Source organism: Gossypium hirsutum, chromosome A11 (assembly GCF_007990345.1).
Source record: "Gossypium hirsutum isolate 1008001.06 chromosome A11, Gossypium_hirsutum_v2.1, whole genome shotgun sequence".
In the NCBI taxonomy this organism is placed as follows: Eukaryota; Viridiplantae; Streptophyta; class Magnoliopsida; order Malvales; family Malvaceae; genus Gossypium; species Gossypium hirsutum.
In genome coordinates, this window is record NC_053434.1 from 6,972,301 (window position 1) to 7,106,631 (window position 134,331).

General features: G+C 32.1%; 13 protein-coding genes and 1 long non-coding RNA gene across 25 annotated transcripts; 5 read left to right on the plus strand and 9 right to left on the minus strand.

The window, feature by feature from the left end:
• Positions 1–5,169: 5,169 nt before the first annotated feature.
• LOC107924693 (chorismate mutase 1, chloroplastic) lies at positions 5,170–9,646 on the plus strand. Of its 2 annotated transcripts, XR_005904782.1 has the most exons (7): positions 5,170–5,795; positions 6,321–6,546; positions 6,637–6,723; positions 8,289–8,432; positions 8,860–8,925; positions 9,163–9,255; positions 9,353–9,487. XR_005904782.1 is itself a non-coding variant. In XM_016855246.2 (6 exons), exons 1-6 carry the CDS (start codon positions 5,605–5,607, stop codon positions 9,365–9,367), a joined length of 756 nt encoding a protein of 251 aa, XP_016710735.1. In that variant the 5' UTR covers positions 5,170–5,604; the 3' UTR covers positions 9,368–9,646. The 2 variants fall into 2 exon arrangements, 1 of the variants encoding a protein (XP_016710735.1); XM_016855246.2 differs by lacking the exon at positions 8,860–8,925 and having other exon boundaries at positions 9,353–9,646.
• Positions 9,647–24,365: 14,719 nt separating this feature from the next.
• On the plus strand, positions 24,366–30,666 carry LOC107922708 (uncharacterized). The gene is made up of 11 exons (XM_016852842.2): positions 24,366–24,711; positions 25,876–26,038; positions 26,180–26,472; positions 27,067–27,147; positions 27,458–27,937; positions 28,043–28,178; positions 28,313–28,475; positions 28,607–28,735; positions 29,438–29,632; positions 30,107–30,229; positions 30,330–30,666. Exons 2-11 carry the CDS (start codon positions 25,884–25,886, stop codon positions 30,441–30,443), a joined length of 1,869 nt encoding a protein of 622 aa, XP_016708331.1. The 5' UTR covers positions 24,366–24,711; positions 25,876–25,883; the 3' UTR covers positions 30,444–30,666.
• A 15,008-nt stretch (positions 30,667–45,674) lies between these two features.
• LOC107924657 (lamin-like protein) lies at positions 45,675–47,500 on the minus strand. Its single transcript, XM_016855198.2, has 2 exons — positions 47,033–47,500; positions 45,675–46,310 (listed from the first exon to the last, which is right to left on the minus strand). The coding sequence occupies exons 1-2, from the start codon at positions 47,211–47,213 to the stop codon at positions 45,964–45,966; spliced, it is 528 nt and encodes a 175-aa protein (XP_016710687.1). The 5' UTR covers positions 47,214–47,500; the 3' UTR covers positions 45,675–45,963.
• Positions 47,501–63,823: 16,323 nt separating this feature from the next.
• On the minus strand, positions 63,824–67,488 carry LOC107922832 (chorismate mutase 1, chloroplastic). 2 transcript variants are annotated; one of them, XM_016853018.2, is made up of 6 exons: positions 66,941–67,488; positions 65,895–66,120; positions 65,716–65,802; positions 65,266–65,409; positions 64,370–64,462; positions 63,824–64,260 (listed from the first exon to the last, which is right to left on the minus strand). In XM_016853018.2, the coding sequence occupies exons 1-6, from the start codon at positions 67,129–67,131 to the stop codon at positions 64,159–64,161; spliced, it is 843 nt and encodes a 280-aa protein (XP_016708507.2). In that variant the 5' UTR covers positions 67,132–67,488; the 3' UTR covers positions 63,824–64,158. The 2 variants fall into 2 exon arrangements, with proteins under 2 accessions (XP_016708507.2, XP_016708506.2); XM_016853017.2 differs by having other exon boundaries at positions 63,824–64,265; positions 66,941–67,467.
• Positions 67,489–68,070: 582 nt separating this feature from the next.
• On the plus strand, positions 68,071–70,761 carry LOC107924744 (tRNA (guanosine(18)-2'-O)-methyltransferase). 2 transcript variants are annotated; one of them, XM_016855323.2, is made up of 6 exons: positions 68,071–68,317; positions 68,597–69,050; positions 69,241–69,379; positions 69,583–69,644; positions 70,043–70,181; positions 70,294–70,761. In XM_016855323.2, exons 1-6 carry the CDS (start codon positions 68,206–68,208, stop codon positions 70,432–70,434), a joined length of 1,047 nt encoding a protein of 348 aa, XP_016710812.1. In that variant the 5' UTR covers positions 68,071–68,205; the 3' UTR covers positions 70,435–70,761. The 2 variants fall into 2 exon arrangements, with proteins under 2 accessions (XP_016710812.1, XP_016710813.1); XM_016855324.2 differs by having other exon boundaries at positions 68,163–68,317; positions 68,619–69,050.
• A 1,516-nt stretch (positions 70,762–72,277) lies between these two features.
• LOC107923332 (phosphatidylinositol 3,4,5-trisphosphate 3-phosphatase and protein-tyrosine-phosphatase PTEN1) lies at positions 72,278–75,449 on the minus strand. The gene is made up of 8 exons (XM_016853537.2): positions 75,249–75,449; positions 74,693–75,014; positions 74,170–74,346; positions 73,593–73,706; positions 73,251–73,439; positions 72,915–73,151; positions 72,570–72,671; positions 72,278–72,492 (listed from the first exon to the last, which is right to left on the minus strand). The coding sequence occupies exons 1-8, from the start codon at positions 75,323–75,325 to the stop codon at positions 72,376–72,378; spliced, it is 1,335 nt and encodes a 444-aa protein (XP_016709026.2). The 5' UTR covers positions 75,326–75,449; the 3' UTR covers positions 72,278–72,375.
• A 1,246-nt stretch (positions 75,450–76,695) lies between these two features.
• On the minus strand, positions 76,696–80,010 carry LOC121209699 (uncharacterized). Of its 4 annotated transcripts, none has more exons than XR_005904785.1 (6): positions 79,445–80,010; positions 78,626–78,689; positions 78,378–78,521; positions 77,728–78,300; positions 77,316–77,607; positions 76,696–77,183 (listed from the first exon to the last, which is right to left on the minus strand). It is a non-coding gene; the product is annotated as an uncharacterized lncRNA (long non-coding RNA). The 4 variants fall into 4 exon arrangements; XR_005904783.1 differs by having other exon boundaries at positions 77,316–77,617; XR_005904786.1 differs by having other exon boundaries at positions 77,697–78,300; positions 79,445–79,976.
• A 205-nt stretch (positions 80,011–80,215) lies between these two features.
• Positions 80,216–85,332, plus strand: LOC107924117 (uncharacterized). 2 transcript variants are annotated; one of them, XM_041080851.1, is made up of 7 exons: positions 80,216–80,352; positions 82,869–83,246; positions 83,371–83,520; positions 83,624–83,882; positions 83,968–84,186; positions 84,268–84,410; positions 84,747–85,332. In XM_041080851.1, the coding sequence occupies exons 2-7, from the start codon at positions 82,950–82,952 to the stop codon at positions 85,044–85,046; spliced, it is 1,368 nt and encodes a 455-aa protein (XP_040936785.1). In that variant the 5' UTR covers positions 80,216–80,352; positions 82,869–82,949; the 3' UTR covers positions 85,047–85,332. The 2 variants fall into 2 exon arrangements, with proteins under 2 accessions (XP_040936785.1, XP_040936786.1); XM_041080852.1 differs by lacking the exon at positions 80,216–80,352 and having other exon boundaries at positions 82,736–83,246.
• LOC107924114 (uncharacterized) lies at positions 81,467–82,555 on the plus strand. The gene has a single exon (XM_041080853.1). The coding sequence runs from the start codon at positions 81,467–81,469 to the stop codon at positions 82,271–82,273; it is 807 nt and encodes a 268-aa protein (XP_040936787.1). The 3' UTR covers positions 82,274–82,555.
• Positions 85,333–85,420: 88 nt separating the features above from the next.
• LOC107924115 (membrane-anchored ubiquitin-fold protein 2) lies at positions 85,421–92,833 on the minus strand. Of its 3 annotated transcripts, none has more exons than XM_016854413.2 (5): positions 92,529–92,833; positions 91,873–92,170; positions 86,126–86,287; positions 85,837–85,927; positions 85,421–85,750 (listed from the first exon to the last, which is right to left on the minus strand). In XM_016854413.2, exons 2-4 carry the CDS (start codon positions 92,003–92,005, stop codon positions 85,872–85,874), a joined length of 351 nt encoding a protein of 116 aa, XP_016709902.1. In that variant the 5' UTR covers positions 92,006–92,170; positions 92,529–92,833; the 3' UTR covers positions 85,421–85,750; positions 85,837–85,871. The 3 variants fall into 3 exon arrangements, with proteins under 3 accessions (XP_016709902.1, XP_016709901.1, XP_016709900.1); XM_016854412.2 differs by having other exon boundaries at positions 91,873–92,173; XM_016854411.2 differs by having other exon boundaries at positions 91,873–92,098; positions 92,529–92,830.
• Positions 92,834–93,486: 653 nt separating this feature from the next.
• LOC107924750 (probable galacturonosyltransferase 13) lies at positions 93,487–98,500 on the minus strand. 3 transcript variants are annotated; one of them, XM_016855333.2, is made up of 7 exons: positions 97,558–98,311; positions 96,187–96,242; positions 95,909–96,064; positions 95,150–95,740; positions 94,750–95,052; positions 94,590–94,620; positions 93,487–94,448 (listed from the first exon to the last, which is right to left on the minus strand). In XM_016855333.2, coding segments are annotated over exons 1-7 (1,350 nt in total). In that variant the 5' UTR covers positions 97,769–98,311; the 3' UTR covers positions 93,487–94,446. The 3 variants fall into 3 exon arrangements, with proteins under 3 accessions (XP_016710822.1, XP_040936788.1, XP_016710821.1); XM_041080854.1 differs by lacking the exon at positions 94,590–94,620 and having other exon boundaries at positions 95,150–95,256; positions 95,419–95,740; positions 97,558–98,307; XM_016855332.2 differs by lacking the exon at positions 94,590–94,620 and having other exon boundaries at positions 97,558–98,500.
• Positions 98,501–98,850: 350 nt separating this feature from the next.
• On the minus strand, positions 98,851–101,838 carry LOC107923104 (pentatricopeptide repeat-containing protein At5g39350). Its single transcript, XM_016853314.2, has one exon. The coding sequence runs from the start codon at positions 101,294–101,296 to the stop codon at positions 99,299–99,301; it is 1,998 nt and encodes a 665-aa protein (XP_016708803.2). The 5' UTR covers positions 101,297–101,838; the 3' UTR covers positions 98,851–99,298.
• A 581-nt stretch (positions 101,839–102,419) lies between these two features.
• LOC107924770 (protein FAR1-RELATED SEQUENCE 5) lies at positions 102,420–103,649 on the minus strand. The gene has a single exon (XM_016855351.2). The coding sequence runs from the start codon at positions 103,647–103,649 to the stop codon at positions 102,420–102,422; it is 1,230 nt and encodes a 409-aa protein (XP_016710840.1).
• Positions 103,650–108,128: 4,479 nt separating this feature from the next.
• On the minus strand, positions 108,129–111,032 carry LOC107923962 (UDP-glucose 6-dehydrogenase 1). The gene is made up of 2 exons (XM_016854185.2): positions 110,864–111,032; positions 108,129–109,873 (listed from the first exon to the last, which is right to left on the minus strand). The coding sequence occupies exon 2, from the start codon at positions 109,850–109,852 to the stop codon at positions 108,413–108,415; it is 1,440 nt and encodes a 479-aa protein (XP_016709674.2). The 5' UTR covers positions 109,853–109,873; positions 110,864–111,032; the 3' UTR covers positions 108,129–108,412.
• Between the last annotated feature and the right edge of the window lie 23,299 nt (positions 111,033–134,331).

Below are 134,331 nucleotides of genomic sequence, written 5' to 3' on the forward strand. Positions count from 1 at the left end.
TCAGCGTACGGTTTGTTTCCGTACGCAGGCTAGGTACGAAAGTATAAGGACTCAGCATACAAGCCGATCCCCAAACTCAAATTGGTGAAGTTTCTATCTTTTTGGAAAATGGCATTGTACCTAGGATGTCTTTTGGTCATTTTGAAAGTATCTAAGTTGTTAAGTGATATTTTAGTATGTTTTGTAAATGTTATCAAAACCTTAAGTATGGTATGTTTTGATATGTTAGTGAAGAGTAATAAGAGGAAGTGTTGGTAAATATTGTAGAGAGAAGAAATGAAGATGTTATAAACTTAGTTATCAACATTTTATACTAAAACAGATTTGGACAGTAGCGGTAGTCCAACTTTGAAAATATACCAAAAATAGTAGAACGTGAATTAGATTATGAATAAAATATGTAATTGAATCTTAATGAATCTATTTTCATATGGAAGAAATAAAATAGGTAAAAGAGTTGTATTTTATGAGATATTTATGTTTTGGTGAAATAGGGTTAGAACAATTTCTGGATTCCCTATTCTGACTTTAGAAATTCACCATAAATTGTGTATTAATAATTAGGACTCAAACTTTATATGTATGGATTCTTTATTGAGTCTATTTTTAATTGAAACAAATGGCATAGTCATTGGATTTCTATACAAGAATAAATTTGATTCGTAGTGCACAAGGGTCAGAGTAGCCGAACCCTGAAACAGGGGAGAATTTTTCTAATAAACTGTACTAATTGACCTGACCAAAAATTCTAGAAAATATTTAGTAAGTAGATATATGAGTATAGTTTCAAGGAAAATTTACGGAATTAGATTTCGAGTTTTGTAACTCGAGATATGATTTTTTTAGCGACCGTGACGCAGATGGATAGTTTACTACGAAAACTGTTTAAGTGCTAAGATAAGTTTTGTAATGTCTCCTGCTCGACTCCGGCGACAGTCTCGGGTAGGGGGACGTTACAAGATATGCAACTGAATTTGTACCGACTGAAACTGACAGATGCAAACGATTTCTAAGAGGACTGCGAGATGAATTTCAACTGCAATTGATGCCTCTACGGATTATAGAGTTTGCAGATCTAATAGAAAGAACTAAAATGATTGAGCAAGTACTGGGGAAGAGTAAAAAGTATGAAACTGTTCATTCAGTGAAAAACGTCCTGGAATTGCGAGTTCAAATCAGCAATTCAAACGATCGAGGGAATCTCGCGGTGGTGGAAGATTTAGTTCAAGATCAGAAAGAGGAGACAGAAGTCGAAAGAGACAAACTACTGTATCTACTGGTAGTATCAGAAGCCCAGCTCAGAATACTGAAATTCTAGAATGTGAGTATTGTGGAAATAGACATAGATAAGAATGTAGAAGGTTAACTGGGGGTTGCTTCCGATGTAGATCCATTGATCATTTTGTTAAAGATTGCTCGAAGATTGGTAATGCAGCACCAATGGTATCACAAAGATCTGAATCTGCTTCTAGAGGTCGAGGATCTGGCCAAAGTGGTCCAGTTGCTAGATGAGGTACTAAAAGAACTAGTGAAAATGCTACCTAACAATCCGAAGTAAAAGTTCCGGCCCGAGCATATGTTGTAAGAACTCGAGATGAGGGGGATGCTCGTGATGTAGTGACAGGTATATTCTTGTTACATTTAGAACCCGTATATACTTTAATAGATCCAGGATCGTCGCATTCCTATGTTAATACAAAACTAGTTGAGATGGGAAATTTAAAATCTGAATTGTCTAGAATAACGATAGAAGTGTTTAGTCTATTGGCGAAAACTGTGTTAGTAAATCAAATATGTCGAATATGTCCGTTAATGATTCAGGATAGAATCTTTTCTGTTGATCTGCTGATTATGCCATTTGGCGATTTTGACATTATATTGGGTATTGACTGGTTGTCAGAATATGGAGTAATTTTGGACTGTTATAAAAAAAATTTACTATTCAAAATGAAGATGGAAAACGGATTGAAGTAAATGGTATAAGGACTAGTGGTTCAGCTCGAATCATTTCTGCAGTTAAAGCTAGTAAGCTTCTTTACCAAGGATGTGCTACTTTTTTAGCCTATGTTATTAACTCCGATTCAGCTAAGAGTCAGTGCAGTAAAATTCGGACTGTATGTAAATTTCCTGATGTGTTTCCTGAAGAATTACCTGGATTACCTTCTGATCGAGAAGTTGAATTTACGATTGAAGTATACTCGGGTACAGATCTAGTGCCAATACCTCCATATCGAATGTCACCTACTGAGTTGAAGGAGCTGAAGGTACAATTACAAAACTTACTGGACCGAAGGTTTATACAACCTAGTACGTCACTGTGAGGAGCTTCAGTGTTATTCATTAAAAAGAAAGATGGTTCGATGCGGTTGTGTATTGATTACCGACAGTTGAACAATGTGACTGCTAAGAATAAATACACATTACCTCGCATTGATGATTTATTTGATCAATTAAAAGGAGCTTCTGTATTTTTAAAAATTAATTTGAGATCGGGATATTACAGCTGAAGGTAAAGGATAGTGATGTACCGAAGACAACATTCCGTACACGGTATGGACATTATGAATTTTTGGTGATGCCATTTGGGTTAACAAATGCTCCGACTGCTTTTATGGATCTTATGAATCAGATTTTTCAACCGTATTTGGATCAGTTCGTAGTGGTTTTTATTGATGACATCTTGGTATACTCGAAGTCTGAATCTGAACATGAACAGCATATTCGAATTGTTTTGCAAATATTGCGAGAGAAACAATTATATGGGAAATTGAGTAAGTGTAAATTTTAGTTAACAGAGGTTGTATTCCTTGGTCATGTAGTATCAGCAGATGAGATAAGAGTAGATCTAAAGAAAATTGAAGCCATACTTCAGTGGAAAATTCCCAGAAATGTGTCAGAGGTACGTAGTTTCCTTGGTTTGGCAGGATATTATGGAAGGTTTGTGAATGGATTTTCAAAAATAGCTTTACCGATGACAAAATTACTACAAAAGAATGTTCCATTTGTTTGGAGTGAGCAGTGTCAGAAAAGTTTTGAAACGTTGAAGCAAATGTTGACAGAGGCACTAGTATTAACTTTGCCAGAGTCGGGAAAAGATTTCGTTGTGTACAATGATGCTTCTTTAAATGGTCTTGGGTGTGTACTGATGCAAAACGGAAAGGTAATTGCTTATGCTTCGCGACAATTAAAACCCCATGAACGTAATTATCCGACTCATGATCTGGAATTAGCAACGGTGATTTTTGCTCTAAAGATTTGGAGACATTATCTATATGGTGAGAAATGCTATATCTACACTGATAATAAAGTCTCAAGTATTTTCTGTCACAGAAAGAATTGAATTTGAGACAGTGTCGGTGGATAGAACTTTTAAAAGATTATAATTGTGTTATTGACTATCATCCGGGTAAAGCTAATGTGGTAGCTGATGCATTAAGTAGGAAGGCTGCAACTGAGTTGAGAGCAATGTTTGCACAGCTCAGTATTGTTGATGATGGAAGTATTTTGGCTGAATTGAGAGTAAAACCAGTAATGTTTGATCAAATCAGAACAGTACAGTTAGAAGCTGTAAAGTTAATGAAGAAGAGGGAGACGGTACAGAATGGTACAACAGAGAATTTTAGCATTGATGAGCATGATTGTATCGTGAAGAAAAGGAATATTTAGGGTTTTAGAGTTTCAAGCTTGATTGGTAAGTCAATTTGATCCCCTTTCTTATAATTTTGATGTCTATGAAATTCTAGGAAAGAATACTACTTGAGTTATATTGAAATTTAGAAAGTTATTGAATTTTTAGATGTTAATTAAGTTGAATAAATGGAAGAATTAAGTGTTAATTTGATGGAAATTCAAATTAGAAGTGGGAGAATGATTAAATTGTGAAAGAAAATATAGGTCTTGCAATAATAGGGATTGAATTGAGAAGATGTTATAATTAGTGTTTTATGTTGAAATTTAAGAGTTGGGATAGTTTAAAATGATAATTGAATGAAAATATAGGATTTATTTTGAAGAAAAAGAATGGTTATGGTGGAAGGACTAAATTGGAATTTTAGTAAAAGTTACATGGAAATTAAAGAATGTGTTGTTAAATAATATATATTGATAATTTTAAATGTTAAATTTTATGTAGCCAACGTAGCACCAGAAACATCATCAAAAAAGGAAAAGGAGAAAGTGAACGAGGATATTGAGTAAATTCGAGAAATTCGGTTTGTATTTCTATAAACTGAATTTAATAATTATTTGTTGAATTTATTATTTAATATGAATGGTAAATATTATTATTATGGTCTTGAATTGAATAAAAATTCATGAATTATTAGTGATTATTGATATTGAATTGAATATGTGAATAGTATGTGAATATTGAATGAAATTTTTAAAAAAAAAAGTATATTGTATTGAAATTGAATTGCATGTCCATTGATATGGAAAAGTGTATTGAAATGAAACTGAAAATTTGAAAGTTTTGAAATCCCTATCAACTGTATTGGGCTAGTCGAATATAGTTGGCATGCCATAGGATTGGAAGTGTTCAGGGATATTTCGACTGTGTGTCGATGAGACACTATATGTGTCGACTACTGTGACTGTTTCGGATTCGTTCCGAAGACGTACTCTGTACCTGACTGTGACTGTTACTGTTACTGTTACTGTTACCGTTACCATTACCGTTATGGTGTATTCTGGCTCCGGCCGATGAAACACTGTATGCTATCCCGGTGTGTGGGTTGGATTTGTGTATCCGTCCAAGTCTGAGTTATGTTAATAGGGGTAAATGAAAGTACTAAAGATAAAGATGACTGTAACTATTATACAAATATTGAAAGATATTGAATGATATGAAAAGTATAAAAGAATTGTTTAATAAAAAAACACTTTATTATGATAAATTGAAATAAATATTTTTAAGAAAAATATCAATCCCATAAATTTAATAAAATAAATTAGTAAATAAATAAATAACTTAGTTTCAACAAGTTTAAAGCATCTTTTGAACTCTGCAAAAGTGAGAAGCTTGGGACCATACTAATAGGGGACCATTAAGTCAAGTAATTTTAGTTTTGGACGACTCTTTGTTTTACTTTTAGGAATGAAGCAAAAATTCCTTTAATGCACATACATTCTATTATTTATATTAAAGAAGCTTTGATTTTTTAGTGGATTCTCATCCACCAATCACCAACTCCACCACCACCGCAAGGAACCCGCGAAACAGGTCCTTTTTCCTTTTTTATAATTTCTTTTTTTTACTTTTTCGTATACATATCCTTTGGATTTTTTTCAACTTTCTCAGTGATTCATTGTTTTGAAGTTTCATATTTTTTATTGGCTTCTCATACATACTCCACCAACCCCTGTTTTCTGTTTTCAGTTTCCACCACCTAACTCACCGACCACAAGGAACCCACGAACCAGTCTTTTTTACTTTTTTTTATTCACATATACGTATCCTTCCAGTCTTTTTTACTTTTTTTTATTCACATATACGTACCTTTGTCTTTTTTCAATTTTCGCAGTGATTCATTGTTTCAAAGCTTCAAACTTTGGCATTCTTTAGTGTTTCTATTTCTTTGGAAAAGGTCTTTCTGTGTAGCATCAATGGAAGCTAAGTTGTTCATAGCTTCTTCTTCTCCAGCTTCGTTTTCTGTTAACGGAACCACCGAACTTTCAAGACCCAGTTTTCCTTTAACTTCACAAACCAGGGAATTTCCCATCTTTAAGCTCCATTGCTCTGCAAGGTTGTCAAAGACAGCCATTCAATCTATTCATGCTTCCACCAAGTCTATTGGGTATAAAACTATCCTCCCTTTTGCCTCTTCTTTTGTTCAAAACTCCAATTCAGGTTTTTGATTGTTGAAAATTTATTCTTTCTTTATTTTTTCTCTGTTCTTTTGCTTTGGTTGTGCTTGACTGTGGACTTCGCTGACCTTACTTTATAATTGCGTTCGTTTCAATGCTTCAGTTGTTTATAATTCCATTGTTAGGATTCCTGGAATCTTGTAATTTAATTGTTATTCTGATGTTTGGCAAGAAAATGTTTTCCTGGCTGATTAATGTCTGAATTCCTTTTTTCTCACTGAATTTTTTAAAATTTATTTTGGAATGGATTTTATACCTTTATCATGTCACTACTGAATCAATTACTTTTCCCCCCTTCTGGAGAGCTCCAATTTGAGTGCTCTGGCCAACATTGTGGAAAACACTTTCTGAATCTTTTTTTAATCCGTTGGTGTTTCCATGGTGCAGTAGCTGATTTCTTTTTGACATTTGATAAAGGTTTTTGATAACTTAATGTTATGGTAACATCTCTTTAGATCAACAAGAATCAAGCCAAGGGTGGATAAGAGCGAGAACTTGACCCTCGAGGCAGTGAGGTACTCGTTAATTCGACAAGAGGACAGCATTATATTTAGCCTTCTAGAGAGAGCTCAATATTGTTATAATAAGGATACATATGACCCTGATGCCTTTTCAATGGATGGGTTCCATGGCTCCTTAGTTGAATATATGCTTAGAGAAAGCGAAAAGCTTCATGCCAAGGTATTTATAGTCAATAATCATAGGGAGAAAGGAGATACGTGTAGCAAAATCCACGTTGCTTTTCTCATAAACCCTTTAATTGCATGTTAGGTTGGCAGGTACAGGAGCCCGGATGAGCATCCTTTCTTCCCTGATGAATTACCTGAGCCCTTGTTGCCACCTTTGCAATATCCACAGGTAAAATAATAGGACCGGATAGTAGGCATTACTTTTTTCGCTCTTTTGCAGTGGCCTTGGACTTTTGTTCATTGCTCCATACGTCCAAATTCTCGTATTCTGTATTTTATTTGAACTTCTAAGTATTTGTTACTGCCATCACTCTAGCTGTAAAGGGATGGAATATGTTGAGGTCTGTCTTAGATTCATATTTGACAGGGTAAAATGATAATTCATGGAAAAACGTAGTTTTTCGCTAGGAAATCAGTTTTAGGTAGCCTCTTGAAAGACTAGGGAGTTCTTCTCTATAACCCTTATCATCTATGTTACTCAAACTTGGGTGACACAGTGTGTGTCTGATATGATTACATGTTCAACATTAGTATGCTTAAACTTTTTAAAAAGATTTTCCATATTTGGAGGGTCTTTGTAGATTCCTACTACCATTTTGGTGATGAATGATGCTCCTCTTGTCATCATGAGAATACAACATTTAAATTCTTATGCTGAGTAATGCTATCGTCCTATTTATTATAATGAGATAAAAGCTTGAAGAGGCGTTGTTTGACTAAAAACAATATCCGAGTTAAAGCGTTTTGGCATGACTGAAAAGTCAAAACCTATTAGCCCTCCTCTTGCTCATCATTTCAAGGTTAATGTCTCTATGTCGCTAAAGAATGATACAGAAAGAGAATATATGCATGATCCAAGAAAGGAGCATTGGGAAGCTATGAAATAGATTTTGCAATATATCCATAATACAATGGATTTTGTAATATATTATTAATCCAGATTATGCTGGTGATCTGGACAATGACGGTCAACTACTAGTTATGTGTTTACTGTTGCAAATACACTAGTTAGTTGGAATTCTACTTTATAGTCAACAGTTGCCTTATCTACGATAGAAGCGAAGTATATGGAAATCACAGAGGCCGTAAAAGAGGCAAACTGGCTTCAAGGGTTGCTTGGTGAACTGGAAATTAAATAGAAATATTTTAAAAAGTGCATTGCGATAGTCAGAGTGCTATTCAATTAACAAAAAATCAAATTTATCATGCAAAGACGAAGCACATTGATGTCTGATATTATTTTGTATGAGAGATCCAAGAAGGTGACGTAAAGATCCAGAAAATTTCAATTGAGATTCCTTCAAATATACTATGTTTGGACTTGATCAGTGTTAAATCTTGAAGTTTGAATTTTGAAGGCACTATCAAATGTTATTTTGCAAGGAGGTTGAAGATATGAAAATTTACTGGAGATAGAATCCCAAAACAATCTTTTTCTCTTTGTATTTGTAATTTTTCACTTTGTATCTTTTGCAGTGAAATATATTCAATAGTGTTTGGGCTATTAAATTACATTGAAGGGAGATTCTATCTAGGAAGTTACCATTTTCTCCAATAATTTTTTTTTTAGAAATTGAACCTAGTGTATTTTTTAGTACAATAATTTACTCTCTTTAATCTTATTCGCACAACATTATTAATATTTATACATTTTTTGACACTCAGAATTTTATGCGGCGACTGCTAAGTTTTTAACTTCTTACTGGAGCCTTTTTTTTTCTGACAATCAAACAGGTACTACATCCCGCTGCTGATTCAATAAACATAAATCCAAAAGTGTGGCAAATGTACTTCAGAAATCTTATTCCCAGATTAGTAAAGGCAGGAGATGATGGGAATTGTGGATCTACTGCCGTTTGTGACACTGTATGTTTGCAGGTAAATATTTTAAGACAAGTTTCGATTGCATTTCCATTTCAGTTTCTGCTCGCTTTTTCACATGCCCATAATATGCCACCTTACATGCCTTTGTCTAAAATGGTGACTGACTTGGCATTATGTCTATCATTCTTGCTTTTCAAAGGATGAGGTGGGACCAAGACTTTCTCTAACTGCCAATAACATATGCTCCGACTCGGGGAGTTTCGTAGCATTGCTCTTTTTTCATTGCTTGAAATTGACAGCAAATTGTATATTAATTCACCTGCAAAACTAGTCTTCTTGGTTTATATTGGGCACTAAATCATGGAGAGTTGATCTTTAGTAACTAAACAATGTATTTGTCTGACGTCGGTATGTTTAACTTGTTTCAAAGATTTCCATATATTTTGAGTCATTGGAGATCTATCCTCATATCCATGTCCAGATATGTATCAGGTTATGGACATAGATACTTCAAGAAAAATGAAGACTCGGAGCAACATAAACTCAGGTCTTACTGTAGGAGTTTACTCCATTTGTATTTCTTTAAGTGTGAACCATTGATGACTATGTTATCCAATTTTGAGGCTGATTCTCGAATGTATGTGCTTTGTTGGTCGAATAAGGTTTTCATGTCATGTGTAGATACCTGTTGTTCTGATTAGTTCTTCCATCGAACTGGTTATTGTACTCCAACAACTTGATGTTCTGGGAACCGCTGGATGCTTAACATTATGTGTGACTGCAGGCTCTTTCGAAGAGAATGCATTATGGAAAATTTGTGGCAGAATGTAAATACCAGGCATCTCCGGATGCTTATCGAGCTGCAATTAGAGAACAGGTATTATTTATCAGTTTTATTTAAAGAACAGTTCATTGAAACCTTTATTGAATTGCGTTCTCATTATTTGTTCTTAAATTTTATTTTATTTTTGCAGGAAGGGATTGGCTGATGAAGTTGCTCACATATCCGTCTGTGGAAGAAGCGATCAAGAAAAGAGTAGAAATGAAAGCCAGAACTTACGGACAAGTAGTGCCGGATAATATGAACATGAAGGATGCTGATCAGATTTTTTCTCCTCAATATTATTCTCCTATTAAATCTGAGTTGTCGAAACAAATTAACATTTACCATGTTATTATTTAGCCCTTTGATTCGGATATAATCTCCAAAACTATCAACACAAAGCTATCGAAATTCTGAAATATGCAAGAGACTTTGAGAGGGCAAATTATTATCTTAGCCTCGTGTTGAAGTTTACACGGTTTGGAGACAAGTAAAAAAGGCTAAGTTCAGCAACATGAATTCAGAAAACATTAACCGTACAAGTACAAGCTTTTACTTCAAGGGATCAATCCATTAGAAAGGTTCATATCATGAAAGTCTGATCATCATATTGTTGGACTTGGGAGATGAAGAGTTTTAAAGAATACAACTTTCAAACATTTCCATCTTTTTAATAATTTTTTGATATGCAATGAAGCGTTAACTGTAAACTGATGTAATCATTTAAATATATTTGTAATTAACGAATGTGGTGGAATAAAATTTTGGACAAAAATTTCAGAACCAAAATCCCAAACCACCATTGACAATGTGGGGAAACAATGATGTAATTTGGAGATGAACAATGCATTGGTGTCTTACCATGTTAGCCAACTGAAAATTTAAGACACTTGGAGAGCCATGTTTCAATCAAAACTACAAATGTTCGAAAGGATATGTATGACTACGAACTACACATATGATAAAAGATTTTTTTTGTGTCAATTAGTAATTTTATTTTGTTGGATATGATTCAATTATTTTGAATTTGTTATAATTATTAAGTTACGCTAAATGTAGAGCAATATAATGATAGTGGATCACATTGTAAAGGATGCATAGAGTCATTAAAGCAGAGATTATTTACATTTGAGATCATATTTTAGTACAATGTTGGTACTTCGTTTTGACTTTTTTTTTTCAATCTCTTGAAAGAGGAAGTATTTATAAATTAAAAAGAACATATAATAAGTCTTTTATCTCATAATTACCTTTTTAGTAGAGTTTATCTTAAACTAAAATTAAGGTATGGTCTGAATTGACCACCTTTAAATAATTGCAGATATATGTATCTACCCAAGCTCTTGAGCAGTGCAAGATGGCTAACCCTGCTCTCATAAAGATCTCAAAGAAGCAAAAGAAGGTTATCTTAGAAATGTTGTTTCTATTAATGGGAAGATAATTAAATATCGATATTTTAAAATATTTATAAACTTAAAAGAAATGATATTTTAAAATTTATTTTTAAAAGATAAATTATATCAATAATTACTCAATTTTTAAATCAATCATTAAACTTTTAAAAAATAATAAATCTTACGAACTTTAATTATTTTAAAAATTTTAATTATACGACCAAATACCTAAAATATCAAATATAAAGCGAGACAATTGAAGGAAGCATCAAAGTGCTTGGCCTGGCCTTGCTTTTCCTTTTTATTATTTATATATTATGAATCCAGACAGCCCCAAATCTTCACCAATTTCCAATGCTCTTCTCCTAACCAATACCTGTTTACCACATTCCCTCTTGTTTCAATGGTTTCACTTGGATTAAGTAATTTGGATGAATCAACACTCCTGATTAGAGTCACTAAAGTTTTCAAATTCTGAGCCCCATTCTTTTAAATATTATCATCCAATCTAACACAGCATATAAAAATAACTAAAAACCAAAAGGAAAATGCCAAAACCATTCACTCTTATCTCTAATCAAATGTATTAATCATTGCTATCGCAATACCTTCAAATTTTAAGCAAGTTTTAGTTCCCTTGCAGTTGGGTTAAACACCAACTCTCAATTCAAATTTTGAATATTTATTTTTGAATTTAAATTAGAATTTTTTTATATGTCTAAAAATAAAATAAGTTTATTTATTTTCATAGCTATTAAAGATGAACTGTTAAAGATACTCAAATTTAGTTTTCCCTAATTCAACTTTGGAGTCAAATTTTAATTATCTCAAATATATACATTAGTTTGTAGTTAGATGTTTTTTTTTTTAAAGAAATTACAGATCACATTCTCAAATTTTACATTATTTTAATTTCTCTTTCTTTTTCTTTTTTTTTTTATTACCAAAACCAAAAATAAATGCATTAACATTCCTTAAAGAATAAAATCATAAGTTAATAACTTTCAAGTTTTGTCCTACCTTCTTTTGCGGAATCTCAAGAAAAAAAAATAAAGATTGAAACATTGAAATTGAGGAATAAATAAAGAAAAAGCATAGTGTTGGTGGTGGAAGGTACCTAGTCAAGTTCTTTAGTATAATAGACCAAAAGCTTTATCATTTGAAGTAGCCATTTTGTATGAAAGGTATCAAAAGGTTTAACAAAGTAAGACAAAGATCGCTGGGAGAGAGAGGCGCCAAATCCAAACAATTTCCCCAGCATTCTTTCTTTCTTTTTTCAAAAAAAAAAATCCATTTTTTAGATTTATTCATTTCATATTTTATTTTTTAGATTTGCAGCTTCTTGGAAACACTATTGCAACATGACAGTTGGTTTTGGGCGGTTTTTTTGATTTTATTTATATATATAATTATAGATTTATAATTTATTTATAATATATAAAATTAAATGTTAAAATGATAATTATATGGTATCGTGCGGTGTGATAGTTGCTTAACTTATTCCTTAATCATGAGATTTAGAGTTCAATTTTCACCCATGAGAATAAAGTACATTTCATAACCGTCAGTTTACATTTTTGGATAGCACTCGTAGCGAAAGGAATGCTATCAGCAAATGAAAACCTTAATTTCAACTATAATAATATAATCAATAAATAATCTATTATACTTCATTGATGAACACATAATTAATATAATATATTTTATTGTGTTATATAAATGTATTATTTATAAAATTTTATATATGAGTTATAGAGGTATTAATTATATAAATAATTAAAAACTGATATTTAAAGTTAAATCAGTATTATATTTTTCTTTTGAAAAATAATACTTTATTTTTTATTGTTATATAAATTCATTTAGGGAAAGTCTTTTAACTTAATCAAAACTTTTAATTATATATATGATAAATCTTATAAATAGCAAAAAAGTGATAAAATTACTAATATAAAGAATTACCAAAAAAGAAGAAGAAGAAGAATAAGGTATATTGGTTTGTCTGAAAGTTTCATTAAATTTATGCTTTATATTGTATATATATTATAGATATAGATAAATATGATAACATATTATTAATATAAAATAACAATATTATTATTCTTTAATTAATAGTATTTTTATATAAAATAATTTTATTTTTAGAGTTACAACTATTATTACTTAATTAGAATATGGGCTGATATTAAAATTTTCTTATTATTTCTTAAATTGTTACAATAAGTTGAAGGAATGCAAGTCATCAGATTACCCCATCATTCATTAAAGCTTAACTAGAAAATGATCTAAATTAAACATGAAATATCATCTCTCCAATCGGTTGTCCTTAGGCTCAAATATTGTTTCATAATGAGTCGTTTATTTTAAATAGATAACTCAACTTACACATTGAATTAGAAGTATGAAGACTTTCATGTTGAAAACTATTTTAGATATATTTCTATCAAAGGAAAAATATTACTCAATATGACATAAAAATTATCTTTTTGAAAGTTCAAAATAAAATTATTATTTAATACATTTATAATATAATTTATTTATTTACATCGATTCTTTAAAGATCAAAATAATAAAAATTGAAGAGTATAAAACAATGTTATACAACTAAATTTTTTTAGAATAATTTATATATATTTATCTTTTAATAAAAGATTACTTACCTTAAATATATAAAATATATATATATGTGTGTGTGTAATGTACTTGAAAAAGTGAAGCAACAGAAAATAAAAAAAGTGGAGTTATAAAGTTGATAATAGAATGCATGAAATCATGTGATAAGGATTCTCACCAACGTGTATATATTTGCCTTTCTACAATTATTTCCAGTGCCGAAGGCCTAGCTAAGTTTTGCGCAATTATTGTTGTTCAATTATTCATATATCTATAAATATTTGTTGCATTAATCGTGGGTGCACGTGTGCCCTCTAATGTCAAAATTTTCTTCTCTCATTCTTTCTTCCACAATTAAGATTGACTACCAAATGCATGCTATTAATTTTTAATTAAAATTTTTATTTTCTTTCACTTCATGTTTTATACGTTAGTCACCTCATTTGGTCGGATTTCAACCTTCTTTTTATATTTTTAATTCAACAATTGAGTTTTTAACAAGCTATATTAATACAAATTATAACCAATTTTATTTGTAGTCTTATGTGTATTTATACTACTCCACATGAAAGAAAGAAGTTTGGTCCATTGTCTCTAAGATATTTTCGAGTTAGGGGTGTATTCGAATTAGACTTATTCATAGATAGATAATTTATCTAAATTCAAAAGTTCACCTAAAATTTAATGGAATTTAAATAAAAATATCATGTTCGAAACATAGGCTTAGACAAAAAAATTTAAGTTCATTTCAAATATGAGTCGAGCTTAAACTCAAGCATTCAAGTCTCAAGCCCAACTTGCTCAACCCATTTTCTATGTTTGCAATATATTATATTATGTAATTTAGAACACATAAAGATTAAATGTATAGTAATATATAATATTATAATGTAAACATATTTAAAAAGTCTTAAGTTGTTTATATATAATTTTAATAAATAAAAATATATTAAATTATTAAATAATAAATATTTTCAAAATATTAAAAATAATATGGGCAAATATAATTTTAAAATAAATTTGGATTAATAAATATAAAATATGTTAATATTATACTTAAATTCAACTTCATCGTTTAATTTAAATTAAATATTCCAACTCAATCAATAAAAAAAAACTTAAAACTCAAATTAAATTTAGAATTGAAGACTCAAAAAGGTGAGCTCAAGTTTATTTGACTTGCATGTTCAAAATTAGAGTTGATTTCAAGATTAAAAAAAAAGAAGAAGCTCAATTATTATGCTCATTTTATCCATTTAAACCTTGATTACTCAAGCCCCAACTTGAGTTAGAGTTGAAAATTTTCAATATTACTAATTAAACAAAATTTCTCAATTAAACTAAAAAATTAACCGAGTCGAGTATTAGAAGACTCAAGCTCCAGTTGATTTTTTGGAATATCAATGTGGTGAGAATTGATTTTGGTTGCACTGAAACACTCAACCAAACAGCTTCCCAGTGAGGTTGGTAGTCCAACTGCACCTCACTGGCTTTAAACGGTGAACCAAAGGAAGCCTCAATCTCCCCTCCCTTAATAGCATGAGATTACTTTCAAAAACAATACAGTTAAATTCAAAATTTTTAAAGTCAAATATTGTTTTATTGAACTTATATTTTATCAATTAATATTAAACAATACAATGAAGACGGCTCACACCATATGAAGTGTAGAGAGTTTGCTTGGTTTAGTAACTGGATAAGGACATGCTATAGTAGAGCTTCAATGCTTTTTGTCTTGCTTGTCCTGTTCTTCTTGGATGAGGGCTGTTTATGGTTGGAAAAGGGCCTGGAATGGACCCCTTTCTTGTCATAATCTTCTTCTTGTAGAGTTCAATCTTAAGCTCAATTTAAGGCGTGAGTCGAAAGTGATTATCTAGGGTGTTGATGAATCTAAAAAGACGAGATCATTAAATGAAATTAAACTTGATGTGATGGCTACTGTTGAAACTGTTATAGCAATGCTCTTTAAATGATGGACATGGAATCCATCTATTTTAATTTCATTTGAAAAAGTTGTAGTTAGGGAAGTATGATTGAATCTGACAGAGATTGGATTAAATGAATTAAATTTGTGGTGAAGAAGACTTAGTTGTAAGCATGAACAAGTTATTTGCGAGAAAAATAAGAAAAAAAAGTTTTAAATATTTTAAAAATCATAAATATAAATAAAAAAATAAAATGCAAAATAACAGTAATTCAAAATAATAAGAAGAACAAATTAATATGTTGAAAATTTCAACCTCAGGTGTAATGTTAGTCATGATATCGGAATTGATTGGATATTTTAGATATTTTCTTATTCAATGTTGAGTTGATTATAACCATCGAAGAATAACTTCAAACTACAAATCTTTCTCTAGGTTATAAGTTTTTTCAGAGGAACAATCCTAAGAACTACTCTTAAGATTTAATTCATCAAATGATTAATTTGTAAATTAAAAAGATTCAACTCTAATAATCAAACCGGCTTGCTTAATAAATTTAAATTAAATTACTCACTCTAACAACATAATTCAACAACTTGACACAATCAAATTATACTATCTTGTTCTAATTATAGAATAAAAAATAATCATGTAACTAATTACCCGAATTAACTATTCATTATCCTAAATTCCGAAAAATGATAAGAGTGGAGTTTCATCCTAACTTCATAGAGATAATATGATAAAATACTAAAATAAAATATAAATAAAATATTTTTTATAATAAAAAAAATTAAAATAACTATCTTTAAAAGGAAAATCATAAGTAATGATTTATCTCATATCAAGCTCCATAAATAGTAGTTGACTTAATCCAAAAGTTCTCATGTGTGGGCTATCTGTTTTAGGACACATGCTTATGGATGAATTACAGTTATAGGAAATAAACAAAATTAAGGACACAAATATATGAATTATGCCCTCACACCAAGTAGCTATAATGACGTGAATTCCATTCCCAGGGCAGAATATGTACATACGAGTATAACAATTATACACTTAAAAATGACCTCTTCTGGCTCTCATTTTAGAATTTGGATAAAGACTTTCTTTCATATATTGCTTCTTCCTTGAATTTGCATATTTTGGATGTAGTTGCTCACATGCTTTCATGTTCTCTTCTTACTTTTATGAAACATTCAATGTCTACACCTAGTCAACTGCTTTATTTCTCATTTAACATAAATATCCATTTTTTTAAATATAATTTACCACCTAAGGATTGGATCCTATACAAATATTTTTGTTAAAGTTTATCTAGTCCCTTCTATTTAACAATTATATTTTTATTCAATTTCACTCATAAAAATATATAAATATTGATATAAAATTATTTTTATTATTTAAAAAAGAAAAACACTATGGATTAAAGACAATCTCAATAAAGAGAAAAAGAGCGCGGCCCCTTTGTCTGCTGGCCCCTTCACCCCTGCCTGTAATAGTCACTATACGAGACTATGTTTGTTGTACTTTTTCCTGGGTTTATATAAAATAATTATGTTCCAAATCAATTTTTTTTGTTTATTAAACTAAGCCAGAATTAAATATAAAGTAATTAAAAGAAAAAGTGGAGTGTGTTGCACTTTAGGAAGGCCAAAAGCAAGTTTCTCCAAACTTAGTTTGGTTTTGAAATGGCTATTGGTATGAAGCTTGCTTGGAAGGATTTTTTAAATCAATATCTAAGCTTAAACTTTATTACGAGAATGGTGATAGAATCTAAAACTTAACTTTTGATGTTAGGCCTCATGTACCTAATCTAATATCATATATCCAAATGTCAAGTGTTAAATTGGCTAGATAGTTAAGCATCACAAAAAAAAAGAAAAAAAAAAGAAGACTATTTGAAGTAAAAAGATTACCCAACTAAAAAATGATTCAGTAAACACTTTAATTGAACCACCATTTAAATTCAGAGATATTTTGTATATATTATTAAAGTTCTTTTCTAAAAAAAGTTGTGTCTTAATTATTTTTTTACTATGAGTTTGCTTCAATGTTTCAAAAACTTTTTGTAGAATCAAGAGAGTTGCTTAGCAAATTAAAATTGTGGTTAAAACAGTGTTTTGGAACTGTGCCGGTAGTTTCAACCACGAAATCAAAAGTGTGATAGAGTGTTGCTTATTATTGTAGTAAAAAACTAAGTTTGAATTAAAGTAGAAGTAACCGCCTGATGTGCTCTTTCAATTATCCACATTTCAAGCCATATTTGCATCACTGTAGCCTACCAAGGACATAGCACTATCTTCAGATAATCAAATGCTATAATCTAGGGTGCCACTGACATACCTAATCACCCTCTTAACTGCTTTGACATGGGATTCCTTTGGATTGGAACCTAGCACACACATTCATAGCAAAGCTAATGTTAGACTACTTGTTGTCAAATACAATAAACTTCCAATCATGCTTTAAAAAGTGTTTGTTTTTGTGGGCATTCCTTTAGCATCCAAACTAAGTTTGACATAGGTGTCCAATAAGCCTTTGCAAAGTTTAATCCAAACCTTTTGAAAATGTTCTTGACATACTTTTCTTGAGAAAAGAACATTCCATCTTCAAGCTGTTTAATCTAAAAACCAAAGAATTATTACAATTCCCCAACAAGGCTCACCTCAAACTCATTTTACATCATTTTCACAAACACATCATTTGCTTTGACTGACGTTAATCGAAAGATTATGTCATCGACATAAATCTATGATATGTCAATGTCGCCTTGATGTTTCTTGGTGAACAAGGTTTTATCAACTGATCCTCTTTGATAACCTAGTCTTAGAAGAAACCGTGTTAACCTCTCTACCAAGCCCTAAGAGCCTGTTTTAGGCCACAAAAAGCCTTCTCCAGTCTATAGATATGGTTTGGATGTGCTAAGTCTTCAAAGCCTTTTCGTTTTGGTTGAGCCATATAGACTTCCTCTTTTTAAGTAATCATTCAAAAATGCACTCTTCATAGCCAATTGATACAATTTAATGTTCAAATGTGTGGCCATAGCTAAAAGTAACCTTATAGCCTCCAATCTAGCAATAAGAGAAAAAGTCTAATCGAAGTTTATTCCTTCAACTAAATATGTTGCATTAACCCCTAAGACGAGGCCTCTACAAGTGTCACTCTATATACACATACAAATTCTACTATGCTACACTAATCTGGTGATGGCTGACTTGGTCCCTCCACTTAATTCTCTTGTCACATTTTATCATTCATTTAAGCAATGAAATCCATAAGTTCTGATGAACTTAGTGAGAATTTGCTAAACACAATAAAATCAATTTGTAAGAAAATGTTAAATAAGTTTTGGGCATAGATTTTGACTCTTTGTCTCCTCTTGATACATCACAAATTTTATCGGAGTTGAGGTAGTCTCTCCATTTCCCTTACAACTTCTAGCTTTCTATTCATTCTCTACTATTTTTGGCGATTTGTTGTTTGCGCAGTTGCCAAATGACTTATCCCACCCCTGGTGGATCCTCACCTACGGATCTTTATGGTCCGGTTCCGCTTAGTCAGTTGATGTTACTTTAAATTATCATATTGTGTTGACAATCTATTTCGAACGACCAGCCATTTACCGCCACTTCTCCCTTCAATAGGTTAGTGGCCCATTTTATTGACCTAGGGCTCTTGACGTTAAACCAATAGGGTTTTCCACACATCACTCACACTACTCTTTCTGTCTTAGCCCATGGCGTACCTTCTATATGGTGAATTTCCCTGTTGGGGTCCCATGTCTTTCATCTTGATAAACCTTCAGCATTTACAGTCCTGATGGACTTTTCGAAATGTCATAATGTTATGCCGCCATGGTCGGGCTTAACATAATGCCTAGGTTTAAAGTCCTAGAAGACTGTACTTATATACCGATGGATTCTATTGGTTGCCTTAGTCGAGTTAAGCTCTTACACCTTTCTTGACTCTTATTCCTTTAGTCTTGACAAATTACCCCGTATTTACTATCCTGACAGTCTACCTCTATGGATGTCATAGGGCTTCTCCCCCATGGTCTTACATCGATTCGTCATTTTGGCATACTATCTTATGATGTCATAGAGCCTTTCATCCATAGTCTTTCTCACACCTGGTTGCCATAACATCTTTCATCTATGATCTTACACCTTGTACCTGGCCGCCATGGCATCTTCCATCCATGATCTTACGCCATTTACCTTTACCTTGTACCATGCTGCCATGGAATCTTTCATTCATGGTCTTACGCTATGTACCACATACCAGACTGCCATGGTCTCTTTCATCCATGGTCTTATGCTATATATCATCGTCACGATGTCACCCCGAATGACTAGTCGATATTACCGTTTCAGTAAATACCGTTCTATTATTTCATTTCCCGAATCCTCTTCCCGTTACCTCTTTAACATCACCTAACCTTAAAGCTCGAACACTATAGTGTTTCCTTCGCAAGGTTTGGACCTTCGCCCGATGCGGTAACTAATGCTTCACTTCCTATTTCCCATCCTAAGTTCATCTATCATGTAGAGGTTTTTCCAAGATCTCATGCAATATATGCATCTAACATCCTCTATCGTAAAGTAACAAAAATCAACTTGTCATGACATTACAACCCTATTCATGCACAAACTACTCATACAAGCAGTATATCATCATTCATCACCTAGTGATATGAACTCTCCTTGGGATGATTCGAGTCGTAATGTTGCCCAATCGTGAATTTGTGTAAGAGTTCAACGTTTCAAAACAAACAAGGTTTAAACAAATAAAAGGTTTGAAGAAAGAAAGAAAAAAAGTTTTAAAACAAACAACAAAGAAAGGACCTCTACCTACTATTAAGAATGATAGGAACCTTGGTATATGATAAACCTCGACCCACTATCAAGGATGATAGAAACCTCGGTATAAATGAACGTCACACTTTGAAAATGATAAGTTCAATAACAAGGAAAGGATAGACGCCACAAGCTAAGCTTGATAAGTCAAATCAATTCCGTAAGAACAAGGAGAATTAGATAACTCACAATTCAAATATTTCATATATATTCAGCAAAAGCCCCTTTATAAAGGCTGATTTCATCTATTTATAATGTAAGAATAGGCTAGCCGAATGGTCACAAACAATAAACATAATGTGCCAATTAAAAGCTGAAATTAAACTCAAGTCTTCTCACATTCTTGAGCCAAATAACTCTATCCTTGAATTCACTTCAATTCAACTGAATGAATGACTTTAATTGCTTGGAAAATGACTCTTGAGTTAGCCCTTGGTCAGCCGAATGGACACCAACTCTTAACCAGCTTCTTAATTGGTGTTTGAATGCTTGGAATGACCTTTGAAATGGCAAAAACGCCTGGTGGTGGAAAAGGTGATGATATAATGCTCCTTAAACCTCCTTTAAATGATGTATAACCCTTCTTATAATAGCCCCATTGCTTTGTAACCGAAAATGACTTGAAAAGCCACTTTATTTAATTTGTAACAGCCTTTAATTGTAACGGTTATGATTTGAAAAGACTCCTGCAATAAACACATTAAAATGAGCTTATTAAACACATGTAAACACTTATTAAACATAACACACATTAATACTTAACTTATGTAAATGAACTATGCATCAATTATTCCAGCAACTAGTTAATTAAAGAAGCATTATTAAATAAACTTAACTCATGCATCAATAAGTAATCCTAGGAACTAGATTAATTAAGAGCAACACTTATTAAATGAAGTTCAACAAAAACACTTAATTAATTAAACTAAGATGAGTTGAATAAAGTCTAGCAACTCATTTATTAAAGTAAGATGAGTTTATTAAAAATTAAGTTCAACTTGCAATAAGTTGCAAGTAATGTCAATTGGACCATCCCATGCATGAATGTTGAATTCGGCCACTTGCTCTCCCCCAAGCTCGATTCACATAGCTTGCTAATGCATCTTGAAATCTCTTAGCTCGTGATCGAGTTATAGGCCCTCGTGGCAACTCAATGGATTCGGAAGTGATCTCTCGAGCTATGGTCGCATCACCCAGGAGCAAAATGCAGAAACTCACCTTAATTTCTCATCCTTATCACCGTAGGTTGCCCGAGTGCTAGTGTATTTTTAGACCTGACATCTTAATTATTTCATTTTCAAAAGGACAAACTGTTTAAATTGTTTTGTGAGACAAAAGTAAATACATATTCAGGAGTAGGGGTGTAAATAAGACACTGATGTTCACAAGCTACTTAAAATTGACTTGAAAAAGTTCGAATATGATTCAGTAATTATCGAGTTGAGATTAAGCTATTGACCGAGTTGAATTTAAGCTTAATAATACTTGATTCGAACAGCTCGCGAGCCTTATAGAGCTTTTCATATTTTTATTTTATCAAATTATGTCATTGCCCTTAATATATATTATTAACCATAATTTTAATTATCAATGTAAGCTCAAATATAAAAATTGATAAATGAGCTTAATTGAGCTTGATCTAGAATAGCTTGATTATATCTCGAGCCGAGCTCGAGTTTAAAAATAAATATTTAACTGAACTCAAGCCGAGTATCAAACTTTAAATTTCAAGTTGAGCTCAAACTTGAAAATATTCAAACTCAACTCGATTCAAGTACAAAACTTTAGTTTATCCTCCCATAATAGTACATGTTTAATAGGTATATAATGATTTCTATTTCAAACTACTAAAATATTTATGGTTGGTCAATTCCAATTCTTATTCAAAAAAAGTGCTTAAAGAACCAATTATTTCTGGTTAACAACTTTTTAAAAGATTGATAATTGACATGATTGTACAAAGCTCTTTTATTTTTTAATAAATTATTATTATTATATTAACTTATTCAATAACAAGTTTTTTTTAATAAAAAAATCTCTCTTTTTTAACTTCAATAATAAATATCTTAACTTGGATTCATGTAAACCGTGAAAGAGATTGATACATTTTAAGTCCAAACCTATGAATAAAGTGGATTCCTTTTTCACTATGAGATTGTGACCATTCACCTTACATGAAATAGCAAGAGATAATGCACATAATAAGACTTCCATTCAAATTTGGATTTGAATTTGATGACCGGATATTTTTATTTGTTTTGAATTTAATCCTAATTCATTTTTTCTGTTAAAATATAAAAAATACAGTTAATTATTCTATCAAATGTGAATAAAATAGTTTTATTAAAATGATACGCAAAAAAGATTGTGTTACCCCCCCCCCCCAAAAAAAATATATATATTTATGGTATTTCACCGTTCTTACATTCCAGCTATCTTATTGACGTTTTTGCACCTTAAGTTTCTCTGAAATCAATTGAAAGTTGGGTGGAAAAAGGGGTCACAAAATAGTGGTTGAAGGAGGCAAGAAGAGCTGGATTTAATTATGGGATTTTAATTTTTATGTTAAATACAAATCTTGCGGATTTGTTTTGGTTTTTTCTTTCCCTTTGTGGATTAGCCACAATTTCAACACCTGGATTGTAATCAACATATTTCTTACCCTTACATTCAATTCCTTTTTTTAAATTGATGGTCTGTCGATGGAATCTATGCATCGGTTCAATTAGGTTTGATTTTCATTTAAGTCAAGTTCAAAACCAAAAGTTGCAAATATTTTATTTATAATTCTTTCATTATTTTTACTTCCACATATGGATCTAAATTTTTATATTTTTCAAAGTAAATATTTAATAATAACCTATATCACCATATTTAATTTTAAAACAATTTTTATATTTTTATGATGTTAATGTAGCATATATGTGAGTTACTACGTGATGACACGCTAATATTTATCTATTTTTTAAATAATTTTAATGATTTTTAATTTTTAAAAATAAATTTTATATTTTTTTAGTTGTAAATTTTAAAAAATTAATCAAATGCTGATGTGTAATTCATGTGTATACGTAAGCAATGTTAAAAGACGTTAATTTTCTATTCATTTTGAAGTGATTTAATAAAAATATATAAAAGTTTAAGAACTAAAAGAGATGAAAAACCAAATGAAAAGTAAAAATAAATTTTTTTATAAAGTTTGAAAGCAAAATAAGTTAGTATGTCAAATAATTTTTATATAAATAAAAATATAAAAATATTATATTAATAAGTTTAAATTTAATAAATAAATAAATTTAAAAAATCCATATTTTGAATAAATAATTTTCTCTTTGTCATATATATATATACACACGTACAGTGTATATCCATAAGTTAACTCCCACAAAAAAAAAAGTGTTGAATAGTTGTAAATAGTAGAATTTGAGTTATTAGAGAGTTTTAATGAAGTCCATAATCGGAAAAGTCTCTTGGGGTCCGACTGAACTGTCTAAAGGACTTGTACACATATACTTTGAGTAGTGGACTTCAATTAATAACTAAACCGATATTTTAAAATTATTAAATAACCAAAGTTTATTGTGGACAAATTAATCATTAATCAAACATTGCGATTACATTACAGTAAAACTTTTTAAGTGAATTATCTTTTTATATAATAATTAGATTTAGGTGTAATTATGTGTTTAGATAATATCATAATTAATAGATTTTATTAAATTAGATGTATTTGGAGCACCTAATTGCATTTTTAATTCTTAGGATAGAAGGGAAGAATAGAAATAATTATAAACAATTACCTTATAGTTTTTCAAACATGTATGTGATTCAAATTTTAAAAATATAATTATATGTCGTTTAAATAATTTGAATTTCTTTTACAGATTTTAATTAATTAATTTAAATAGTATTTGTTATAAATTATTTAAACTAAATTTAATTAAATTATATACTGTTCTTTACTAAATCAAGAATCAAACAATGGATATATGTTTAGAAAGAGAATAACACAATAAATATAAAATACTTTATTCTTATTACATTGTGAACTGCCAAATTATATGCTTTTGTTACTTATTTTGAAAAAAAAAATTAAAATTATTTAATTACAATTTACACCATTAAACACAACTTTAAAAATTACGAAATATATCCAAAAATAAAATTTTAATATATTAAACTTATTGAATAAATTGATTGTACTCAGCTTTAGCTTCTTTCTATTAAACTCTCAGTTGATTAAATGATTATTTCAGATTGAATTACACTTGTTAAACACTACTTATTAAATCATTAGCCGGAAAAATATGACGTTTATTTTAATTAGGAAATTGGCAGGAAAAAGAAAAAGTTAGAAATGGCGTTCACACACCATTATCACTATCAAAACGAGGAACAGTAAAAAAAGACGGAAGCTTTAAAACAAAAGCTAAATTCGAGGAGACAAACAACAAAACTCCAACACCATTTTTTCCCTTCATTTATTTAAACCTCTTCCTATTCGACCATCAAACTCTCTTCTCTAATTCCTTTGTTACCACTTTATATTCTTTCATCTCTTCATTCTTTTAAAATCAGTGCTTGCTGATTTTTTTTTATTGATCTTCTACCCCTTGTACCTGGATCCGACCCGACCTGGATTGTCCCTTGTGTTCTTTTTCTGCTTTCTCAGCAGGGAGATCCCATTCTGGGGACAAAGAAGAACACAAAAGATCAAAGGTAATTTTATTTCAATTTGATCCATTTTTCTTGGTTAACTTTTCTGTGTTTTTTTATTTGTAATTTGTTATGTTTTCTGGGTTTTGCTTAAAATGTCTGCATTAATATTCATTTAACATTTTTGTTTTTCCCCTTTTGTAAAGATATTTGCTTTTGTTTCTTTTTCCCATCACATTCAAAGTTCTCAACTAATAAAATTTGTGTTTTTCCCTGTAATTTCATTTTTAGATTCGAAGTTTTTTTTTTAAATTTTTTTAAGTAACAGCATTGACTTTTAATATTCATTTTGATAGTTTTTTTTTGGGGGGGGGGGTGGGTTAAGCATATTTGCTTTTGAATATAAGATTGATTCTGCCTGTGTTATGTATTTGCCAAATTCCAGTTTTGGATCAAAGTTTGTATGTGTTTCTTATCATTTTCTAAGAAATAAAAAATATGTTATTAATATTGTCTTTGTTAAGTCTTTTTCACATAATTTTCTTTGAAGTTTGAACATTGTTTTGCTCCTTTTCATTATGGAAAAACAAATCTTTTTTCAATTTAGTCTTTGTTTTTAATTATTTTATATAATTAAATTACTCAAAGTTCATTTCCCTTTTTTTTTTGATCCAAACTTTTCTTTTGTACAAAATTACTCTCTTTCTTAGCTTTTTATATTATATTATATATATATATGTTTTATAAGATTAGCTTTAGCTCTCAGTTTTCACTTTCACATTCAGTTATTTGAGCATTTTTCATATTTCTTTCTAATGTGGGACAGATTTCATTTTTTTAAAAAGAAAAAATTATATTGTTTTTGTTGCCTCAATCCTCTTCATTTGTCTCTTTAACCTCATTGGATATGGAGTCTATGCTGTCTTTTCTTTTCAGTTTTTCCATTTTAGATTTATAGTTAAACTTCAAAGTGGTTCTGCTTCAAGATAAAACAGTGGGTTTTTTTACATTGATCATCTTTAGTTTTCAGAAAATATTTTTCCTGTTGATTTTGGATTTTTTAAGGTTATTTTTGTTTTTCCTTCCTAAAATGTTTTTTTTTTCTGATTTAATGAATATGGCAGGATTAAGCTCTAGAAATCCATGATTAACTGAGGACTTTATATTGGGTCCTTAGTTCAGTTGTTTAAAATCTATATATTTTTTATAATATGCTATGTTATTCAGACTTGGATATGTCCTTGGAGGATCACATCCCGGTACCTTTGTTTGCATATGTGCCGGACACGGGTGCTTTAAACAAAATGAAGAGTGCTTGCTGTCAACTAAGGAGTTTTGATGATTGTGGTCATGATTGTTTCATATATATATATATATATTTTCACCTATGGTAACATTTCATTTTTTTCCGGATTGATTATGTGATAATTTCTACCATTAATTGCAAGTTATATAATCTTTTTACAGTAAATTCGGCTTCCGTCAAAATGATTGGCATATCTAATGTAAACAATATTTGGTGTTAAACCAGGGTTCTGCAATTAAGCAGTCTTATGGGGAGTTGTGTATCAGCACCTGCTGAAAGAATCAAGAATTTGAGAAGGCCCCGTCATCGGTTCCGAAAACACCGTGGGAAGGTTTCCCGTTCCATCACAGATGGAACCAAGAAAAGAAATAGTGATGCTCGTGTCACAGATATAGCTGTTAGTGAATATTTACATATGGAGAATGGTGCAACCACTACTCGTAGAAGATCGGAGGTTTCAAGCTCAACATTCAATTTCACTCAATTTCAGTGGCATCTTAGTCAAATTGATACAAATGGTATATTATTTCTTTTCATCAATGTTAATAATCTTTGCTGAAGAATATAGTAGGTTACCAAAAACTTATGAAGAAAGGGTATAAATTATTTTCCAAAATCAAAGGGACTTATATTTTCAGAATTGCTATAACTTCCGGTCGTGTCCTGTGATAAATATTTTGTTAAAAAGGAACTAATGTAAATGATAGTATACAATAAGCATTTTGGTACATTATATTATTTCTCCAAGTATATGTACAATACGGGTATGCTCAAAAATTAAAAATTTTTCCATATATGTGGAGGATCATACCTTCTTACACATGTCCGAATATTTTTCAACCATGGGAACTTGAAGAAAAACGAATAGTTGAAGTAACATAGTTGGTCTCCTTATACTTTCCAGTGAACTTTTTATTCTGTGCAATGAACTGTCTTAAAAACCATGTTTTTGTCAAGATCCCATGGTGTTTTCGGTTCTAAATTTCCTTTCCTTTTTCCAAAAAAGATTCCTACTAAGAGGATTTTGTCTTTTGGTCCTTGCGCACTAGATTTTAGTATATACCAGTAATGGAAATCAAAGCTGACCAAAAGAAGTTTTTTTTCTGCTGTAGCTTGCCAAGAGGATCTTTGGTTTGATTCAGTTAGTATTCTTGAATCTGATTCGGACGACGATTTCCTCAGCATTCATGGAGGTAACGGAAGATTCAACCTTTCCTTGATCATATTTAAATGAGTTCTGTAATAGAAAATAAAGCATGATGATATAGCAATGGGACAATGTGGAGCCGAACTATGAATCATCATAAGAGACTAGTACTCATTATCTTGTCTAAAATTTTCTGCATCTGCTGAATTTTAGACAATGTCAGTTACTAAATATATCAAATACTTATGATTGCTAATTTTTCTTGGTTTCTGTTTTTTAGTATGCACGTACAATGGGAAGATTTAGTCATCTATGACCGTCTTATGTATGTATTTGTCTGGATTTTTCTTTTCCAGATGGTTTTCCATCAGTGAGCAATGCGATTGGGAATATATCAAGTGGGCAGCTGCTTCAGTATGAAAGTTCAACGTGCTTCATGGATGGCAAGTGCAAAAACGAAGAATACCATGAAGGTTATTTAAAGACAGATGGAGGTAAAATGAGCAAAGATGAACCTAAAGAAACAGATCGGTTGTCTCACATTAGTAGCCAGGGTAATGAGCTTTCGCGCTTCGGAAAGGCCGATGAAATGGGTAATAGGAAGAAGAAACTATTAGGTCATCCTTACGGAAGCTTTAAAGGTCTGAAGGAGGATAGGCGTAATTCTGAAGAGAAAAACTTAAGACCCGGATTATCAAGAATGATTCCTTCTGTGAGTTTCAATGAGAAGATTTTGACATCTGGTTTGGCTCCACAATCCCAAAGAAGGAAATCAGCAGTTTTTAGACTTTCTTTTAAGAGGAGATCATATGATGCAGAAGACAAACTTGAGGACTGTAAGTAATTTGAGTTAATTTTGTTTCCAAAGTTTTGCTTTGTATTTTATTGAGTTCAATGATAACTCCTAAAGTAGAATATAATGTTGACTTTATTGATAACAGGTGCATCAAAACGATTTTTATATCGTCCCAAAGCTGGATATATAATTCCATGTAGCAAGGATGAGAAGGCGAGTCAAGGATGTTGGTCCGATATTCCACCATCAACTTTTAAACTTCGAGGCGAGACCTATTTCAAGTATGCTAGTTATTCTAACCCTTGAATTTTACCATTTGTGTTGGTATCTTTCCAATGAAGTTCACAATTATAATGATTTTATATTTCTATCCATTTGATCTTTACTGAGAAATTTTTATTTATTTTTCCATTAGAGATAAACGGAAATGTCCGGCACGACATTTCTCCCCTTATACGCCAATAGGCATTGACTTGTTTATCTGCCCGACAAAGATAAATCACATTGCCCAACATATTGAGCTTCCTAATGTAAAAGCAAATGGGAAAGTGCCCCCTCTTCTAATTGTTAATATTCAGGTATTTTTCAGAATGTCCGTATTTAATTGTTGTGATGTATCTTGGTGGAATATTGCACTGGAATTCAATCATTAAAAAAAGGCTTCCTGGCAATGTCATTTCAGTGATTTGTCTTGCATGTTCTCTTGCAGTTGCCTACTTATCCCGCTGCAATGTTCCTTGGCGATAGTGATGGTGAAGGAATGAGTCTTGTTCTCTATTTCAAAGTTTCTGAGAATTTTGACGGGCTCATCTCGCCTCAATATCAGGAGAGCATCAAGGTAACATTATAACATTTTGCTGTCAGGACATGTGTCTTTATTTAATTTGTATGTTATTCAAGGTCATGCCCTTAGCCTTCTGTAAATTCTTTTAACTCCCAAGGCTTACTGTACTTTGCAGCGTGTTGAGGATAAGTGTTGTTAATACCCGTAGTCAGGACTAGAAGGGTCCTTAGTCCAGTTTCTCAGGTCAAATGATTCTGAGCTATTCCTCTTTGCTGCTAGAGAATCCCACTTTGTAGATTAAACTAAAACTTGTTGTCACTTGGATGCTATTTCTACTTATGCTGTGCTGGTTCTTCATATAAGTATCAATGTCGACACCGATGTCTGACATGGGATTAGGATATTACACTCCTAGGGTCCTTCAAATATAGGAAAAAAGTTAGAAGATGTTGAACTTATCCGTGTACATACCCATATCTGAGACCCCCAAGTTCAAGTAACATAGACTTCTAGACATGAAAATCTGTGGTAGAAGTATGTCTTAGCTTCATCGACTCGGGACTGACATGGATGCCTCTTGTTTGGTATTTTGTAGTTCTAGAATGGAATAGGTAAATTGAACAGTGAATAAAAGAATATAGGATAAACTTATCTTTTCAAATTGATGTTACGATGTTTCCAGGTTATTCATTCAGTATTAGCCACTTTTTTATTTCACTTTGTACTATCTCTTAAACATTTGTGCTTTTGGTCCAGAAATTGGTCGATGATGAGATGGAAAAGGTTAGAGGGTTTGCGAAAGACTCTACCGTTCCCTTCAGAGAAAGGTTAAAGATCATGGCTGGGTTGGTTAATCCTGATGACCTCAATTTGAGTTCTACTGAAAAGAAACTCGTAAATGCTTATAATGAAAAGCCAGTTCTCTCACGCCCGCAGCACAACTTTTACAAGGTATAGCATAAGTTTCTACTTTGCTTGTTGGCTTTGTCAGTGTTTAGTTGAACGAATAGGTTAGGAATATAAACAGACAGCACTATGATCAACCAGAATTTGTTTTATGATGTGACTTCGACACACCGGTCTTGTATTACGGGCATAACTGAATTCACTAGGTAGTCCCAACTTATTCGATGACCAAATAACATATCATATTGTCCCTTGAGATAATGCCAATGGGTTTCAGCCTAGAAGCATACTCGGCAAACACTGAGGCCATTCTAAATTCATAAGAATATTAAACCTTCACAAATGTCATTTGGATTCTTCATTTTTCTTGAAGCATTGATGTCCAACACTCGTTTTCTATCAGCTTGAATTCCATCTAGTTTTTCTGAACTTAAAGCTCATATGATATTTAGTTGTAACTGCCAAGTCATTGGCATCATACAATCAATTACGAGGGTGTTGACTCTATTTCTCATGCAGGGTTCAAATTACTTTGAGATTGATTTGGACATTCATCGCTTCAGTTATATATCAAGAAAGGGGCTTGAGTCGTTTCGAGATCGATTGAAGAATGGAATTCTTGATCTGGGTTTAACCATCCAGGTATCGCCCTGGTCTGGGTTCTTTGTTAAATATTGTAAACTTCCTTCAAACTTGTAAATGTTTAAACTTTGGATTAATGATCTTTGCCTTCAATTGACAGGCACAAAAACAAGAGGAGCTTCCGGAGCAAGTGTTGTGCTGTTTGAGACTGAACAAGATCGACTTTTCTGATCATGGCCAAATACCAACACTTCGAACAGCTTCTGATGCCTGAAAAGGTTGTTGTGGTTGAGGTGGAGGATACTGACTCTTGTAAAATTTAGAAACTCTTGTATGGAGGATCAATTTCGTTTGTGGAAGCTCAGTCGTTACAGTACCAGCTTTACTGCAAATATATTTCATAAAATGTTTGATTTCTCGTTAACAGTACCAATTATATTGGCCGATACATACCGATTTAGAAAAAAAATAAAAATTAAAATGGAATTAACAGCGTACCATTTCAGTTTTTATATCAATTTATATGTACTTGTATTGATCAATATAGATAGGTGTCAACTTGTATCAGAAGGCATCGATAGTTGATAAAATCAAGTATGTGCATTGGCTTAAGGAGCAAGCAATCGCCATATCAGATCAAACTACTAAAACAAAGGACTATGTCCCAATAGCCATTGATGGACTGCTTTATATAAGGATTGTGGATCCTTTATTGGCACCTTATGGCATTGAAGATCCTATATTTGCAGTCATTCAATTAGAGCAAACGACGATGAGAAGCAAACTCGGGAAAATCACTCTTGACAAGACTTTCGAAGGGTGTGATGCACTCAACAAGAACATCCTCGATGCTATTGACTACTGGCCTTTGTAAACAGTTTCGGGACTAGAGTGCTTGCTTTATGAGATCAAAGACATATCACCACCTAAAGGCATAAAGAAGTCCATGGATCTTCAGGAAGAAGCGGAACACAAGAAACACGTGCGGATTCTGATTTTTAAGGGGAAAGTCGGCTCAACCGAGCAATGGCCAAAGCAGAAGCTATACTTGCTAATGCAAGAGCTACAGCAAAGGCAATAAGGGAAGTTGCAGCCGCAATCGGCTCTAGCTGGGTCAAGGAAGCAACCGTGAGGGTTGTGGAGCAAAACATCGAAGCATTCAGTGAGCTAGCCAAGGAGAGCAGCACAACTTTACTTCCTAACGATGTTGCCAATCCTGCAGGGATGATGGCACAGGCTTTAGGCTTATACAGAGGCATGATAAAGAGAAATTCGGGTAAATGAGTTCCTTTTAAAGCAAGTAAAGAGGACCTGAAGCTTTGTAATGGTTCACTAATTAGGGTTGGTCTTTTTTATGTTTTCTCGAATTGCCAAGTTCTTTAATATCTAGAAACTGAATTTGTTTTCTTGGGAAAATTATGAATTTGTTAGTAAATTTGTAGGTTTTTAAAAAAAAATCATTTTTCCTTTTCTTCCCCTTCAAAAATAGATGCTTTCTTGAGAATAAAATGTATTTTTAAATAGTAATTTAAAGAAAAAAGATCAAATTAATCAATTAGATTTAGTGGTCCAATTCATTTAGACCTAAAAGTTTCACAAGTTAGTTTAGTATCTATTTGTATAACTCTAATGCTGGTGAGATTATTTAGCATCACAATGAGATTAAATATAGTAACAATGAAATTAAAATTAGCAGTGAAATATGTTTTTAGATTTAAATGAGGTGATAAAGTGCCAATTGAGCCTTACTTCAGTTGGCATTGACATTGTTTACAGTATAGGAGGGCATGAATATTTAAGGGTTAAGAGGGATTATGAGTAGTTATAGACATTGTATAAAAAAAACAAATATGACAAAAACCTATTACAAAATTAATGTTAAAAAAAATGGAGTGAAGAAGTGAAAATAGCTGATATGTATATTAGATTGGAAATTACAATCATATTTATATTAAATGATAAAATATAAATATAAATTATATTAAGGTTAAATAATAATTGGAACTTATTAAGATTATATTTATAATAAAATAAATAAATTGTATTTATATTAATTAATAAAGTATATCAAACTTTTTTTTATCATATTTAAAATTATATTATAAATATAATAACAAATAAAAAATTTAAAAAGGACCAAATGAATTTTGTTGACGTCCACTACAGGGAGATACATTTACAAAAAAAATTAAACAGTCGAAGATTGAAAAAGAAAATGAATGCCAAATTACCCTGGACGCGTGATAAGACGTAGTCTTAGGGCCAGTTCTTCATTACTTTTAAAAAGTGTTTTTGAAAAGTGCTATGGAAAAGTACTTTTGAGAAGTACTTTTGAAAAATTTAAGTGTTTGATATTACTGTCAAAAAGTGCTTTTGAAAAGTAAAATGTCCATTTTAGACATGATATTATAAAGTAACAAATATGTATTTAACTAATGTTCAAATTAGTTAATATTATGATATTTTAGTAAAATATAAAAAAATAATTTATTATAACTTATTGTTAATATTTTAATATATAATATTAATTTTAAATATTTCTAAGTAATTAATATTAATTATTTATTAAATTTAATTAGAATATATAAACTATATTTAAATATTTAAATATAATAATTAAATATTTGTAATTAGATATTGACACAATTATATTATTTTAAAAAATATTTTTATTTTTAATTAATGCTTTTAACATATTTGTAAAATTCATATTAAATAATCAAGAAAGAGAACACAAAATAATAACATCAAACACATTTTAAGTAAAAAAGTAAGGTTAAAAAGGTAAAATAACAGCCAAAAGTACTTTTTGGCTGAAAAAGCTAAAATTTACTACTTTTCCATCTCTAAAAAAAGCTCATCCCAAAAGTTAAAAAAGTTGTCCCAATGATATGTGTTCTTCATTGCTTTTAAGAGAAAAGCACTTTTTTTTAAAAAAGTTCATCCCAAAAGCAATGGAGAACACACCCTTAGACTTGATGCACTTTTACATTTTACACATGCCATTGTGTATAAATTAATTGGAAAATTGATTGATTTAGACCTAAAAATAATAATTTTCTCACAACATGATTTCGACTTGATAATTTGAGTTTTAGTCTAAATTTGTTCATGGTCAAATCATCCGATCTTACCTGAAAACCTATTCAAAAGATAAGAAGGTTTGAATAAAAATATAGATTTGAAAAATAGGTTTGTTTAAAAAAATAATGCATGTTTCCTAAACGTGTCGAGCCGCAGGTAAGCTTTTTCAGTACAATCCAGGCCCAAATTTATAGAAAAAAATACTTCTTCTATTTTTTTACTCTTTTTTTTTGTTTATTTTCCTGTTAATGCACTATTATATTGTTATTATTTGGATATTGAATGACTCTTATTTTATTATTTATTTTGCTACTATATTATAAGTATTTGCTTCCTAAGTTACATTTATCTTAATATTATTTAAGCATTACTTTTTATTTTTTTCTATTTGTTGGTAAACATTTATTTTAATATTTTTAGTGTATTTGATATATTATATATTTTTTATATAAAAAATTTAATACGGGCGAGTCAAATTAGACTCGAATTTTAACATTTTTATTCGAGCCAGATTTTAAAAAAAATTAAATCTATTTTTCAGATCAGAACCTAAATTTTTTATTTGATCTAATCTAATTTCATAGACAACTCTAATTTAATCCAGCATATGCGTCATACCAACAGGGATTTTATTAAAGTATAACAGCCATTAAAAGGCAAATTAAAAGTCCAAGTTGGACTGAGGATTTTATTATACCAAGCAGGATGCTGACTTGAGGATGGCAACAAATCATGGGACCTTGGAAGGCTATTTTACTCAAATAACCTAAAAATAATAATTAATTATGTAAATGATCTTAATTAAAAAGTAAAATTAAATTATGGAGATTAGATGGTCGGCATTACTATTTTTCTATTAAAAAATAACTTTTAGGGTTTTTGACACTAGATGGTCAATACTCGTATATTTATTTTTAAACTTTATTATACTAGTATATATTTATACAAGTATTTTTTTAAAAAAAATTAGAATGATGGCCAGCACCCCTTTATCAGATAAAAAAATTATTTGTTTGGAATGCCAGGTGCCTGCCAACAAAGGCCTAAACTCACCCAACAAAAGAGGATGGGAATATTGCAACATTAACCCCTCATTGTTTTCTCATCTTTTTTATTTCCCAAGTTTGATTATATATTTTATATTTTAAAATAATAAAGGGGTGCTGGTCATCAGTGTGCTAGCAGCTCAAAATTTTTTAAATATTAGTATAAATATATACCAATATGATATAGTTTGAAAAAAATTACATGGGTGTCGATTGTCTAGTATTTAAAACCCCAAAAATTATTTTTTTAAATAAAAAATTAGTGATGTTGACCATCTAATCTCTATAATCTAATTTTTTTATTTATTTCAGATTATTTAAGTGATTATTTTTTAATTTAGACTATTTACATAATTAATTATTTTTTAAATTATTCGGGTAAAATAGCCACCTTGGAACCATGACTACCTAATAAAAAGTTGCTCAATTAAAGTATGTTGGCATGGTTACAAGGTCAATGCAATCATCCATCTCAAAGTCAAAAGTATCTTTGCATCTCTATGTTAAAAGAAGAAATTCAATCCAACTTGGATTTTTAATTTGCAATTTAATGGCTGTTGACTTTGAAAAATTCTGGTAGACTGCAAAAAGTGAAAAGTCAATGTCAAATCAACAGTTTAAATTCTGAAGTTTTGTCGATTAATAAATGTGGGTGCACTGATAAAGCACGAACCTTACTGAATTTGTGAAACAGGTTGATTTTAACAAATCCAAATTAAAAAAAAAAAAAATCTTAATCAATCGTCGATCCAGAATCTGCTCCAAATAAATAAACCCCTCTCTTTTTTTTCTTTTTCTTTTTTATTGATAATCATTAGCTGGACACTGCTTATAAACCAAAGCTAAAAGCAAAGCAAAATTCAGCAATGTTAATGATAGTTCTAGGATTGGCTTTAGTACTGTTAATGGCCGATGCTACAAGGTGACTCAAACTACACTTTCTTTTCATTATTTTAGCTTGTTTTTTTTTTTTTGTTTTTATGGTTGATACATCGTTTTGAAATGAATTGATAGTCTCAAATCTTGAAATTTTGTCTTTATTTTCCTGGAAAACTACAGCTTACTAGCTAGTTTTAGTAATATGTTTGCTTTGTTTGAGATAATTACTTTACCTTTTTTTAATCTTACTAATAAACTTTGTTGAACTAAGAAATGGGGAAATTTTAATCTAGATTAACATAATAATGTTTTTAATTTGTGGTTTTCTTCGAAATGATGTTAAACTTCATATTTGAGCTGCCCAAAAAATGCAGAAAAATGAAGGAAAGTGAGTAAAAGAAAAGTTTTTCCTAGGTCTGGAAATTGCAGAAAATTCCTTCTCATTCGAATTTTTTTTCCTTTTTCCAATCAATTGTTCCATAGTATAAGATATATACCCGATGATCTAAATACATTTTATTACTTTACGATTTTTTTAGTTTTCTTTGTTGTCAATAACATCGATAATAACGCTAAAACGATCGCAAAACAATAACAAAAGAAAAATAAGAAAAAACAAATAATAGAAGTATAGTTCTATATGGTCTCAACTTGTACGGTATGGTCTTCGGCCTCTCGCCCCCATAGATTCTTTATTTTACCATTATACTTGTTTCTTCAACAAATGACGACATAATTTATATTTAATTAATCACGATAGCATTCTTTGACTCAACTTAAAACTAATAGTTGGAGTCCAGGCCGATTGTTAATTATAAATGTGTTTGTTAATTTCCCAATTTTCGTATACAATTGGTATCGGATGAATGTGGTAGAGGTGAACAAGGCGGACTACGAGTCATGCAATGCTGATCATCCACTTCACAACTGGACGACTGGGGCTTTTTTAATAAATAACCTAAAAATTTTAATTAATTACATAAGTGACCTAATTTTTTAATTAACACGTAAATAATCTAAAATCTACAGTAAAAGTTGGTGGAGCCAAAGAGTTTGGTGCCACCAACATGCTACGTCAGCAACCACGATAAAAAAAATTAATTTTTTGGTGGAACCATGTAGAATGACGCCACCTGTATAAACACTAGGGAAATACTACAATTTTTGAAAAATGGAGGACTTTAAAAATAATTTTCCATTTTACGGTGGAGCCAAATAAATTGGCTAAACTTGTTCTTTTTTTATTATTATTACTTTTTTTAAGTTTTGTCTTATATTACTTTGTTTTTTTATTACTTTTTTAAATTTTTTTAATTGTCCTTATTTATTTTATTTATTTTTTATTATTAATTTTAAAAATTTTGAAATATATATTTGAAATGTTTTATAATATATTTTTTTAAATATTAAATATATTTTTTAATAAAATAAACATTTAATCAAATGCATAATTTAGCCGGATAAAGTATGTATTAACAGATATACTCATACGTCATCCAGGTTACTGTAATGACCCGAATTTTACCAACACTGGAAAAGTGTAATTTCGGGTCTTTGTTTATGAAAAATAGATTCGTAAATATTTATTAAAAATATTTACGAAGTTAAGTAAGTGATTAATTAAAGTCTAATAAAGTGAATTTAGCTTAATTAGGAATAATTAAGTAGAATGATTAAATTGAATAAAGAATAAAAGTTTAATTATAGACTAAAGAAAAGTGATGGGACTAAATAAGCTAAAGTGAATGCTACGTGTGTGACAAAATAAAGGACATGTGTAATTAATATAATACATACATTTTTAATACATGTATGTATTTGCTTAATATTTAAGTAAATAATTAATGCATTTATTATTATTAAATTGATATTAGGTGATAAATAAATAAAAGAAAGATAAATGTATGGTAATAAATGGATACACAAGTATTAATAAAAATACATACATTTTTTTATATATGTATTAAGTATTACTAGATATTTATCAATTAAATAATTATATTATGAGATAATTATATAAGTAAATAAATTAATTATGACAAATGTAGAGTGATGATTGGTACAAGTGTAATAATGTGTATGTATAAAAATGTTTAATAAAGAATTGTTATTTAGAAGATATTTATTAAAGTAATTATTATATAAAGTAAAGGAAATAAAAGAAAAAGAATAGAAAAGGACGGAAAGGATGAAACGAAACAGAGAAGAAATAGGGAAGAAAGAAAGAAAGAAAAAGAAAAATTTGGGGTCTCAAGGTTCAAAGTCATTTTGGTAAGTTAATTTAATCTCTTTTCTTGTAATTTTTGAGTTCATGGAATCCTAGAGGTAAATACTACTTGATTCAAGCTAGTATTTTGAAAGATAGTTGATTTTTAGACATAGTTTATGTTAAATAAAATGATGAATTGAAGGCTAAATTGATAGAAATTCAAGTTAAAAATGATATAAGGATTAAATCGTAAAGAGAGAATTAAGTTTTGACATAGTAAGGATTAAATTAAAGGGAATTCAAAATTGAAGTTTTATGTTGAATATGAAAAGCTGGAAATTACTTTAAAGTAAGTATAAAGATGAAAACTAGGTTAATTTTGAAGAAAAAGAAAGGTTATGGTGATAGAACTAAAATGGAATTTATGAAAAAGTTACATGGAAAATTAGAGAATATGATATTAATGATTTTAAATGTTGTGTTAATTTTTCCGTAGCTAATATAGCGCCGAAAGTGTAAAACCCCTACCCGTATTCATTGCCGGAATAGGGTACGAGGCATTACCGGAGTTTACGAATTAAATTTTTTTTATATTCAATATAGCCCTTTCATAAATATCTAACCTTCCCTGTAATATTAAATCGAGACCAATCCACATCAACCAAATCAATTCAACATATTTTCATGATAGATTCATGCATTTATATAAGATAACGTCATCACATATCTATAACCAGGTTTGTTAACCATACTAATGGCTAACTTTACATTCATTTCACGTTAACATTTACTTTGTTAGCTTATACATGCCATTGATTTCCAAAATAAAGTTTCTTTATATACCGAAATCCTGAGGTTGACAGTGTGATGTGTCTCCGACCAAATTCGACCTCCGAGCTCTTAACACTACAAAACAAAGAAAAAGGAAACGGGGTAAGCACTTTGTGCTTAGTAAGCTCATGTAACAAGAATTATACTTACCTAATATTTTCAATACAATACAATAAACATCCATATATCCATTCAATGCATTATTACCCTAATATGCACAAACTCAACATTCAAGTTAGTACAATAATTTCCATGTACCAATAATATATACCATGATTGATGAGCTCGTCAATACCATGATTTCCATTTCCTTGCTATTTTTCCATATTTATCCTGTTGAATTTATCGGAATTTCGATGGATTTTCAAAGGTACACATTTATTTTACAATTCCGGGTCCGTCAATTCATATTCATGTGCGCACATATCCATTTTAGAGAGCACACTCCCGCGAACCTCAACCTTGCAGTGGGATTACGAGTCCAGGCTAAATCCCCTGCAATTTAAACTCATAGAGTATTGTCGGGATTACCAGTCTAGGCTAAATCCCCTGCAACGACAATTACTCTAATGAGCTTGGATCTGAATTACCAGTCCAGGCTAAATTCAGACCCTAATTCGGATTACCCGTCCGGGCTAAATCCATTTTACACATATTCTTCGGGAGGGCTATATCAGGATAGGATCACCCGTCCGGGCTAGATCCTTTTTACCGTCAATTCCTTTTCAGAGATCCATCTAATTTTCCTTTCATTCAAACGGGATTTCTTCCCATTTTATCAAATATATCAATGTTTCATTAGTTTTCATACAATGAACACTCAAATCATATTCACATCAATAACATACAATCTCAAGCATTTAAGAATATAATTCAAGTTACACGAACTTACCTTGATACTTGTTTGTAAACAGTAAAAATCTACTAATCCCGAACTTTTTCCTTTCCTCGATCTAGCTTCGTATTTGAATCTTCTGGATCTAAATAAATAAATTTAATTATCAATTTAATACATTTCATGTTCATATGCAACATTCTCTATAATTCTCTATAATGAATTATCTCTTTATACAGAATTCAAATGATGTTCTCGTTTGTTTCTATTAAAAATAGACTCATTAAGAATTCTATACATATAAATTTAAGTCCCTAATTATTTTTATTAAATTTTTTATAATTTTTCAAAGTCAGAACAGGGGAACCCGAATTCATTCTGACCTTGTCTCACAAAATTCATTATATCTCAAAATTTACAAATTCATTGCTTACAATATTTCTTCTATGAGAAACTAGACTCAATAAGATTTAATTCCATATTTTGTTCATCTTCTAATTAGATTCCTACAATTTTTGGTGATTTTTCAAAGTTAGTCTACTGCTGCTGTCCAAACTGTTTTAGTGCAAGCTGTTTATTATCATTTTTCCCCTAAGCTTTTAATAAATGATAATTTCGTCCCTACTCAATTAGGCTCTCAATTGAGCTGATTTTTCTCAATTAACATTTTATTCTATCACCTTAAACTAGTTTACAACCTTTAGGAATCAGAATTTCAGCAATGGACTTTAATTCCAAACATTTTCACAATTAGGTCCTAAAAATCAATTTTAATTGAAATTGCCTAATAAAATCATCTCATAAAAAAATTAAAGCTTTAATTTCATTCTATTTCATCATAAAATTACATCACTCAACCATGTAGACTTTCAATTTCATCCATGAAATCAAAAACTAATGAATTTAATAGTAGGACCTAGTTGTAAAAGTCTTAGAAACACAAAAATTACAAGAAAAAGGCAAGGATTAACTCACTTGGTGAAAAAATTATGAAATACCAGCTTAGAGAACCCTCCTATGGCTTTTTTAGCTGCTGGAATTGAAGAGAAATGAAGAGAAATCTAGATATTTCCTATTTAGTCCTAGTTTTATTTAGTTAATTTTGCAATATTCCAATTTTACCCTTAATTTATCAATTTTTCTGCTGATTTCATACCCTTGCCGTCCAGCCCAAATAAATTTTGGGTCTAATTGCCTTTTAAATCCTTTCTCATTAGACTCTTAAGCTATTTAATCACTCTAGCAGCTTTTACACCTATTACAATTTAGTTCTTTTCATTTAATTGACTACCCAAACATTAAAATTTCCTAACGAAATTTTAATACCACATTAATAACATTTAATAAATATTTATAAAATTATTTTCGACTCGGTTTTACTAGATAGAGGTCCCGATACCTTATTTTACCCAATTTCTTCAATAATTTCTTTTTCTAACTAATCACTAAATCGATAAAATTTTCCTATCAATATTTTCATACGATTTTCCTATCATATCAATTTTCAAGCAAAAATATTGAAATAAATTTCTCTTTAAATCGGATCTATGGTTACGAAACCATTGTTCCGATAACCTTGAATTTAGGCCATTACAGAAAGTGTCATCGAGGAAAGGGAAAAAGAAAATGGACGAGGATATCGAGTGGACTCAAGAATTACGGTTTGTATTTCTATAAACCGAACTTAATATTTATTTGTTATGATAGTATTTAAATTGTTGAGAAATGAAAAGTTTGAATGTATGATTATTGGAAAAAAATGAATTAATAGGTATATTGTATTGAAATTGAATTATACGTGATTTGATATGGAAAAGTATTAAAATGAAGTAAAATTAAATTAAGAAGGGAAATTGAAAATTGGAAGTTGACTGAAATCCCTATTAACAATGTCGAGCTAGTCGGATATAGTTGGCATGCCATAGGATCAGTGGACTTAGGGATATTCTGACTTTGTGTCGATGAGACACTTTATGTGTCGCCAGACTGTGACTGTTCCGGATTCGTTCCGATGAGGTACTTTGTGTACCATTACCGTTACTGTGACTGTTACTGTTACTGTTACCGTTGCGGTGTATTCTGGCTTCAGCCGATGAACCACTGTATTATATCCCTGGTGTGTGGGTTGGATTTGGATCCGTGTATCCGTCCAGGTCCGAGTCATGTTAATAGGGGTAACTAAAAGTATTAAAGACTGTTTGCTACGGAATAATTGACTGTTACTGAATAAATTACTGTTATTATATAACTGACTGTTATAGAGTAACTGAATGCTACTGAAGAAATGATTATAACAGTATAATTAATTGTTGATGAATGACTGAATGTTCTGTATGAAACCGATAAATTGGTTGATAAATATTGACTGTTGTTTGTTATGTATTAATGGATAATGAATGTAGACCGAATGAAATGGTAAAATTTATAAGTTATGAAGTGAAGTTAAGTGATTGAATTGTAAAGACTGTGAAGCTAAAAGCTAAAGCTCGAATACATATATGAATGACAAATATTATTGTTTTATTGATTTATGAAATTACTGTAAAAGTTGCATGATTTTAAGCAAATGTTATATTTTTTTTATATATACTACTAAGTATTTAGTTTATAGAAATACCACTGAGTTTATACTCAGCGTACGGTTGTTTCCGTGCGTAGGTTAAGCTAAAGAAAGATCGTCGAATCAGCATCCTAAGCCGATCCCGAACTCAACAAGAAAAAATATGTTAATTGTTGATAATGGCATGTACCTAGGCTATTAAGTTAATAGAGTAAAAATGTTCAAGAATGGTTTAAAGATGTTAGGTCATAAAATGAAACATGCATGCTTGAAAGTTAATATAAATAAGTTGTTTAAGATTGTACACAAAAATTTTAAGTCAATCTAGATTGTGGTACCACTGAGAGTACATTAGATGAATGTCTTATTGTCAAGTTGGGTTAGCATTAAATATGTTTAATCGAGTTTTAATCATGTTGAAAGTCGGTAAAAATGTTATCTTAGAGCTTAAGTTTTTACAGGGTTAGTAACTTGCAAAACGAAGCTCATCATAGGTCCACACGGTCAGGTCACATGGGTGTGTCGTTAGGCCGTGTGTCCCCTGCACCCAAAATGTTCTCCAGTTAGTATACTGGAAATGCTACATGGGCTAAGCACACGGGCGTGTGCTTTGACCGTGTGAAATTAATAGATTCTAGAGGAAACAACACGGCGTTCCCACACGGACGTGTAAGAAGGGTACACGGGCGTGTCCCCTAGGTCACACGGGCATGTGACACTGTTCACAAAAGGGAATTTTTAAGTTTTCATGAAAATTTTATAAGCTTTTGATCGAACCTCGGTTGGATTCAAATGTTTATAGTAATCAATATAGGCCCATTTAAGATACAAAATTACATAATTTTAATTTATGTATCATAATTATCCCCGTTTAATGCATAAAAGTATTGTAAAGACTGCTAATGCTCCGTAATCCTGTTTCGGCGACGGGACGGGGTTAAGGGGGTGTTACAATTACGAATGTAAATTGTATAAGGAATTACATGCAAAAATGTGCAAACGTTGAGGGATGGTTTGCCTCAAGTTACATTTTAGTCACTTTTGTTTGAAATGTTACGTTTTAGTCACTTATGTTATTATTTTTAATACTTGGTAATATTGGTAAAGTTATTTTTAATACTCGGTTTTATAACAAGCAAACACCCGGAACAAGAAAGTCCAAAATTTGCCGTCAACGTTTGCATATTTTTGCATGTAATTCCTTATACAATTTACATTCGTAACCCGGAGGACATATGAGTATATCTGTTAATACATACTTCATCCGGCTAAATTATACATTTGATTTATCCTTTGTAATATACTTCACCCGGTTAAATTATGCATTTGACTTAAATGGTTTATATTATTAAAAAATATATTTAATATTTAAAAAATAAAATTTAAAATTTAAAAAATATTAAAAAATATTTCAAATATGCATTTCAAGTTTTTTTAATTCAATAATAAAAAATAAATAAAATAAATAAATAAGGACAAATAAAAAAACTAAAAAAGTAAAAAAAAAAGAATAAAGTAATATAGGACAAAACTTAAAAAAAGTAAAAAAAGAAAAGAAAAGAAGAAAGAACAGAGTATAGGGCGTCAATTTATTTGGCTCCACCAGAAAATGACAAATTGTTTTAAAGCCCTCCTATTTTTTCAGAAATTGTAATATTTCTCTGATATTTATATAGGTGGCTCCATTCTACATGGCTCTACTAAAAAATTAATTTTTTATCTTGTTTACTGACTGGCATGTTGGTGGTGTCAAACTCTTTAGCTCCACCAACTTTTATTGTAGATTTTAGATCATTTACAAGTTTAATTAAAAAAATAGGTCATTTATATAATTAATTAGATTCTTTAGGTTATTTTTATAAAAAAGCGTACGACTCTAGCCAGATGGGATGTTGTTCCACGTAACGTCACTCGGAATTACTATTTCATTAGCAGCAGAGGGTTCTACTATAAGGGCATGAAGGTAGTTGTTCCCGTCGAAAACCGGCCTCCTCCTCCAACATCTTCTCACTTCTAAAAAGAGTGACTCCTCATCAAGTCTGATTGTCTACATAAGCCAACTTGTGAAACGAGTCGAGTTCAATCATATTTCATATTTCATATTTCATGTCCTTAATTGATTCATGTGTTATTGACTTTCATTTCACATTTTATCTTTATATTTCAAATTAAAATGATAAGAAAAAATAAATAAATAAAACATGTTAATTAAAATTATGCAATTTTAAAAAATTCTATTTCAATTTCTCTCCTTTTTCAATTTTATTAATAATAAAAAAATTCAATTTTTTTTATTTTTCTTACTAAATACATTTATGAAAAAAATTTACATTTTTTATTATTCTATTTTTATATTTTTCTATTTTTCAAATTTCTTTTCATAATGCGTAAGTGTGCTAGCCAAGAAAATAGAAATAGTATCAATGAAGCCCTTATATTATGCGTCAAATTATATTTTGCTCCATGTATTTTAAAAATGGACAAATTATTTCATATACATTAAATAAAAAATTAAATTGATCTTTCTGTTAAAAAATTGTCTTTGTACATCAACATTAGATATAAGTGGCGTGCTAAGTGTAGCTATCTAGTTATTTTGTCAATTACACCAATTTTAATAATAAAAATGGATGAAATTTTTACAAAAAAATCAAATTACTCTTTAATTTAAATATATAAAAAATTAATTTCTATTTTTAAATAAAATCAACAAAAATACAATCTCATTACTAGTAAAATAATCTCCGTGATACGCTTGCCCAAGAAAAGCAACGCAGGCGCTTTGCTTCCTAAAAATATGGCCAATCCCGCAGGAATGATGGTAAAGACTTTAGGCACATGCAAAGGCATAATAAAGGGAAATTGAGGTAAATAAGTTGCTTTTAAAGCAAGAAAAGAGGATTAATAGCAGGGTTTCAAATTTTAGAATTTATCTTCTCGAATTGCTGATTTCTTTATTATCTGTAATTTTACTTTTATTTTCTTGGGAAAGTTATGTATGGTAGGGTGCTTTTTTCTAAAAGTAACTTTTAGGTTTTTTTTTTGTTTTTTTTTGAAAAAGAAAAATGGTTTTTAACTTATTTTTAATTGTTAAAAGGTCATTTATTCAAATTAAAAGAGACAGTTCATTTATTTGATAAAATTTTGAAGAGTTCACAAGAACTTAAAGAAAATATACATTCAATAACCGAGATGTTAGAAAATATAGTGAATCTTGATCGTTTTAAAAGTCTTAAATAAATAATGCAATTCATACTTTCAAGTTATATTTATATCAATTCAACATATCATAAATAATCATATTTAAAATGTTATATATTTATATTTTAATATGATAGTATATAGTTCATATAATATTACTTTTTATTTATTATTATATTTTAATTAATTTTTTTATGTTCAAAATCATGAATTTTTTATATAATTAAACAAAAAGGGAAAATATTTACAAATACAAACATAGAACTTTGAACCTTTTGTAAGAGTAAAACCCAAACAACCAACGTGACTAGAACTCATACCACATCTGAGGTGGTATACACTCACCATCACATAAGATTTTTATTGTGAATCAACAAGATTAATTTCATTTTTCTTGAATTACGGAATTGATGAAATAAATTGTATAGCAAAAAAGGAAACTTTTGTGGACCAAAGATGGTGGAGAGAGGGGTTTTTTAGCACAAAGTTTGTCCATTTCAAGCAATAAAATGTAAGAGAAAGAAATGGTCCCGAAATCAGTGGCCATTTTTCGGATAACATTGACCTAACCAACCACACGCCGCATTGGACCCAATGTCTCATAATTCAGACCGGAAATTAGACTCGTATACTTTTTTTTTTTTTATGTTGACTATAATTTTGATATTAAATATTTTATAAAATCATGTATTTGATTATATGTTATAAACTTTAATATAAATTTAAACAATTCAAAGCTTAAATCTCATCACGAACAAAATTATTTTTGTTTAAAATAATGAAATTCATTTTTTTTATTCGACGAATCTCCAGTTGAATAATATATGCTAGACCAGTCGGGTGTATTTAACAAAGATGGATCCCATGAACTTTTAATTTCATTTCTAGAATTCAATAACATTGCATTTTGCCACAAATTCAAGCAATAATTTCCCCAACAAAGAAAGCATTTTTCAAATGCCTCCCTATCAGCAAACCTTAATTACATTTCAAAGTTCAAAACCTCCCCTAAAGCTAGTTTCATTCATGTCAACTATCATGAAAAATGAAAGGAAAAATCACACCAGTAATTTAAGAAGAAATGGAATTTGATTTGATTCGTTTCACAATTGATGAAGGAATTGTCCAAGTTCGATCTCGATCCTCAAACTACCAGATTCGAACGAATGTATCCCACAGTGCGGCAATGGCGAAAGCAGCTGGTAAAACAAGCTGGCCTCTGTAGACAATGGAACTTGGTGAGGAGCCACTCTTTTCGTTCAATGGAGCAGCTTTTGGAGGCGGAGGAGGGTTCTCAACACGCACTGCTAGCTTCATGCCGCCGTAGCAGAATCCTTTGCCACTAATGAAATAGTAGTGGCGAGTCACATTAAGCGGAACCACATCCCTTCCAGCTCCGGTTGTCCAGTTGTGAAGAGGATGATCAGCATTGCATGACTCGTAGTCAGTCTTGTTCACCTCTAGCACATTCATCTGGTTCCGATCATATACAAAATCTGGGAAACAAACAAACAAGATTTATAGTTAATAATTAGCCAGTTTTTAAACTATAACTCAAATCAAATTCAACTCAAAATTAGGTTTACAGCAACTAAGTGGTAGCCAATCCTTTTAACATAATGGCCTCTTCTCTCAGGTTATGTTATCCAATCCCGAGAGGTGAGGATAGCTCTTTAATCTCTACTTGCTTGAATTCTGCTACGAATGTCGGATGGTATGTTAAAAATTTTCTACTATTTTTCTGTGTGTTTGAAGGATTCTTTGAGACTTGTATCTTCACACTAGTATGTAGATATGCATTGGACACAAATATCGAATAGAAATACTCAAGAGAAAAAAATAAAGAATCGGAGTAACATCGATCCGGTTCTTGATTATTCGAAAAGGCAGATAGTGTTTAATAAAGTCCCAAATCCCTGTTTTTTTTCCTTAGTTCCCAAATCCCTGTTTTTTTTTTCTTAGTTCAAAAAAGTGATTAATAAGATGAAGCAATAAATATTACTAAAACTAGAAGGTAAGCTGTAGTTTTCCAGGGAACCAAGACAAAAAGTCCAAGATTTGAGACAATCAATTCATTTCTAAACAACCCAAATCCAGATCTGTCAATTAATCAACAAAAAAACCCAGAAAACAAGCTAAAATACTGAGACGAAAAACCAAGAAGAAAGAAAAGCAGATCTAAAGATAGATGAAAGGGAAAGAAGAGCTAAGAAGTTACAAAGCCAGTCGCCATTGTAGAAGTGCTTTCCTCGAGCCCAGACAGTGTAATTGACATTAGTAGTCCAACCGATGCCTCCCCCTCCAACAATGTACCTTGTAGCATCGGCCTGAGGCACCATTAGCACTAAAGCCAATCCGACAGCTGCCACTGCCATCATCATCGCCTTGCTTCTCTCCATTGCTGTGTTTTTCTTTGCTATGAGTTGGCTTGGGTTTTGCTTTCGGCTATGTTCTATAAGCAAGAGCCAGCTAATGGTTATCAATAAATAACAAAAAAGGGTTTTATTTATTTATTTATTGGGGGCAGTTTCTAGATCCACAACTGATCCAGATTTATTATTATTATTTGGATTGGGTAACATGGGTTAAACAAAACCCTTATTTTATGTTTCACAATTTCTTGCTTCAAAATTCATTTGTTAGGTTTTTTGCTTAGTCATTTGTATTACAGACAAAAATTCAGCATTTCATGCTGTTCTGTCTTTTTTTATTTTCTTTTAAAAAACACGGTATGAGAAAGAATTATAAATAATTTTGTACTTTTCAATTTTAAAAGAAACAAATTAAAATCAAAATAAATATTATATATATAATCGAATCCAATTATGATGATTCGAATTAATTATGTTCATCAATTTTATAAATTAAAATGATATATTTTATCATATGTTTAAATTTTTAGTACTTGTTAAATATATTAAATAAAAATAAAAATTAAGCTAGCTTAATAATTATAATTTTAAAATTATGAATAAAAATTATATTTGAAATAAAAAATTTTAACTACATTGCTATGATACAAGTGAAACGAAGTTAATAATAACCCAAATTTAAGTGTTATGGATAATTATTTGATACATAGTGAATTTTTTAACACCACTTGTTATCATTTTTAATACAAAAAGCAATGTGTTATTCTTGGGTGATTAGAATACTAAATTCTTTTATAAGCTCACACTTCAGAGGAGAAAGCATAATAGGATCACTGCCTTGAGGAATGATAGTAGATAATGAATTTTTTATAAGGAGGCCATTCAGCTTGAGGCATTTATGTTTTTTTAGAGGCTATATGTTGAGTTACCGAGTCCAATGAGGGGACTTTCATCTAGTTCGTTTCTTAAGCTCGAGCTTGGTGAGGTACAACTCTTAAGTAAGAAGGACACTGTTGAGGAAATTAAGAAAACCCTATTTGAAATGGCTCTGTTAAAGGTGTTAGGCAGTAATGGGTTTCACATTTTATTCTTTTAGCATCAATCAGATCATATTAGGAGCACAATTTTTAATTGAGTCAAGTTGGTTTTTGCCGGGAAAGCTATTGATTCGGAATTGAACAACACTTTAATTGTTCTTATTCCCAAGGTTCAAAATCTTAAAAGTTTTTCTCATTTTCGGCCTATTAGCTTATGCTCAGTCCTTTATAAGCTAGTAATGAAGGTCATCGCCAATCATTTTAAAGCAGTTTTTCTAAGGATCATTATGCAAAAGCAGGTTGGATTCCTTTTGAAAAAGAATATCACATATAATGTTCTTATAGTGCAGGAAGTCATTTATTCCATAAAAAGCAAGCAGAAAAACAAAAATTGGATGACAATCAAAATCAATTTGGAGAAGGCTTATGATAGGTGCGATGGGAGTTCATTAATGCTTCTCTTCAGGCTGCAAGTATTCTTGATTTTCTTCGTAACATTATTATGTCTGCTATCACGAAATGTAGATCATGTCGAATGGAGTCCTAACACAAAAATTTTATCCTGCAAAAGGAATTCGACAGGAGAGCCTGTTATCCCTATACCTCTTTGTGTTGTGCATGGAGTGGTTATATCCATTCTGCCATTAATATGAGGCAATGGAAGCCTATTCGTTTAGCTCGATCATGACCAGCCCACTCTCATCTCCTTTTCCCAGTTGATCTTATTAGTTTTGGTCAAGTAAAAATGCAGCAAGTTAATATTATCAAGGGGATCTTGGAAAATTTTTGTGGTTATTTTGGTCACCAAGTCAATGAGCGAAAGACAAACATTTTCTTTTCTAAAGGAATTAGAGAGGAGATAGGGCGAGCGGCTCAGTAGTGTTATTGGTTTCCACAAGGTTTAGAATCTTATAACCTACTTGGGGGTACCCCTTTTTCATGACAAAGTAACTAATAGTACTTTGAGGTTTGTAGTAGAAAAGGTTCAGAGTAAGTTGTACAGTTGGGATGCTAAACAATTGTCTTTGGCAAGTATGACCATTCTTGCGCAGTTTGTCTTATTATCGATTCCAAGCTACTTCATGCTGTCTATTATGATCCCTAAATGTATTTGCAATGAAATTGAGATTTTGGTTAAGCAATTTATCTTAGGGTTCTCGAGTGGGGGAAAGAATGTGAGAATGGTTAATTGAGAGTCTATTTGCCAACCTCAATCTTGTGGGGGACTGGGCCTTAGGCATTTGAGGGATCAAAACACTTCATTTATGTTGAAACTTGGGTACAATTTGATGATGAACTCTAATGCTCTATGGGTGTGTATCCTTTTATCGAAATATAAGGTTCATGATGGAATTCTAGAGGATATTTCGCGAGGAATATGCTCTTTGGTTTGTGGGAAATAGCAGCAGTGTTAAATGTTGACTGGACCCGTGGGTTTCAAATGTTGGTCGGTCGAATCCCATCCCATGATAACCTTGAGATGGATTGCTTATTTACGGATATGGTTATAGAAGATGGTTATTTAGAATCTAGATCTTTTTCGACTCTGGTTACCAAAAGGTAAAATTAGGAGGATTGTGGGGATTCCCTCTCACACCCATCAATAATGTCGATAGAATCACTTGGGCCGGTACTTCAATAGGTTCTTTCACTCTTAAAAGTGCCTACTGGAAATTCTGTGAGCTGACGTGGAATCCAAAAATGGGTTATGACGAATTTCGTGAAAGTTTCAAGGTCCATAAAAGAGTTATATTTTTCATCTAGATGATGTTTGAAGAACATCTTCTTACCAATGATGTTTAGAGAAGGGGCATAAAGAATAATAATTTGTGTGGGTTTTGTAGTCAAGACTTCGATGATGGTTTGGCTAAAGGTAATTCCAACGGGCAAGCATAAATGGTTTTTCTCTAAAGAATTGAAAGAGTGGCTTGTGGCTAGCTTGCAAAATCATTGAGGATTTTGTTGGGTAAGGCGGATCAACCATGTCTTTTTGGGCTAATTGCATGGGACATTTGGAAAAATCATAATCTACATGTGTTTTAGGGTGTCCCTTGGAGTACCGATGAATTGGTCAAAATCTCATATAGTTGAGTTAAACAATATGCCTCTATTTATAAGGAAACTATGCCCAATAGGTATGTAACAAATTCATTGTAACGCCCCTAACCCGTATCCGCTGCCAGAATAGGGTTTCGGAGCATTACTACCACTTGCAAATCACTAAAAAAAATTCACTTAAATACTTATCAATTCAATGCATCAATAAATATATTACCATTCAATCAATGGCTTGGTACTTGCCTAAGCATCAACAACAACACTTGTTAGTGTACTTACACATATTTCATATAAATTCTTATTTTCTCAATATGTCATATTTGAATTTAATACTCGTCTTAACTTACATATTTTCCTTATGTTAACATATAAAAGAAAATCTCATATGTACATGTCATGATACATATCATTCTCTTACTGTTTCTTTAATAACATATATCATTCATTTCATTATATCAACATTTCATGCACCATCATTTCCTTATATCTTAGGTATATTTATTTCGGTAATGGTTCGTATTAAACTTAACATAATTTAAATTCCATGTACCTATACTTATTTCATTTATCTATCTTATAAATTATTTCATACAACTATTTTGTACATTTATTTCCATATGACCAATTCCTGTAAACATTTCACATTACCATTTTGTATAACCAATTCATTTAACCATTTGTTATATTACCTGAATATTAGTTGTTCAACAGATATCTTGGCGTTTCTCTTCCACGATCTTATTTATCTTCGACATGATGCCATAGTGTCTTTCAACTATGGTCTTACTCATTTTCTGTCATGTTGCCATGGTATCATTCAACCATGGTCTTATTCATTTCCCTGTCACGTTGCCATGGTATCTTTCAACCATGGTCTTACACATTTCATGTCACGTTGCCATGGTATCTTTCAACCATGGTCTTACACATTTCATGTCACGTTGCCATGGTATCTTTCAACCATGGTCTTACACGTTTCATATCAGGTTGCCATGGTATCTTTCAACCATGGTCTTACACATTTTCTATCAAAAAGCACACTCCCGCGAACCTCATTCTTACAGTGAGATTACCAGTCCAGGCTAAATCCCCTGTAATATAAACTCATAGAGTATTGTCGGGATTACCAATCCAGGCTAAATCCCCTGCAACGACAATTACTCTAATGAGCTTGGATCTGAATTACCAGTCCAGGCTTAAATTCAAATCCTAATTCAAATTACCCGTCCGGGCTAAATCCATTTTACACATATTCTTCGGGAGGGCTATATCAAGATAGGATCACCCATCCGGGCTAGATCCTTTTTACCGTCAATTCCTTTTCAGAGATCCATCGAATTTTCCTTCCATTCAACAGGGATTTATTTTCAAGTTATATCGAGTATTTACCAATATTTCATCAATTATCATAAATTGAATATTCAAATCATATTTTCATTACATAACCACATATTTCAAGTGTTTAAAAATACAATTCAAGTTACACAAACTTACCTTATTGATTGTTCGTGTTTATGATTTTATTATTCTGATATATTTTTTTCCATGATCAAGTCTCGTATTTGTGTCGTCCGGATCTTTATAAATAAATTTGATCATCATTTTCATTTATTTCATATTCTAATGCATTTAATTAATGCTCCAGGCAAAAATGATCATTTTGCCCTTAAACTTTTAATTAATGACGATTTCATCCTTAGGGTCAAGAAAATAAAATTCTTACAATTTAATCCTTATTTCCAGCTATTATTATCATACATATCGATAACAGTCCATGAATTCTATAAAATATCAAAATTTTTCACAATTTCAACACTTTTCAATTTAATCCCTAAAACATGTTTTCCCCCAATCTTGAACTGAATTGAAAATTTCGTTAAATTTTGTAATTTAAATAATAAAATAATCTATTTCATGCAATCTAGTCATTTCTGACATTTTTACAAAATTTCCCATAAAGTTTTACTTTTATTCAATTTAGTTTCTAAGCCAAAAACATGCAAATTAGCCATGCTAGATGAATATTCATACATATTTTCCTCCTCCTCCTCTCCATTCCACATCCTTAATTTATATAACATGCAACAAGTAACATTATCAATAATTTCACTATTTACTTATATGTAAATTCAAAACTGTCTATTTGCGTCATAGTCACTAAATTATTTATATATTAAGCTACAGAACTCGAAATTAAGATCCGTTAATTTTTCCTGAAACTAGACTCACATGTATTCTTACCATAAAATTTTCATAATTTTTTGTTTAGCCAATTAGTACAGTTTATTCATTAAAGTCTCACCTGTTTTGCTATTTGACAGTTCTGACCACTCTTCACTAAAGTTTAATTATCTCTTTAAAAAGAATTCAAATGATGTTATAATTTGTTTCCTATAAAAATAGGCTCATTAAGGAATTTAACCATATAAAGTATGTAACAAAATTATTTTTGTATAATTTTTAGTGATTTTTCCAAGTCAGAATAAGGGATCTTGAAATCATTCTGAACCAGTCTCACAAAAATATAAATATCTCAGAATACAGAATTACTTTACTTTCTCTATTTATTTTATATAAAAATAGACTCAATAAGCTTTAATTTCATATCACCCTTAGCTTCTAATTCAATTTCTATCATTTTTGGTGATTTTTCAAAGTTAGCCTATTACTACTGTCTAAAACTACTTTAGTGCAACATATTGATTACCAAGTTTATAACACTCCTATTTCCATTTTCTACCATATTTCCCATTATTTTCTCTCATTTCCCTTCACTAATATATCAAAAACATGGAACCATATAAAATAAAACTCTACATTAACATCAATTCCATGCTTTTTTAACAATATTAGACTTAAAAAAATATTGAAATCTTAATGTTCTTACCTTTTCTTATGAACTTCAATCTTTAACTTGATTTTTCTCTCTCCTCCAGCTTCTATTTCTTGAATCCAACTTGATATTCTTGCTCCCCATCATCTCCTTGCTATCTTTCTCTCTTGATGGCTATGGAAATTCTTTCAATTTTTAGGTGAGAATAATGAATTTTTGGTGAAAGGACTAAATTGTAAAGAAAGAAAACTTCTTTTCTTCTTACTCTTTCTCACGTTGGTTTGCATGGAAAGGAAAGATGATGAAAATTCTTCATCTTTCTTTCCTTATATACTAAATAAATAATAATAAAATAATATTAAATATCTCATAAAATATTAATAAAATAATATTATCTAATTAATTAATTTAAAATATCATCAACATAATCATTACATTCTAGAATTCTCTCTCTTACAAATTGACCATTTTGCTCTTCATGGTCTTTTAGAATTCCATCCTTGAGTCATCATTTAATTTGGTAAAATTGTAATTTAGTCCCTCATAGTTCTTCACTTATTCAATTTGGTCCTAATTTATCCATTTTCCTTAGTTTCTAGATCATTCTACCCTTAAAATATTTACACTATTGGTCCTTCAACTTTTCATATTTACACTTTAACCCCTTAAGTCTTGAGTATTTACTTTTAGGCAACAAAACTTTTCTGAATTTTACAATTTAGTCCTTTCCTGAATAAGATATCATAATTTACTTCCCAATGTTGCCATAACTCAAAACTTCCCTTTTTATCACTTTATTTCCTTATTTTATTATATCAAGGATAATATATTACTGTAAAGATTTTCGGGGTATTACATTCCTCTTCAATATTGACAAGTAATTGGATCCAGTTGAACACTAATGGCACATTTCAGGTGGACTCAGGTTCTAATACTACAAGGGAAGTTATATGTGACCGGAGTGAGAAATAGATTTTAGGATACAATATATTTTTAGGGTTTGTTCAATCTTAAAGGCTGAATTATATGGTATATTTGATGGATTGGCTATTCTATTAGATCGAGGCCATGACAGAGTGTTGATTAATATGGATAGTATGGAGGTAGTTCAGGCTATTCAAGATAATCCCTTAAGGGACTCAAACTTAGCTTTGGTCAGACGAATCCACCAGATGTTGGTAAGGGTAGTGTAACAGCATATCCAACATGTTTCCGGAGAACACAGTAAAGTTACGGATTATCTTGTGAAATTGGTTCATAGTAATGAGGACACTTTACATGTAACAACCCATTTTCAGTGAAGTCGGAACAGTGGTTTCAGGACCACAAATCTGAGTCCAGAAGAAAAAATTATTTTAATATTATTTTATTATCTGCATTATAATTGAAATATCGTATGAAAATTTTGTAGAGAAATTTTATAGATTACATGTCTAATTAGAGGGAAATGACCAAATTGCATAAAATGCAAAAGTTGAGTTCTAGTAGCTATAGGAATCAAATAGCTATGGAATTCAAAATTTGAGGTCCTTATATGGAAAATAGACCAATTAGTGGAGTTAGTAGATAAGTATGCTTAGTCATCCATGAAAAATTAAATAAAGAAAATGATGAAATTGGAAAGTGAATAAAATAAAAAATGATAAATAAATAAATATCTAATATCATCATTTATCATTATCTTTCACAATTAAAAAAGATGGAAACCGTAGCTATGGTGTTGAGTTTTTGAGCAAGCTTAATTGGTCTAATTAGGCAAGTATTTTGGTCCCGTTTTTAGTATTTTCATATTTTCGAGATCGTAATAGCTTAATCTAGCTATCTCGGGGATTAATTTGCAAAGTTACAAAAGTACTAGGATTTTTCCATAGATGAGTATGCATGAATTATGAAGTTTTATAGTAGAAAATGAAAGGTTGTTGATGGAGAAACAACTTTTGTAAAGAGAACTTTGATGAAATTGTGATTTAGGGACTAAATTGTAAAGATGAAAATTTTATGAAAAAAATTTGAATTTTGTGAAATACATGGGCTGCTATTGTGATATGTAAAAATTAGTTAGGCTTGTAATGAGGATTAAATTGCATGAATTTCATTTTCCGAGCCTAGATACGAAATAGTAATTAAATAAATATATAGGGGCAAAATAGTAATTTTTCCTAAGATGTGAATTAGATTGAATTGAATATGAATTGTATTAAATTGAGCTAAATTTACTCGTATAGATCCGGATAGACCAAATACGGAATTGGATAGAGGAAAAGAAATAGTATCGGATTAGTAGATTACAATTCACGAGCACCTGTTAAGGTAAGTTCGTGTAACTAAATTGTGTATATTTATATGTTTGAATTGGATGTTGTATATGTGAATTGTATAAATGTCGTATGTATGAAATTGATCACATATCTAATAATACTTGATAAATAATAAGTCTTATTTGGATAAATGAGATTTGATGGATATAGGGTTCTCGAATTGGTTATGGTCCTGCATATGTTGCGGATACACCACAGCTCGAAAGAACATCCCGTTATTAGCTCTCATGAGCATCCTGATATTTGGCCCTCTCGAGCTTCCCGTTATAAGGTTCTTGCAAGCTTCTCATTAATAGCTCTTCGGAGCATCCCGATTGGTTGTGATTCTGCATGTATTGTAAACACACTACAACTCTTATGAGTGTCCCGATATATGGCTCTTCGTGAGCTTCCCGATTAAAGGCTATTTCATGAGCTTCCTGATTAATGACTCTCTGGAGCTTCCCGATATTGGCTCGCTTGAACTTCACGATATATGGCTATCCGGAATTTCCTAATTAATGGCTTTTCAGAGCTACCTATTATTGGCTCACATGAGCCTTCTGATTATTTCTCTTAGGAGCTTCTCGTTATAAGGCTTGAGAGAGAGCTTCCCATTTATGTGCTCGTATGAGTATTCCTAAATATGAATTGACGGATTACAGGTTTGTACATTTCGAGTGTATTACCTGTGTATCCATCGATATTTCAAGTAAATTTAATGGGCAAAGTTCCGACATGGAATAATCTGAACTTGAGATGAGTTATTATAGAAATGTATATGTTATATGAATATTTGATGTGAAAAGCAGATGAGCTCATCCTTGTTTCTTGATATTCACATAAAGTACATGACTAACATGTTTCTTGAGATTATATGTGTTTAGGCAAATTGCCAAATTTCTTTGGATAAATTTTGCATGCTTACTTTAAATGTAAATGAATGGTAAGTTAATTTCCCGTTATACGAACTTACTAAGCATTAAATACTTACTCTATTTTATAGTAATTTAGAAGTTCAATTTGGTTAGAAGCTGCTTGGAGCAACATCACACTATCCCTTGGCTCATTCGGTATAAATAGTAAACTCATTTTGATTATAATGGTATAAGTTAATTAGCCAAAATGTTGGCATGTAAATGTTTGATTGATAATAGCCATTTGAATGACTTATGTTTGATATGTTTTGATATATATATAAGTGGATTTATCATGTTAGAAGTATTGAGTTTGATTTTGCATATATACATTTGGTTATTTAGGTAAATATGAACACTAAATATACATGATAATAAATTGTCATTTGAGGTGCCTAAGAGTACATTGGTTATGTGTGGTAATATGTTATGTTTAAGGCATGATTTTGACTTGATTTGAATGTCTTGAATTGGTTGGTGAATGTGTTTAAGTGTTAATGTAGATGGAAGACAAATTGGGTGAGAAATGTGGCCTCAGAAATGGTGTATTTTCGTCCACATGGGCAGAGACATGCTCATGTATGACACACGGCCTAGCATATGGGCGTGTGGTTTGGTCATGTGTCTCTTGCATCTTTAAATTTCAAAACAGAATGCTCAGAATTGATCACACGGCATGGCACACCAACGTGTGGCTTGGCTGTGTGACCCCTGCACCTATACACAGCCTACCACACGAGCGTGTGACTTGGCCGAGTGACCCAGGTCAGTGAGTTACATAGGTGCTAACACGGGCTGAGATACTATCGTGTGTCCTATTTCGAATGCCCATACGGCTTGAGACACGGGCATGTGACCCCAATACCTAGGAAAAATTTTGAAATTTTGCAAAAAATTCTTTGAGTACCCGGATTAGTCCCGACTTATTTCTATTGCATATTTTGGGTATTGAGGGTTCATATAAGAGACAATATGATTGATTATGATTGATTTCTGATATGAATGAGAAATGATATGAAATGTTTGTACTTGATCTGTAAACTCTAGTTATACTCTGTAACCTGTTCCGGCGACGAATATGGGTTAAGGGTGTTACATTACAATTGTTTGAACAACCTCTAAAAAGGATATTGGTTGATTTTGGTTTAGGATTATGTGATTCATATGTTATGTTTTCTTATGTGATTTATATGTTATCAGAAAAAAAAACACTCTTGCCGCATTTGTATCAAATGAAAATAATTGCTTTAAATATAATTTTTTTTTGTTTTTTAACCGCTTTCACAATGGCTTTCTTAACGGATCGAGTTTGTTAAGTGCTATCAATGAAAGCATGTGTATAAATAATTCCATTTTGCTTTCTTCAAAAGAAGTGGTAGTGACAGTGACAGTAATAGTAATAGTGGCAGTGACAATTGTCTGCTTTGTTTTCTCTAATGATAATGATGGTGTTAGTAGTTGTTGTAGTTGTTAGTGTTCTTTGATTTAAATTTTTTTTGAGAGATTTGGAGGAAGTTGGACCTATGTAACATTTATTGATTTGGTTTTGAGGCTAGTTTTAAGCATCACCAATCATAATTTATTATTATGTAATAGTTATCCACAATGATATATTTTTTGTACAATCAATTTATTTCTCATCCTTATATCTCCTCTATTTAAGTTTTTCTTATATGCAATTTTAGAACAATTGAAATAAAGAGCTTTGATTGCTTTGATTTGGTGCATTTTCTTGTTTGTACTCAATTAATGGTGTTTTGTTATTAATTTAATTTGGTACCCACTAATTTTATGTAATTATCGTTTTGAATTAATGAAATTGTTATTATTTCAATAAAAACCGAAATTCAAATTTAAATAGGTTTTTTTTGTCTATTTTTTCAATCCCAAATTTGGCTTTATTTTTCATTTTTTTTTATTTTCACCTTTTAAGAAAAATAAACTTTCAGTTGAGTTGATTTGGAATATTTTCAAACAGTTCCTTTGGCTTGACCTTTGCACTTTTTGCAGTGACGTACTACCCCCAAGTGTACAGATTACTTTTTACACTTTTTAGAGAATCTTAAGTTTAAATTATTTTATATGAATTTTTATTGACCGTTGTCAGAGGGGTCAGTTTGACTTTGACTTCCTTTTGGTTAGTACTAGTTTTTCCTTTTAATGAATAATTGTTTAGATTATATTAGTGATATTAATTATCTGCAATTTTGTATTTCAAAACAATTTTCTTTATTAAGTAGATTATGATACACTGTATGAAAAAAAATATGTTTATACATATATTAAATTTTTGCTAAAATGGTAAAGCATATTTATAACAATTTAGCTTCAAATCTTATTATTTATGATTTTTTTATTTTATATAAAAATATAGAAAACTAAAATAACCTCATATTATTATGATCTATCTTTAAAAATAATTTTTTATATTAATATTTCGTCGACTTATGACACTAATTTTATTAAGTTCTATATATATAAATATGTATTGATAATCTATCTATGGTATATTTTATATTCCAATACAGTTAAAAATTTCCCAAAATCTCATTTCATTTACAAAATAATAAATATTATTATAATGATATTCTTTTTTTGTGTGTAAAATAATGATGTTTTTATCTTTTTATAATCTTATTTAAAACTAGAGAAATAAACAAACATTATGATATTTGGATCCAAAATTCTATAAATTTATTATTTTAACCAAATCCTTATTTATCTTCTACATGATTTTTTTCATCTATACATAAGTGTATTATAGTGTAGTAAATATATCTATATTATTATAAAATCTTTTACTCGATTTCGTGCCACCACTTTAATAAAAAATTAAACAAAAATCAAACATATATTTATTACGATATTCTAAAATAGAAAGACAAAAATATAATATTTAGCACAAATAAAATAAGCAGGAGTGACCCCTCAAGCTTGTACTTGTCTTAATTGTAGGCATTTCCACCCTAAAAAACTTGCCTTAATTAAATGACAACTTTTTTTGCCCAAAATCTATATAAAAGATCATGTCATTATCAAATCCATGGTGGGTGTAATTATTTGATGTTGCTTTTGAAATGAAGTAAAACCAATTTCACAAGAAATTTATATATATATATATACACTCATAATGCTGGTTTGTAGACTAGGGATTATGAGATTTTAATGGAATAAATTCTATAAATTTGTTCAAAAAATAAAAAGAAAATAAAAAATAATTAAGGCGATCTTTTCCATGTATTCCTAATCATTATTGTTTTGGCCAATGATAACTCGCAAAAGAAACTTTTATCTCTTAATTATTAGGGTAAATTATACTATTAGCCACTAAATTGTGAATAAAATTTCGTTTTAGTCACTTAACTAAAAACATTACAATTTAGTCATTAAACTATTCAAAAAATTTTATTAAAATTATTGACAGTTAAAATTAATATTATATGGCTTTCTCTGTTCGCATTGCCTGCACCAATCAAAAATTTCCTTTCCACTTTTCTTCTACAATTCAATTTTTTTTATAAAACAACTTTGGACAATACAAATCTGTGAATTAAAATTCAAACAAATTTTTTCTCTAATCTCTGAAACTGGTCATCAAATCAACCTGAATCTAAATTATATTCTTGGACTTGTTGATGGGGTATTAATCCATTATATTGGTCATCGAATTGTCGCTTGCTTGTTGGAGGAACTTTTTATTTTTATTTTTAAAGTTAGCATCTTAATGACTTAAATAAAAACTTTTGGATAATTTAATGACTTCAATGAAAATTTTTAAATAATTTAGTGACTAAATTATAACTTATTTTAGTTAAACAACCAAGACTACTTATTCGTAATTTAGTGACTAATGATTTTAAATTTTTAAAGAAAGAAAAAAAATGAATTGACATTGCAAGATATTATAGTATTTGATTTATTAGTGACATATTTTAATTAATGTAGAGTAATTATTATGTTAAAAATAATTATAAAATAAGATAATTTAAATATTACAATAATAAAAAATTATAATTGAAGTTTTTGTACAAGAATATCACATGCACGTTTAATTTTTATTTTATTAAATAATATACTTTTTTCATAAAAAATATATTTTTACATCATATAATTAAAATTTTAAATAATATAATAAAAATTAAATTAAAAATAAAATATTGTTAAAAATATATGATGTTTCGCTTTTCGATTTTCATATTATGTGATTTTGTTAATAGTTAATTGAAAGTATATTTTGTGATCAATATTATTAAATGTTGTCGATCATCATTACTTTGCCCTTCTATGTAACATTCAAACAACTGCTGCCGACATTATATATATAGTTAGTTTTTTTATTCCGTGTTTATAAATTAAAATATATTTAATAAAATTTAAATTTTTTAAATTCAAATTTTTACTTAAATGAAATATTTATTTAATTAAAGTACAATAAAAATATATTTAATTTGTATATATGTTTAATTAACAAAACATAATGTTAATATATTTTACCCATTTTTAAATATTTATGTAAACTTTTATCAAATTTGAAAAATTAAAACAACTTATTTTAAAATATGCAAATTATTTTAATAATTTTTATTTTTTATAAAGTTTTTAATTTTTTTTAAAATAATTATATACATCCATAAAAGCATGATGATATTAAAAGTTAAAAATTAAAAATAATTGTTACTGGTGGTGAATATTCTAATTACCTACTATTTTTCTTATATGGGTAATCCAAGAGTTATATTCTGTGTACCTAAACTATTATGACTTCTTTTGCTTTGATTGCGAACTTTTATATTAGATTGATATTTCGTTAAAATTAAAACCATTAACACTTCCTTATTAGTCTTTTTTTTTATTTTTATTATTTTATTTAAATTATTGTTATAAGAGTACTAATGTATTATTGTTATAAGAGTACTAATATTCTCTTTTAAAATAAAAAGTGGCAAAAATTTTTAAAAAGAACAGAAAATTGATTGCGTAAAAAAATAATTCAATCAATTTTTTTTAAATGAACAAACTATTAAAATTTTTAAGGGAATTAAATGGTAATTTACTTGTATTTCATAAAAATAAAAAAAACAAAAAAAACAACATTAATAATAAAAATACACATAGATTGTTATGCAAACTGTCACATCAATACTATTAAAATTTTAACAGTTTATTCAAATTTTTCGTCCATCTAATTAGGATCGTGTTGCTATTGATGCTGGTAACTGGTCCCCTATTAGACTGGCTTGTAATGGTCCACCATTATCACATCTGTTTTTTTGCGGATGACTTGATTCTTTTTGGCTAGGATGAGGAATATCAAGCTCGGGTAATAAAAAACATTCTCAATGAGTTCTGTGGTTACTCAGGACACAAGATTAATACGAGGAAGACAAATATTTTTTTTTCTCAAGAGGGGTTGATGGTAATGTAGGGAGGAGTATCAATAGATTTTTTGGTTTTCACAAGATGAGTAACTTGAGAACATATCTAGGTATGCCCATTTTCCATGAGAATGTTACCAACAATACGTTACGCTTTGTGGTTGATAAGATGCGTAGTAAATTGTCTAGCTGGGATGCAAGACAACTCTCTTTAACAAGAAGGTTGACATTAGCTTAATCGGTTCTGCTTTCAGTTCCAAGCTATTTTATGCAACTGATGATGGTTCCAAAAGGCCTATGTGAAGAGATTGAATGCATTATACAGAAATTCATTTCAGGATCTTCTAGTGGCAGTGTAAAGATGGCCTTGGTAAGTTGGGATTCGGTGTGTCAATCGAAAACTCACAGAGATCTTGACTTGAGGTATTTGAAAGATCACAACACCTTTTTTATGATGAAATTTGGTTTCAATGTTATATCAAACGGTGATGCCCTTTGGGTTTGGGCCCTTCGGTCGAAGTACAAGGTTTCTAGTGGATTGCTTGAGAATTTAGCACGGGAAAGATGCTCTTTTTTATGGAGATCCATTTCCAAGGAATGACCCCTCATTCGCGAAAACCTTTTATGGTTTGTCAGAGATGGTAATAGTATCTAATGTTGACGCGACCTTTGGATTCCAAACTGTAGTCCCTTATTTGTACAGATTCGATCTTTTTCTAACCTTAATATGATTGCCCTCTTAGTAGTATGGCTACAGGTGACGGATCGTGGAATTTAAACCTTCTCAGATTGTGGGTCTTAGAGGAGATCATTAACAAAATTGCAGGTGTTCCACCATTGCACCCTTTTTTGGGTCTTGATAAAATAACTTGGGGAGCTACTTTGACTGGTTCTTTTTCTCTTAAAAATGCCTATGGGAAGATTTGAGAAGGTATATTGAATTCAAAAGAACAGATTTGTGAGATACCTTGGAAATTTAAAGGCCTTTAATGGATCCATTTCTTTTTATGGCTCACCCTCAAGCAATGCCTACGTATGAATGCTGAAAGGATGATGCGAGGCATTGGGAGTAATAGCGCTTATGGGTTTTGTAGGCAGGATTATAAGGATGTGTTGCATGTATTCAGAGATTGCTTTGCTGCTAGAACTAAGACAGACTCTCTAGGTTTTACACCAGTTCCCTCCCTATTTAGATGACAGAAAACCTTCAGAATCATCTCAAACATTTCTTTGGATGGGGTGGATTGGCTATGCCTCTTTGGGATCATTGCTTGGCATATCTAGAAGAACCAGAACTTGCTTACCTTTCAAGGCATTTCTTGGAGTAATGATGAGATTCTTAAAATTTCATTTAGTTGGGCAAAGCAATACATTTTGATCTCCAAAACTGCATTTCATAAACCTCACAGTTATCTCCACTCTTTACCTTTAACTAGTAGTTGGGTTTGTTTGAGAACTGATGGTTCAGTTAGGCTTGACGAAGGTGTTGCAGCAACTGGAGGTTACATATGTGATCATAATGGTGGGTGGATCATTGGGTTCTACCGATATTTGGGTAATTGCACAGTGATGGAGGCTGAGCTTTGAGGGATCTTGGATGAGTTAAACATTCTTTTGGAAAGACGATTCGATAGGATCTCAATTCAAACTGACAGTATTGAGGCCGTTAACATTATTCAAGATGGCTCTTCCAGAAACTCTAATTCTACTCTAATCAAGAGCATACTTAAAGTCCTGAATATGTTTAAGTAGTGGAAGATTCAACATTTGCCTAGTGAAGAGAACTCAATTAAAGATAGCTTGACTAAGTCAGTTTGCATTAGAAACTTTGATTTAAGATTGTTTGAGAATCCTCCTTTATTGATCTAGTTTAATTACTTGGAATTTTTAATTTTTCACAAAAAAAAAATCGGATTAAATTTATCACTATTACATTATTTTATAATATAACTATAGATAAACAATTATGTATCTTTTAGAATGGGAAACTAGATTGACTCATGGAGTCGCCATTTTTGAGATTCGAATTGATATTCTAATCCCTTTTCCCATTTGATTATGACCTCCTCCTAAAACCAATACCTACTGGCCGATACGGTCAGTGCTAAGCTAACTGCTGCTTACACATAAATATATATTATTATAATTTCAATCAACATGCCCAATATTCAGACATAAACGAGCTGTTTGTGTCTTTTAACAATTTACAACTCTTCTGCCATCATGCTTTCCATAAATAAACAGCTAATCAGAACTTTATCCCCTATAACTTTTATCTCTGCTTCATCATAAACAGCTAATAAAAACTGCTTATATTCATTCGGATCCGTCTAACCTTCTCAATAGGTACTCCACTTGGACTTCCTTCGTCAATGGCATGATCCAGTCCCCGTACAAGTCAGCTACCAAGCTTGGGTTTATTTTGTAAACCGGATCACAATCCTTTTTGTTTATGTTATCTGACACTACTTGTCCGTAAGTTTTGGCTTTCATTTCTACTCTTTTCTTGATTGATTCTTCGACCAACGGATATGTGAGCAACTTCATCAGCCAATCTCTGTCCTGCAAAAAGAAAAAAAATCAAGAACTAATAATGAAAACACAATCACATTCTTTAAATGAAAAAAACACAATCACATTCTTTAAATGAAACTGATAAATAATACCTGTTCTCTAATTGCAGCTTGATAAGCATCTGGAGATGCCCGGTATTTACATTCTGCCACGAATTTTCCATAATGTATTCTCTTCGAAAGAGCCTGTGGTGACACATAAATGTTAGGCAAGCATCCAGCAGTTCCCAGAACATCAAGTTGGTCAAGTACAAGAGCCAGTTTGATGGAAGAACTGATAGGAACAACAGGTATTTACGCATGCCACAAAAACCTTATTCAACCAACAAATCCCTCTCCAAGATTCCGACTGCAACCCATGAAAGGTCACGGAGTTGTAGCATAAACAGTTGGCATGGATATGAGAAATAAAGAATAGACATGTAAAAACAATGCATGTACGTGTTACACTATCAAAATCCAGTTTTGCGTATTCAAATTTATCCTAAATCAGAAGGCGCAACTCATCATCAATCTATACTGCTCGCACGCTTCATTTCTCTTAAAACATCCATGTCCAACACATATTCAAACATGTATGAAGGGATAAATCAAGATACTAGTTTGGCAGGTGAATTAGCATACAGTTTGCTGTCAAATTCAAGCAAACAATAAAGGGGCAATGTTAGAAACTCCCAAGTCAGAGAAAGGGCTCTAGACAATTTAAGTCATAGGGTTTCTGCTTAGGCACCTGCACCTATCCACTATTAGGCATCGGTGACCCTATGTTATCTGGCCGCCACTTGGCTAGCTAAAGTTTTGAAAACAACGATAGACATCATGCAGATAACTGAAAGTATAGAGAAGGGAAAGAAGACAACAGTAGATTTCATGCACAGTCAATGACCATTTTAGACGAAGGCATCTATGGTACATATTACTGGTGTATGTGCAAATTGATTCAGAAACTGAATCTGAAATGGATCGGAGACTTGTCTTAAAATATTTACCTGCAAACACATGGTGTCACAAATGGCAGTAGATCCACAATTGCCATCATCTCCTTCATTTACTAATCTGGGAATAAGATTTCTGAAGTACATTTGCCACACTTTCGGATTTATATTTATTGAATCAGCAATGGGATGTAGTACCTGTTTGATTGTCAGAAAAAAGGCTCAAGTAAGAAGTTAAAAACCTGGCACTCACCACAAAAAATTCTGAATGTCCAAAAATTCATAAATATTATGAACAAGGAAAGATAAAGACCATGTTCAGAGGATTAAATTCTTAGAATAGACTGCCATACAGTATACTTAAAAGTTCCAACAAAACATGCAATTAACAGAATACTTCATGTATTAATGAGAATGCAGACATATGGAGCAATGAACATAAGCGTAAGGCCACAGCAAAAGAGCGACAAAAATAATGTCTCATATCTGGTCCTATTATTTTACCTGTGGATATTGCAAAGGTGGCAACAAGGGGTCTGGTAATTCATCTGGGAAGAAAGGGTGCTCATCTGGGCTCTTGTATCTGCCAACCTAACGTACAATCAAAGGGTTTATCAAAAAAGCAGCACAGATTTTGCTAAACCCATATCCTTTCTCTCTATGCTTGTTGAGTGTAACATTACCTTAGCATGAAGCTTTTCAGTTCCTCTAAGTATATACTCGACCAACGAGCCATGGAACCCATCCATTGAAAAGGCATCAGGGTCATATGTATCCCCATTATAACAATATTGAGCTCTCTCCAGAAGGCTAAATATAATGCTGTCCTCTTGTCGAATTAACGAGTACCTCACTGCCTCAAGGGTCAAGTTCTCACTCTCATCCACCCTTTGCTTGGTTGTCGTTGATCTATAGAGATGTTACCAAAACATTAAGTTATCAAATACTTCCATCAAATGTCATATGGAAATCACCATGTAAACACCAATAGAGAGAAAAAAAAAAGATTCAGGAAGATTTTTCCGCAAGGGTCAATCAAATTTCAATTTATTCATCCTTAATATGGTTTCCAGTATGATTTACGAGTTTATTGCACTTCATTCTAGTACCATAGTGATAGCCAGAGTCTCTTGAAGCTCATACAAGTCAATCGATATTCCAAGCTTACACCCGATGTGCATATGTAGCAGAATGGTGTTCAAATGTACATAAATTAATACATTCAATCAAAGAAGAAGACAAACAGATAACAATGTTGGCTAGTGCACTCAAATTGGTGTTCTCCGGAAGGGGGCAAAAAAGCAATTGTTCTCACTAATTACCAATAGAATTTCAGTAGTGAAATAATAAAGGAAGAAAATCCATTCCAAAATAAAAAATCAGTGAGAAAAAGGAATTCAAACATGAATTTCCTAGCCACATTGGACATTGAAATGCTTTTGATGCAATAATCCAACAGCCAGGAAAACATTTTCTTGCCAAACATCAGAAGAACAATTAAATTCCCAGATTCCAAGAAACCTAACAACGGAATTATAAACAACTGAAGCATTGAAACAAACACAATTATAAAGTAAGTCAGCGGAGTCAGCTAATCCCATTGTCAAACACAACCAAAGCAAATGAAGAGAGAAAAATACATTAAAGAAAGAATAAATTTTAAACAATCTAAAAGCTGAATTGGAGTTCTGAACAAAAGAAGAGGCAAAAGGGAGGATAGTTTTTATACCCAATAGAGTTGGTGGAAGCATTAAGAGATTGAATGACTGTCTTTGACAACCTTGCAGAGCAATGAAGCTTAAAGATGGGAAATTCCCTGGTTTGTGAAGTTAAAGGAAAACTGGGTCTTGAAAGTTTGGTGGTTCCGTTAACAGCAAACGAAGATGGAGACGAAGAAGCTATGAACAATTTAGCTTCCATTGATGATACACAGAAAGACCTTTTCCAAAGAAAAAGAAACACAAAAGAATGCAAAATTTTGAAGCTTTGAAACAATGAATCAGTGCGAAAATTGAAAAAATACAAAGGATATGTATATGTAAATAATTAAAAAAAAGGGTAAAAAAGACTGGTTCGCGCGTTCCTTGTGGTAGTTGAGTTAGGTGGTGGAAACTGAAAACAGAGGTTGGTGGAGAATGACAAGCCAATAAAAACTAGAATCTATCAAGTTGCTTCATTCCCAAAAGTACAAGCAAACCATCGTTTGACTAAAAATTGGGAGTTCAACTGTCAGCTTTTTACCCATTAACCTACTCAAGATTATAACAAACATCTGTTAGAAAATATCTTATAGGAGGCGTAATGTATTTTAAAGAAATTACACTAATACTCACTAAATTAATTATGTGTAAAATTTTGTTTTGGCGATAATTAGAAAAAATTACAAATGGTGACTAAATTATTAAAAAAATTTATTTAAGTCACTAAATTATTAAATTATTTTAAAAAAATTTCTTTAAATTTTTTTCTATAAAATAAAATAAAATAAAATATTTAAAATTTGATTCGTTTGTTATAAAGATAAATACCAAAATTATATATGAACTATGGTTTAATGTATAAATGCATTCATAAAATTTTGATTTGATCTAATTCTTGTGAAATATTAATACAATTATTGATATAATATCATTTTATGTTTATATATTACATATATAAATAATTATATTTATCTAATATAAAAATAAATTAATATATTTATTTATTTAAATATGTATAATTTAATCAAAATTAAAATTTTAAATATACATTTGAACCATTATTAAAGTTTCACATATACAATCAAAATGATTCTTATTATTTAACAAAATAATATCACTAATTAACATTAAAATAAAAATACCAGAAAAACTACAGCGTTTTGGTGTATAATTATCATCTTCCAATCTTCCTCGTAAACCCTATCCATTCAATAAAAGGTTTCCCTCAACTTCGACACTGCAGCTCCTTAACGCCATAACCAATTCTGCGTAAAAACCCCAAAAAGGGGAAAATATGATTGCTTGCAATACCCTAATCCGTGCGCACTTATCTAATCTTCGTTGTAAACTTGACTTAAACCCTAAACCATTCTTTTTTCCCCTTTCACTTCGCCTCCTTACTTCAGGTGCGTTTTCATTCAACATAAATAAACCCCCCTTTTTTATGGTTTTTTTTCTTTTGCAAAAATACGGAAAACCCAGATTTGGTTGAGTCTAGATTTACAAACCCATAGTTTTTTTATTTCTTATGTTCATGTTCTTTTGGTTAAATGCAATGCCTTCTTTGTAAACCATTATTTTTTGTTTACTTGGAGAACACCCTAGAAGAGTTAGATGTGGTTTGAGTTTAGATGAAATATGCTATGCTTTTATTCATCTTTGATTTTCTTTTGGGTTAAATGTAGTTCCTTTATGCAATCGAATTAGTTCCTGTAGAATCCGAACGAGGTCTTTCTCGGCTATACCGGAAGTAGCCCCTTTAGAGGATGAATCCCTGGAAGACTTGGCAAAGGACACCGTGGAACACCTGCTGACTCACCAAGATGATGTTGCGAGGTTGATGAAAATGGAGAGGAGATCGGGAATGGATATCCATAGCAAGCGGTGGTTTCCTTACTTGGATAGGTTTAAGTGTGGGAGTGAGTCCCTAAACAGCAGGGAGGTTATAGAGGCAGTCGCACCTGTCTTGATGGAGGAAAGGAAAGAAAGGTTGAAGAGGGTGGTTAGAAATAGGAGCTATTCAGTTTGCTTGGTGGTGGAAGGGCTGTGCGATTTCGGCAATGTTTCAGCCACGTTCAGGTCTGCTGATGCTCTTGGCTTGCAGTCAGTTCATGTGGTATCGTGTGACAGTTCAAAAAGGTGATAAGATTGAAGCCAAAAAGGGTCTGGTTTTTGGTTGATGTTTGAGGGTTTTAAGTAGTTGTGCCTATTATTATTGCTGCGTATTAGTGAATTCTTAGTTTGACTTGCTTAATGTATTGTGTTTTTAGTTGGTTCGAGATGAAATTCAATCAATCAATTGCTGTCCTAACATCATTTTTTTATCCAGATACAGAGAAAACCGCCATGTCAGCATGGGTGCAGAGAAGTGGTTGGATATCGAACTTTGGAACTCTCCCAAGGAGTGTTTCAAAGTCTTAAAATCACGTGGTTATCGGATTGCTACAACACATGTAGGAATGGATGCGGTATTGATAATTTTTCCCAACTTTGGTGGCACTTACTAAAATATTGATCTTTAGGATAAATTTATCCTGTATCAGATTGCACTTTGCTCTTAAATCAGATGTTAACAGTCACAGACAATAAAATCCTTAGCAAGCATATTGTCCTTGATGATCAAAGTTCTAAGATTCTAAGTCGGGATACTTACATCACTGACTGTTTGCAGGTATCCATATACGACATGGATTGGTCAAGGCCAACTGCAATTGTAGTTGGGAATGAAAATAGGTAACTTACATTGTTACCTTTGTAAAACTTCTCATAATTTCTGTTTGGTAGTTTATTACTTTCTTGAGTTTAGTGTTTCTATGTGGTATATGATTAGCATTAGACATAATTTACTAGTTGTTTTCTGACTTTGAATTTCCAGAGTTCATAACAATATCAGATATCTAACTGAAAACAAGAAATGGAAACAAAGGCAAAACTATCAAAGATGTTTTATGATTTCCTTTTTCATTTCAGGTCAATCTGATACCTTAGTTTTGTTGATGTGTTCCAAGTCTTGTTATAAAATTATGTGTTGTTTTTGTTTCTGCAATGTGGCCAAAATGTTTTTTTTGTCACGGTTTTCTATATTCCTCTCTTCTTCAATGTTACTTGAGGTTTATATGGCTCTGTTGCAGGGGAATAAGTGATGAGGCGCTGGAACTGTCAGATTTGCATTGTAGTATTCCAATGAAAGGCATGGTTGACTCTTTTAATGTTTCAGTGGCTGCAGGCATAGTCATGCACCATGCTGTTTGTGACAGAACAATGCACCTGGTAATATTTGCTGCCGAAGTTCATACACATCTTAGTCCTGCATGTATTGTGATTGTTCTATCTTTTTGTCCACTTCAATTTATTTCAAGTACATATAATTTGTCCAACACAGGGTTGTCATGGTGATCTGAACGAGGATGAAAGCCAAATCTTACTGGCAGAGTTCTTGTTGCGTCATAATAATAGCTCAATCAGCATAGCTAACGAGTACGCTAAGCGGAAGGCTCATATGCTTCTCATACCAAGACTGTGATGCTGTTCTTGAAGTCCTTACTGTATGATTTATGTAAGATTATGGTGCACACTTCAACTCCAAAGTCTCAGTTGATGTGGCTGCCAAGAAATGAAGAACTGGAGTTTGATGATATCATTTCAAGCCTTCATAGAGAAAAGGGTAAAAGTGACTGAGTCAACTCAGTTAAGCTAGAGTTTTTCAGATGAATGCATGAGTTAGAAGGTTCTAAGCCACTTGTTTGCATGTCAAACCCTAGAATATCAAGGATTATGATATTTCATTGTAGCTGATGCTGTATTCACACCGTTTAGAAAATTATAATGCAGAATTCTAATTATTTTTCAACTTCTCATTTTCTTTTTGAAGTATCAATATTATATGGACATATGTATGATATATGATCTTTCAAAGGTCTTTCGAATGCATAACACTTGTACCCATGTCGGATATAGATATGTATTCAATTTTAACATTTAGCTAAAAACAAAAGGACGACAAGGGGTTTTCATTTTAAAGCTTAAAACAGCTGGATTCATCACACATCTGCATTATTTTCATTGCAAAGCTATGTTGTTTTGAAGTCTTAATATTCGACATCGTGACACGATTATGAGATATGATCTTTCAGAGATTCTTCAAGTTGTATATGTTAATATGATGCACACGAATTCGAGTGAGCATCATAGCGAAAAACACAGGGATTCTTCCAAGTTGTTCTTTTAATGCTTAAAATAGCTGGATTCTTCATATGTCTGCTAATTATCATTTTTCTGCACTACTGCTTTAGAAACTTTTAAATGATTAATCACAATTTGGTTGCAACATTAAACAAAGCTTGGACCAAGTCCTCGGGCTGCTCTAACCATTACCTAAAATAATGTCAACAGGTTGGCTTGGTCAATTTAGCATTTCCTCAATAAATCATACTTAAAAATTAAATAAACAAATTTCATTATTAGTATATTTAATTAATAATCCGTAAATCTATATTATATTTAAGTGTTTGTTTGAGTTGATATCATGAATTAATCAAATACCAATTCAATTAGAAAATAACTAAAACCTCTTTTTTTTTTTTACAAAGTAATAATATTGTTAGAGGGTGCTTTTGTTTAAATTTTTATATAAAATTTATAAAAATCAATTTAGAAAAAATAGTCATGCTTGATAAGACTTGAACTCTTCATTTCTGAAATTTCCAACTTTATTATTTCTATCAAAGGTTAGTTTTTTTTTTTAAGTATATTGTTTGATTGCGAGTGTGCTATAATCATGGTTGTTTGAAACCGAAACTGAGGTACTGATTTGGAAAAAGATATTGAATCAATTTACTTGAGAACTAATATAGACCAATGGAGCTGGACAATTAAAATAGAATATTTTTATTTTTATGAATTTTTTAATGATTTCATTGATTTGTTTAATAAAACCAGTTAGGATGAATGAACCAATAATTTTGTTTGACCACATGTTGAGTTCTGAAAACCATGACAATATACTTAAGAGTAGTTTCGTGAAATTTTAGAGTTGGTTAAAAGTGGAAGATTAAAGTTAAAAAATAAAATCCAAGGGACGAATTTGGATACTGTGAATACAAATGAAGTGGGATGAGAATGAGAAAATACAGGCTTGCCTGGCCTCGCCCTGTTATGACTGCAAACATTGATATAAATCTCATATTTTGTTATAATATTAACAAATGCTCTCAAAATCTTTAAGTACAGAAGTTCTTGTCATTCCTAGTATCTTCTTCTTATCATCATGGAAAACTAGAAGGCGGCAAAAATTACGGTATGAATCACTTGATCCATATAACATTTAACAATCCAAGTGTTTCTGCAGAAAAAAAAAATCAAAATCATAAACCCAACATGTAGAATCATGTATTGTTTTTATTATTTTTTAAAACAAGTCCCTAGAGTTTAGGGTTCAGTACAAATTCATTACATTATAATTAGATTAAAAAGCACTCGAGAGGCTCCGATTGGCCGGGCCGAAAAGCAACTCGACACAGAATGCAGGGCCGCATATTGATCTGCCGGCACTCCCAACTTTGTCCAGATCCCGGATCGTAAACTGGCAAAGTTAAACAATGCAGTAAGCTTCTTGGTGCGTATCGGTTTATGAATCACTGAAAATTTCCATGCGCTTACCTGTAGCAAGCTGCTCTTGATGAAGGCTGTATTGAAACAGGCATAAAAAAGGCGACCTCCGATCATTTTTTGATAGAATATGACGCGCACGTCTCCCTTAACCTGTTCAATCCAAGAATATGATTGTGTTCATGCTTTTGATACCTTTTAAACGAATCTATTTCATGGCATATAAGACCTTTTCAAGCACAAACGGACTCCCAAGATGTTTCCAGACACGATATACACCATTTACACTTAGCATATGTATGTAGGTCAAATACTCCATGTTTTTCGGATTTGAGTTCATGATACATCATTGCAAAGCAGACATATTAGTATAGGTGCAAGCTGCAAGTGACTTACTTCCACAGGTTTATTGAAACGATAGTCAAGACAGTTCTTCTGATATAATATGGGACTCTCCGTGTCCATTTGGACTACAACACGAGGTTCCTCCGATTCTGGTGTAGCCCCTTCCTCGTCCCCTTCAACATATGACAAGAAATATCGAGGACTGCAATTCGCTTCACTTCCTTTTTTGAATTGTCGACAGCATCTCTTGGCAACTTCAACAGGCGGGCGGTTCATCTGATCCGGAATCTGCAGAATAAGGTTATACGTATGTGAAACCAATACTCAGTTTATATCATCACTTTATTCAAATTTGTGAGTTGAGTTTAGTGTTACGTATGACCTAACCTCTTGGAGCTCCGAGACAACGAAGAAGACAGAGTTGGTATTAACTGTGTCGTAAAGTCGTATCCGCCGCAATTCTCGGCTACATGGTTGAGGCAAGTGCACATCGACAGGTCCATTGCCAATGCCCCTGGGAAAAGAAAGTAATTTTTCCCAATACCCCACATAACGGCGTTGGCTTGGTATAGAGACCTATCAACAAAAGTGCAAAATATTTAAAAAGAAGAGGGTATTTCCATGTATTTAGATGGTTTTGGAAGATCATATCCTAATATTCAGTCCGATAATGCATTGAGCAGAAATATTTCAAAAAAAATTAAGAGTGAGAGCAACATAACTACTTACTCCTTCGTTGTTAGTTGTCCGCTTTTGGGCGTATAACTGAAGTGCTTCCTCAGCTGACATTCCGGTGTAAACAAGGTAGGCACACACCATTAAGCCTGTTCGACCTTTTCCTGCCTGCAAATTCCGGTGAAGGATGTCAAGCTTTAAAGGCGAGAACGTTATCTAATCCAATAAAGGAAAATTAACACTACCATAATTCTTTGACTATTGATTTTAGGCTACCAAACATCTGTAAGGAAACAAATTTGTATGAATTTAAAACAACAACTGGACTAATATTTGGTTGCTTGGTGACCAATAGAGTTGCAAGATGTATTCATACAAAGATATGTAAATGCAATGGCCTCTAATATATTTCTGTTGTACATACCAATGAGTAATTACCATACAGCCTGTTGGCATCTTCTTCCTTTGGGGTTTTGAATTACTTGGATTCAAGTTTGAGCCGTTGGGTAATGGTAGGTGTCTAACACAGATATGTTCAGTTTTTAAATAACTTTTTTTATGCATTTGAAGAGTCATATATCCCTTTTATTAATGTCTGAAAAAAGAAGAAAGAAGTTTTTGAAAGTAATACCATGCAATGAACAACTGCAATGTTTTTAGGGTCATCTGATAGCCATGAATGAACACTCTCACAGAATGACTTCATCATTTCAAAGTGGGGAACGTGATTGTCATCGAAAGGGAACTTCTCGACTCGACCATGGAAGTGTGATGGATCATAATCTTCTTCTATGCACAAATTGTAGACCTGTAGAATTTGGCAAAGAAGTTGAAAGAAAACTTGTAAAAGGCAAGATATATAAGAATTAAAAAGAAATGCAAAACTAACTATGGAGATAAAACCCTTTAAGACTGAGATACATCAAAACTTTGCTGCCAGTCAACTTCCTACTGGTAGAGTGACCTAAACAAGACAAACAGACTGAAGGATAGACAAACATAAAATTTCATTTTCAGCTCAGTAGCACCCTTGTCTGAGATATATCAGGACATAGATATGAAGATAGGACCTTCTAAATACACGAAAAGTCTTCAAAAAATTGAGTCAACCAAGTCCGAGTAACATAGCTAGCACAAACGAGGACACTGTTTACCCTGTAATGCCCCTGATGAATCATTTCCAGCACAGACTTGACCTGCCATAGAGGATTCCGATACATTGCTCGCATACGTTCGGCAGGGAAAGACATTGCCAACAAACGATCAGTTATATAAGACATGTCCAGATCATATCCACCGACTAGCATTCGCCTTCTTTTCTTCGACACCAGGTTTCGAATGAAAGAACTTGCTGAAAGATAAGAAAGCATTTTATGCTGGAGGAGAAGGGTGGCGTTTGCACCCTTTATTGGGCCCGCCTTCGTAAATTCCAACCCCATCTGCTGATACCTTGACAACTTCAGAATGTCAAAGTAGCTGCTAAACAGAACAAGCATAAATACATTTATATACATTGTAACATATATATATATAATATATGCATACACTCAAATCCTGGTATCTGTTATTTTTTGTTTGTTTGTTTTTCAGATTACAGTGAATATAATCTTAGAACTATATATCTGGTTTTCCCTAGTTTACATGTAAGGGAAAAGAAAAACCCAACATAGTGTAAAAGGAAAAGTCAAATGCAAGAGAAAAAGAAGGTACCAATGGGGTTGAAGCTGCTGCTGCTGCTGAAGATCATTAGGATGATGATCATGATCATGATGATGATGATCTTTCATATTGATTCTCCCCTGACGGAAAGAGAAAAACTGATAAGTGGGAATTTGGATATTCTATGCTAAATTTGGAGGGAATTCTAACACCAGCTCTCAACCCTATATTTGGAGCAAATTCTGGCAACAACATTGCTATCCTTGAAGCAATTTAAAGAAACATGTCAACCGAATTTACTGTTGGGATATTCCTAGGATGATGTTTTTTTTTTTTCAATAAACATTTTTCCTAGGTTGTTGGGTTTGGTTTATTTCAAGCCATTTGATATAAAATTGTACTCAATTTAACTAAAACTCTAACTTATTCTTGATGTAAAAATTGCCACAAATTTGATATTTGAGTATGAATAATTTGATTAAAAAAAATTTTAAATGTAATAGTTATTCACAAATTAAGATAAGAATCAATCATCAAAAGATGAAAAACATTTAGGTATATTAATTAAATAATTACTAGATTCTCTATATTCATCCATTTTATTCACTTTGATTACAGACCATACTCCTTTTTAATATGATCTTTGATTGTATCCAAATGGATAATTAAAGCAAAAATATTATGATGGTCAATACCAACCTATTGTACATAGTCTTTCACCGCTAATCTAACTTTGTTTCTTTGGACCCAACCATTCAAATTTTGCTTTACCTTAGTATACCCATTTCACTTTATTAGTCTTTTTTTTCTCATTTGACTTTTCAACCAATTCCCATATCTTAGTATTTTCAATTGCATCATTTTTTATTTTTTTTATTTTTGCATAATTTTCTTGCAAGCATTATCTTTAGTTGTTTTTTCATAAATTTTAAATTGCACTAATTTTGAATGTTAAATTATTTTATTATTAAATCACATAAAAATTAAACATTAACAAATTTGAAACATGTCAAATGATTAAATTTCACACTTATATTTTCGAGTCACTTTAAAACACAGCAAGACTCTAATTATAGCAGATAACAATACTATCCTTTACAAATAAAATTTTGTTTCAAAATTAAATATAAAAAAACTCATTCTTAAATTTATAACATAGAAATCCGTAGAATATAAGAATGTTTTTGAAAAAATAATGATGACATATTCACTTAATTTATTGTTTTCTATTTTATTAAGTCATGACCACCGATTGTTTGTATTTTTTTGGAACGTTGTCAGATCAGTGGCCATCTTGAATTCTTGGTGGATTTTTTTACGAATCCTTATTTTCGTAAAGACTGAAATGATAATAAAATCTCAAATTGGTCCGGACCGAAATTCATCATCATCCTCATTTTTTGGTATATCGGTTGGTGATCCGCTCCAAACGGAGAAGGTGTCAACACTGGATAATTTGCCCCACTCTACCACCATATGACAAAGAAAATTATGGATATTCTTCTCAACTCTCTTTATCAGCTTTTGAAATTTAAATTAGAAGAATTCGCAGAAACCTATAATTATTTATTCAAAGGAAAATTTCTTACATGATATTCAAATAAAAAACCTGTCATTTTCGAGGGGCCGGGCAATATGAATCTGGCAAGTCAATTAAAACGTTACTAGTGCGCATAATGTCCCAGTCTTCACCTTCTTTGCATAATCTATTTCCAGAATCTTCATTTGATTTGGCCTCTTCCCTGAACTCTATAATCTTCTTTTAAAAACATCGTTCAATTTCCCTTCCATCCAGCGCACTATTTCCTTCAGTCCGCTCACCTCACCTTGCACAGAAATCACGTTTTGATTGACTCTCTCTTCCAATCAACGCACCAAGTCCTTCACTGCAGTAAGCTAAGTCACCAATGCCTCAAAAAACACGTCAACCTTACTTGTCCACTTCAAAAGGGTTGACATTTGCCTTTGAACATTGTTTAGTGAGGACTGAAACACGAAAATATATATCATCACATCAACACCAAACAATGAGAAGAATAAAAACGAATCGAAACCATAAACAGAACCAAATATTTGATGAAAGCTTTGGTATATAAATTATCAAATGTATTATTTTACCTTGACTTCAACAAGATATTTGGCCTTCGGATATTCTTCCAATGGCTTCTGTTGAGGTTCATCCTCGGTTAAAGCAACGAGCTGTAAGATTTCTTTATGTCACACCATATTTCATAATTATTTAAGGGTAACAAATCTACCTTCCCTTTGATTTTGGGGTAGCCTGGAAGCCTCTGTTTTTTGAAAACAACATTTTAATTTTCTCATTCCCCCAAGCACTAATGCGAGTAGGAAGTTCAGAATTGCCAAATTTCTTGCTCTCCAATCCAGCCAGGTAATTGTAAAACCGAATCTGCAATAAACTGCAAATTTCAAAATTATTTTCCATCAACAGTAACCATGCCTAAATTAATTAACATCAAACAAACAATGCAATGTTACCTCCAACAGTAGAAGACATCCGCTTACGTACCTGGATTTCTTTCCAATCCTATTGCCGAAGACATAATTTCTTAATCCTTGAATCAGAACCTCATGCGTGTGTTTTGCCCAATTCAACTTACCGTTGAGGCCTTCATCGCACAAACAATTCTAGTACTCCTCGCTGGGAAAGGGAAGACTGATGGACACAAGAAACATCCGATGATAAATGCAAGCACCATGGCCTTTAATTTAGCAGATTCAGCCTCCAAAGTGATCATATGCTGCACTAATTTAACAAACCTAACATCCTTTGGGATACTCAATTTATGTCCTTGATTCCTCCTCAAAACAGTGGACACATCGATCCCATCATCTTTAGATCCAAGATACTGGCCACATCTTCAACAGTGAGAGTAATATTATGACTGTCAACTTTTATAGCACAATTTTCAGCATCGAACCTCTCAATCAAGTATATTATGACCTCCCTCCTCATTGATCGAGATTTCATTTGCAACAACGGGCCCATATCAATACTATGAAGGATAGTATCTATCTTCTTATCCTTCAAGTCCTTGAACAACTTTGGCAAACATATAGGACTGCACCGTGTAAGCAAGACCTACACCAGAAAAGGTAGAATATGAAAAAGTAACTTTGTTTCTATACTACTCTGGTATAAGTAGACCATAATTATACCTTATTCTTTCCACCTTCATTTTCACATTCAAATTCTCTTTTTATTTTTTCATATTCTACTTTCTCCATGACAGTCTTTTGTTTGAAAGGCTCCTTCTCTGAATCCCAAAGTTTTACCCACTGTGCGGCCAACTTTTGACGTTGCTATTTCAAAAGAATACCAACAATTACTAATATACATATAATCATCATAAATGGTTGTATATAAAACTCGTCAATACATAGAATTTCTTAAAATTTCAACCCACCTGTATGCCAAATTTCTGTTTCTCCTTACTTTTCTCCTGACCATTTCCTTTCCAGACACTGCTACTGCAAAAAGACTATAAATTATCATTCTGAATTTTCTAAACATTAAGCATTTATCATCTATATAACCCTAAATCGATATGTATTTCACAATGATAACAACTAACGTAACTTCCACATAAGTAAGTACGATGATATTGGTTTTTGCACTTTCTTCGATGTTCCAGTTGTCATTAGAACCTATATTGATAATACAAAAAAAAAACCACCACAATCTCAATTCGTACGTGGAGTGGACACACTTCCCTCATATCCATTTAGGGCTGCTGCTGGAAACCAACAACCAAACTAAGGTGAATAATGAAAGTGGCTAATTCGATTTTTATACAATTAATTTTCTCTTTAGGAAGAGTTAATTGCAAAACCCAGCTTTGATTATATTACTTATCTTGCTTTAAGGTAGAAATGACTTCTTTAATAGTTAAAACAACATCTTAGTTGGTTCATATACGTATATTATAATATAACATGGCTGTTTGTTTGTTCAAAATGCAATTTACATGAAGCTGAATTGTACAAGAGAAAGTTTTTTAAGTTTATTACAGTAACGGTTTATTTCCTAAGGTTCTAAGCAAGCTCAGAATCAAAGATATATTCTTTACATGATATAATTGCAACACTATGTTTAATATTTATCTCAGAGTCTGAATAACATAGTAGCAATGTGCAAAAACAACAAAAGCTAATAACACTAATATTTCACAGCATGGTACCAAATGAAAATCTAATCTTGTTATATAGAGATTGGAGTTTCTAACCAGAACGGAATGTCGGACGGGGCGATCGGGATAAAAACGGCGCCGACGGTGACGGAAGGTGACTACGAAGCGGGGGAGGCTCGGCGGTGACCAAACGAAGAGTGTAAAATACAAACGGCTTTTTGAAGTTTCTGGTCGCACCGGAGTTTCGAACACCGTCGAAGTGTGGGTTAATAGGCAGCGGCGACGGCGACGGAAGTCAAATCCGGTGTTGGGGAGGTTTTGCTGTGAAGATTCGAATATAATAAATGCCAATTTTTGGGCTGCTCCGCGTCAGGCTTTCGAACACAGTAGCACCGGACTTCTATCGGCGTCGGAATGAGGTGGAACAGGCGGCGACGGAAGGAGAATGGGAAGCTGGCTGCGGTTTGGCAGTGAAGAAGATGAGAGGAGAACCAGACTTCTATCCGCGCCGGAGTGCGGTGGAACAGGGGGCGACGGAAGGCGGCGGCCGGCGGCAGTTCGACAGTGAAGAAGATGAGAGGAGGAAGAAGTTTTTTATTTCGATCCAATATTTTTTTCAAAACAGAACAGGTTGGATTAGGGGTTAGGGTTAATTTTACCTATAACCGGTCAATACCGGTTGTTCACTATTTTTTATTTTTTTTCAACGGTTATGATGTAATAGTTGTTAATCTAATGGCTGTTTTCCCTTTTTTGGAGCTTCTCATAAGCTCTTTTTACCTCTTTTTTAAGAGCCCACCTTAGAATTTTCGAGCTTGAATCTTGATTTTTCCTTTTCTTTTTACAAACACAGATTTTGGCCACACAAATTAAAGTCCGCTTTATTTGACCTTTTAAGTTTCTACTTGTAGTAGCCGGGGGGAAAAATAGTGAAAGCAGAGAGAAAACGAGAGCTTTGAAACTTTCTTTTCTTTTTTTCGTTTTTTTGTTATCATCAAATCAAGGTACATACTCTGTAAGATCATTATTTCAAGCCTTTATTTTTTTTTTCAATTTTCTGTTAAAAATATGCTTTTAAATGTAAAGATCATACCTACTTCTGTGTATGTTTTGTGTGAGTTCATTGCTGGGTTATTTGCAAACTAATAACATTTAAAAAAATATATTTTTGTTTCTTTCTGGCTTTTATGTTATATGATTATTTAAAGTGTTTTCCTTTCTGTGTTCTTTGATTTCATTTTGTTTAATATATTCGTTTAATATATATATATTCAATTGATGAAATGATATGATTTTGGAGGAGGTATATTCATTTTGGTTGTCTTTCTTTCTTTTTCTGATTTAAGATGATTTGTGGAATTGGGTATTTACTATCATATTTTTTTGTACAAATTAATCCCTACTAGATAGATGAACTAAGTGAGCCGAACTTTGGGTTTTTGGTATCTAAGTATTTGATGCAAAATAAAGTTGTATGATAGCTTGGTTTGCCTTGTCCTAGCTTTGTTAAGTTGAAATTTGAACTTGATTTAATCAAGTTAAATTTGCAAGCCTGCTTCAGTAAATCTAGTGCCTAGAGCTTGAGAATAGATATTTTAAAGGACATTTCTTTATGTCAAGTAGTCTTCTCTTTTTTTGGATAAGAACTAAAGCTTATTTTGTCGAATTAGGCTTGCTTTCTACTTAGAAGGCAAATGATCATCCCGCCTTGTGTAAAATTTTCACTTTGGTGCTTAATTACCACTGTGGATTTTAGTTTCTTGTTTGTTTGTCATAAAGAATAATTAATACAAATTTAAATTTGAAATTAAAAAGATAAATAACACTCTCGTAGTGTTCTCCCTTTTGATTTGTACTGTAATATGCATATTAATGGTGGGTTAATTAAAAAAGGATTGTTATGCTGGTAAATTGTTAATTGCTGCATGCTGTTTGAAATAGAAATGCTTACTGAAGTCTTAGCTGCCTAAAGTGCCTATTATTCATACTTCTTAGTTTTCCTTTCGGGTTGTCTTTTGGCACTCAGCACTCTTGGTATTCATACTTGGCAGATGGACCTTATTGGATTTGCAATTATGTTCTAGTTACCGGAGATTCAGTTTCTGCCACTAGAAAATCATGTGGAGTTTTGCCTCCAATTGTGTAGCCGGAACTGTTGGGCGGAAAAATGTTTTTCTAAAGCAAAATCATGCTGCGTTAGAATGTTCAGATGATGAACACCCTTCTGTAATTAGCAGGGATGAGTGTTTAGAATGCCCGATATGCTGTGAATCTTTCAACATCGTAGAAAATGTGCCCTATGTTTTATGGTGTGGTCATACCCTTTGTAAAAACTGCATTCTAGGACTTCAATCGGCTGTTGTGAAATTTCCGACTCTACCAATTCAACTTCCGCTTTTCGTTTCCTGCCCATGGTGCAATCTCTTGTCGTTTCGTCTGGTTTATCGGGGAAATCTCAAGTTCCCTCAGAAGAACTATTTTTTACTTTGGATGGTTGAGAGCATGAATGGTGATAGACTGAAGTCTCATTCTTCTTTCTGTGAAGATCATCAGCCTGAATGGTCATCGAACAATAATTCAGCATCGGGAAACCAAGTGACTCAGAGTAACCACAGAAGGGGACAGTATCCGCATCATCCCGAGTCATCAAGATCAAACTACAATCATATTCATCTCACTAATTACTCCAATTCGGAAAGAATATACTCTTCCCTTCGGCAATCTCTGGCGTTCTTCATACATCTGACAGCCAAGTTTCCATTAATCATAATATTTCTCTTAATCATCCTGTCCGCAATCCCTGTCAGTGCGGCCATCTTGGCCCTGTACATACTTGTTACCATTCTATTTGCTTTCCCTTCGTTTCTCATTTTGTACTTTGCATACCCGAGTTTAGACTGGCTTGTGAAAGAGATCATCACTTGAGACAGTAGCGGTTTTGTGTTCAGCGAGCATTGCACCTGTAGCATGATGCATCTCCAATTTGACGACTTTCCAGTGCCCGAGTTTTATGGCAGTTTCTTAGTATACAGTTGAAGTAGTTATGTATAGTCTTTTAGAAAGCATAACTAATGTACTTGGAAGGTTAAAAGACTGTTTGGTACTACAACAAATTTATGATTTTTCTGCATATGCTTGTTTTGGATGAAAACAATGAGGTATTGGTGAGCATGTTGTGATTAAAAATAGTTTGCAGGGCTTGTTAGATTTGCATGTCTCCAATTCTAATACATTGAGCTTCAATAATCCTGTACATGAATTGTGCTAAGTTGTAATCTAATTCTTAAAAAAATTGGATCCAAAAGGTTAGTCTGCTTTTATTATTTAAATAATATTTGTTACATTTAAAAATAAATTTATTATTTAATAATATGAGCCATCAATCCGAGTATAAACTTGAATGGTGTTTTGAGTTTCGTTAATTTTCCCATCCTCATATAATATATATAATCCAAGTAGGAGAATGAACCTCCACGTGTCAGAAGCATGTCCTGTAACTCTTGTCCTGTCCCCCTTGCAGGAACTTTCTGGCTGTTGTTGTTTTAAGTTAAAAACTGCCAAATTAACTAAACAAAGATTCCAGAAAAAGGGAGAAAAAAAAATGGTGGCACTCGTTGCTGTGTCTTCTCCAAAATCAACCGTTTTTCAGAGTCCGATTTCATTAAGAGATTCCAATTCGAGTTTCGTTGGCAATTCCTTTTCTTTACAGTTGAAACCAAGGAAAAGCCAGAAAAAAGATTGTAATTTCGGCTTGGTGGTTGCTTCCGCTGGTTCTGGTGCTACAACCACCGTAGCTGGAAGCGACAGTGGTGGCTCCGCTGACAGATTTTACTTTAATATCACTGGCTTTCCTTTCCCCCTTGGCCCTTTTCTTAACAGGCGCACTACTAGGACTGAGGTCAGTTTTTTCTTCGTTAATCAAATGTGATTTTTTGAAATTTAATTAATTGAATATCTGGGCTCTGGTCAGGTCATTAGAGATTGAAATTGTGCTCTTCAACTTTGCCCCATGTCTTTGTTAGGCTGTGAAAGGCTCTATATGGCTGTTCGAACAAGAGCAAGCTTTAGGGTTCAGCAGTGTGTCAACAAACATTCGAATGACAGTTATCAAGCTCAAATCTGGGGGACTATGGGTCCATGCACCTATTGCCCCAACCAAGGAGTGCATCGAGGTTCAGTTTTCCTCTCTATTTCTAAACTATGCATCGAGTATTTCTATTCTTTAAGAACTCGTAATGCGTCATCTAACAAGGGATTTGCTTTTTACCTTTCCAGCTTGTGAAGGAATTAGGAGCTCCAGTAGAATACATTGTCCTGCCTACATTTGCTTATGAGCACAAGATTTTTGTGGGCCCATTTTCTAGAAAATTTCCCAAGGCTCAAGTTTGGGTGGCACCTAGGCAGTGGAGTTGGCCCTTAAATTTACCCCTCGAATTTTTCGGGATTTTTCGTGCCAAAATCCTGCAAAACGAGGATCCATCCACTCCATGGGCGAATGAAATTGAACAAAAAGTTCTAAGCTCCCCAGAAGTTGGTAAGTAAAGTTGAATATGAGCTGCCTTCAACTATATATCTAAAGATGTACAAAGTTCGAACTTGATTTCCTTGAACCATTTCAGGGATTGGACCATATGTAGAAGTCGCTTTCTATCATAAACAGTCGAGAACGCTTCTGGTTACAGATGCCGTCATATATGTTCCCAAAAACCCACCAGAGTGTATCAACAAAGAGTACCTCCTAGAATCAGCAAAAAATGGATTGGCAGTGAAGATTCTTAGCAAGGGGAAGAAAGTTCTTGATGAACCAGTTGTTGACAACGAAATAAACCGTCAGAAAGGTTAGATTTTCGTGTCAAATGGATTGATGTAACTTGAATATTTTCATGTAAGAAACTGAACGAGAGTAATGCATGGCACAGGGTGGGAAAGAATGGTTCTACAGATACTGTTCCTCGGTCCCTCGAATCTTTTGGAACCAAATGCTAGTTTTGCCCAGATGTCTCAGAAGTTAATTGTTTCTCCAATCGTAAAGACACTAGTCTTCAGCAAAGTTCCAGAAAAGGTCAGAATCATGTTAACCTTTTATTTTACTGGAAATACCCATATCCATGCCCGTGTCTTAGGCATGTCTAAATATGCGTATAAAGATATGACTCTCCAAATACATGAAATAGTTCAAATAAACGAAAGATACCCATGTCGGACATGTTCCCTTTGCTGACTGTGTCATATAAAACAACATATATTTGGGACACTGATTTTCTTACTGCATAAACCCCACCCCAAGAGATCATTTCATTTGTGAAGAATCCCTCTATTTGTTGTGTATGTTTCCATCGAAGCGATTGATTTAGGGTGAAATTATTCTAACCATCCTTCATGCTTCTCAAAAATTCAGGTTCGGGATTGGATTGATGGCATTGCAAGGGACTGGAAATTCAAGAGGATAATCCCCGCACATTTCGCAGGTCCAATCAAAGCAGGCCGAGCTGAACTTTTAGCTGCATTTGCATTTCTTGATGAACTTTTGGGTGAGCGTTACGTGACTCGGCCTTCACTTTCTCTACTCTTCACATCTCTTATGGGGAAGGCAGCCAGTTACTTCCCACCAGATGATATGAAGACGTTATCATCCCTCGATCAATTTTTAGTGTCTGTCGGTGCCGTTAAGAAGACAGTCTCTGGTCGGAAACGATGATATCAGCCTCCTTAATCCGCATGAACTTATATATCTAAGCTTACACATTACCGCATACCATTTCACAATTGTCCAACATGTTTACAATTTTAAGACATCAAAAAGTAGAGTTCTGGATTCCCTTCTTTGCATACTGTTGAATCGAAATTAAATGCAAAGAAGGCAGGCTGAAATACTGGTTGCATTTGCAAAATAGGGTTTCGGCTCCAAAAAGAACAAAAGGAAAATAGTTGGAAATCAGATGAGGAAATATGAGTGTATGCTATAAATCTAGTGTTATTTTTCATGTCAAACCTGTAAATACAAGTAAAATGAAGGTTATTTATATTTTCACCAGCAAGTTATAAAACATCAACATATATGCAACTGTAATATAAACTATGAGCCACCATGAATCTTTATAATTGGTAAAAGTATGGCTGCCAATATGAATTCGATTACACGATAGAAAACAATATTGTACAAAGGAAGATGAATTTGAACAAAATCTGAGATTCAATAACTTCATAGCAAAGTCTAATTAATGTAAACGAAAGAAGTGAATGAAGAGGATGGATAGTGATTGCTTAAACAAATGAGACATAAACCAGAAGAGAAGAAAAAAAAACATGACCTATATGATAAAATCTGCCTGATGTCGACTGCCTTCATCGATCGGAAAAGTCCCCAACTTGATTTTCTATACCAGTTCAAGTGCTTTTCATCTGCAGAAAAATTTCCAATGGAACTTAGTTCAAAAACCAAGGGTTTATGTTAGCTATGAAAGAAACAGTCAATTGAAAAAAACCACCTCAAAATGATGTAATCCCATTGTTGGGCTGTGGATTATAATATGACGCAAACACATTTGCTCTGCTTTGCTTGATTTGTTGTCTTCTTTTCTGCTCGATAAAGAAAGATATAAATATTAATTTGGGGGGAAAAAGCATCAACTGAGAAGGATTTAAGTTTGGAAACGGGCAACACAAGTTGGTAGCTGGTAATGTATGGCTAAAAACTGCCTACAAGTGGAGCAATGCAAACATCACAAGAAAAAGTTCAGATTATGATTTTTGGAACTCCACAGATTATAATTGTACCTTTCTCCGAAGGAGGTTGAACAACAACGTGCATCATCGTCAACCCACCAGGAATATCACAAAGATGGTTCTGGCACTCCCCTAGTGTTTTGTTGTTCTCCAATATTTTTCCTGCACTAATTAACTTGACATCTTTCACTGTCCTTGGACCATTCTCCTTCTCTGCACAAAACTAAACTAGTACGATTGCATGCTCGGAACAACTTTAACAAAATTGAAGCAAAATAAAGAGCAGAGAAGGCTCGTCATATACCAGAATTTGAAAAGAGAACAAATAGAAATTTCAATGGCATTCAATCAGAAAAAAAAAATTCTAAGACTTCCCACATGCTATCTTGTATGACATTGGATAAGTGAAATGCAACGTAAAAGAAGAGCTAGATGATAGAATTTAGCTCAAACTACGCTGTCAGTTGTGTTATTCCAATAGGGTCGGAAGCGTGTAAATTATTGTTATAAAAAATCACACAAAGTTCAATTCCCAGGGAAGAGAAGTGGATCACATGGATCTCTTAAATACCAAGTCTTTCCTTAGTCAGAATATTCCTTCTATAGTAATTTAATAGCACAATTAAATACTACTATTATACCCTCAAATATTGAAAGAAAAATAGGACAAGAAAAAACACAAGAGTTTTAACGAGGTTCGGTAAATTATACCTACGTCCTCGGGCACTAACACTAGATGATAACTTTATTATCTCCAAAATAATACAAACAAATAGAATTCCTTAAGAATTCTCAAATGGGAGAAGAGAGAAAACTAAGAGAGAAAGATTGGTTGGGATGGTTGAAATGAGAAATGGTTAGGCCTATTTATAGTTGAGGTTCAGGGACTAACTTGCAAATGGCCTAAAAAATTAGGGACCAAAATTGCAATTATCCCATTCAATTTTAAACAACTTGCCTACCATTTTTCTTTTCGGTGCCACTTGCACCTCCCATTTTTGACTTTTCAACTCACCCTTTAATTGACTTTTCAACAATCTCCACCTTGAAGATTTGATTAGGATAATCGCATCTTCACATACTTCCTTCAACTCCCCAAATTCGATAAAGCTATCTTTTATAGTGCCTCCAAATGCGCTCTCAAGCGCCATACACCTGAAGGTGCTCAAATTTTTAAGATGTTAATCAAGTTCAAACAATGATTAAACTTAATTGTTGTTACCACCTTGGTCATCATATCTGCGGGATTATCTGCGGTCGGAATCTTCTGAAGTAGAATTTTTCTTTTTTCAAAGACTTCCCGCACAAAGTGATATCTTACGTCGATATGTTTGGTTCTTGAATGATAGACTTGATTTTTCGCTAAATGAATAGCGCTCTGACTGTCATAATATAGATTAATGTGAGTTTTAACAATCCCAAGTCTTTCAACAATCCATTAAAGCCAAATAGCCTCCTTAACAGCTTCTGTAACTGTCATATATTCCGCTTCTGTAGTAGACACAGCTACTGTAGACTGTAAGGTAGACTTCCAACTCACTGGGGCTTTCGCAAGAGTAAACAGATACCCCGTAGTTAAACGACATTTATCTAAATTACCAGCAAAGTCAGAATCAACATATTCAACTACAAACTGACCAAGTGCTTCATCCTGCTCAAAAATTAAATCAATGTCTACGGTTTTTCGAAGATACCGTAGAATCCATTTCACAGCTTGTCAATGTCCTTTTCCAAGATCATGCATATACCTGCTCACAACTCCAACAGCTTGTGAAATGTCAGGCCTCGTACACACTATCGCATACATCAAACTCCCAACTGTATTAGCATATGAGACTTTCGCCAGATATTCTCTTTCATCTTCAGTCTTCGGAGATAATTGAGCACTGAGTTTCAAATGAGAAGCAAGTGGGGTACTTAAATGTTTTGTGTTTTCATTTACACCAAAACATTGTAATACCTTTTTCAGATATTGCTTCTGATTTAAACAAAGCTTGCCTCTCTGTCTATCTCTACTTATCTCCATGCCGAGAATCTTCTTGGCCTCACCTAGATCTTTCATCTCGAACTCTTGATTCAACTGAGCCTTCAGCTTATCTATCTCTTTTTGGCTCTTCAAAGCGATTAACATATCATCAACATACAAGAGTAGATAAATGAAAGATTCGTCATGCAGCTTTTGCAAATACACACAATTGTTATATTTGCTTCTTGTGTACTTCTGCCTTCTTATACAGCTATCAAATCGCTTGTACCACTGCCTCGGGGATTGTTTTAATCCATTTAGCGATTTGTTTAGCTTACAAACCCAATTTTTACCACCAGCATCTTTGTATCCTTCGGGCTGAGTCATATAGATCTCCTCTTCTAACTCACCATGCAAGAAAGCCGTCTTAACATCAAGTTGAGCTAGCTCCAAATTCAACTGTGCTACCAAGGCCAACAAAATTCTAATGGAGGAATGCTTCACAACAGGGGAAAATATATCATTGTAGTCAATTCCCTCCTTCTGAGCGTAGCCTTTTGCTTCCAATCTTGTCTTGTAGCGAACATATTTCTTGCTTGGAGATCCATCTTTCTTTGCGAATACCCACTTGCATTCGATTGCCCTTTTACTTTTCGGTAATTGCGCCAACTCCCAAGTATTGTTCTTCCGGAGAGACTGCATTTCTTCATCCATGGCGCTTTTCCATTTATCACTTTCTAAGCTTTGCATTGCTTCTTGATAAGTGATAGGAATATCATCATCAACAACGGGAAGGTCGTAGGCCACTATATCAGTAAATCGAGCAGGTTTACGAATTTCTCTCCGTGGCCTTGCAACTGCAACTGGTTCTGGTGTATGTAATGGTTCTTGGATCAGAACCTTTTCAACCTCTAATTCCTCTATTATGGCTGGAGAATTAGACTTATTAACTGGGCAAATAATCCCGCAGATATGATGACCAAGGTGGTAACAACAATTAAGTTTAATCATTGTTTGAACTTGATTAACATCTTGAAAATTTGAGCACCTTCAGGTGTATGGCGCTTGAGAGCGCATTTGGAGGCACTATAAAAGATAGCTTTATCGAATTTGGGGAGTTGAAGGAAGTATGTGAAGATGCGATTATCCTAATCAAATCTTCAAGGTGGAGATTGTTGAAAAGTCAATTAAAGGGTGAGTTGAAAAGTCAAAAATGGGAGGTGCAAGTGGCACCGAAAAGAAAAATGGTAGGCAAGTTGTTTAAAATTGAATGGGATAATTGCAATTTTGGTCCCTAATTTTTTAGGCCATTTGCAAGTTAGTCCCTGAACCTCAACTATAAATAGGCCTAACCATTTCTCATTTCAACCATCCCAACCAATCTTTCTCTCTTAGTTTTCTCTCTTCTCCCATTTGAGAATTCTTAAGGAATTCTATTTGTTTGTATTATTTTGGAGATAATAAAGTTATCATCTAGTGTTAGTGCCCGAGGACGTAGGTATAATTTACCGAACCTCGTTAAAACTCTTGTGTTTTTCTTGTCCTATTTTTCTTTCAATATTTGAGGGTATAATAGTAGTATTTAATTGTGCTATTAAATTACTATAGAAGGAATATTCTGACTAAGGAAAGACTTGGTATTTAAGAGATCCATGTAATCCACTTCTCTTCCCTGGGAATTGAACTTTGTGTGATTTTTATAACAATAATTTACACGCTTCCGACCCTATTGGAATAACACAACTGACAGCGTAGTTTGAGCTAAATTCTATCATCTAGCTCTTCTTTTACGTTGCATTTCACTTATCCAATGTCATACAAGATAGCATGTGGTAAGTCCTAGAATTTTTTTTTTATGATTAAATGCCATTGAAATTTCTATTTGTTCTCTTTTCAAATTCTGGTATATGACGAGCCTTCTCTGCTCTTTATTTTGCTTCAATTCTGTTAAAGTTGTTCCGAGCATGCAATCTTACTAGTTTAGTTTTGTGCAGAGAAAGAGAATGGTCCAAGGACAGTGAAAGATGTCAAGTTAATTAGTGCAGGAAAAATATTGGAGAACAACAAAACACTGGGGAAGTGCCAGAACCATCTTTGTGATATTCCTGGTGGGTTGACGACGATGCACGTTGTTTAACCTCCTTCGGAGAAAGGTACAATTATAATCTGCGGAGTTCCAAAAATCATAATCTGAACTTTTTCTTGTGATGTTTGCATTGCTCCACTTGTAGGCAGTTTTTAGCCATACATTACCAGCGACCAACTCGTGTTGCCCGTGCCATCAAAATGGCCCGTGCCATCAAAGATCTCCACGGCCAATCTTGCATTTGCAACTGTCGGTCTTGTCCACATGGACGATGTTGAAGCTCCTACACCGACCGTTTTCTCCATAATCTTTCAATATACCTAAAGAAATCTTTTCTGACGTGGAAGATCAGTTTAAACTGCAACCACAGAGCATACTATGATTAACATTTGGCTCTGATACCACTTGTTATTCCAATAAAGTCGAAAGCGTGTAAATTATTGTACTAAAAAATCACACAAAGTTCAATTCCCAGGGAAGAGAGGTGGATCACATGGGTCTCTTAAATACCAAGTCTTTCCTTAGTCAGAATATTCCTTCTATAGTAATTTAATAGCACAATTAAATACTACTATTATACTCTCAATTATTGAAAGAAAAATAGGACAAGAAAAAACACAAGAGTTTTAACGAGATTCGGTAAATTATACCTACGTCCTCGGGCACTAACACTAGATGATAACTTTATTATCTCTAAGATAATACAAACAAATAGAATTCCTTAAGAATTCTCAAATGAGAGAAGAGAGAAAACTAAGAGAGAAAGATTGGTTGGGATGGTTGAAATGAGAAATGGTTAGACCTATTTATAGTTGAGGTTCAAAGACTAACTTGCAAATGGCCTAAAAAATTAGGGACCAAAATTGTAATTATCCCATTCAATTTTAAACAACTTGCCTACCATTTTTCCTTTCGGTGCCACTTGCACCTCCCATTTTTGACTTTTCAACTCACCCTTTAATTGACTTTTCAACAAGTTGGACCGAGTATCTGTAGTTCAATAAGCCAACAATGTACAAAAAGTTGCAAAGCACCTAAGAGCAAGAATCGAGAAAGAGAGATAGAGTGCTGGATGGAAAAGCAGGATCAACAAACAGAACTGCGATATACCAGCATAAGTCTTTAAAATTCAGTAAGATTATCTCAGCTTGCAATTCAATTATGAACAGTCAACAAAAGAGCCTCAAGTCATATGTTCATCACTCAACAAAGTTTGAAAGCCCGGCATCCAACACAGACACACATTACCAGTAGAAACACCAATGATGCAATGAATCAAACCAAAAATCAGTACAAGATGCTGGTTTAAGTGATCAGAAAGAGAAGTATTCAGTGACAAATTGACACTCATGAAACGAAACAAGTAAGAAAAAGAAAAAGTTAAACCTTGCTATTCATCTTACAGCGGGAAAAGGCCCGAACTATTCTTTGTTCGTATTTGGTAGCATGTTATATTTCATTATTTAGCATTTCATACAGCAGTAAGAAATTATCATTTCTAATAAATTTTACTGATCAAAGAACAGATTCTAGCTTCTCTACATTGAATTTTTATCCTAATTCAGAAGGAAGTAAAGCATATGATTCTATTTTTCTGCATAGTTTCCATATTTGAATATTCAACCAGCAATACAAACAAATTGAATACACATTGAAAATCAATACCATGACCCCATCTTTCTAGTTCAAACTATATGGAAGAATGAAATAAATACATTTGTGGATTTAATCAAACTTTAAACTAACCTTTAGGCCATTGAGCAAGAACACTTTCCTTCAAGGTTGCAACACTGGTAGCAGCAGAAAAGGTTTTAGGACCAATATCTGATCCATCAGTCAACCTAAACTTGATCTCCAACTGATCTTGAACAACAGCCATCTCCAGAAACCTTAAATTTAAAAATCCAAACACCCCAAGATCTTTACTTGGCCTTTCTCCTTTTACTTCAAACAAAAACCTCAATCTGGTATGCTGTAAAGACACCAAAAGGTGGTATTCAACATGTTCGAGATTAGCATTTGCAACCCTTCTTTGATTCCAAAACTACTATACCAAGTAAAAAAAAAATTTACTTCACTCAGATAAGTTAGAAACATATATGCAGGCGAACTATAAAAGGAAGCAACTTTAGGAGTATAAATTTGAATAACCATTTCAAAAATATAACCAAAAATGGGTAAATCCAAAATAGAATATAATCTACTCCAAAATATATATATAAAAAAAAAGATAAAGAACAGAACAGTTCAAGTTATAAACACATTAAAATAAGTAATCATCCACCAATATTAAAAGTAAAGCAAATAGAGGGAAAAAAAAAAGCCGCCAAAATCCAGAGCTTGGTCACTCCAAAACCGAATAAATACTTAAAGCAGAGACAATATTTGCTGGGTTATCTTACTTGATTACAAAACTGATCTGGGTTGGTTGTTGTTGGCTGGAAAATCGAAGCTTTGAAGAAAAAGAAGAACAAGAAAAGCCGATTGGGCTGCTTTGATTGATATAATTATAACACTATTAGATCAAATCAATAAAGCGAGAAAGAGAAAGAAGAAGAGATCAAATAATAATAAATCTCTACAAACGAGGCTGTTTCGGAGTTTTCTAAATCTATGGTCAATGCTTCCATTCTTGCCTTGATCTCGTAAAGCTATGGAAATGGACAAAATTCACCCTCTTTTTTTCAAAAAAGAAAAGAGTCAACTCTAAACCTACGATTTTGCATGTAACCTTGTAACCGTTGGATTTTGATGTTTGATCATCTTGTTATTCATTTATTATTTCCACGTGAAAAATGAAAAAAAAAGGTTTTTTTTCTTTCCCTTCTTTTAGGTGGGTAATTTCTTTAGAAAATATTAAAAAGAAAAAATATTGGTGATTAAAACGATAATAAATTATTATTAGAGAATAAATTATATTAAGATGATGTTAAAAAGTATAGTTTTTAGATACCAATATAATAAAGTATTATTATACACTCATCTATATCTAATATCTTCTCCAACTTAAATTAATTTTAATTAAATTACTTAAAATAATTAATTTTTTAAATTAAAACAAAAATCTTTTCTTCTTTTATAAATTTTAATCATTTTGTTTTTTCTATAATTTAATATTTTTTATTTTTAATCATTGGCTTTAAAATTCTATTTTTTTATAATTTTTTATTAAATCTATAATTTTTTAAAAATAAAAAATTCTAAATTTCTCATTGGGTAGAGTTAATGGTGTTAAAGGACAAGGGCTTAATTGATTAATATATTTAATTGAGAGTTAAATTAATTTATCAAAACATGCCATTTTTCGTATCATGTTTAGTTATAATTAAGTGTAACGAAGCAACATAATATTATGTCATGGAAAAGAACAAGAAAAGAAATTTTATGCACAACGTTGTAGGTATTTCTCCTTAACAATATACATATAAATAACCTAAAAACAAACCCCAACTCATGGGAGCGCTGTAATAAAGAATTCTCTATGATCTAATTCTAAAGTTCAACAAGATATTTAAAATTAAAGCTCAGAAAAAAAATGAAACCAATAAAAGATTTTTTTTAGATATGGAAGGGAAAAATAGTCTAGGCTGATGTGGGAGCCTGCCTCGCCAAATAACTTGCCTAAGCCATTCTCTTTCCACATCAACGAATCAGTGGAAGCATTCTATAACCTTTGTGTATTTTGCACCTTATTCCGACATATGCATTAAGCCAATAACTTTGCAGGAAGAGTAACATCAGAATCCTTTTCCGGCTCCAAAAAAACAAAACATTGCTTGCTATGTTATGAACTGATAGAACGAATTTCGTACCCAAGCTAATAATGCAAGTCCTTCCTAAAAAAATGTTTTAAGATTGATGAGGGTAAACCCTGTTGTCAAAAGTCATCACCTTCTTGGGTCAATTTTTAATCTCACCTTCTTAAATAAACCTCGAGAAAACTTTCAGGCTGCAATAAAACTTACGACACTCGGCTTGCCAGCATCTCTTCTTGGTTCTTCTATCGTTTTTCTTAAAGCCCTCTGGTTCGCTTTTAACTACGATTCCAAAATGTGGCAATTCCTAACAAAATCATTGGAGTAGTTGACATACTTGGTCCAAAACGGCCGAAGATGGTCAAAGCCAATCTCCAACCACGGTTTTGACTGGCCATTGTAATGAATAACTGCAGCTCTTTTGACATTCTCGATGTTGGTTTTACTCTGATACCCCAAGCCAAGCATATGCCATGATGGGTCAATTGGATGAACACGGCCTTTAAATGCAATCAAAGCAGGAGGTAGAGTTCCAAGTTTCCACATGGTCAAGTTTGACTTCAGGTTCTGTCACAAACAAACCAAGAATCAGAGTAAATCGGTAAAACAAAGTTGACTATAAGAAACCAAATACCAGTCAACGTATAATAATAGAAACCAGTATTCAAAATCGAATGGAATTTATTATAATAGAAACAATGCCCTTACAAAATGTGGAAAGATCAGAACCCTCTTGCAACTAAGTAGATATTGTATTTCCAGTACCCAAAATAAATCAACATTGATAGCCATCATGAGTAATGTCCAGTAGGAAAGGGAAAGGTTAAATTATGGAGATAGTCGATAAGCTCGGTAAGTGATAAGTTACCTCTTTCAGCCAGAAATGATATGTTTCTCTTATATTTGTTTTTCTCCAAGCACGTAGATCAAATATATTCATTCCATAAGCCCATGCACATTCATCAGGATCCAAATGCTTAGATATAAGGGGATGAGAAAAATTAAAGTAGTTTTTGAAATATTTTGACATCACCCACTCGTCTTCACCTTTACAGGTTTCTATAGCTCCATTAACCTTTCCTTGCAGATCAATCTCCCAAAGTGGAGACAAATCACGCTGAATCACAACATCGTCATCTAAAAAAACTACTTTGTCAAGGTCTGGAAAGAGCTGTTCAAAACATACAATCAGAACAGATGTTTTAGGAGGAAAGATGAAATTGTCCGTGTAGGATGAGAAAGAAATTGTTATAGCCACATCTAATTACCTCGGGTAAATATATCCTAAGATGGTTGAGTAAGGATATGTACTTTGGACTTCTAGCCTGCAATTTTGAAGCGAATGATCGAGGAGTAGTATTAGAGAGATTTGCCCCTGCAATATGATTGCCATGATAATAATTTCTGAAGTCATGATGGCTCTCTATAGCTTCAAGCACTGGAACATTCTCTCTAGTTAACCAATCAAACTGGTGAATGCCTTTCACTTCAACTATGATAGATGCTACGGGATTTAGTGCAAACCAAGAATGCATACCCGCATAAGTTTTCTTGTCAGTGATGACATGGAAGACGACCTTTTCAGGTTCTAGTGATGACCGGACAACAGAAGTAACAACTACCGATGCAGCTAGTATGTTGTCCGTAGACAAGACAAAGTGATGGTAAGAGTTGTTAGAAAGCACAGGGAGGAGCTCAGGAGAAGGTAGTTGTCTGCGCGCATGAGCATTGGAAGAGTATTCATCAGTTAAACGCAAAGAAAAACAATGGATGCCTTTTGGAATAGAACTTGCAGCAAAGTGCCTATTCATCAGCTCTGAAGCTTTAGATTCCCTAATTTCCCTTTCAAGTTTCTCCATCTGTGTAAACAAGACAAAAAAAAAGGACTAATTAGAAATTTTACCAAGCTTAAACAATATGAGAAACTTAGAATCCATAATGAATCTATAAACCCTCAACATGTTAATACATACCAAAGAAGAATAAAGTAAATTCAAAGTAACTATCTTTATGTAGCATGACAATACCATTGCTCTTAAAGAGAATGCAAAGGTCTTTGCATCGTACTGGTTGTTCTTCATTTCAGCAACAAGTTGACTAAATGAATCTGGAAGCTTTAGACCATCAGGGATTTCCTCAGTGATTACTTGATTGAAGATCTTATAAAAGTCCCTAACTAGTTTCTGCGGAACCATCATTATCACCATAAAGTACAACTCAAGTTAAAAGCAACGACAAATTGTTGACCATAAGAAAAATCCCCCCAAAAAAAGCAGTTCTTGTATGGAGAGAATGGGATACTTACTCCTGAATCATCAACTCTCCCTAGAAACCTCGGTCCGAACCGCCTACCAAAACAATCTGGGCATAGTAGAACAAGATGAGAACTCATGGACTCAAAGACAACATTATAAACAGTAAAACGCTATACTGATCTAGTTAGATAACTACGAATCCAACAAGAAAGTCTGACCAAGTTCTAAAATGATCATAGTCAAATTTTATTGATATAAACACTAAAATGAAATGACCAGAAAAATCAAATAGCACGAGTTAAAAAAATAAAAAAATAAAAACCTCGAGTTATAAGCAATCAATTTCAAATATCAATGAGGACATTATTATATAAGTTTGGATTCACCAGTTCTGAACAATTTCCAAGGTCTTTCCATCAAGAAAATAGATGCTGAAGAAATTTAAACGTTAAATATATAAATAAACCTTTTCTTTTACAATCTAGTCCAAAGTTGACCTATTCCAAAGAAATAAAATGTAAATCAACTGGAAAAGAATTCATATAGTGATAAAACAAAAAAGAAGAACAAACAAGAATTCAAGAAAAAGCTTCACTATAAACCTGGAATGCAACTCCAACTGAATTATAAACATTTGAAAAGTGTTGATATATATTGAGACCACAAAGCAATAAAATGCTTTTGAACTTTCAGAACTATCTGCATAATTTATCCGATTCATTAATCAGATATCCACGACATTTTCTAGTAACAAATCAACTGCACTAACCTAAGATACAGATCAACCAGTAAAATTAAGTCCAAGAAACTCATTAACAATTATATGTGGATCTTATTGACAAACAACCTTTTCTTTCAGCAGTAAAGTATACAAATTTATCATCAAAATACACTGCAAAATACTAACCCACATTTCCTAATCCATGAGTAATCTAAAATCAACCAACATATTAACGACCTAACTCCATCCACACACTAAATCAGGTTGGTAGGAATCCCACAAATCGAAGCATCAACGATATCAGCCAAATGAAATAAAAGCAAGATCACCCACATCAAAAAATAGGGATCAAGATAATTCCAGGAAATAAAAGGTCTAGCATATCGACTAAACTAAGAAGACATGAATATATCAAAAGAACCAACGCAGTAGTCAATATCCAATTTCCTTCATGCACACGCTAAATTAGATTGACATGAACCAAGATCAAATGCATAATCAAATACACATGAAGACAGCAAGAATCGGATAATTAAGATCCCAAGAAAAGCCAAACAGATAACATCCGAGAGTGATAACAAAAGAAGGCCCACATCAAATCAGCTCCTATCCCATCAAATGCATAAAGAAAAACCAAATGAAACCTAATCAAGATCAAAAAGAAAAGAAAAAGGAAATAGGAGATTAAAGGAAAGGGTACCAAATGAGGAGCACTTGTTGGCACCTTCAAGGGTAACAAGAGCCGTAAGAATGAAGACAAAAGGCAACAAGAAAGCGACGATGAGAATGGTATGGAAAAGGGTCCTATATGAAATATGTCTAGCTGCCACTTTGATCTTCATTAAGTCAGTAAGCCCATTGTTGCTTGATATCGTTATACTTCTCATGCTAGGCGAGATGTGAAGCTGCATCCTTCTCTATGCAGCCTCACCACATATAAACAATTCTTCTCTACTCTATCCAAAAACACATCCTCTTTCTTAATGTTATCAAAACCAGCTGCTGCTCCTTCACAGTCTTTCTTTTTAATAATCCTCTTCACACCCAATCCAACCCCAACCACCATCAGATCCAACCCTTTTCTTCTTCTTTGCCTCCTGATTCAAGCTTTGATTTCTTGATCTGGGTTTTCTTTTAAACTCTCCCTTCCTTTGTTGGTTCCTCTAACAAAGATATCCACTGCATTGGACTTTTAAAACCCCGCCAAAATTTTGGTTTCTTTTTCTCCCTTTATTTCGAGCTTTTTTGCATTAAGAATCATACTTAGATATTATTGAAATCTGGATTTTAATTATTGAATCTTAACCATTGTTAGATTTTGCTTTCCCATTGGATCAAGAAGGAAAGGACAAGAATAAAAAATAAATAAATGAAAAACAAAGAGGAAGTATTGTTCTTTTTCCCCTTAGAAAATAGGTTTTTTTTTCCTTTTGGTTCCAATAGAGCTTTCGCGTTGGTGAATCAATTCATCAAAATCTATTTTCTTTAGAAATATAAATTAATATATATTTTTATGAAAATAAAATAAAATATTATTTTATTAATAATCTTAAGAAAATGATGCATTAAGGGAATAATTTTAAAAATGAAAATGAAAAAGAAAAGAAAGAGAAATTGATTTTTCATTTTGATTTTGAGGAGTCAAGTGAGAGAAATGTGGGATGAGTTTGACCTTTGAAAAGGGAGTAAAGCAACAATCTTTAGTGCTAAATTTAGAAGTTTTTGTCCTTAGTTTAGTTTATGAGCTAAATTTAGAGACATTTTTTTATATGTGGGTGTTATTTTCTTAATTTTACTTTAAAAAAATATCTTATATAATAAAAAAAAATTAGATTTTTTTTTGCCAACTTAATGATACCAAGTTTTTCTCTATGTCAACTGAAAAAAATTGAATCTAATTCTCTTAAGTTGTAAGTAAGAGATAAATAGTTTTTAAATTTTAAATGTGAATAGTGAATTTTAAATTTAAAAATTAAATAAAAATCAATAAAAATATACTGAATCAAGATTAATAATATTAAACATATTGAGTTCGAATAACACAACGAAAATATATACAATAAAATCCTTCAATCTCATCATACTGAAACAACACAAGGATGAATGCAAATTTATCATGTCCGATGCTCATGTTCAATACATCTTTTGGACACGAGTACATGAATATGACCGTGACCTTCTAGAAACTTGTAAATATATGACGAATCTATATCCAATACTTCTATCAGAGCCCGAGTAACATAGATTACTAGATTTCCCTGATTAAGTTTCGCCTCCACTTTGGACTGAAAAAAAAAAAGAACAAAGGCTTCCACATGATATATCTTAATTGCATAATTTAAACAATGACCTTTTGGCATAGGATATGAGCTTCCAATTCATGAGTCTAATTTCAGGCTGAGGATTTTAGTCATTCAAAATAATTATCCTTGTACAAAATTTCACATATTTCTGACCTGAATCAAACTGTGAGCTGGTGCTTTCCGCAACCCAATGTCATTTATTATACGTCTCATATTTTCTGCATCTTTCCACCTCCCAACTGCAGAATAAATTTTTGCCATCAATACATAATTCCCGGTGTTCTCTGGCTCCAGTTCGAAAAGCCGCTTTGCAGCTTTCTCCCCCAACTCAGCATTCTCGTGTATTACACAAGCACCGAGCAATGCACCCCAAACGGCATGACTAGTTGCGTACGGCATTGTTCTAATGATATCATAAGCCTCATCCAGTCTGCCAGAACGGCCAAGAAGGTCAACAATGCAAGTATAATGATCATCTGCCGGGCTTATTTGGTGATTTATAAGCATGAATTTAAACAAATCCAATCCCTCATCCACCAAACCAGCATGGCTGCAAGCATGCAGCACAGAAGTGAAAGTAACTTCATTAGGCTTCACCCCGGCTCGAACCATCTCTTTGAAAAGCGAAACAGCTATCTCACCATGCCCATGTGCTCCATAACCAGCAATTATTACACTCCACAGATAAATGTCCTTGTTCTTGTCAGGTATCCCACTAAAGATCTTGTGAGCAGATTCTAAATGGCCGCATTTTGAATATATATCAGCCACCGCGGTGGCAATTTCACTGTTTGACAATAATCCAGACCTTACCAAATAAGAATGGATGTTCATTGCTTGCTGTAAATCTGCATGGATGGCATATGCAGGTAGAAAACTCTTCAAGGTAGCACCATCAGGTTTCACACCTTCTATCAGCATTTCTTTGAAAAGTTTTATTGCTTCATTTCCAAGTCTATTATGAATGCAACCGGCGAGAATTGCATTCCATGGAACCGTTTTCCTTTTTGAAGTTCTCTTGAAAACTTGGAAGCTAAGGTCAAATCGATTGCATTTAGCATACATATCGATCAATGAAGTCTCCACCATAACATCAGACTCAAGTTTTTGCCTTACTGCCCAACCATGCAGACACCTACCATCCATTAAATTGTTCGACTCCCCACAAGCCGAAAGAAGAGATGCAAGGGTAACCGAATTAGGTTTCACACCTTCATGCACCATCAAGAAACAGAGTCTCAATGCAGCTCTTAAATCACCATTCGAAATATACACATTGATCAAAGAAGTCCAAGTCACCACATCCCTTTGAACCATTCCATCAAAAACCAACCTTGCTTCCTCCATACTCCCACATTTTGCGAACATATCCACTAAAGCATTCCTCACTACAACTTCCTTCTCCCAACCCTTCTCTTTCACCAACTCATGAACCCTTCTCCCAACCTCCAATTCCTTCAAAAATCCACAAACAGGCAAAACCGAAACAACAGTAGCACAATCCACGACCACCTCATCATCCACCATCTTATTAAAAATTCCCAAAGCTTCCTTGGCGCGTCCATTTTTGAAGTACCCACTAATCATCGAATTCCATGAAACCACATTAGGCTTCAACATAGAATCAAAAACTTTCCCTCCTTCCTCTTTCTTCCCGCAATTCATATACATTGCCAACAAAGAATTCATCACAAAACTGTCCTTTTCAAAACCACCCATCAAAACTCTCCCATGAACTACCCTACCGGAATCAACCAACTTCTCTTCCCCGATAGCCTTAAAAACAAAAGGGTACGTATAATTATCTGCCATGCATTTCCCCAAGTTAACCATCTCAAGAAACAAATTTAGTGTTTCTAAATAGAACCCATTCTTTGTGTACATTTTCAACATCATGTTATATGAAAACAAGGTTGGATTAGGTATTTCATCGAACAGTTTGCGAGCAGTGTCGATGTGGCCGCAACAAGCATATGAACAAGAAAGGTCCGAGCAGAGATACGGGCTAAGGAGGCCTGACGTTATGATTAAGGCATGGAGTTGGGTCGTTTTGGTGAGTGATTTAGCGGCAATGTAGTGTTTTAAGAGAGACTTGCATTGTTTGCCTTTGGAGAAGACCAGAGATTGCCCATTCATTAAGTCTGGTTTTTCTGCTAGAACTACACCCTTTTCTTTGTCTGGAAATTTAAGCTTCTATATATAGTAATTAATATTTCAAGATTTTCGGTATAAAAGTGAAAAGTAGTGAGAGTACAATAAGAAATTAAACCTCTACGTAAATATTAATATTATAAGTTATCTTTTTAACAAAAAAAAATTGAGTACTCAAATTCGATTTTCTTTCTAAATAATTCGATCTTTTTTACACAATACTTAAAATTACCCACATCTCCTTTTCAATACATCCTTAACTCAATCGGGCTCACATCTGAATTTTTATATATAAATTACACATATTCTTTTTTTTTTATAAATTTATTCAAGTTGAAATATGTTCCATATTAAATTAATTCTAATTAATTCTAATTATAATATATATAATAAAATATTCTTTCATATACAAATTAAGTTATACTTGTACGAAGATATTTTTATCTTTTTTATATAATAAATCAATAAAAATTAAAAATAAAAATTATTTTAGAACCTAAATCAATTTGATTATTATCAATTCAACCATCATCCAATTCTTATATAGTTGTGAATATAATAAACAAACAACTTATTCACGATTCAACCCATCCATAACCATCATACCTAATCTAGCACCTTTAGCTAATCTCACATTCGTTTCTTCTTTAAGAACATGTTCTATTAATTAATAATCAAGAAACACAATTTAGTTCAATATCTCAAATATCAACATAATCAAAGACAAAAATGAAGTTGATTAAGGCAAATTATTTGCAACTTTGACATTATCTCTTTGATTCAGAATATAAAATCACTGCAAACTATTTACTGCACCTTCATTTGATACCAGGGATTGTGTTGGGTTTTTATAATTAATCAAGTCTTCCCATATTAACCATCGAAGCGCTTCCTCTTGCATCCTTTTTATAATTAATCAAGTCTTCCCATATTAACCATCGAAGCGCTTCCTCTTGCATCCTTCAACCACTAGTAATGATGACATTCATATCCAAGGTACTTAAGAGTTAGTGCTCTGCTTGATAACAGTTTTGATGAATATTTTTCTGCTCAGGAATCTCTCATTTTATCTTGCTGATGGTCTGCAGGAGTGATTAATTGCGATGATCTATGTGGTTTTATCATCCGTATAGTGGGTGCTGGACGCAGTCTCAAGTTTCTGAACATTGATTGCATTTTTCTTAGCACTAACAATTTTAATTCTAGCCTCCCTCAAGGCATTCAATGCTACATTGAAACTGTGATCAGATGCCATCCCCTCTTCTGCACACTTTATGGCTTCCTGGTACAAAAGATTGTACTGTTTCTTCCCCTTCCGAGAATTGTCATGTATCTCAACAGATGGTAATATATCGAACTTGGCCTCCTCCTTTGCATTTTTAGTCCATCGCTTTAGAATATAATGTTGAGGAAGCAGGAAGATATTAGTTGCTTTGAACACCGCGATTACATGTCTGCAAAGGATCCCTTCAAACTCAAACATCTTGCAACTACAACTAGCAATCTGATCAGCTATATTTAATCCTACCCGAAAAAATTTATGTTCTTCATCAAATCTTGCTACCTCAAATGTCTTGGATAATCCATCATCTAGACTTGATTTCACAGCAAGCAGAAGAGATTCATAAATTTCATCCTGGAAAACCAAGAACAACTTTCTCGTATAAACTTCTGCCGCTTGTTTTTCCATAGGAAGTGGTGTTTTTAGAACTGGTTTAGTGTAAAAAGTTTCAAATTCTGCCCTCACTTCCTTCTCATACCGACCATCAAGAGCCCGTTCATACTGCTCTGCTAAATCTTGTAAGGTAGTCCCGGCATTTACATAGCCATCAAATAGAGAGCTAACACTTTTGCTTGGCTGGATCGAATACATGCCAGCAAAGAATGTGTCCCTCGCATATGTTGATACCCATAACTTGCGATCGTTATAAAGGGATTGAAGCCATTCATTTCCTCTAAGACTGCACTTATCAAGAAGCAACTGCCAAGCAGATTCAAATTCTTCAGGTGTCTCACTATTGTTAATGCATTTCTCGAACTCCACTTGAAAAGTCTTTGGGAGAGAACTAAATACATGCCCTATTTCCTTCGGCATTTTGCTCAGGATGTGCCGCTTGCAATACCGATGCCTCGACTTTGGGAAAACACTTTCAACTGCTCTACTAATGGCAGAATCATAATCGGTCATAATTAGGCCTGGTTGACACCCAGACATTGCCTCAAGCCAAGTCGTGAAAAGCCAAATGAATGTAGATTCAGTTTCATCTGCTAGTAACGCACAACCAAACAACACTGACTGTCTATGATGATTTACTCCAATGAAAGGTGCGAATGGCATTTTATATTGATTCACTTGGTAAGTGGTGTCAAAAGATATAACATCGGAGAAACAATTATAAGCAATTCTTGATCTTGACACTACTTAGACGATCTTCATCATCAACCTGAATAGCATAATAAAATGCAGGATCACTAGTTTGCATAACCTTAACGAATGCCAGCAAACTTTGAGCATCTACCCCAAAATTGCTTAATCTTCCTCTTCTGACAAAGTTAACATTATTCTGTGCAGCAAATCCCAATTTACCAAAACTGTTATATTCTTCAGGCGACACATTTACAGAAGCATTCAAACCCACTCCCATGGAACCGATAGTGCCATTCAAACTTTTCTTTGGATCATCCTCTTCCTTATACGACCGAAGGAAATGCCTCATTGCCGGAGTTACAAGTTCATGGTTATGATTTTTCTCTAACTTAGCTACATACCACTTCCCATTCTCCCGTTTCCTGACAGTCATTAAAGCCTTGCAACCGTCCCTTGTAATAGGCCGAGCACATCTCCTCTTTGTATCGTCTCCTGAATCAGTTTTCCTAGAATGTTTATCCCGGCGAAACCCTTCTTTGGAACAACAAAATTCTCTAGATATAATCAAATTATCTTTCTTTGATCGATAATAAGAATTCACACGTGTACTAAAACCCGTCTGCTTAGCGTATGCATTGTAAAAATTCCTAGCATCATCCTCCGAAATAAACTCCATATCTAACGTAGGCTCTACTACCCCACCAACTACATGTTGAGAAAACTCGAGATTCAAATGTTCATCCTCCTTCTAAAGTCATATAAAACCATGGGATTCTCGTTCTCTTCAACCACACAACAACCATCACCTTCATCCTCCAATGCCACATATGAGCCGGCCATTTCTTTACCTCCACTAACAGGCGCTTATTCCATTTTATTTTCTCAATCCTGTCAAATAAATTATCTGCTAGTCTTTTAATTCTCATGCTTATATTCCATGAATCCTCTAAATACAATAAAAATTTTAAAAAGAAATTGAGCACCATATTCTATTCCTACTCACTCTCCCCCCCCCAAAAAAAAAAAAAATATATATATATATATATAAACTAAGCTTCGAATGCTAGGAAATGGGAAACCCTTCAAAAATAAAGGATTAAAATAGAAAACAACAAAATCCCAGAAAACTGAACCAATTAAAACATATATAGGCTTTTTTTTTCCTTTTTCTTGTTTGTTTTTTAGGTTCAATTTGGATTGAACCAATTAAAACATATATAGGCTTTTTTTTCCTTTTCTTGTTTGATTTTTAGGTTCAATTTGTGTAAGTAAATAAACGAGAATAAAAGGGAAATAAATAGCTAACCTGTTCTTTTAAGGGTAAGGGTAGATGAAGATGCCGCCGCGGACCGGAAGAAATAAGAGGACGCAAATTACCGTCTGCTTTCGCTGTTTTTCATAGAGCGATTCATGTGTGTATTGGTGGCCGTTGAATGGGTGCTTTTTAACATCTAACGGTTAATAGGTATTTCTAGAAATTCTTTTTCATACGGAGACCACACGAAGAATTAGTTTTTTTTTTTTAAATCTTGCATTTTTTTGTCTAATTTTAGTTTTCTATTTAATTTTAGCTCTTAAATTTATATTGTTTATCAAATTACTACAATATGGATGAAAAAAATAATATTTATTAACTTTATTAACGTGACATCCACGTAAAAGTCGATGTGTTTACCACATTAATAATTAATTATTTTTTTAATATTTAAATTTTTTTATAATTTTATACTTTTTATTTTTATATTTTTTATATTTAAAATTTTAATTAATTTCTAATGTGGCATCCATGTGTATGTCACGTTAACAAAATTAATATGTGTCAACTTTTCTATTTATTTTGGGGTGATTTGACAAACAGAATTTGTTTAAGGGCTAAAAGGATAAAAAATTAAATAATTAGCTAAAATGACTTTCTTTTTGTAAAATTAGAAAGTTTAATAAGTTATTTAAGGTACAAAATTAAATAGTAAATTTAATCATAAAATTAAAAGTTTGCCATTATTATATAATTATAAGGCTTAATTCTCGAATTGATCCCTACAATATACTTATTTTCTCAGTTTAATATCTAAATTATTTTCCCAATTTAATACTTAAAAGTATGCTTATACCATGTTTTTTGGTCCAATTTTTAATTGACGTTAAAAAAAATTCGGGGCTATTTTAGCCAATAATAAAGGGCCATGTGTCATTTTTAAATAAAAATATAAAAGACTAGAAGTGTATATAATCTAAAATTATTATAGTATCAATTTCCTAAAAAAACTCGTATAGCATCAATTATTTTTTTTTAAATCAATATTCTTCATAGTTTCAAACTCAACATTGAAATTTCCGGTAGATAACCACCACTACTGCTAGTTGTCATTTGCTAGTGGCTGTTTAAGTTCAAATTTTACCATTCTCTTATTTTTTACTTTCTCTTTTTGTTTTCCACATTCTTTTTTTTTAAAGAAGATTAGATTTTTCTAGCCCTATAAACTAATTTCAAAACTTCAACTCCAAATTTGAGTAATTTTCACCGTTGGCTATCTGCAACTTTTGTTATATTCTTTCCTTTTATAAGTGTTCCGTTCGCCATTTATATCAATCAAGTAATGCCCAATTTAATCCAAGTTGCTTTTACTGAACATTAAATTTATCACTTTTCATGCTTTTACTTTTTTTTATTTTTGGGTGTATCCCGATGTTAGTTATGATATAAATACGTTTATGTGGTGATGAAAAAGATTTTAGCAATGTTGTTTTTTTTTTTTCTATTGAGTTGAAAGATGGAGAAAGGAAGAAGAAAAAGTGGGGAAGAAGATGAAAGAGGAGAGAGAGAATCGGAAAATGTGGGAAAATAATTTAATTAAAAACTTTTTTTTATTAATTTAATTTAATAAATATATTTTTAAGTCAAAAAGATAAAACATAAATAATTTTTAGTTTTTTTAAAAAAATTATATATTTATTTCATGTTTATTTTAAAGTTTATATATTATAATTCCTTTTATATGTATTTTTGAATTTTTACATATTTATTTTTATTTTTTATAATTTTTAAGGTTTATAATTTGATTATAAAAAATACATTTTTTATAAAAGAATCTCACATGACATTTTTTTATTTATCATCACATGACATTTTTTTATTTATCATAACATGTTATGTGGTACTTTTTTATTGGTCAAAATAGTTAAAATATTTTTTTATAACATCAAGTAAAAATTAACCATAAAACATAACTTAAATATAAAAAAAATAGAAATATATAATATGAAATAAAAGCTATACTTCAAGAATTAACTAAAAATATTATGACACGTGTCACTCCAATGGCATTCTATAAATATGATAATGATGTATAATGTATAATGTATGCGAAGCACGTTGGGCCTTCAATGAATTATGCTAATAGAGACAAATGTTGGGTTTTTCAAGGGCCATTCATGTTGGGGTGGTGGAATTTGTTTAAGTTTGATGTTATTTTATCTAAAAATCAATTATTAGTAAATGTTTAAATCGTGAATGAAAAAATTATATAAAATTTTATGCCAAGGATAAATACAACTTTGACTGTGATATCAAGATTAATGATTAAAAATTAATGTATTGTAAGTTAAAATCCTTAGATTATAATTATTTTTTAAGGATTAAATAAAAATTAGTTCCTAAATTATATATATTTTATTTATGTACTTAAATTATTTTTTATTAAAAGTAATACATAAATTATAATTTTGTTAAAAAAATTATGATATTTTATTTATTTTCTTTTATTTTTTCTTTCACCAATTTTCATCAATTACTTTTTGTTAAAAAGTAGTTTAAATACTTAAATGAGAAAATTAATATAGTTTGAGATCAATTTTTTTATTTAAGCCTTTTTCTAAATTTATTTTAAAAAGCTGATTATAAATTATATTTGTTGCTTTGTAAAAGTAAGGGTAAATTATATACTGAGGTAACTCAATTATGGTTTACTATATAAAGTTACAAAATAATTGTTTAATTATTTTAAATTTTTTTATCCTTAATGTAAAAATAGAAACACCTAAAAATTCAAGATAATTAGTGACTAAAAAAATAAAATTAAATAGTTAAATAATATTTTGTAACTTTACATAATTAATTAAGTGATAAACAAAATTTACATCACCATATTGAACTTCTCATAGTTAAGAACAAAAAAAAACAGTAATTGAATCACCTAAAGTGCAAGTTAATTTAAAATAATAATTCTTTTAATAATTTTAAAGCGTAAAGGTATATAAAAACTTGGGGCTAAATTTTAATGGTTTAAGGTTGATAGTTTTGAGGCCTACGTGTTGGTCTGATCACGTTGTAGTCGGTGAATGCCAAATGAAGCTTAGTTGTCATATAATATTCAACTGCTCCCTAAAAGCATGTAGTTTGGAACCTTGAACAATTTCGTTTTGTGATAATTCATGCATGCATGCACTGCCTTTTTGAGAATAAAAAAGGTATTCCATTAAAGAGACAAATCGTTTATGAAATTTCAACATTCTACAAATGACACAAGTTCTGATCGAACTCAATTTAAGTTTCCTAACAGACGACAAGAATTAAAGGCACAACGCAGAGCCTTTTAAATCTTCATTATGATGGTAAAATTCCAATTATGTTGTGGCTGGGGGAAAAACAAGGTACAACACAACTCTTCATCGAAAACAAAAATCAATAGGTATGAATCAAACTGACCCGGACTCCATCTGTAATCGATAGACATTTATGCTACTGCAGGCATGTCCTTGAGCCATGGATCCAGTGGCTTACCAATTGAGTACACTATGAAACCAATCTCCCTCAGCTCATCCGCGTTCACGATGTTCCTTCCATCGAAAACAAAAGCCGGCTTTTGCATGTTGTCGTATATCCTCTTGAAGTCAAGTTTCTTGAATTCGTCCCACTCGGTCAGAATGCAAATTCCATGGGCATCTTTGGTTGCCTCATAAGCATCCCACACACAGCTGACTTGCTTGACAGTCGTGGGACTCATGGGTTGCAAGTGAAGAGGATGGTCCCAGTCAAACTTGTTCATGGAAAGATCCCGTTGGACCTGGTCTTCGGTCACCTGCGGGTCATATATGCTCAATCGAGCTTTGTCTCCCAAGAGTCCTTTGCATACATCGATAGCAGGGGTCTCCCTAGTGTCACCGGTATCCTTCTTAAAGGCGAACCCTAAGATAGCAATCTTTTTGTTTGAAACGGTGTTAAACATCGAGGAAACAACACGGTTAACAAATCGGTTTTTCTGATAGTCATTGATCTTAATGACTTGCTTCCAATACTCTGCCACCTCAGGAAGGCCATTGCACTCGCAGATGTAAACAAGATTTAGAATATCCTTCTGGAAGCAGGATCCACCAAAACCGACACTAGCATTCAAAAATTTGGGTCCAATCCTTGTGTCCTTACCAACAGCATAAGAGACCTGCGTAACATCAGCCCCGGTTGCCTCACAAAGAGCAGACATGGCATTCACGGATGAGATCCTCTGAGCCAAGAAAGCATTGGCAGCAAGCTTGGAAAGCTCTGCAGACCAAAGATTGGTGGTAAGAATTCTCTCCTCAGGAACCCAATGAGCATAAACCTCCTTCAATGCTTGGACAGCCTTATTGCCTTCTGGGGTTTCCCGGCCTCCGATAAGAACACGATCAGGATTAAAAAGATCTTGAATTGCAGTTCCCTCAGCAAGAAATTCTGGGTTCGAAAGAATTTGGAATTTGATTCCCTTGCTGTTGTGGGTGAGAATCTTTTCAATTGCCTCAGCAGTTTTGACAGGGACTGTTGATTTCTCAACAACAATCTTGTCAGATTTCGATACGTCCGCGATCATGCGGGCAGCACTTTCCCAATATGTAAGGTCTGCAGCTTTGCCAGCTCCGAGCCCCCGAGTCTTGGTGGGAGTGTTGACAGAAACAAAGACTATATCAGCCTCACGCACATGTTTCTCTACATCAGTGCTGAAGAAAAGGTTTCTGCCACGACACTCCTTCACAACACCATCAAGACCAGGCTCATAGATAGGGAGCTGGTCACTGTTCCAGGCAGCGATCCTAGGTACAGAGATATCAACGACAGCCACTTCAATATCCGGACATTTAAGCGCGATCACAGCCATTGTAGGCCCACCAACATAACCAGCTCCAATGCAACAGATCTTCATTTTGTTTTTGTATACTACCACCTGAAAAAGAAGAAGCAAATATTCAAATACCATAATGGTGAAAACCATTCCTCGATCTGCCCAAAAGCCGCACAAACCGAATCATAAACCTAGAAGACACCTAACAACTAATTTCATTTTGAAAACAATAAGACCCAAATGACAAGTTCTATGTAGACACGGAACTAAGCTATGTAATGTGGTTATCCGAAAACAATATATCTCATAAGCAAGTGTTATAGCATCTCACTATCACCTTTCCAAATGCTTCTCTAAACATGAAAACTAGGCTAAGCTCTGATAATGCTACGTGATTCTCTCAGACAAAAACAATAACCAGAGAAGAATATACCATCAGATCTAACCAAGCCATTGAAGAACCGACAACTATCTCAAGTTACATTTTGACAAACAGATCAGAAAAAGAAAAAAAAACCAGATCCGGAACTTTAAAGGGGAACTAATGAAATCAGCAGAATTCAATTCAGATCCATAGAAATTAGCTGTGATTCAAAGTTCCCGTTCAAGTTCCTTAACCAAAATATTAAGATAATTTACAGATCAACCAAGAATCACAATTTGACAAACAGATCTGTTTGGTCAAACCAATCAAGACCAGCTTATTTTACAAAATTGAGAACTATTTGCTTTGCTTCATGAAAAAAATGTTAGAAAAGAAATTGATTTTGAATCTAGTCAAATAGAGACTCAGATCAAGAACAACCTCTCAAGAAGAGGCAAAATTTGAGCCAGTTAACAAACAGAGCAACATCAACTAACAAAGACAAAATTTACCGATTTTAATTCATGGAAAACCAATGTCAAAAGAGTAGGAAAATATGAATATTGCCAAATGGAAACTCAGATCAAGAACCAACAACTCAGAAAAAAAAAAGGTCATTCTTCGAAGCAGAACAAGACGCACGAAAAACACTACTAGCTAACTCAACTCAAATCAACGAAGAGAACATCAAAGGAAAATAAAAAATGGAATAATTTGCAATAATTTACCTCAAAAAAATTGCTCTTTTTTTTTAAATAGAGACAAAGAATTCAGAGGAAAATGAAGAGGAAGAAGAGAGGAGCTTTGCTTCTTCAACGATATGAAAATCAGAGAAGCGGGGATAGTGATTTTATACTCAACATTGTTCCGGTTTTACCCTTGTCATATTCCAAAAATTCCTTACTTAAGCACAAAAGAAGGAAGGGGGTGTATATGTAAAGTGATGAGCGACTGAAAAGTTATATCAACTAAAATTGGCTGGCAAGTGAAACGGTGCCGTATTCAGAATGTATTAAAATATTCTCAACGCGGTTCTTTTTTAACAGCTACGCATATTCTGGTCTGTATTCAAATGACATTGAGACCTTCCTTGATGCTGCAAGCAAAACCGTTTTATTATTTTTATTATTTATTTATGTATTCAAATGCCCGACGTTTAGGAGGGAAAATATTTATAATCTTTTTAATAATTAATTATATATATTTAATACATTCTTTCTTTTGTTGTTGATAGATTTTTAATTATTTTTATATATAAATATAATGACATAAAATTAAATGCAATTTTAGAGTCTTTCCCTTTATGTTTTTTCCGCAAGTTTATGGTCACATTTCTTGAAAAGCTTCACATGGGCTCTAAAATTGACGCTCCTAATTAATTATACCCAAATGTTAGCTTTTAATATATTTCATATACTTTAAGACTTTCTACCTTCCTTTTATATACATATTTTCTTTTCTATTTTAAAGACCAAATATTTCTAATAATAATAATAAAAGCTAACATGGGAAAGAGGTACGAGGTCTATTTATCTGAAAACTATTCTAATTGAAGCAAGTTATTTGATAATTTACATTTAATTTAATTGCTTCATATAATTATTTCATTTGAGTATAAATATAATTCATTTTTTTATTACTATTCTTGCATTGTTTGCTAATTGAAGTAAGTTAAAAGAAAATTGTTTAATTTTATTAATTCATGCTTTAATAAAATTAAAGTTATAGTTAAAATTTCATTATTATTGGGGCGTAAAGAGTTATTATTAAAAATGATTTCCATGTGCATTAAGGTCAAGCATCGATGGAGAAGCATTTATTAAAAAAAATTTGCATAATTTTTGGGTGGGAAAGAGTATGAAAGTGAAATCTTGAAAACCAAGAATGAACTTTGCTTGAGGACTCGGGAAATAAAGTTTTGATTGCAATTGAAGACATTTTAAGTACCATAATAACAACAAAGAAAAGGGCGTAATGATGATGGATAATAATAATAATAATAATAAAATAGAGAATGTAGTCATAAAAATAAAAATGCAAGATCTTAGGATGAATCTACAAGTCGTGCCTATATGGTAATTTAATTGATTGTGTGTGTGGGTTGAAATTATATTTTATAAATATGAGAAAAATAAAAATTTTATATTACCTATAAAACTTTAAAGAAATTTGCCAACGAGGTTTTAGTAGTATTGGTAAAAGTTTGAGGCTTTGAAATTTTAGTCAAGTATGAGTTTTATTACACATAAATATTATATTTGGATTTTTCTTACATTTATTCTAGGTTTAATTCTCATATTGTGTGAATCCTTATCTAAATTTATTATAATCTAGATTTAAATATATTTCAATTTTTAATTTATTATACTCGGTATTTAATAATTATAATTTTAATTAATTAGATATGTATTATTTACAATTTATACTTATGAACTCCTTGGAAAATTTTATTGTAATCTATATTTTTAAAATCTATATTAAATTAGTAAATATTGATTTTGAGATCTAAACTTTTAGCATTTTTTTTTATAAAAATAACTTTTAACTTTTTAATTATATTACAACTCATTATACTCACCTTTATTTAAAAATAATAATTTATCACATTCACATTATGCTTAAAAATTATTTTTGTATTAAAAATAAAGTAGTAATTTAGTTTTAGGATAATTATTTATTAACATTTAAAGAGTTTAAATGTCAAAAAGACATATGAGTTTCAAAATAATATTATTATACATAATCACCTTACCAAGTGAGAAATCATTTAAGAAAAGTTTGTTCCATCCAAAAGAGTCTTTGAGATTATATTATATCGTTTAATTTCTTTTTTTTAAATGCAGAGTGTCACATCATTAAGCTTTTGAAAGTTTAGGGATCAAAATAGACCAGTTGTTAAGTTCAAAATGGACCCAAAAAAAGTACAAGTACCAAAGTGAACCTAATTTTCAAGTTGAGGGGCTAATGTGAACCTACTTTCCAAGTTTAAAGATAGAAAATTACATTATCCCCTTTTTTCCACAGTCATTAACATGATGACCTTAAATAAATAATGATTTTTAATTTTAATAGTTAAAGTGATAAAAAAATTTAGGGATTAATGTGGACTTACTTACCAAATTTATGAGCCAAAAATTATGTTATTGTAGCATCCCCTAACCCTAAACCGTCGCCGGAACAAGGTTACAAGGCATTACCGGATATATCAGACAACTTACGAATAATTCACAATTAATATAACTTTCATAGTATAATTTAATAATTAAGTCCTTATATTGGACACTCGAAGCCCAAAACACGTATTAAAAGTAGAACGGGACTTGTTCGAGTATTCTGAATTTTTTTTTCATAATTTATTTTTTTAATAAAAATTTCGACAGTATTTCTGCTTATTTTTACCTAAACCCCCTGCAAAATTCAAACAAAAAATAACCAATACCAATGTTTCAAATTCGCCTAACTGATATTTATATTATTAACATAATTTTAACTTAAATAACTATCATAACATCATTCAAAATTGATTGAAAACTTCATTCATTTAACAACTTAATGTTCATGTGTCAAAATATCATATACCTTTCTTACCATTTTATTTAACCATTTAAACCTTATAATTCATCCTTTACAACCAAAACAATATACATATTCAAGTGATCACACAACACCTATGTATATGCCACCTTTAACCAAAAGAAAAATACATCACCAAGTTTGTGTTGAAGTCGGGAATGTTCTGGATGCTGAGCCGGGACACTTGACTTCTACTAACCTACGCACGGAAACAACCGTACGCTAGGTATGGATATACTCAGTGGTATTACTATAAATCAAAACTATTTAACATTAATAAATTACAAACATAAACCATAAACTTTATAATCATTTAAACTAATTATATATATAATTATATTACCTCATAACTCTTAAATTCATTTTTCATTTTTCATATACTAACTCAATTCATAATTTAACTCATATTTTTTTCTCATACTTTTTAATAGTGCCAAAACAATTAATCTCATTTTCAAAATTTCATTTGAATTATTTACCCTATTATCAAAGCTCGGACTATGACAGATACGCGGATTCCATCCAAACACACCAGAATATCTAACCCAAACACACCCGGAATATTATAAATCCTCCATAATACACCAATATAATATATCCTCCCAAACACACCAATAAGGCATTAAATGCCTCTTCGGATAAACCGAAGTATATAATAACAGAAACATCTTCTCGGCCGAACTACAAATCTCCTCATCACATCACAAATCCAATGGCAAGCCATTTGTATCAAATCTAGTCCGACATGTTAATAGGGTATTATTTTACTTTTCTAATTTCAATTTCATTTCCACAAAAAAATTCAATACTCAAACAATTCAAACATCTATTATCTTAATTCATATTCAAATTAATTTTCACACATACTCATATTTAATTTCAAATATAATACTTACCTTATCTTAATTATTCCATAACTATAAATTCAATATACATTTAATAAATAGTTTGAGTTATAGTAATACAAACCTGGAATAAGAGTTTACTCCTCAAAGATCTTTTCTTTTCCTTTGGATGTCGTTGCCTCGTTTTCCTTGTTAGCTACGAAAATAAAAATAATAATTTACATTATTAATTACAGCATTAATTTAAATAATTAATTAAATTTCTACTCAATTTATGCCTAATTTTAAATTTAATCCTAATTGACTCTTTTATTTATTTTATTTATTTCATACTTCAATTCTATTCATTTTTCTTCCATATTCATCCTAACTATCAAGTATTCATAATAAAACCCTAATTTAAAACTTCTTTCAATTTATTCCCTACAACATAAAACTTATAGCCTAATTTACAATTTAATCCTTTAATCAATTCTAACTTAAAATTCATTCAATTAAATCCCTAATTCATTATTTTGTTCAACATGAACTATGTTCAAAAACCTAAGAACTTTCAAAACTTCAACTTAATTTCAACAAAACTTTGTTCTAAATGTAACACCCCTAACCCGTATCCGCTGCCAGAACAGGGTTTCGGAGCATTGTTAGTATACTTGCACATATCTCATATAAATTCAACATTGATATATCTATTTTCTCGACATATCGCACTTGAGTTTAATAATAGTCTCAACTTACATAATTTTCTTGTATCAACATATCAAAGATAATGATATATGTACATGTCATGAAACTTATCATGCTCTTACCGTTTCTTCACAAGCATATATCATTTATTTCATTATATCAATATTTCATGCTCTATCATTTCCATATATTTTATGTATATTTATTCCGGTAATAGTTTATATCAAACTTAACATAAATTATATTCCATGTACTTATACTTATTTCGTTTATTTATCTTTATAATTATTTCATATAACCATTCGTCATCTGATTCATATTACCTGAATATCAACTGTTCAACAGATGTCATAGCGTCTCCCATCCACGATCTTATTTATCTTTGACATGATGCCATAGTGTCTTTCAACTATGGTCTTACTCATTTTCTGTCATGTTGCCATGGTATTTTTCAACCATGGTCTTATTCATTTAATGTCACGCTGCCATGGTATCTTTCAACCATGGTCTTACACGTTTCATATCAGGCTGCCATGGTATCTTTCAACCATGGTCTTACACATTTCATATCAGGTTGCCATGGTATCTTTCAACCATGGTCTTACACATTTCATATCAGAGAGCACACTCCCGCGAACCTCATCCTTACAGTGAGATTACCAGTCCAGGCTAAATCGCCTGCAATATAAACTCATAGAGTATTGTCGGGATTACCAGTCCAGGCTAAATCCCCTGCAACGACAATTACTCTAATGAGCTTGGATCTGAATTACCAGTCCAGGCTAAATTCAGACCCTAATTCGGATTACCCGTCCGGGCTAAATCCATTTACACGTATTCTTGGGGAGGGCTATATCAGGATAGGATCACCCGTCCGGGTTAGATCCTTTTTACAGTCAATTCCTTTTCAGAGATCCATCAAATTTTCCTTTCATTCAACCGGGATTTATTTTCAATTTATATCGAGTATTATCAATATTTTATCAAATATCATGAATTGAACATTCAAATCATATTTTCATCACGTAATCACATATTTCAAGTATTTAAAATACAATTCAAGTTACACAAACTTACCTCATTGCTTGTTTGTGTTTATAATTTCATTAATCCGATATCTTTTCTTTTCCACGATCAAGTCTCATATTTGAGTCGTCCAGATCTTTATAAATAAATTTGATCATTATTTTCATTCATTTCATATTCTAATGCATTTAATTAATGCTCTAGGTAAAATTACCATTTTGCCCCTAAACTTTTAATTAATGACGATTTCGTCCTTAGGGTCAGGAAAATAAAATTCTTGCAATTTAATCCTTATTTCCAGCTATTATTCTCATATATATTGATAACAGTCCATGAATTCTATAAAATATCAGAATTTTCCATAATTTCAACACTTTTCAATTTAATCCCTAAAACATGTTTTCCCCCGATCTTGAACTAAATTAATAATTTCATTCAATTTTGTAATTTAAATAATAAAATAATCCATTTCATGCAATTTACTCATTTCTGAAATTTTTACAAAATTGCCCATAAAGTTTTATTTTTATTCAATTTAGTCCCTGAGCCTAAAATATGCAAATTAGCCATGCTAGATGAATATTCATACATATTTTTCCCCCTCCTCCTCTCCATTCCACATCCTTAATGTAGATAACACACTTGTAAGTAACATTATCCATAATTTTTATTATTTACTTTTATGAATATTCAAGCTGTCCATCTGTGTCATAGTCACTAAATTATTTATATCTGGAGCTATAGAACTCCAAATTAAGATCTGCTAATTTTTCCTGAAACTAGACTCATATATCTTCTTACCATAAAATTTTCAGAATTTTTGGTTTAGCCAATAAGTACAGTTTATTCTTTAAAGTTACCCCTGTTCTGCTGTCTGACAGTTCTGACCCTTCTTCACTAAAAATTAATTATCTCCTCGTAAAAAATTCGAATGATGTTCATGTTTGTTTCTATTGAAAATAGACTCATTCAGGATTCTAAACATATAAATTTAAGCCCCTAATTATTTTTATCCATTTTTTTATGATTTTACAAATTTAGAACAGGGAAACCCAAAATCATTCTGACCTTGTCTCACAAAATTCATCATATCTCATGATTTACAATTCTATTGCTTACATCATGTCTTCTATAAGAAACTATACTTAATAAGCTTTAATTTAATATTTTATTCATCCTATAATTAGATTTATATAATTTTTGATGATTTTTTCAAAGTTAGACTACTGCTGCTGTCCAAAACTGTTTTAGTACAAGATATTTATTACCATGTTATAACATCCTTATTTTCTTTTTCTACACCATTTCTCATCACTTTCTCTTATTTTCTCTTCACTAACATATCAAGAACATAAGACCTTATGTAAGAAAACTCTACTATAACATTATTTCCATGTTTTATCAATAATAACAAACTTAAAAACATATTGAAATCTTGATATACTTACCTTGTTCTATTGATACTAATCTTTAACTTGATTTTCTCTCTCCTCCAGCTTCTATTTCTTGAATCCAACTTGATATTCTAACTCCCCATGGTCTCCTTAACATTTCTCTCTCTTAGTAGCAATGGAAATTCTTTTGATTTCTAGGTGGAAATGGTGAATTTTTGGTGGAAGGACCAAATTGTAAAGAAAAGAAAATTTCTTTCTTTTCCTTCTCTTCTAACGTTGGCTGCATGCATGGAAAGATGATGAAAATTCTTCATCTTTCCTTCCTTTTATACTAAATAATTAATAATAAAATATCTAATTAAAATAATATATATCTAATTAAATAATCATAAAATATCATCAACATCATCATTACTTTCTAGATTTCTCTCTCTTCCAATTGACCATTTTGCCCTTTATTATCTTTTAAAATTCCATCCTTGAGTCATCATTTAATTTTGGTAAAATTGCAATTTAGTCCCTCATAGTTCTTCACCTATTCAATTTGGTCCTAATTCATCCATTTTCCTTAGTTTCTATATCATTCCACTCTTAAAATATTTACACTATTGGTCCTTCAAATTTTTTATATTTACACTTTAACCCCTTAAATTTTGAGTATTTAATCTTGTGCAACAAAACTTTTCTCACTTTTACAATTTAGTCATTTCTTGAATTAATATATCATAATATACTTCTTAATATTGACATAACTCAAAATTTCCCTTTATGTCACTTTATTTCCTTATTTTACTATATCAAGGATAATATCTTATTGTAAAAATTTTCAGGATATTACACTAAAGCTTCTAAAACATCAAAATTAACTAAAAATGGCTTAATTGACTTACCAAATTAACTCCAAGCTTCAAAAACCCTATTTTCCCTTTTTCCTTCTTTTACTTCTTTTCTTTCCCCTGTTTCGAGTGCTCTCTGTTCTTCTTTCTTTTCTTTTGTTTCTTTTTCTTTTATATTTTATTTACTTTACTTATTTATTTTATCATTTAACTAATACAGATTATTATTAATTTAATAATTATAAAATATCTACTTAATAGCAATATAATTAATACATTTGTATACATATATCTTTATACATTTGTACACTATTATTACTATCCATTTGTCTTTCTTTTATTTATTTAACAAATAAAAATCTTATAATATTAATATTTAATTAATAAATATCTTTAACTTAAAATTTAAGTAAATACATAATTATAATACAAATGTATATATTCATATTATTACAAATGTCATTATTTAATTTGTTTTTCATACCTAAAATCTTATAATTTAATTATTTAATTAACAAATATCTTTATACTTAAATTATAAGTAATTAAATATTTAAATTACAAATGTACCAATATAATTTTTACACATGTATATTTTATTACCATACATTTATCAACTATTTAATTTATTTAAAACATAATATCCATTAAATAATCATAATAATTATAAAACCATAATCATAATTTTATATAAACCATGATAATAATTAAATATATATAATACATATATTTAAGAAAAATCTTGATTTTTCTTCCATTTACCGCCTCAATTTGTATAAATGGCTTAATTGCTATTTTGATCCTTTTTATGTTCTATTACTTTAGAATTAAACTTTTACATTTTATTCAATTTAGTTCTTTTTGCTAATTACTATAAATTAAGCTAAATTGACCTAATTAAAACCTAATTAGAGACACCACTAGGCTCATAAATATTTCTAATAATTATTTTCGAACTTATTTCACTAAGACGGAGGCCCTATAACTCACTTTTCCGATGCCCGTGAATTTTGGGTCATTACAGTTATCCTTAAAATTATTATCGGAAATAATATAATAAGAAATGAAAATAGAGATCATAAATTCATTTGATTTGTTAATATAAAAAAAATGGTTTTTAGGCAGTTTCACGGTATAGTTGGTTTACTGTAATGAAATAAAACAAAAAATGAATAATTATTCTATGGAAAAAGAAGAAGAAGATGTAATAGATATTATATAATTTGGTTGGTTAAATGAAATAAACATGTAATAATATTACATTGGCATGAATAATACTATAAAATAGGTGAAGAATAGATCAAAATTACAAGCTTAACATTGAACTAAGAAATATATTCTATTTAAATTATTATTTATATTTTATAAAAGAAATTTGAATACATTATTTATAATATATGTAACTTTTCATTTTCTAGTGGTGTTGAAATAGTGGTTAGAGAATCACGATTCTGACCAGTGAATTAGTATTTTATTATTTAACTAATATTTATATACTAAAGTGTCGTATGAAAATTTGGTTAAGTAATTTTACCGTTTAAATAGTTAATTAATGAAAAAGAATTAAATCGTAAAAATTATAAAAGTTAAACATTACTAATTTATAAGTGCTTATTAGTTCTCAAATCATGGTTAGAAGGCCTTATGTGATAATTTGGCCTTTTTAAATTGTAGTGGACAGTTAAAGGTTGAAAATTGGTCTTTTTGGATAAAAACATTAAGGGTAAATAAGTACTTAAATAATTAAAACCATTAACAAAAGAAAACAAACAAGTTATCATCATCTTCCTTTGGTATTTACCGAAAATTGAGAATCAGTTATTGAGGGTGCTAATTCATAAAACTGTTAAAAGTTTAAGAACTTATCATTAATGATTTAAATGTGTTGTTGAAGTTTGATGGTAGATTTATGTGCTTGATAGTTAAATAAGACTATTTTGTAAAGTAATTTTTAGTGAGTTTATTGTTAAAGGATTAAATTGTTAAGTTGGTAAAATCACATGAAACTCTTGTGAAATTATGATGAATATAAGCTGTTCAAGGAAATTTGGCTAGCATAGTTTTAGTGTTCAAGTTGAAAGTTTCAGGTTTTAGGATTATATATTTTAAATGTGTTAAATTTAAAAGTTTTGGGTTTTAGAACTAAATTACATAAGAGGTAAAGTTTAGGGGTAATTTTGTAAAGTATGAATAAAATGATTTAAATGCATAAATATGATTGTTTTTGTTGTTTGATGAGATTAATTAAATTAAACTATACTTTTTATTGTTAATCATCTAGTATCAACACGTCTCTTTTTCTTTTTCAAGAGCAGTATGGTTCAACTTAGCCAGGTTTCCGACACACATGTTAAAAGATCGATTGAAAAATGGGTTGTTCAAAATTAGATAATTCTTACAGCTATGAGTGGTTCACATGGCAGTTGTTAAAGTAATTAATAAAAGTGGTTAGTGGTTAGTCTGTAAGTTTGTTAGCTTTCAGTTAATCAGGTTGTTAACAGTTAGTCTGTTAGTTAATACCTACTCAGATGTATAAAAGCATGTGATGTTCATATTCAAGAATATAGAACAAAACAATGAATTCTTTATTCAAGAATATAGAACAAAACAATGAATTCTCTTTCATGAATATTTTCTTTGTATAGTTTAACATGGTATCAGAGGTCCATTTTTTCCTGGCATTAGTATTGTCAATTTTCTCACTATTTCATGGCTCTTTCTAGTCCTTCTACTGTTCATTCTGTTACACTAGAAATGACTTCCAATGTTACTGATGGCGTTGACATTCGGTTCTTTTCCACAAAGAAAATTAGTGTGCTTCTTGATAACACTAATTATCTCCTATGGCGACAACAGGTTTTTCTTGCCACCAAGACTTATAAGCTTCAGAGTTTTCTGGATACCAGTACTGTCCCTCCTCCTCAAATGTTTACAGGTGACGATGGAGTTCTATAAGAAAATCTTGTGCTTACTCGCTTTGAGCAACAAGATAGTGCGCTTGCGTCATGGCTTTTATCCTCTGTAAGTTCCACTGTTCTTCAACATCTCATTGTGTAACAGCCCGATTTTGGGCCTAGTCGGAACAGTAGTTTCGGGACCACTATTCCGAGGCCAGAGAAAATTATTTTAGTATTATTTTGTGTTATAATGTAATTTATAAGTGCATGTAAATTTTGGTAAGTTAATTTTAGCGATTTCTAGTCCAATTTCGAAAAAGGACTAAATCGCGTAAAAGGTAAAAGTTGTGTGTTAATGCCTAAATGTGTTAATAGACTAGAGAACTAAAATTGGAGGCATTTAAAGGGCAATTAGACCCTTTTTAAGTGTGTGGCCGGCCAAGGGGAGACCAATTGGTCAAAAGGCCAAATTTTGTGGCTTTTATGTGTTTTAATTAACTAATTAGTAATAAAATAGAGAAAAGAAAATATCATCTTTTCTTCATCATCTCTCCACCGAAAAATGGCAGCAAAGAAAGGGTTTAGAAGCTGGAAACTTTCAGCAAAGAAACTCCCTTTATAGTAAGTGATTTTAATGTCTTTGCTTGATGATTTTTACATTTTTGGAATCCCTAAAGCATGAGCTTTCATAAGAGGGGATTATTTTGCAAAATGATGAAGAGTCTAGGGTTTTACCATGAGAGTAAATGTGTTGTTTCCTATATTTTTTATGGAAGATTATGAGTCCTAGTTGTCTAATAAACAACTTCTGTGAAAGAAATTGCATGAAAATACCTTAAAAAGGGGCTAGATTGCTAAGTTGAAAAATGAGTTGTAAATGTATGAAATAGTTGAAATTATGAGTTTCTATAGTTATTAAAATGGTTCATCTAGACTCAAGGAGTAAAGAAATGTGATAAAAATTATTTTACGAGCCTAGGGGTAATTTGGTAATTTTGGCAAAATATAGAGGCAAAAATTGTAAAAATTGCCCAAGTGTGTCAATGGACTAATTTGATCAGTACATTGTTTTAATAAGTTGAATGTGATATTTTAGATGATGAAAATCGAGATTTGGACCTAGAACAGAAAGAAATCGATTAAGGGATAATTACGTATTGTTTTCACCTTTGTGGTATCGAGGTAAGTTCATGTGTAAATAATGTAGCATAATTGTTATTTTTAAGTTATTGATGTTAAATATATGATATGCTGATTTTTATCATGAAATATATGCTTTGTGGTTATTTTCGAATAAAATGCAAGTTATGTGTATTATCTGTTAAATATAAAGTGCTACCGAGTATTAGTTTCGGTATTTTACGGAAGATGGCAAGGATATGTGTTCGAGGAAAATCCCGTTTGAACCTTAAGAATAGATTAGGATACAAGTGACATGTCACTAGGATGGTTGAGCATCCGAACTCGTTGAGTTGAGTCCGAGTTCACTTATGGATGCGAATGTTTGAACTCGTTGAGTTGAGTCCGAGTTCGTGAGATGTAACTAGGCATCCGAGCTCGTTGAGTTGAGTCCGAGTTCACTTATGGATGCGAACTCCCGAGCTCGTTGAGTTGAGTCCGAGTTCACTTATGGGCGGGTTACATGGTAGCTTGGCTACATATGTGGCACTTATGTGCAAACTTTCCATGTATCCGAATTATATTCCGATGTGTTCAACGGGTAAAATTCTACTCAAATGGAGGAATACTCGAGATGAAAGGGACGTATTGATAAATGTTGTGAAACGGATACTTTGAACATGTATGTACTTAACCCTCGGGTTGAAAACTCGACATAACAACAAAATGGTAAGATGGTAAATGAAAATGTGATATGAATGTCTCGGTGATGATTATACAAACGATGTTGTATTAATTTTGTGAACAATGATCATGAATGAGTAATTTAGCCTTGACAGATTTGAGTTACTGCAATAGTGTAACTTTGAAAATACACTAAAAATAGTGGAAAATGAGTTAGAGGCAGAATAAAATATGGGATTAAAGCTTAATGAGTCTATTTTCACATGAAAGAAACAGAGGAAGAAAAAGAATTCTATATTGTGTGATATTTAAATTCTTGTGAAACAGGGTCTGAATGAATTCGAGATCTCCTATTCTGACTTAATAAATTCACCATAAATTTTACCAAAATTATTAAGAGTCATACCTTACATGAATGGATTCCTTATTGAGTCTATTTTTAAGGTGAATAAACAGCATGGTCGTTGGAATTCTGTACAGGGAGAAATTCGGTTCGAAGTGCACAGGGGTCAGAGTGGTTATACCCTGAAACAGGGGAGACTTTAACTAATAAACTGTACTAATTGGCCCAACCAAAAATTCTAGAAAAAAATTAGTAAGTAGAAATATTAGTCTAGTTTCAAGAGAAATAGACGAGAACATTATTCGAGTCTTGTACAATGAGATAATTGAACTTTAGTACAGAAGGGTTGGAACTGTCAGACAGTGAATCAGGGGTAACTTTGAGGAATAAACTGTACTATTTGGCTTAACCAAAAATTCTGGAAATTTTATGAAAGAAAGGAAAATAAGTCTAGTTTCAAGGAAAATTAACATAACTTAATTCGAAGTTTCGTAGCTCTAGATATAAATAATTTAGTGACTATTGCTCAGAAAGACAGCTTGTAGTGAACTTGAGAATATGTTGTAAACATTGATAAAACAAGTTAATGAGTTGCTTATTGTTTTCATATGAACTTACTAAGCGAAAGCTTACCCCCTTCTTTCCCATGTTTTCTAGAGTTTCCAGGTTAGCTCGGGTTGGAAGCCGTCAGAGATATTATCACACTGTCAAGTTAACGCTATCGGCGTAAGTAAACTCAAGTGATTCTAGTCTATGGCATGTATAGGGTTTTAATGTGAGTATGTAATATTATGATTTAGCCAAAGGCATTGGCTTGTTATTAAGGTAGTATTAGTCATGTAAATTGGCCTATGTCGGCTAATATCGTTATGGGCCCATATGATTATTCTTATGCATGTATGTTATTATCTTTTGTGATGTGGCTTACAACATGTATGCCTAGAGATTGAATTGAGATTCATTGATGAGCTAATAACTAATGCAGGATTAAGTGATTGGTAAATAGTTAATAATGCTTCATGAATGGTTTGTGGATATGATTATAGCACGAATGTGGTAAAGATGTGAGAAAAATCTATGATATCTATTGCATGTGTTGTAAGGGTGACAAAATGGCTTGGAAAATAGCCTTGTATTTGTCCAGGTTTTTGGACATGGGTTCGGGACACGGGCGTGTCCCTAGCACACGGACGTGTGCTTTATACCTACACGGGCGTGTGGAGCCTTGATGCAAGAGATTTCCTAAGTTTTTCATGAGTTCTCGGTTGGGTCCCAAACCACTTTGGATGTATGTTTTGGGCCTCGTAAGCCCGTATATGGGACAGATTGTATGTGAAAAGAAAAGTTTTTAATTATTTGAGATTTAATGGCCCTATTTAGTATGGAAGTGTTAGTAAAAGTCAGGTAGCACCTCGAACCCCATCCCTGCGTCAGATGCGTGCGAGGGGTGTTACACATTGGCCTGGACACGAGTGCTCAAATTTGGAATGCGATTGCTACTCTATATGGCAGCAAAACCACCTCTCAGTTAATGTTTTATCGAAGAGCTTTACATTGATAGCGCAAGGGCTATCTATCCATGAAAAACTTCTTAATGAAGGTTAAAGGTTTCTGTGACAATCTTGCTAGTTGTGGATAGGTTATTAGTGAGCATGAGCACATAACTGCGATCCTTAATGGCTACCACTTGAATATGAGTCTGACATTGCAATCATTACAGCAAGTCAAATACCTTATAACATCCAAGGTGTCATGACCATACTAATTGATGCTGAGGCTCGACATTAAACTGTTGTATTTGAAGCTCCTAGCTCAGCCAATATAGTTTCTCATCAGCCTCCTGACTTTGGTAACAACAGTGCACCCCCTTCGACCTATCGTCCCCCTATAGCTGCTTGAGGTTGTGGATGTGGTCGGTCATTTGGAGCACGCATACAATGTTTGTTGCGTGGGAAAATGGGTCATTTGGTTGATCGTTACTATCATCGCTTTGATACTTCCTACAAAAGTGCTGGTTATCGAGCTCTCCCTTCTTCATAGGCGAATGTATGCATGTTTGGGCCAGGGTCTCCTATTCTGACTTGGGTGCCATCTCCTATGTCTGTGCTACCATCTGCTGCTCCATATTCATAGCCCGGCTGGTTCATTCCACCTACTCCAGCACCTGCCTGGTCCAATCCGTTTTCTGTCAGCTCTCCCTAACATGTCAGCACACCGTTTCCTCCAAACTCGTAACCTTAAGCTTATCTTGCAACTCCTGAAACTGTTGGTGATAATGCCTGGTACCTCGACTTAAGAGCAACACACCATCTCACTCACTTAGCTGTCTCTTTTGGTGATAGTTCTACTTACACTGGTCCAAGTAAAGTCTATGTTGGAAATGGTACTGTTCTTCCTGTTCTATCTATCGGTTAGTCCTCTGTAACACCCCTTACCCGTATCCAACACCGGAATAGGGTACGAGGCATTACCAAAACACATACACTTGTAAACGTATTTAACCGAGTTATAAAATTTCATCAAAATTAAAACTTTCAAAATAATTAACATGTTTCTATAACTTTTCACAGTATATCCTCAAAATATTATAATCATAATAATTAGGGCCTGCGAGACCCGATACATACTCATGCAATTTAATGCTTCATTTCCATTTCATTCAATTCGCAATTTCTCATGCTCATAATTTAAATCATATCACTAGCAATTTCCATTTAATTCACGTACAATTCAATGACATCAAATTCAAAACTAATACGTATTTACCATTTAACTCAATGTTTATTGATTATACCATTCAATAACACATTTATGAAATTCTCAATTTAGCAATGAAAATATCACTTTAGTTTGAATAACAACATCGTCCTGATATAAATACACTACCACTTATCCATTTACTTTAATTCTTTTGGGCCCATTTGTCACTTACCATCTTTAATCAAATTAGGGAACGGTCACGGAAAATTGAGTACTTCACTTTCACTTTGCCATAGTATAACTATGGTCTTACGTATGATCACTTATCACTTGTCCCTGATCAGATAAGTGTAGCCAACTATCACTTTGTTTCTTGATCAGATAAGTGTAGCCACTTATCACTTTGTTTCTTGATCAGATAAGTGTAGCTAAAGCTATCACTTATCACTTTTCACTTGTCACTTGATCAGATAAGTGTAGCCGAAGCTATCACTTATCACTTTCCACTTGTCACTTGATCAGATAAGTGTAGCTGAAGCTATCACTTATCACTTTGTCACTTGATCAGATAAGTATAGCCGAAGCTATCACTTATCACTTTATCACTTGATCAGATAAGTATAGCCGAAGCTATTACTTATCACTTTCCACTTGTCACTTGATCAGATAAGTGTAGCTAAAGCTACCACTTATCACTTTATCACTTGATCAGAAGTACTCAAATCCGGCGTTCCGCTCAATTTGATCATTTATTCATATATCAGGCTTACCAACATGTGTTAATTCATAAACCATTCATGGTATTATTTCATGCCAAATCATATACCGAATATACCATACACACATACTATGAAACTTTATTTTCACACATGAGCTTAAACCATGACCAATAATGCACAAAAATAAGCATCATTCATATTTCATCGTTTATGAGTTATAATCAAACATATGACCATTTATACACGAATCATTCATATATTTCCCAATTTTCCTCCTCCTCCTCTCCATTCCACATCCTTAATGTGTATAACACACTTAAACAACATTAACCATAATTTCAATATTCACTAACATGTATATTCAAAGCTGTTTATCCGAGTCAGAGTCACTAAATTATTTTTATCCGGAGCTACAGAGCTCCAAATTAAGATCCGTTAATTTTCCCTGAAACTAGACTCACATATCTTCATACCATAAAATTTTCATAATTTTTGGTTCAGCCAAATAGTACAGTTTATTCTTTAAAGTTTCCCCTGTTTCGCTGTCTGACAGTTCCGACCACTCTTCACTAAAAATTAATTATCTCATTGTACAGAATTCGGATGATGTTTTAGCTTGTTTCTTCTAAAAATAGACTCATTAAGGATTCTAACCATATAAACTATAACTCATAATAATTTCTGTACAATTTTTAATGATTTTCCAAAGTCAGAACAGGGGAACCCGAATTCATTCTGACCTTGTCTCACAAAATCTATTATATCTCATGATTTACAATTCCATTACTCACATAATTTCTTTTATAAGAAACTAGACTCAATAAGCTTTAATTTCATATTTTATTCATCCTCTAATTAAATCTCTACAATTTTTGGTGATTTTTCAAAGTTACACTACTGCTGCTGTCCAAAACTGCTTTAGTGCAAAATGTTGATTTCCATTTTGCCCCAAATTTCACAGTTTATACAATTTGGTCCTTTCTCAATTAACCCCTCAATTAATCTAATTTTCTCAATTAGTACTTTACTAGACATTATAAGTTGTTACACAACTATTGAAATTCAGAATTTCCACATATAACTCTATCTTCAAACTCTTTTACTATTAGGTCCCAAACATTCACTTTCTATTCAATTCTTTCAATAAAATCAGCATATAAACAATTTAAAACTCTAATTTCATGCTAAATCATCATATACTTCCAGCACATATTCATATCAACTTTCAACTTCTTTCATAAAATCAAAAACTAATGGATTTAACAAGTGGGCCTAGTTGTAAAAGTCATAAAAATACAAAAATTTCAAGAAATAGTCAAGAATTGAACTTACTTGTAATAAAAATATGAAGAACCAGCTTGAAGAAGCCCTTCCATGGTGTTTTAGCTGATGAGAATTCAGAAAAATGAAGAGAAATCTAGATAATTCCACTTGGGTCCTAACTTTATTAAGCAAATTTTGCAATTTTCCAATTTTGCCCTTAATTCTCCTTACTTTCTTGCTGATTTCATGCCTCTGCCGTCCAGCCCAAATAGACCTTGGGTCTATTTGCCTTTTAAGCCCTCTTCCTTTTATCATTTAAGCTATTTAATCATTTCCTAAAATTTTGCATTTGTTACAATTTAGTCCTTTTTGTTCAATTAATTATCGGAACTTTAAAATTTCTTAACGAAACTTTAATACTAACTTTTTAACACTCCATAAATATTTATAAAAATATTTATGGCTCAGTTTAAAATCCCCGAGGTCTTGATACCTCATTTCGATTCTAATTATTTTAATATTTATTTCTAGTGCACTATTCACTATTTCAAAAATTTTCCTAACTTCATATTTAACTTATACTTACTAAATTAATAATATTTTCTACCCATTTGTCGAATTTAGTGATCTCGAATCACCGTTTCGACACCTCTGAAAATTCAAGCCATTACATTTTTTTTTTCGTCGGATTTGTGATCCCGAAACCACTGTTCCGACTAAGCCTAAAATCGGGCTATTACAACTCGGACCATTATATATGAGGTCTCTCTTATTGGTACCTGGTATAACCAAAAACCTGTTATCTATGCCAAAATTTACGAGAGATAACCAGATGATATTTGAGTTTCTTCCTATACAGTGTCAAGTGTGTGACCTGCAAACCAGGGAGGTTTTTTTGTGAGGATCGGTGCACCATGGGTTGTACAAATTACACTTAAAGGACAACTTCAGGACTGGCTCATCTTCAGGCTCAGCTCACTGCATTACAGCAAGTACCTCTATGCTTTTAAATGTATAGCACTCTAGGCTAGGGCATCCATGTAAAGACATACTTACCAAGGCTTTACTTTATTGTAATATATATTTTGGTGCCAATAAAGAACCTCTTAATTGTGTTGCTTGTCACCTGGGCAAAGTACGTAAAATGCCATTTTCCAGATCACTTTCTGAGTATTCCACTCCACTTCACCTGGTGGTAGCTGATGTTTGGGGACCAGCACCGATTTCTTCAAATGGATTTTTGTATTATGTAGCATTCACCGATGCATACACAAGGTATACATGGGTTTATTTTTTACGACAAAAATCAAACGTCCTTACAATCTTTCCACAGTTTCATAAGCAGGCTGAGCGAACTCTTGGTTTCAAGCTTAAAGCTTTACAAACAGATGGAGGGCGAGTTTCAAGTGTTGGAATTGTATCTATCTCAACAAGGGATCCTCCAGAAACTTACCTGTCCATATACTTCTACACAGAATGGACTCGTTGAACGCAAGCACACACAAATAATTGAAGTTGGTCTGTCCATGCTGGCTCATGCATCAATGCCCTTAAGCTATTGGAATGATGCCTTCACCAGTGCTGTCTACCTAATCAACCGGTTCCTTCTTCTGCCTTAGGCAATATATTACCCTATGAAAAACTTTTCCAACTTAAACCATACTACCTCTCCCTTCGAGTTTTTGGTTGTCTGTGTTTCCCCAACCTTAGACCATACAACAATCACAAACTCCAGTTTCGATCCACCTTCTGCACATTCTTAGGATACTCCCTTTTACACAAAGGGTATATGTGTCTAGCCACTGATGGTAAAATATATGTTTCCCACCACGTCACCTTTCATGAAGCTGAATTTCCCTTTAAAAGTTTCAGCTCACCAGTTGCCTCATCAACACCTTCTCCAAAGTCTAGTTCTAAACTTATTGTCTTATCCTCAGCTCACAAACCACATATACCTTTAACACATGTTCCTTCAATCAATTCTCCTGTACACTCTATCCCTACTGCTTCTCTGACAAGTTCACCTAATCCAATACACTTTCCTTCTAGCAACTCTATGTCCAACTCACCCCGTACCAGCATGTCTAATCAACTCCTTACCCACCCTATTCTCCTATTAATTCTCATCAAATGGTCACCCGCAGCAAAGCTGGCATTTTCAAACGGAAGACCTACATGAGCACAGCATATTCGCTCTCTACTGAACCTCCTGCTGATATTCATGAAGCCTTTCGTCATGATTGTTGGCGAACTGTAGTATAATGTGAGTTACAAGCTCTACTTCACAATCATACCTGGAGTCTTTGTTCTCTTCCCAGCAATCGCAGAGCGATAGGGTGCAAATGGCTGTTTAAAGTGAAGAAGAAAGTTGATGGGACTGTGGAAAGGTACAAAGCTCGATTGGTGGCTAAGGGGTTTTCTTAGCATGCAAGACTTGATTTTCGAGACACTTTCAGTCCAGTAGTTCGAACAGTAACCATTAGGACTGTTCTTGTTATAGCAATATGAAAGGGTAGTCCTTGAGGCAAATTGACATCAATAATACTTTTCTAAATGGCGAGTTGACTGATGTAACAACCTAATTTTCAGTGGTGTCGGAACAGTGATTCGAGATCACTAAATCCGACAAATGAGTAGGAAATATTATTAATTTAGTAAGTATAAGTTAAATGTGAAGTTAGGAAAAAATTTGAAATAGTGAAATGTACAAAATATATATATATTAAAATAATTAGAATTGAAAGTGAGGTATCGAGACCTCGGGAATTTTAAATCGAGCCATAAATATTTTTATAAATATTTATGGAGTGTTAATAAGTTAGTATTAAAGTTTCGTCAAGAAATTTTAAAGTACTGATAGCTAATTGAACAAAAAGGACTAAATTGTATCAAATGCAAAATTGTGGAAAATGATTAAATAGCTTAAATGATAAAAGAAAGAGAGTTTAAAAGGAAAATAGACCCAACGTCTATTTGGGCTGGACGGTAAGAGCATGAAAGCACCAAGAAAATAAGGGTAAAATTGGAAAATTGTAAAATTTACTTAATAAAGCTAGGACTAAAGTGGAATTATCTAGATTTCTCTTTGTTTTTCTGCATTCTCATCAGCAAAAACACCATGGAAGAGTTCCATTAAGCTGGTTTTTCATATTTTTACTGCAAGTAAGTTCAATTCTTGATTATTTCTTGAAATTTTTGTGTTTTTGTGACTTTTACAACTAGGTCCATTTGTTGAATTCATTAGTTCTTGATTCTATGAAAGAAATTGAAAGTTTCTATGAATATGTGCTGGAAGTATATGATGATTTGATATAGAACTAGAGCTTTAAATTGTTTATATGCTGATTTTATTGAACGAATTGAATAGAAAGTGAATGTTTGGGACCTAAATTGTAAAAGAGTTTGAAGTTAGAGTTTTATGTGGAAATTCTGAATTTCAATAGTTATGAAATAACTTATAATGTCTGGGGGAAGTATTAATTGAGAAAATTAGTTTAATTGAGGGGTTAATTAAGTAAGGACTGAATTGTATGAACTGTGAAATTTCGGGCAAAATGAAAATCAACATTTTGCACTAAAACAGTTTTGGACAGCAGCAATAGTCTAACTTTGAAAAATCTCCAAAAATTGTAGAAATCTAATTAGAGGATGAATAAAATATGAAATTAAAGCTTATTGAGTCTAGTTTCTTATAGAAGAAACAGTGTAAGCAATAGAATTGTAAATCATGAGATATAATAAGTTTTGTGAGACAATATCAGAATGATTTCGGGTTCCCCTGTTCCGACTTTGGAAAATCATCAAAAATTGGATAAAAATAATTAAGGGATTAAATTTATATGTTTAAAATCCTTAAAGAGTCTATTTTCAATAGAAATAAGCGAGAACATCATCCGAATCTCGTACGATAAGATGATAAATTCTTAGTGAAGAAGGGTCGGAACTGTCAGACAGCAGAACAGGGGCAACTTTAAAGAATAAACTGTAATTATTGGCTAAACCAAAAATTCTGAAAATTTTATGGTAATAAGATAAGTAAGTCTAGTTTCAGGAAAAATTAGCGGATCTTAATTTTGAGTTCTGTAGCTTAAGATATAAATAATTTAGTGATTATGACGCAAATGGACAGTTTTGAATATACATAAGTAAATAGTGAAATTATTGATAATGTTACTTGTTGCATGTTATATAAATTAAGGATGCGGAATGGAGAGGAGGAGGAGGAAAATATGTATGAACATTCAGCTAGCATGGATAATTTGTATGTTTTAGGCTCATGGACTAAATTGAATAAAAGTAAAATTTTATGGGCAATTTTGTAAAAAAAAAAGTTAGAATGACCAATTTGCATGAAATGGATTATTTTATTATTTAAATTACAAAATTGAATGAAATTATTAATTTAGCTCAAGATCAGGGAAAAACATGTTTTAAGGATTAAATTGAAAAGTGTTGAAATTATGGAAAATTCTGACATTTTATAGAATTCATAGGTTGTTATCAATTTTTGTGAGAATAACGGCTGGAAATAAGGATTAAATTGCAATAATTTTATTTTATTTTAACCTAAGGATGAAATCGTTATTAATTAAAAGTTTAGGGGTAAAATGATAATTTTGTTTAGAGCATTAGTTGAATGTATTATAACATGAAATAAATGAAAACGATGATCAAATTTCTTTATAAGGATCCGGATGACTTGAGTACGAGACTTGAACGTGGAAAAGAAAAGATATCGGATTAATGAAATATCTGATAAATGAATCGGTAACTCCAGTAATGCTCCGTAACTCTATTCCGGTGACGGATTCGGGTTAAGGGTGTTACAACTGAGGATGAGCAATCACCTGGGTTTGAATGTTAAGTCACAGTGGCCAGAAGCTTGTTTGCAAGTTGAATAAAGCTTTATATGGTCTACGCCAAGCCCCGCATGCGTGGTTTCACACTCTCAAGCAGTTTCTCATTGATAAACTTAGGTTTTATGCTTCGAAAGCTAATTCTTCTCTGTTCATTCGAACATCATCCAATAACTGCTTGTTACTTATGGCTTATGTAGATGACATAGTAATCACTGGTAATTTCAGCGAAGACATAGACACTGTGGTGTTGCAACTTCATAATAAGTTTGCATTTAAAGACATGGAGAGCCTAAATTTTTTCTTAGGTTTTGAGATTTGACACACGTTTCGGGGACTGTTCCTCAATCATAAGAGGTATGTTATAGAGATACTTCAAAAAATTGGAATGCTACACCTACACCATGGTGAGCACGCCCAAACTCGTCGCCTCAGACAGCAGTCCTCCATTTGCAGATGGTCATTTGTATCGAAGTGTAGTTGGCATGCTCCAGTATTTGTGCATCACAAGGCCTGACTTGTCATTTTATGTTAAAAAGTTCAATCAATATATGAACTCCTCCAGTGAAACTCATTGGAAGGCTGTTAAAAGAGTATTACGATATCTCATTGGGAATATGGAGCATGGTTTGTACTTCTCCAAAGGACAATTCCTTTTAGTGTGCTATTCGGATGCTGACTGGGCCTCGTCTGTTGAAGATCGACGGTCTACTACAGGCCATGTCATTTACTTAGGCTCAAACCCTGTTGCCCGGTGTTCCAAGAAGCAAGAGGTAGTATCCCAGTCTTCATCTGAAACAGAATATCGTAGCTTAGCCAACTGTGTATTAGAGTTGTTATGGGTTAAACAGTTGTTAGGAGAAGTTGGTATGCTGGTTGTTCAGTCACTAGTTGTCTGGTGTGATAATAAATCCACGGTTTCAATGGCTGCAAACCCTACTCATCATGCAAGGGTGAAACACGTTAAGATCAATCATCATTTTATGCGTGAGAAAGTCCTTCATGGTTCTTTACAAGTTAACTTTGTTCCATTAGCTAACTAGGTTGCTGATGTACTCACAAAACCAATCACACCAAAATAGTTTGCTGCATTTAGACATGCCCTTAGAGTGTTTGCAAGTGGTGACAAGCTCGATAATTCAAGAAAAAAGGGGAGAATGTTAGAGTAATTAATAAAAGTGGTTAGTGGTTAGTCTGTAAGTCTGTTAGCTTTCAGTTAATCAAGTTGTTAACAGTTAGTATGTTAGTTAATAC

Coding starts and splice junctions, on each gene's coding strand:
- LOC107924657 (XM_016855198.2), bottom strand. CDS start 47,213: ATGGAGAGAAGCAAGGCGATGATGATGGCAGTGGCAGCTGTCGGATTG. Junction 46,311..47,032: donor CTACAATGGCGACTGGCTTT/GTAACTTCTTAG, acceptor TTTGTTTCCCAG/ATTTTGTATATGATCGGAAC.
- LOC107923332 (XM_016853537.2), bottom strand. CDS start 75,325: ATGAAAGATCATCATCATCATGATCATGATCATCATCCTAATGATCTT. Junction 74,347..74,692: donor TTCATCAGGGGCATTACAGG/GTAAACAGTGTC, acceptor CAAATTCTACAG/GTCTACAATTTGTGCATAGA. Junction 73,440..73,592: donor GGACAACTAACAACGAAGGA/GTAAGTAGTTAT, acceptor TTTTGTTGATAG/GTCTCTATACCAAGCCAACG.
- LOC107924770 (XM_016855351.2), bottom strand. CDS start 103,649: ATGCCATTCGCACCTTTCATTGGAGTAAATCATCATAGACAGTCAGTG.
- LOC107924693 (XM_016855246.2), top strand. CDS start 5,605: ATGGAAGCTAAGTTGTTCATAGCTTCTTCTTCTCCAGCTTCGTTTTCT. Junction 6,724..8,288: donor CACCTTTGCAATATCCACAG/GTAAAATAATAG, acceptor ACAATCAAACAG/GTACTACATCCCGCTGCTGA. Junction 8,433..9,162: donor GTGACACTGTATGTTTGCAG/GTAAATATTTTA, acceptor GTGTGACTGCAG/GCTCTTTCGAAGAGAATGCA.
- LOC107923962 (XM_016854185.2), bottom strand. CDS start 109,852: ATGAAGATCTGTTGCATTGGAGCTGGTTATGTTGGTGGGCCTACAATG.
- LOC107922832 (XM_016853017.2), bottom strand. CDS start 67,131: ATGGAAGCTAAATTGTTCATAGCTTCTTCGTCTCCATCTTCGTTTGCT. Junction 64,463..65,265: donor GTGACACCATGTGTTTGCAG/GTAAATATTTTA, acceptor GTGTCACCACAG/GCTCTTTCGAAGAGAATACA. Junction 64,266..64,369: donor AAGCTGCAATTAGAGAACAG/GTATTATTTATC, acceptor TTCTTTTTGCAG/GACAGAGATTGGCTGATGAA.
- LOC107922708 (XM_016852842.2), top strand. CDS start 25,884: ATGTCCTTGGAGGATCACATCCCGGTACCTTTGTTTGCATATGTGCCG. Junction 29,633..30,106: donor CGCAGCACAACTTTTACAAG/GTATAGCATAAG, acceptor TTTCTCATGCAG/GGTTCAAATTACTTTGAGAT. Junction 30,230..30,329: donor ATCTGGGTTTAACCATCCAG/GTATCGCCCTGG, acceptor TTCAATTGACAG/GCACAAAAACAAGAGGAGCT.
- LOC107924750 (XM_016855332.2), bottom strand. CDS start 97,768: ATGCAGCTTCACATCTCGCCTAGCATGAGAAGTATAACGATATCAAGC. Junction 95,053..95,149: donor TTAGGATATATTTACCCGAG/GTAATTAGATGT, acceptor TGTTTTGAACAG/CTCTTTCCAGACCTTGACAA. Junction 94,449..94,749: donor ATCATTTCTGGCTGAAAGAG/GTAACTTATCAC, acceptor TGTTTGTGACAG/AACCTGAAGTCAAACTTGAC.
- LOC107924115 (XM_016854413.2), bottom strand. CDS start 92,005: ATGGCTGTTGTTCAAGATCAGTTGGAGATCAAGTTTAGGTTGACTGAT. Junction 86,288..91,872: donor TCTTGCTCAATGGCCTAAAG/GTTAGTTTAAAG, acceptor AGTTTTGTGCAG/AGAAGGAGAATGGTCCAAGG. Junction 85,928..86,125: donor TCAACCTCCTTCGGAGAAAG/GTACAATTATAA, acceptor TTTATCGAGCAG/AAAAGAAGACAACAAATCAA.
- LOC107924117 (XM_041080852.1), top strand. CDS start 82,812: ATGAACCTCCACGTGTCAGAAGCATGTCCTGTAACTCTTGTCCTGTCC. Junction 83,247..83,370: donor GGCGCACTACTAGGACTGAG/GTCAGTTTTTTC, acceptor TGTCTTTGTTAG/GCTGTGAAAGGCTCTATATG. Junction 84,187..84,267: donor CGAAATAAACCGTCAGAAAG/GTTAGATTTTCG, acceptor TGCATGGCACAG/GGTGGGAAAGAATGGTTCTA.
- LOC107923104 (XM_016853314.2), bottom strand. CDS start 101,296: ATGAATGGGCAATCTCTGGTCTTCTCCAAAGGCAAACAATGCAAGTCT.
- LOC107924744 (XM_016855323.2), top strand. CDS start 68,206: ATGATTGCTTGCAATACCCTAATCCGTGCGCACTTATCTAATCTTCGT. Junction 68,318..68,596: donor ACTTCGCCTCCTTACTTCAG/GTGCGTTTTCAT, acceptor GGTTAAATGTAG/TTCCTTTATGCAATCGAATT. Junction 69,051..69,240: donor TCGTGTGACAGTTCAAAAAG/GTGATAAGATTG, acceptor TTTTTTATCCAG/ATACAGAGAAAACCGCCATG.
- LOC107924114 (XM_041080853.1), top strand. CDS start 81,467: ATGTGGAGTTTTGCCTCCAATTGTGTAGCCGGAACTGTTGGGCGGAAA.